Below are 139,820 nucleotides of genomic sequence, written 5' to 3'. Positions count from 1 at the left end.
GGCAGGAGGATTGCTTGATCCCAGGAGTTCAAGGCTGCATTGAACTATGATCAACCCACCGCACTCTAGCCTGGGAGATAGAGCCAGGCCTTGTCTCTAAATAAATAAATAGGCTATCAACCGAAGAATGGGTACATTGAATTATACTTATACAGAGGATATTATTCAGCAGTTAAAACTGAATGCATACAACAGAAACAAGTTTGAACTGGTTTTAACTAGAAAAGGGCTTTTATTATAACATGAGAATACAAGAGTGTCTCCAAGATACAGTTAGGACTCAGGAATGAACTGGAACTAGGGTAGCTGTTTTAAGCATTTTACGTAGTTAATCCTTACAACAACTCATTTAATCTTCACAGCAACCCTATGAGGTAGGTAATATTATTATTATCATCCCCATTTTATAGCTAAGGAAACTTCAAGGTTAAATAACTTAACAGTAAAATGGTAGAGCCAGGTTTCAAATCCAGGCAGTTTGACTTCAGAGTCTGTGTTATTAGCACCCATGCTATATTGCTTGAAATGGTGATAAATACTATGAATAAAATGTTAAATGTTACTGTATTTTTATATATATATATATATTTTTTTTTTGTAGAGACAGAGTTTCACTTTATCGCCCTCGGTAGAGTGCCGTAGCGTCACACAGCTCACAGCAACCTCCAACACCTGGGCTTGGGCGATTCTCCTGCCTCAGCTTCCCGAGAGCTGGGACTACAGGCGCCCGTCTCAATGCCCGGCTATTTTTTTGTTGCAGTTTGGCCGGGGCCAGGTTTGAACCTGCCACCCTCGGTATATGGGGCCGGCGCCCTGCTCACTGAGCCACAGGCGCCGCCCTAAATGTTACTGTATTTTAAACACTATGAAAAGTGATGGGGGCATCTGTAGATTGCATGGTCCAGAGGAAATCTGGTAACAAGCAAGGTTATCTAGTTAATTGCCCTTTCCCCCTCCTTTGTTCTTGCAGAATTTTTTTTTTTTTGAGACATAAGCTCACTATGTCGCCTTTGGTAGACTGCTGTGGTATCACAGCTCACAGCAATCTTGAACTCTTGGGCTTAAATTATTCTCTTGCCTCAGCCTCCCAAGTAGCTGGGACTACAGGCGCCTGGCTATTTTTTGGTTGCAGTTGTCATTGTTGTTCAGCCCAGGCCAGCTAAACAACAATGACAACTGCAATAAAAAATAGCCTGGTGTTGTGGCAGGTGCCTGTAGTCTCAGCTACTTGGGAGGCTAAGGCAGGAAAAACACTTAAGCCCGAGAGTTTGAGGTTGCTGTGAGCTGTGACACTATAGCACTCTGCTGAGGGTGACATAGTGAGACTCTGTCTATAAAAGAAACAAACAAGGTGGCGCCTGTGGCTCAGTGAGTAGGGCGCTGGCCCCATATACCGAGGGTGGCGGGTTCGAACCCGGCTCTGGCCAAACTGCAACAAAAAATAGCTGGGCATTGTGCCAGGCGTCTGTAGTCCCAAATACTCGGGAGGCTGAGGCAAGAGAATCACCTAAGCCCAAGAGCTGGAGGTTGATATGAGCTGTGACACTATGGCACTCTACTGAGGGTGACAAAGTGAAACTCTGTCTCTAAAAACAAACAAACAAAAAAAAGCACACTTTGTAACTAATCATATGTACCCCCATATTAATCTGAAATTTTAAAAAAGGAAGAAAGAGGCTCGGTGCTCATAGCTCAGTGAGCAGGGCACTGGCCACATACACCGCAGGTCATGAGTTTGAGCACGGCCCGGCCTGCTAAACAATGACAACTGCAACCAAAAAATAGCTGGGCATTGTGGCAGGCACCTTTAGTCCCAGCTACTTGGGAGGCTGAGGCAAGAGAATTGCTTAATCCCAAGAGGTTGAGGTTGCTGTGAGCTGTGATGTCATATCGCTCTACCCAGGGCCACAGCTTGAGGCTCTGTCTCAAAAAAACAAACAAACAAACAAAAAAACCCTACCCTTTAAGCACTCGGGGCTGCTCTCAGAAACCCCATGTTGGGACACTGAGGCAGTTGCTGATGGCTCTTCAATAAAGGAACTCCGCTATGAATTTGGCTTGTTTGGCAGTGTGGTCTTTGTGGAATTCCTGGGCACAAGAGCTTGAGACTTTGTCTCAAAAAAAAAAAGGAAGGAAGGAAGGAGATGATGGTGACTTGGGCCAGGCTTTTGTTATGTGAAGATGGAGAGAAGTGGATATAGCTGGGACTACAGGCACCTGCCACAACACCTGGCTATTTTTTGTTGTTGTTGCAGTTGTCGTTGTTTAGCTGGCCCGGACCGGGTTCAAATCTGCCAGACTCAGTGTATGTGGCCAACACCCTACCCACTGAGCTATGGGTGCTGCCCAAAGGGTTTGTTTGTTTGTTTGTTTTTTTCCGTCAGAAAATAAGCCACAGGGCGGCGCCTGTGGCTCAGTCGGTAAGGCGCCGGCCCCATATACTGAGGGTGGCAGGTTCAAACCCGGCCCCCGGCCAAACTGCAACCAAAAAATAGCCGGGCGTTGTGGCGGGCGCCTGTAGTCCCAGCTACTCGGGAGGCTGAGGCAAGAGAATCGCTTAAGCCCAGGAGTTGGAGGTTGCTGTGAGCTGTGTGAGGCCACGGCACTCTACCAAGGGCCATAAAGTGAGACTCTGTCTCTACAAAAAAAAAAAAAAGAAAATAAGCCACAACTTTATTAACATAATAGCAACAGACAGGGTTTCAAATTTCTTAGAAGGAAAGTAACATGAAAGCAGCACCCCCTGGTAAGCAGTACAAGCCTAATGCCCACATTTAACATTCTGGTAGCTCCCAAGTACAGTTGCCATCAGAGCTGCTGCAATAACATGTTTTCCACTGTGTGTGCTTTATAGTCAAGTCCTTTAAAGAGAAGGCTGAAATATTATTCCTTTCTAGAAGGTCTTGGTGTAGAGAGAACACATTCCTGTGGAGAACAGAGCCTTGCTTCCCAAATTCAAGAAAAAACAATCTATTTTTCCCTTGCATAGTCTGCCAGGGTGTTTCCATTCCTAACAAGTCTGGATGAGGGGAAAAGTAGGGGTGTCAAGGTGATGGGACACTAGCAGGCAATTCCGGCGATGCTTTGGGCTCTGTTCCCTCTCTGCTGGTGGTAGTGAGCGTCTTTCCTGGTAGCTGCAGCAGCTTGATGTGGGGGGGAAGGGGGCACCCACCAATCACCTTTTCTTGAAGCCATACTTTTTGCGTTCATAGAAGAGGTCTGTCTTAGAGCTCCCCAAGTTCACAACTTTGGGGCAGCCATCTCTATCCTTCTCCTGGATGGTGTATTCCTTACAGTAATAGGCATCCGAGACTCCAGGGCCCCCACAGATCACACAGCGCCCCTGGTAAGAGCCATAGTTACACTCATCACATATGCGCACCAGGGTGCAGGGACGCACATAGGAGTCACAGATTACACACTTGCCGTCACATTTTTCACTTGGTCTTCCAATGGCAACACCAGCCTGCTTGCAGCAAAAGCCAAAGGGTTGGGTTTTTAAGGCTTGGTCTGCATCCTGGTTGGCATGCAGGCTGCCCAGGTGCGTTTGGGTGTGGTAGTAAGGAAGCATTGTACAGAAGCAGAATTTTGCGGTTAGCCATATGTCATACATTTTTGTTTTCAGTACTTTACCTTCACACATCTTAGTTTTAGTAATTTCTTCACTTGGTATTGTTTAAAGGTCAGTCCCAGGACAGTTAGTACTTTCTGGTCTGTTTCCCAAGGAGTTAGCCAAGCAAGAAACTGGGAGTGAACCAGAAGCAAAAAATCAATTAGTACTTTCTTATTTATCTTGGGGGTGAACTAGACTTATTTCATCTTTTTTTCCTTAAAGCTTGCAGTCTAGAAATTTGCTAGGAGTTAACTGGTTTACCCTGGGTAGAGTGCCATGGTGTCATGGCTTACAGCAACCTCCAACTCTTGGGCTCAAGCGATCCTCTTGCCTCAGTTTTTTAGTTTTAGTAGAGATGGAGGTCTCACTTTTTGCTCAGGCTGGTCTCGAACTTGTGAGCTCAAGGAATCCACCTGCTTTGGCCTCCCAGAGTGCTAGGATTATAGGTATGAGCCATTGCACCTGGCTTTTCTTTCCTTTTCTTTCTTTCTTTTTTTTGTTTTTTTTTGAAACTTTGTTACGCTGGGTAGAGTGCCATGGTGCCACAGCTTACAGCAACACCAAATTCTTGGGTTCCAGCAATTCTCTTGTCTCAGCCTCTTGAGTAGCTGGGACTACAGGTGCCCATCACAACGCCCAGCTAGTTTTTCTATTTTTAGTAGAGACAGGGGTCTCGCTCTTGTTCAGGCTGGTTTCAAACTCCTGAGCTCAGGTGATACACCCACCTCAGCTTTTCAGAGTGCTAGGATTACAGGCGTGAGCCACAATACCCAGCTTCTAGCTTGAAGTAACTCTATGGATGGTTTTTCCATTTGCTGAAATGAAGGCACAGAACACATAGGAATTGGAGCAGGCAGAAAGATAATGAATCCAGTTTGGATCATGTTGAGTCCAAGACAGCTCTAGGATATCCAGATGATGTCCAGCAGATAGGTGGACCTACAGGTCTAAAGTTCAGGAGCATTGGCTACTTTATGGATCTGGGAACTGGAAGTTTCAGGTGCCCCTGGCACCTCCACGGAATTTGCTGAGCTTATTCAGGCAGGAACTCAAATTCTTTGACTAGAATATAAAACACAACTTGGAAAGTAGGTTTCTCAGGAGTCCTCTGGGCTCAGATTTTGTTAGAATCTGGGACCAGAACTTCTAGAACTCACAGGTAAGATAATCCTGGGAGACTGACAGGCGAGTAAGCACTCCCTCTGGGACTGCCACTATCTCACCACCTCAGGATCCCTGGTTGAGTCATTAGGTTCTTATAAAGCATCTTGCAGGGACAGCCACTTTGCTCCACAGAATTATCTTCTGAAGACCAACCACATCCAGAACAGAGGGAACAGATGTTAACATGTAATTGGCCCCATCATCTGGACTCCTCATACCAGGCTCTTCCCTCCCCCTCAGTCCCATACCGAGTCTCTTCTCTCCATCCTTTTCAGACACATCTCAGCCATCCAACCTCCCTGCTTTTTTTTTTTTTCTTTCTTTTTTTTTGAGACAGAGTCTTGTTCTGTCACCTGGGTTAGAAAGACATAGCCTCAGCCTAGCTTACAGCAACCTCAAACTCCTGGATTCAAGCAATCAATCCTCCTGACCTCAGCCTTCCAAGTGTCTGAGACTATAGGCACATGCCATCATGCCAGGCTAATTTTTCTATTTTAAGCAAAGAGAGGGTCTTGCTCCTGCCCAGGCTGTTCTCAAACTCTTGAGCTCAAGGGATCCACTCACCTTGGCCTCCTAGAGTGATAGGATTACAGGCACGAGCCACCTCGCCCGGCCTCCTCTCTGCTTTTATTAGGGTCTCAATGTGTTTGGCTTTGTCTTTCAGTCCACATTTGTGATTAGCCTTTTATAAGCTTGTGCTCCCAAGAGACATGGAAGGATAGAAGATGCACTAGTCTTTTCAAATCAAAAGTTTTTCTCCAGGCTGGCACCTGTGGCTTAGTCAGTAGGGCACTAGCCCCCTATACCGAGGCTGGCGGGTTCGAACTCAGCCCCAGCCAAACTGCAACAAAAAATTAGCCAGGTATTGTGGTGGGTGCCTGTAGTCCCAGCTACTTGGGAGGCTGAGGGAAGAGAATCGCCTAAGCCCAAGAGCTGGAGGTTGCTGTGAGCTGTGATGCCTCAGCACTCTACTGAGGGCAACAAAGTGAGACTCTGTCTCTAAAAGAAAAAAGTTTTCTCCAATGAAAGATAATAAATGTTTAATGACAGTATGGATGGACTGGGACAGGCAAACATGTGAGTGCTTGCAGCACATCCTTCTGCTGCTTGAGGGAGTTTGGCTACTTGCCTGTTAGAGCCAAGCTAGTTCAATTTGTCCCATTTGGCTCTTTGGGAAACCTTGGAGTAGAGAAGGTGATGGCAGCTGGAGAACATGATAATAGAGTCCCATAGTAGGACAGGTGACCTCAACTGGACAGAAGTCCCTGAGATATAGGTTTATGATGAGAAACTAGGAGCCACTTATTGGGCACTCACCCACCAATGCCCTTGGGAAGGTTGTTTCTCTTCTCTGAGTCTCAGTTTTCCTATATGTATAATAGGGATCTGGCCTAGGTGGCCTCAAATGACCTTTCACGTGTGTACTGAGAAGAGCAGGACAATATGTATTTGGTCCAGGGCTATATCTCCAGCACTCACCACAGTACTGTTATTAGAGGTAGACTCATCAGGTTTGCTGGTTTTGAATTTGGGGATGGGAGAATGGGTGCTACTATAATTTAGAGTTTTGGTTCTTATTAAATTCAAGGGAATCATGATGGAAGGTAGCGCTAGTCTAGCCCATTCAGGCCAGAGAGTCCCCAACACTCTTAGAATTCTTCCCCCAACCTATTTCCCAGGCTTATCTTCTATGCATATGCTAAAATCCAGTCAAATGTTCCCCACTTTTCCCTTCCCTGCCTTTGCTTCCAAAGTTCCCTCTGGAATGGCCCTTCTCTGCACATCCAAATCCAAATTCCATCCACCCTGAAGGCCACTTTCTCTGGAAACCCTTCCTAAACTTCCTCCAAAAAGGAAATAATTTGGCCTTCATCCACTCTAGCTCTCATGGCAGCTACTACTTTTCAACATAAGTTTGGGATGGTTGGTGCCTCTGTTGTAGACCTCTTCACTCTTGGAAAACAGAGCTTTTTGGAGAGAGAGTGAAGAGACCTCTTCACTCTTGGAGAACAGGTTTTTCTCTCAGGCCCTGCTACTGAAGTAAACATAATAAACAGTAATTTTACTGGAGCATATCTTATGGGGTCCCCTCCATGACTTCTCTGCTAAAGGTGGGTATGGCTGCACCTATTTTACAGATGAGGAGACTGAGACCCAGAGAAGTCAGGAGACTTGTCCAAGATTACCCAAAAAGGAAAAGGCTGAAGCTCCCAGCACTCCCTCGTGTTCCCCAGCAGAGGAAGGACTCTCCCCACAGCCCCTACGGGGCAGTAAAGGAGGCAGCTCACATGTGCTGAGGTCACCTTGCTGCTGCCTTTCTTTTCATCCTTCTATCCTTTCTCTTCCTGTAAGCTCCAGTTGTAAGAGGAGAAACAGCCTCAATACCTACATCCCTTTAGCTGTAAAAGTTACTTAATGATATAATTAGGTATCAGACAGTCGTGTTAGCCATCTTCCCATTTCCAACACCACAAAGGTCATCACCACCCTGGGTTGAATAAAAAACACCAGATGTACGCTTGGGAAAGTAATAAACATGATCTTTTAGCTACAGATCAGAGGGCTGGGTGAGGTATAGCTAACGATGGTAACTTTGGGGAGGGCATAAGAACTCTGTGAAGTTCTCTCAAAGTAAGGCAGGCTTTGAGAATGATCTCCCTGTCTTCTTAGCATTCTGAATCTTCGTAATAAAGGACAACTTTAACCCACACAAGTGTTTGGTCACACTCTTGGTTCTGGAAACCTCGTTACACAATTTCCTCTCATTTTTCTTCTTACTTTTCCTCCAGTGCTTTCCCTACCTCTGTTTGTCCCTGTGATTTTGTTTTAATTTTCACCCAGGGCCTGTCTGGTACTTCCATTTTGCTGCCCTGCCCCTCTCCAATGAAAGGATGGGTGCCTACCTTGCTCATAACCTGTAACCTTTTGGTGTTTTTTTTTTTTTTTGAGACTGACTCTCATTATGTCACCCTTGGTAGAGTGCCATGGGGTCACAACTCACAGCAACCTCAAACTCTTAGGCTTAAGTGATTCTCTTGCCGCAGCCTCCAAAGTAGCTGGGACTACAGGCGCCCACCACAACAGCTGGCTATTTTTGTTGTTGTTATTGTTGTTGTCCTTGTTCAGCAGGCCTAGGCCAGGTTTGAATCCACCAGCCTTAGTGCATGTGGCCAGTGCCCTAACCAATGAGCAGCAGGTGCTGAGCCCTCTAACCTTTTCTAGGTTAACCAAGAAGACTCAGACAAGGGAGACATCCAGTTATCTTCCTGCACTTTTCTACTGCCCACCCCAGGCTAGAATATGAACTAGTCAGAGAGCTGTATAAGTGGGCAACCAGGCCCAAGACCCCAATTTCTTCCTTGAAGCCTGTGTTAGGAGATTGGTGGTATCAGCTTGCATCACTAGGAGACATCAAGAGCCAGGAGAGTGTGAAAAGAGAGGATGCTAGGGTCCCCAATGTAAATCTCAGTCACTCACTCATTCATTCATCTGCTCTATTCTGAGCACTAATTATGAAGCAAGCACTGCTCTAGGTGCTGGGGATACCAAACATCCCTACAGCATTGGAGTTTATACACCAGCAGAAGGGGATAATTACAAAGCAAACTAATACATTCTCAAGATAATGACAGATTGGAATAATAGCTGTGAAGCAAATAAATAGGGTGATGTATTGCAGAGTAGCTGGGTGTTCACTGGGAGATGAGAGAGAGCTTTATGAAGAGGATTTATTTAAGCTGAGACAGGACTGAGAATGACCCAGCCAAACAGTCTCGGGTGAGGTTTCAGACAGAGGGAACTAAAAGTACAAAGGACCTTGATTCGTTTGAAGTCCCATGAAAAGGATAATGGGCCAAAGCTTAGTGAAAAAGGGCTGGGTAGTGAGTGCCATGAAATGAGGAAGGAAATCTGTAGCAAGGGTAGGAATGTGTAAGGAAACCTATTTAAGAGCTTTGAGCAGCAGAAAAACTGATTGACTTATTTTTTGCTGCTGATGTTAAATAGTATTTACATCTTTAGCTATGTAAATAGTCATTTGTTTTTTTTTGAGACAGAGTCTCGCTTTGTCACCCTTGGTAGAGTGCTGGGGAGTCACAGCTCACAGCAACCTCCAATTCCTAGGCTTAAGTGATTCTCTTGCCTCAGCCTCCCAAGTAGCTGGGACTACAGGTGCCCACCACAACGCCCAGCTATTTTTCGGTTGTAGTTGTCATTGTTGTTTGGCAGGCCCAGGCTAGATTCAAACCCACCAGCTCCAGTGTATGTGGCTGGTGCCCTAGCTACTGAGCTACAGGCACCGAGCCGTAAGTAATCATTGTTGAATGCTGTAGTAAGATTACATCTCATTTGTTTTACAAGTTTATTTTTGGCTGGAGTTGATAAGTGGATTTGTTTTACAAAGTTGTTTTTGGCTAGGTTGCTTCATTTTTTTGGTTTCTCTTTGCTAGTTTTCTATATGATTATCACTTATTCTTTTTATATCTTCCATTACCCTTCCAATACAACTAACTACAACGATGCTCTCTCAGCTCCATTTTTATCAGCTCTCCTGGTCCATGTGGGGTGGCTGCTCTTTGAGCCTGCTGTGCAGTTTTTACCTCCACCTTTCTCCTGAGCTAGACAATATTTCCTGAACCCCATGTTTTTCTCTTTCTCTCTTGTTTTACTGGAGTATATTTTCCAGTAGTTTCTTGAGAAAGAGTGCATAGGATGAAGCCATTGGGATATGATGTGCGCCTAAAAATATCTTTATTCTGGCTTGCTGCCCATAGCACAGTGGTTACGGCGCCAGCACATGCACCGAGGCTGACGGGTTTGAACCCAGCCTGGGCCAGCTAAACAACAATGACAACTGCAATAAAAAAAATAGCTGGGCATTGTGGCAGTTGCCTATAGTCCCAGCTACTAGGGAGGCTGAGGCAAGAGAATTGCTTAAGCCCAAGAGTTTGAGGTTACTGTGAGCTGTGACACCATAGCACTCTAGCGAGGGTGACACAGTGAGACTGTCTCTCTCTATATATATATATTCTATATTCTCTCTCTTTATTCTACTTGTTTGAAAAAATGTGGCTTGGAATAGAATTCTATATAGAAAATCATTTACTTTCAGAATTTTGAAGACAACAAAACAAAACAAAAACAAAAACAAAATTCTTATAGTTTTCCAGCTTTCAATCCAGTATTGAGAAGTATAATGTCATTTTTATCTCCAAACTTTTGTATGTGATCATAGCGATTAGAAGTGGTGGCTCATGCCTATAATCCTAGCACTCTGGAAGGTGGAGGCAGGAAGATCCCTTGATCTCAGGAGTTTAAGACCAGTCTGAGCAAGAGAAAGACTCTGTCTCTACTAAAAATAGAAAAATTAACCACACATCATGGCCAGCACCTGTAGTCCCAGCTACTTGGGAGGCTGAGGCAGAAGGATTGCTTGAACCCAGGAGTTTGAGGTTGCTGGGAGGCTGACACCATGGCACTCTATCCTGGGCAATAGAGAGTCTGACTCAAAAAAAAAAAAAAAGAAAAAACAGCAGCAGCAGCAGCATGGGTTTGGAGTCAGCCCATAAGACTGCCTGTGTGACCTTAGATAAATTTCTTCATCTTCCAGTACCTTGGCTTCCTCATTTGCAGAATGGGGTTGTTGGAAGATTATTAGTACATGTAAAGTCCATATTGCCTGGCACAGAGTATGTGCTGTATAAATATTTGCTATTATTATTCTTGAGTAATTTTGAACAGTTTGAAATTTAATTAAATTAGCATGAATTTTTAAAGATTCACTATTCTGGGAATTCAAGAGGTATAAATTCAACTATTGTTTTAGAAAATTTGTGTTATTCTCTGGTAATTTTTTCTTCATCTGCAGATCTTTCTGGAACTCCTCTTAGATGTTGAATCTGTTCGCTCACCTCTGATTTTCATATCATTTTCTCTTCCATTGTGTATCTTTTTGTCATTTTGGTCTACTTCCTGTTAAATTTCCTAAATTTTATGTCTTCTACTGAATTTCAAATTTTTATTATTATTTTTCTTTTTCTTTGAGACAGACTCTCACTCTGTAGCCCTGGATAGAGTGCCAGGAGGTCATAGCTCACAGCAACCTCAAACTCGTGGGCTCAAGAGATCGTCTAGCCTCAGCCTTGAAAGTAGCTGGGACTACAGGCACCTGCTACAACACCCAGCTAACAGGGTCTCGCTCTTGCCCAGACTGGTCTTGACCTCCTGAGCTCAGGAAAACCACTGGCCTTTGCCTCCTAGAGTGCTAGGATTACAGGTATGAGCCTCCAGGCATGGCTCCTGAATTTCAAAATTTTAGCTTTATTTTTTATATTCCAAGTGTGTTGTTCGCTTATTAGCATTTTGTGAATTCTTTATTTCCTTTTAACTCTCCCCTCCCACCCCCCATTCTACTCCCAGTATCGTCTCTTTCCTCTTTCTGTTTGCTTTGACTTCAAGTTGGAGGTTATCCTCAAATGTCTGCTGATCCTTGACTGCTCATATTCAAGAATGAGGCATTGAAAACCTTAATAGAGCCAGGTATGGTGACTCCTGTTTGTAATCCTAGTACTTGGGGAGGCTGAGGTGGGAAGATTGCTTGAGTTTAGGAATTCAAGATCTTATCTTTACTAAAGATAGAAAAATTAGCCACAGGCAGTTGTAGGAGCTTATTGTCCCAGCTCCTTGGGAAGCCAAGGCAAAAGGATCACAGGAGTTTGAGGGTGCAGTGAGCTATAATGATGCCACTGCACCCTATGCTAAGACAACAAAGCAAGACTGTCTCAAAAAATAAAAATAAAGAAAACCTTAATTTGTTTCAATGCAGCTTGATGGTACAATGATTTTTACCAGGGCCCACCCAAATGTTTGTTTGTGTCTTTTCCCAGCATGTTTATTTTCTCCAGTGTATTCGCCAGTCTTTTCCCTGTGCCAGTTACAGGACGAGCTTTTTGGACAGTGGTTTTTGTTTTTTTTTAAGAGACAACATCTCACTATGTCACCTCAGCTTGAACTCCTAGGCTCAAGCAATCCTCCCACCTCAGCTTGCCAAATAGCTTGGACTATAGGCACACTTGGCCAGTGTATTTTATTGTTGTTGTTGTTTTTTTTTTTTTCTCTTTTTGAGACAGAGCCTCAAGCTGTCGACCTGGGTAGAGTGCTGTGACATTACAGCTCACAGCAACCTCCAACTTCTGGGCTTAAGTAATTCTCTTGTCTCAACCTCCCAAGTAACTAGGACTACGAGCGCCCGCCACAATGCCTGGCTATTTTTTGGTTGTAGTTGTCACTGTTGTTTGGCAGGTCTGGGCTGGATTTGAACCTGCCAGCTCTGGTGTATGTGGCTGGCACTTTAGCCGCTTGAGCTACAGGCGCCCGGCCTGTTTTTTTTTTTGGCCGGGGCTGCATTTGAGCCCACCACCTCTGGCATGTGGGGCTGGTGCCCTACTCCTTTGACCCACAGGCACTACCCACCCCCCCTTTTTTTTCTTTCGAGACAGTTGCACTCTATTACGAACGATGGAATGCAGTGGCCTGGTGATAGCTCACTGCATCTTGCTTTCGAATGTGCAGGTTTTTCTTCTCCTCTTTTACTTGAGCACCTGGCCTCAGGTGCTCCTCCCAATTTAGCCTCCTCAGTAGCTGCAGATGTGCAAGCACAGTGGCTCACACCTGTAATCTTAGCACTCTTGAACACGGAGGTGAGAGGATTGATTGAACTCAGGAATTCCAGATCAGCCTGAGCAAGACCTATCTCTTCCAAAAATAGAAAAAATTTTGTGTGGTGGTGCAAACTTGTAGTTCCAGCTACTCAGGAGGCTGAGGCAGAATTGCTTGAGACTAGGAGTTTGAGGTTGAAGGAAGCTGTGATGATACCACTGCACTGTTCCTGGGTAACAGACAAGATTGAGACCAGATTACCTGTCTAGGTGCGGTGGCTCACACCTGTCATCCTAGCACTCTGGGAAGCTGAGGTGGGGGAATTGCTTGAGCTCAAGAGTTCAAGACCAGCCTAAGCAAGAGCAAAATAGCCAGGCATTGCGAAGGGTCCCTGTAGTCCCAGCTACTTGGGAGGCTGAGGAAAAAGAGTAACTTGAGCCCAAGAGTTTGAGGTTGCTGTGAGATATAAACCATAGCACTCTACCCAGGGTGACAAAGTGAAACTTTAAAAAAAAAAAAAAAAAGACCCAATTACCCTGTATATAAACTTTCAACCACTACTTTTATCCCACCCTTCACCCACCTTCCAAAGTACTTCCAGAGCGTGTCTTCTTGCCTGTTTTCCCCACTGGTAAAGAGTCCTCTGTTGTGTTAAGTCAGTTACTTCACTTCCACCTCTTTTCCAATCTTCCAAGAATTGTTGACACCTTTTATTTCCTCTCCCCCTGCCCCAATCCTTAACTTCATTGAGTCCTTTTCTGGTATCTCACGGGACGGGTGCAAACCTCCATCTGGGTGTTAAATACCCTGGTTCCCTGGGATCAGGAAAAATGCTCCCACTTTCCACTTGGCCAGACTAAATCTATCAACTGGTTCATTTTATAAGACTTTACTGAATTTCAAGGAACCAACCACTAGCCATAAAAGTTTTTCAACAAATTCCCTTTTTATTTATTTAGCTAGAAGTTATTCTTTATTAAATCACCAGGAATTTTCAACACAAGATTCAACATCTTAATGACCACCAAGGCCTAGGCTCTGGGACTTGCTCTGCCTCTCCTAGTCCTTAATGGGGTTTAGTCGGAGAGACGTCATGAACAGAGACCAAGTCAAATGGTGGCAGTCCTCCTTTCCCAGTCACCGGACAAGCTGCTCAATTCTTGTCCAGAGCAGGAAAGAGTACTTAAGAAAAATCTAATGAAGAATTTAACATAGCATTGTAAGATCTCTCTGAACAATTTAGATTTATCAACAGCATTGGTCAAAACCCATTTGTTTCTGAATTTTTTCATTTTGCAATTTACTTTTTGTGTATTTTTAATAATCTCACTCCCTGTGCAATTAATCAACCTAATGCAAAGAAAAATCCCTCAAACCCAAAAAGTGTTATCTTATTCTGGAGAGAGGAAACAGAAGTTTTTCTACTCCTTTTCTACTCAAGATGAACAAACATCCCCCCAAAGTTAAAATGTTACTTCTGGCCTTGGAATGTACAGACAGCTTTTGATGGGCTAATTCAATTAGAAAGGGCAGCTGGAACCTTTATGCAGTCTGCCTTCTTTGCAAATTTCTTAAAATCAACTCTTGAGAATCATTCATGATTGTGTACAAAGGCCCTAAGCTCCACACAGCTTCTACTACTTCATCTCACAAGCTAGACTCAGAGGAGGCATTTGAACTGTCAGGAGCAAAAGCAGTAGCAGTAGCCCCACGAGGTAGGACCTCAATAACTCGAGGCTTGTCAATGATCCGAGCAGTCCGATTCCCCTTTTCCACAATGCCAACAATCCATGCTTGGTGACCTTCTCCATACTTGGAAGATTTGATTTCAGAACAAAAGCGAGCCGCTTGTTCTCTTGGCAGACAAATTAGTAATCCCCCAGAAGTTTCAGCTGAGGTTCCTTGAAGGAGCCCAAACCTCCCACTGGCCTTGCTGATGGCAGCCATCTTGGCAATGATTGGCAGATTATGAATGACAAAGGACACTTCATTTCTTTGTTGTTTTGCTAGGTTCTGAGAGTGTCCTAGAATGCCAAAGCCTGTGATATCTGTGGCTGCGTGGGCATTAAATGTGTGCATTAATCCAGCAGCAATTCTGTTTAGGGTAGCCATGTTGAACATAGCTTCCTGATAGGCCAGCTCTACCTCTTCTCTGGAGACCACCATCTTTACTTTATTCCACCTTTCAGGATTATCAAGCCATTGGTGGGCATTGACGGCAACTTGGGTTCCTAAGGGTTTGGTTAACACAAGCACGTCCCCAACAACGGCACTGTCAGGCATTATGAATTCATTTGGCTGACACACCACTGTGGCAACACCACCAATGATAATCCAAGGATTGACCACCGTCTGTCCACCAGTCACTGCAGTCCCTCCTTCTTCAGCAGCATCTCTAAAACCCTTGATCATGAGTGGTGTTACCTTTTCCCTTTCCTCCTCACTCATACCCTGGCTGACACTGAGTAACATTAGCATGTTGTCACATTCAGTAATGCCCATAGCGTAAAGGTCACTCAGCACGTTGGCACAAGCTATGCGCCCCATCATGTAGGGATCTTCCACCAAGGGGTAAAAGAAGTCCGTGGTCTGCACCAGTGATAGGCCCCCATGCCTCAGGGGGATGACGCACGAGTCCATCCCAATGCCCAGGGCTGGAAGTGTTGGGATGGGGCCCGCCTCGGTTGGCAGGCCGGCTTCCGGGGCCGCCTCTTCCTGGCCTCCTATCAGGCCCCGGCTCAGCGGGTGTCGCAAGTCCGGCCGCGTCAGTCCCGCCAGGAGTTTGAGCAGTGTCTCCTGCGGGACCTTGCAGCCTCAGCCTTTCATGCCGGAGAAGCCTGTCAGCCGCCAGCTCGGGCTGAGGCCCAACGCCTGGGGCTCGAAAGGCCGGTAGTTCGAGAAGCCCCGGCCCAGAGACAAGCCGGCTGGGCCCGAGGAACCGTCCGCCGCAGCCATCGCTTCTCCGCTGGCGCCCATAGCCGAGGCTTCCGCCATCGCGCCTGCCCGGCAGGGAGGGGAGGGGAGAAGAGAAGAGAAGAGGAGAGGACCCTTTTAGTCTCTACTCAGGTTAATAGGAAGCAACAGTCAAATATTACCCGCAGAGATTCTCCCCAGCACGACTCATACAGACCGGTTCACGCCACGTGATGCCTCCCTGACGTTCTTGAAGTAGGCAGCGCCGGCTTCTCTTATTTATACCCGGGATGATTGACAGCCGCACTATCCAATAACGACTCCGCCACGAGAGGCGGGCTTCCTTTACTCTCAATTACAAATGAACCCCTGGCTTGCAAAACTGCTTGGAGAGTTTGCAGAACGTCACGTGCTTTATTTGGCTTCTCTTGTGTTTTAAATGATCTCTTGTTAAGTGGCTGGCAGGACTTTGCCCCTCTTGAGTCGCTTTGCCAAGTTCAAGTTAAGCATCTCACAGAAGAAGGCAAACCTCATGACGGTCTGAAATGTCCAAAGGTCACTAGACAGCATACCTGATCCCATTAGGGGTAGAAGAATTGCACAAGGGAAAAACCAGAAAGAATGAGACGTTAGTAATTTTCTACCATTTCTAAACAAACTGCAACATCAGTATAACCGACTATTAACATGGACTTTAAAGAAATTTAGTACTAGGTGGTGCCATGGCTCAAGGAGTAGGGCACCGGCCCCATATACCGGAGGTGGCGGGTTCAAACCAGGCCCCGGCCGCAAAAAAAAAAAAAGAAAGAAAGAAAGAAATTTAGTACGTAGGCTCAGCGCCAATAGCTCGGCGGTAGGACGCCAGCCACATACACAGGACTTGGTGGGTTCGAATCCAGCCCGGGCCTGCCAAACAAAAAATGACAACTACAACCAAAAAATAGCCGGGCGTTATGGGGGGCGCCTGTAGTCCCTGCTACCCGGGAGACTGAGGCTGGAAAATCGCTTAAGCCCAAGAGTTTGAGGTTGCTGTGAGCCGTGACGCCAGGGCACTCTTCCGAGGGTGACTAAGTTGAGACTCTGTCTCCAAAAAAAAAAAAAAAATGTAGTACTTAAAAGTCCTGACACCTGCATGAGTACTGTTTGCACCACAAGCCCTGAGCAACTTTTCCTCTCCTGGAGCCAGCTGACTTATCTGTGGAACAGATTAAGTTACCTAGGTCTACAGTATTCTCTTCTGAAATTCCATATCTACGTTAATATATACAAAAATATGATATACCCATGAAGGGCAATTTGCCAACATCTGTTAAAATTCAGCTGTGCAAAATACCTTTGACCTGGTAGTTACAATTCTAGGATGCTTTTTTTTTTTTTGAGACAGAGTCTAACTTTGTCACTCTTGGTAGAGTGCGGTGCTCTCATAGCCCACAGCAACCTCCAGTTCTTGGGGTCAAGCAATTCTCTTGCCTCAGCCTCCTAAGTAGCTGGGACTACAGGCTCTGGCCACAACACCCAGCTGTTTTTTTAGAGATGGGATCTCGCTCTTCTGAGAGACCATCAGGCTGGTCTGGAAACTGAGCTCAGGGCAATCCACCTGCATCGGCCTCCCAGAGTGCTAGGATTACAGGCATGATCTACTGTGCCCAGTCAACGATTCTGATTCTGTCCAACAAATGTACTAACCAGTATGGGAAAGGATGCCTTATTTATTGCTGTGGTGTTTGTAAAGTCAACCAAGATATTGGGAAAAATTTAAATGTTTGTCAATTATGACTAAAATAAATTATGATACTTTTATGTAATAGACTGCCATGTAACTGTAAAAAAGAATGAGAAAACATTTATGTAATTATATTGATAATAGTTACAGTTATAGCAGACACAATTCTAAATGTTTTACATATATTAACTAATTGTCATAAAAACTGTATAATTTAGGGTTCTTTCTCTCATTGTACAGATAAGGAACATGAGGCACTGGGCGGTGCCTAATGGTATATGGGGTATACCGCAGGCCCCATATAACAAGGGTGGCAGGTTCGAACCCGGCCCCGGCCAAACTGCAACAAAAAATAGCTGGGTGTCGTGGCAGTTGCCTATAGTCCCAGCAACTCGGGAGGCTGAGGCAAGAGAATCGCCTAAGCCCAAGAGCTGGAGGTTGCTTTGAGCAGTGGTGCCACAGCACTCTACCGAGGGCGATAGCTTGAGGCTCTGTCTCAAACAAAAAAAAAAAAGGAAAGAAAAGAAAATATTTGAGTGTATTATCTACTTTTAAAACCATTTTGGAAGAGTTTGCCCTTAACTAAAAATAAAGTTGACCATTTACAAACCCATAGCCCCATCAATTCCACCCATAGGTATGCCTTTGAGAAACTCTTGCACAACCATGTACAAGAATGACTGTAAGAATTCTGGAGGTTGATTGCACAACAATGTGAATGTACTTCACACTTCTGAATTACGCAATTAAAATTGGTTTAGATGTATATTTTATGTTATGTGTATTTTGCCACAATTTAAAATATTTATATAATAAAATTACAGGAGATACTTATAGATCTTACAGTACATCATTACATTTGGCTTTTATTACTGCATAATACAAATTGAGGCATGGAATGAATTGAAAGGAGCTTGAAATCAGACTGAGTTGCGATCTTGGCTTTCCAAATGACCTTGGGTAAATTACTCTGAGAACCTCAGTTTCATTACTTGTAAAATCTTCTTCACCTGAAGATAATAATACAAAAGAGGAGTATTATGGGAATTAAGTGAAAAAATGTATGTATAGTACTTAGCACAGTCTCTGGCTGATGGTAAAGTCAAATAAATGAGAGAATCTATTATCATACAGTACTGTTAGTGTGGATATAGGACTGGACATTAAATTTACAAAACTGGTCAGGCACAGTGACTCATGCCTATAATCCTAGTACTTTGGGAAGCCAAGGCAGGAGGATCACTTGAGCCCAGGAGTTCAAGGCTGTAGTGACCTATAATTGGAGGCCACTGAACTCCAGTTGACATGACAGAGGGAGATGCTGTCTATAAATAAATAAATTTACAAAACTTATAACATCTTGGGGAGTTTTTTTAAAAAATTATCTTTCAAAAAAATGACTATAAGAGCAAAAAAACACTGGAAACAACCTAAATGTTTGCTAACAGGAGAATGCATAAATAAATTGTGGTATAATCAAACAATGGAATATTATTTATGTTAAAAATGAATTACAGGCCTACTCATCATCAATAGGGATAATTTCAAAAACAAAATATTGAGCATAAGAAGCAAGTTACAGAAGAATAAATGAACTAAGATACCATTAATATAAAGTTCAACACCAGGCAATACAATAATTGTTAAGTGAGACATAGATAAACGATAAAAACTTATTTTTCTTTCTTTTTTTTTTTAGAGACCGAGTCTCACTTTCTTTTGTTTTTTTTTTTTTTTGAGACAGAGCCTCAAGCTGTCGCCCTGGGTAGAGTGCCGTAGCATCACAGCTTACAGCAACCTCCAACTCCAGGGCTCAAGCAATTATCCTGCCTCCACCTCCCAAGTAGCTGGGACTACAGGCGCCTGCCACAATGCCCGGCTATTCTTTGGTTGCAGGCGTCGTTGTTGTTTGGCAGCCCTGGGCTGGATTCGAACCCACCAGCTCAGGTAAATGTGGCTGGCGCCTTAGCTGCTTGAGCCACACGTGCCGAGCCGGGTCTCACTTTCTTGCCCTCGGTACAGTGCCATAGCATCACAGCTCACAGCAACCTCCAGCTCTTGGGCTCAGGCAATTCTCTTGCCTCAGCCTCCCGAGAAACTGAGATTACAGGCGCCCGCCACAATACCCAGCTAGATAAAAACTTTTATAAAAGGCAAGAGAATGAACACAAAAGCACAGGCGTTAGCACAGGTGTTATTTCTGGGGAGGGGTATACAAGGAGCTTCTGGGCTATGTTAAATTCTGTTAATTGAGCTGGTAGTAAGTTCACTTATTGTTTTTTCTTTGTTTTTTGAGACAGAGCCTCACTATGTTGCCCTCAGTAGAGTGCTGTGGCGTCACAGCTCACAACAACCTCTAACTCTTGGGCTTAAGTGATTCTTGTGCCTCAGCCTCCCTAGTAGCTGGGACTACAGGCACCCACCACAATGCCTGGCTATTTTTTGGTTGCAGTTGTCATTGTTTTTTTTTTGTTTTGTTTTGTTTTTTCTCACTTTTGCTCAGGCTGGTCTTAAACTCGTGAGCTAAGTGATCCACACAATTACAGGTGTGAGCCACTGCGCCTGGCCTTTTTTTTTTTTTTTGACCTTTACTTAGGATCTTTTCCATTTTAGGGCGGTGCCTGTGGCTCAAGGAGTAGGGCGTCAGTCCCATATGCCGGAGGTGACGGGTTCAAACCTAGCCCCAGCCAAAAACCAAAAAAAAAAAAAAAAGAGGATCGGGGCGGCGCCTGTGGCTCAGTGGGTAGGGCGCCGGCCCCATATACCGAGGGTGGCGGGTTCAAGCCCGGCCCCGGCCAAACTGCAACCAAAAAATAGCCGGGCGTTGTGGCGGGCGCCTGTAGTCCCAGCTACTCGGGAGGCTGAGGCAAGAGAATCGCTTAAGCCCAGGAGTTGGAGGTTGCTGTGAGCTGTGTGAGGTCACGGCACTCTACCGAGGGCCATAAAGTGAGACTCTGTCTCTACAAAAAAAAAAAAAAAAAAAAAAAAGAGGATCTTTTCCATTTTACAGGAGAGATTATGTTCAGAAACGCCCAACACTGACCTGGCCTGACTTTGAAGGGGAGAATATTTAGGATCTCCCTCCTCCCCTGACCACCTCTCCACTGGTCGTTGTTGTTTAGTATGCCTTGGCCAGCCTCAGTGTATGTGGCCGGCACCCTGTTCACTGAGCTATGGGCACCAAGCATGTTTGTTTGCTTTTTTAGAGATAGAGTCTTGCTGTTTTGCTCAGGCTCATCTCCAACTCAAGGCCTGAAGTGATCCTCCTGCTTTGGCTTCCCAAGGAGCTGGGATTACAGGAGCCACAGTATCAGCCCATGGTTGTTCTTTAAACTGTATAAATACATGTGTATTTTCCCACACTTTTTGAAAACAAGCTATATTCTAACATTAAAAAAAGAAAGCATCCTATGATTTCAGCATTTAAAAGAAAACATGAGGTTTTGGCACAGTAACTGAGATAACGCCGGAAAGGCTATGTTAACCACTGTGATAAAAATGTGTCAAATGGTCTATGAAGCGAGTGTATGATGCCCCATGATCATATCAATGTATACAGTTATGATTTAATAAAAAAAAAATAATATAAAAAAAAAAGAAAACATGATACACTGAAAAAATAGATGCGGAAGCAAAAGACCACTGGATCTTATCTGATCTCTGCATTGCTGTCAATGAACTGTTGATCTTGAGGAAGTTACATAATCTCTCTGCACCTTAATTTTCATGCCCATTAAACAAGAGTCATAATCTCTGTTTAGGACATGGTGCAAGGACCATATGAAAACCTCAACTGTGAGAAGTTTTTTGTAAAATGTTCCAGCATATTATACATGCAAAGGATCCTAATATTACTAAGGGAAAAAGGAAAATAGTCCATTAAGCCTGTAATCATCTCACCTGAGTTGAACAGTGACTAGTTCAGGTGCCATTGGTTAAACACTCTATTGGGCACATAGTTCCTTGGACTTTTCCCTCAGCATTTAGCACAACTTGTAATTCTTTATTCATGTGATAATGCTGTCACTGTGTGTCCGGATTGTTTGTAAGTTCACAGAGCAGGGGCTGCTCTGTTTAGTTCCTCTTGTTGCCCTAGAACTTTACATGGTAATGACATTGGTGGAACAAATAAATCATTTTATCCAATTATCTATACAATTTTGTTTGCACATATAACGAGCCAGAAACAATGCCAAGCATTCTGTGCTTATTGTTTCCACCTTTCATCCTCACAGCCACCCTAGGAAACTGGTATCATTATTTCCATTTTGCAGATGAGGACACTGAGGTTCTTGAGAGTCAAGAGTCTAGCTCAGGGTCACCAATTAGGAAGCAGCATAGTGAGAGCACAAACCAAGACTGTCTGACCTAAAGTCTGCTGCTCTACCTCTTGCCCCTGGGGCCTCCTTCATCCGACCAACAACCACACACCACACCCCTCTAGGAAGAAGGATTCTTAGTAAAAAGTTTTCATTGTATAGTTCTGTTGCATCTACTTAGGAGCAGTGTCCACTTGGGCCAGTGCAAATAAAGTCATGAATTTGCTTTGGCCAATAACCAACCCACTGGGTTCAGAACGACAAATCCCTGTGTCTTTGTAACAGAGATCCACATGGGCCTCTTCCAAGCATGATCTTTATGACTGTACATCCTAACCATTTGAATGTATCCTTTTAATTTGTTTCTTTTTTTTTTTTTTTTTAGAGACAGAGTCTCACTTTATCACCCTTGGTAGAGGGTGCCATGACATCACAGCTCACAGCAACCTCCAACTCCTGGGTTTATGCGATTCTCTTGCCTCAGCCTCCCCAGTAGCTGGGACTACAGACACCTGCCACAATGCCCGGCTATTTTTTTTTTGTTGTTGCAGTTTGGCTGGGGTTGGGTTTGAACCCACCACCATTGGTATATGGGGCCGGTGCCCTGCTCACTGAACCACAGGCGTTAATCTTTTCCTTTTCACTGAGAGATCTGTTGAACTACATTTACCATTTAGATAAAACATGTGGGTCACATATTGCCAAGGTAAAAACCTGGGTGGCACCTGTGGCTCAAAGGAGTAGGGCACTGACCCCATATGCCAGAGGTGGTGGGTTCAAACCCAGCCCTGGCCAAAAACTGCAAAAAAAAAAAAAAAAGTAAAAACCTGGGGGTGGGGTGAGTTGAAGGTTTGGGAGGGCAGGGAAACAAGAAAGAGGAGTTTCGTTTTGTTTTTTTAGCAGGCCAGGGCCTGCTGTACAGGCCTGGCGCCCTAACCACTGAACTACAGGTGCCCAGCTGAGGAGGAAGAGTTTTAAAGAATAAGACGATCTGAGTTCCAGCCCCTGAATTGCCTTTACACACAGAAAAAGCATTTGGGCTAGCTATGGTTTTATTAATTCCATTATGATAAGAATTTAGAGTTATGTATAACACTACACTTAAAACAATTTTTATTTTTACTGCAGTAAAATATAGGTTCAATACACTTTAATTCCATTTTTATTATTACAAAATAGTTATATTGTCATTGTAGAAAATCACACAATACTGTTTAGCAAAAAGGAAGAAAGTTAAAATAACTTGAAATCCCACTTCCCAGAGAGAAGTCCTATTACACCTTGTGGATGGTGTTTAGACATTGTCCTTCAAGAATGTAGAGAGCCACTACCGACACTAAGCTCCAGGGGGCACCATGTCTCTCTCCATCCCTCCATCCTGGGTGGAGCAGCTCACTGCTTGGTGTGTGTACACACGTTTTTAAAGTCTTTTTTAAACAAAACTAGGGTCATCCCATTTATTTGCAGTAAAAAAATAAAATAATGGCTAAAAATTACCTGGGTTCTTTCTCTGTGCCATCCACTGTGCCAGGCACTGGAGAGAAAGCAGGGAACACCAGAGACAAAAATCCCTGTCTTCATGGAGCTGACATACTAGCAGAGAGAGGTACCAATAGATAGAGCAATCATTTGTCAGTTAGGATAGACACTAAGGAGGAAAAATGAAGTGTGAAGGGAGGCGGTAGGAAATGTGACATGTGAATGTGCATTATGTGATTGAGGCCAAGGAAGGCTTCACTGAGATGGGGTGAGGGGAGTGGAAGCAGACTTTTAAGTAAAGGCCTGAATGAAATGAGGAATAACCGTGCAGATATCTGGGGAGGAGTGTTTTAGGTAGTGAGAAGGGCAAGTACAAGGGCCTTGAGGCAGGAGTATGCCTGGGGTGTCTTAGGAACAGCAAGGAGGTGCATAGGTGATTAGTGCATAGTAAGCAGGAGGGTTAGAGTTGTAGGACAAAGGCCAGATAGTTGTGAGAAAGGGTGGGGGAAGGTGGTATGTGACATAGGGCCTCAGGTTATGTGTAGGACTCATATAATCTGGCTTTTTTTTTTTTTTTTTGAGACAGAGTCTCAAGCTGTCACCTTGGGTAGAGTGCCATGGCATCACAGCTCACAGCAACCTCAAACTCTTAGGCTTAAGCAATTCTCTTGCCCTCAGCCTCCCAAGTAGCAGGCGCCCACCACAATGATTGTAGTTGTCACTGTTGTTTGGCAGGCCCAGGCTGGATTCGAACCTGCCAGCTCTGGTGTATGTGGCTGGCGCCCTAGCCGCTGAGCTACAGGCACCAAGCCGATAGTCTGACATTGTTATAGATTTTAATCTGCAAACTCCAAAGGTCCAGAACTTCTGAAGTGCCTTTCCCACCAGTCTGAACCTCAACAATCTCAGTTCCCAACCCCCACCTCCCCTGGGCTTGCCCCATGAGAGACTTCTAGCAAGCTCTGTCCCAGGACACTTGAGCAATGACACCAAGGCCACAGCCTTCACACCCTCACCATTTTCTACCATCCCAAGTGACAGAAAGCTTCAGCTTTGTATCTGGGGCAAATGTAAGAAACTCTAGTGTGTCACCTCTTGCTATAAGAACAAGAGAGGGAGAATGAGAGAGAGAGAGAGAAACAGACTCAGAACAATGGCAGATGGAGAACTCAGGAAGCAGAGAATACAGAGAATGAGAGGGTGTCTTTGAAGCTGTGGGAGGGAGTCACGTGACAACCTGGGGAAGGAGCAATCCTAGTAGAGAACCAGGCATGCCCTCCCTTCCCCCAGCTGGAGCAAACCTGCTGTGTTGGAGGAACAGCCAGGAGGCCAATGTGGCTAGTGATACGTGAGCCAGGAGATAGTGGGGAAGGTTCTGTCAGAGAGACAACAAAGGGTCAGACTGCTCCGGGCTTTGGGGGCCACTGTGAAACCTTGGGCTTTGAATCTGGGTAAGACAGGAGCTACCAGAGGCTTTAGACCAGAGGGGAGTGGAAGGATTACTCTGGCTGCTGGGTGAGGGTAGATGGACTGAAGGGAGTAGAAGCAGAGAGTCAGTGAGGAGGCTCCAGAAGTCTGGGGGAGAGAGCATGGTGGATTGGCTGAGGGTGGTTACACTAGACACGGTGAGCAGTGGTCAGATTCTGGTACATTAATATTTTGAAGGTAGAGCCAGCAAGATTTCCTGATGGGCTGGATGCAAGATCTGATGAGTTGTATGAAGGAATTTTGGACTTTTTCTCCTAAGAGAAAGAGGAAGCCACAGGAAGGTTTTAAGCAGGGGAATGCCATGGTTGGATTAGTGTTTTTGAAGGTCATTCTGGCTGCCTGGTGGAGAACAGTCTGGAGGGGCAGGAAGTAGCAGAAGAACAGTGAGGGGTGGTGGTGCTTGGACTAGCATGGAGTGGGGCAGAGTGGGGAGACAAAAGGTGTCACAGCTATCCCTGCTTCTGGGCCTCCATAGAGACTGCTCTCAGTTTCCCCAAAGCCCTTTGCCATGGCTGTTTCTCTGCCCAACAAACAGAAAGTCTTTCCCCTGTGATCCCATACGCTGGCCTTCCTTCTCTTTTAGCATCTACCATGCTGGGTCCTTTCTGACACCTGTGAGCTCCTTACTGCTGGGATTGTCTGTGGCTGGGCTTCCTGATCCTGGGGCCCAGGGTGTGGTCTGGGGCGAGGAAAGTCTTAGAGAGTGTTTGTTGCATGAATAAATAGAAAGAATGTGAATAAGGGAAGACAGCAACACCAGGATATACAGAGCTCACCAAAGCATTACAAATCCTTTATTATCATAAAAGCAACACATGCTCTTAATTAAAAAAACATTATATAGATATATACACAGCCTGCCCTTCATACGTGTGGGTTCTATATCTGTGGATTTAATCAACCATGCATCGAAAATAATTTGAAAAAAATGGATGGCTGCATCTGTAATGAACATGTACATACCTTCTTTTTCTTATCATGATTCCCTTGAATAATATAGTGTCACACTTTCATGTAGCATGTACATTGTATTGGGTATTATAAATAACTGAGAGATGGTTTAAAGTATCTGGGAGCTTGTGTGTACAACTTTAAAATACAACACCATTTTATATAAGGGATTTGAGCATCCCTTAGATATGGGGGGGTCCTGGAACCAATCCCCCACAGATATGGAGAGACAACTGTATATATCAGTATTAACACGATAGCCCGTGGAATTCTCCCAAACCTTACCTTCTGTATTCTAGAGATAAAGACATCTCTAGGAGCTAAAAATAACAACTATGCAGAGTTCAGTAAATATTTATTTTAACTATCAACTGTCTAAGAGGCAGAGATGTGGGAGTGAGAGGCTGAGAAAGAGACTTCCTGCCTGGCAGAGAAATAAGATGTAACACACATTGTTTGGTAACTTGCTTTTTGTCTACTTACATTAAATGACAGTTTTTTTCTACTCATGTCAAGACAATCTTTCAATGCTAATACATGTAAATCATTAGGCATTAATTAAAGGCTAAATAGTATTTTACAAAATGGATATATTTAATTGATTTGACCAACCTCTTTTTATTTTTCTACTTTTTATTTATTTATTTTTTTGAGACAGAGTCTTACTCTGTTGCCCAGGATAGATGCCGTGGCATCAGCATAGCTCACAGCAACCTCAGACTCTTGGGCTCAAGCAACTTTCCTGCTTCAGCCTCCCCAGTAGCTGGGATTATAGGTGCCCAACATAATGCCTGCCTATTTTTTTTTTTTTTTTCTATTTTTAGTAAAGATGGGATCTTGCTCTTGCTCAGGTTGGTCTTCAACTCCTGAGCTCAGGTGATCCACCCACCTAAGCCTCCCAGAGTTGTAGGATTACAGGTATAACCCACCTTGCCTGGCCACCAACTTCTTGTTAATGCTGGATATTTCATTCATATCCTCCTGTTCTTCTTCTTCTTCTTTTTTTTTTTTTTTTGAGACCTCATCTGTTACCCAGCTAGAGTGCAGTGGTGTGATCATAGCTCACAACAACCTCAAACTTCTGGGCTCAAGCAATCCCCCACCTAAGCTTCCCAGGTAGCTGAGTCATTCACCACCATTCCCAGCCAGATTTTTTCTATTTTTTTTTTTTTTTTTGTACAAATGGGATCTTGTTATGTTGCCTAGGCTGGTCTCAAACTCCTAGCCTCAAGTGATCCTGCTGCCTCTGTCTGTCAAAATGCTGGAATTACAGGTGTGAGCCACTGTGCCTGCCTTCCCCCCCCCAACCTTTTTTATTAAAAGATTTTTCTGAATATCCTTGTTGCATTTATTTTGGGTACAGGCTTTTACGAGGGAAATTGAAACAACTGTTTCTCCTGAAATAGTCAGGGCTGAGGATGTTCAACCTGTTAAGAAAGAAGACTAAAGGGTGACGTGAGCCCTATCTAAACTGCTGAAGGGGCATACAGGTGTGGAATGGAACAGACTTCTTCTGGCCATTTCCACAGGACAGGACTAGCTCAGGGGTGGAAGTCACAAGTGAGCTAATTGGCAGGTGATACAAGAAAGCATTTTCCTACAGGCAGAGCTTATGGATCTTCTTAGGAAGTGGTGAGCATCCTGGCGCTGGAGGTATGTAAACAGGACACTTACTAGGAGGTAATCTAGAAGAGACTCATGTGAGGTGGGGGAAGATTAAATTAGGTAATATTTCGGAGTCCTTTCAAATCTGGAATTGTCATAAAAGTTGGCACGGAGAAGTTGTCATAATGCCTTAGAGTAGCGGTTCTCAACCTGTGGGCTGCGACCCACAGGAACTGTATTAAAGGGTTGCGGCATTAGGGAGGTTGAGAACCACTGCCTTAGAGGCTTAGGAATATTTTGGCAAGTGATGACGGGGCAGCACTTCCAGGCAAAAAGGATAGACAGATCAAGGAAGGGAAGCAAGACGTGAGGCTAAAAGGAGAGACTGGGCCAAGTTATTCGGTAAGACTGAGTTTTACCCCAGGTGGCAAATAATTTTGGTGTGTCTGCCTACCTCTGCTTCAGTGTGAGAACTTCCCCACTCAGCTGCAGTGGCTATGTATTGGGTTGGTATTTAGCCTTTGGCCATAGCAGATTACTATAGGGTGGACATTTAACTCCAGCTGGATCAATCAGCTTCTCTCTCTTGAGAAATTTGGAAATTTGGAAATAGACCTTAGCCGCCATGGTCTTTTTTTTTTTTTCAGTTTTGGCTGGGGCTGGGCTTGAACCCACCACGCATGGTATATGAGGCTGGCACCCTACTCCAAGAGCCACAGGTGCCACCCAACCTCCATGGTCTTTTTTTTTTTTTTTTTGGTTTTTGGCCGGGGCTAGGTTTGAACCCGCCACCTCCGGCATATGGGACCGGCACCCTACTCCCTGAGCCACAGGCGCTGCCCCTCCATGGTCTTTTTTTTTTTTTTTTTTTTTTTTTTTTTTGTAGAGACAGAGTCTCACTTTATGGCCCTCTGTAGAGTGCCATGGCCTCACACAGCTCACAGCAACCTCCAACTCCTGGGCTTAGGAGATTCTCATGCCTCAGCCTCCCGAGCAGCTGGGACTACAGGCGCCCGCCACGACGCCCGGCTATTTTTTTGTTGCAGTTTGGCCGGGGCCGGGCCTGAACCCGCCACCCTCGGTATATGGGGCCGGCGCCTTACCAACTGAGCCACAGGCGCCGCCCTCCATGGTCTTTTTAATTAAGTACATGCAAAATGGGAAATTGAGGTTACCAGTGACAGGCAGCCATCTTCACCTTGTAGAGGTGGAGAAAGGTGGCCTGTGGAGAGAGGAGGGTAGAACAGAGATGTGCCTTCTTGCAGCCACCAGGGGGGACCGGGGGACCGAGTGTTTAGGTTCCCCTTAGACTTTTGTGATATCCATTAAACAAATGTGTTGTTTGGGTTTCAGCCTGCTCACAGGGGCTTCTCATCACAATATGAGCTGTGGCCAAGACCCTTGAAAGTACTAGGGAGTCAGCCACACCTCCCCAAGGAGCTTCAGGAATATTCAGCTGGGGAAGGAATGGCAAAAGAGGCCAGTGGGTTCTGCGGCGAGCAGGAGCCCTTTCTAATCATTAGCTATCAGAGATGCTGTTAGAGTGATGGGTAAAGATCTGCTCCCCCCAGATTCTTCACCTCCAAACAAAGCACAGATGATTCAGTAAAAGGATGCCAACTGCTATTTGATTTGTTTTCCAAATAGTCTCAGCCTGCTTGTCAGAAAACAGGGAATATTTCTTTTTTCCTATTGAGGGAAAGTGATAGTGGGTTCACTTTCCTTGGTGTAACAAGATTAACAGGCAGGGATTACCCATACCCCATGTAGAAGGCCAAGCTTAGGTTTTGGCCCCTTTGGAAGTTCTAGACTGGGCATGTCTGAAGGACTAATGAGGTAACCTTGCAGAAGACTTTTTGAAAGGAGCAGAAGAGCTTTGAGTGGGGCAGGGGTCTCAAACTAGAACAAGCTTGACCAAGAACAAAGTCTTAGTCATTAGCTGAGGGGAGAGAACCTTCCCATAGGAGAGTGGCTTATTATTCAAGTATTTGTTGGCTCAGTCCCCTGAACATAAATTAATCCGGGCTGAAGACACAGAGAGGGGCGAGGTGCATTGGCTCACGCCTCTAATCCTAGCACTTTGGGTGACTAAGGCAGGATGATCATTTGAGGCCAGGAACTCAAGACCAGCCTCTATGGTGACATTGCAATACCCCATCTCTACAAGAAATAGAAAACTTAACTGGGCATGGTGGCAGGTACCTATGGTCCCAGCTTCTCAGGAGGCTGAGGCAGGAGGATTGTTTCAACCCAGGAATTTGAGGTTGTGGTGAGCTGTGATCACACCACTGTACTTTACCTGGGGTAAACAGAGGTAGACCCTGTCTTGGAAAAAAAAAAAAAGAGCGAGAGAGGAGCATCAGTAAAAATTGAGAGCACTACTCCACTAGCCTGTACACGCTGGAGCCCAAGCTTTGATTACATCACCTTCACCATGGTGTAATGAGAGCAGAGAGAGCCATTCTCCCCAACTCTGCCACAGCACTCCTCTCAGCTCTGGCACTTCCAGGACTCAGAGCCAATGGTGAGGAGAACAGCTGAGCCCAAGGTCTTGGCTATTAAACAGCAGCCAAGGCGTGTCACCGGGAGCAGCTTGCACCCCAGCGAGTGGAGCACAGGGAGATATCGCTAGAGGCTTTCTGCGGCAGCACAGGGACCTGCAGGAAGCTGGGGAGCTGGTGCTGGCAGGTGGCAATAACAAGGCAACACATGGGGCTATGAAGGCTGATATGATTCTGTTTGAACTCATGCATTGGTGAGTCCTGAAGAAGTATGAGTTTCTGCAGGACAGAGAGTGAAAGAGATTCATCAATCACAGAAACAGTTATAGGAGTATTTCCTGTAACTGCTTCCCAGATGTCTGGCTCTGAACTGAATGCTTTTTTTGGCTGCACGCGCACACACACACTCACACACACAAATTAGCCACACACCTAAGGAGAGAAATGAAGCCCCTGAAGTGAGATTACCCACCAACAATGGGACTCATGAACTGCATGTGAATACCCAAGGCATGTGATCCTTAGAAAATCCCTACCTGTGGTGTGTTCAGCTCATCCCTCCCTTGGAAAATCCAGGTTGAGTTTCCCAGGCCCACCTACCATGAGATCACAAGGGCTTTGGAATATGATGGCCTCCAAGCCCCACCCACTCTGAGCCCCACCCTACCCCCACCTCAAGGGCCTTAGTAACCTCCTCTCCCCTGAGGCACAGCCTCCCTCTAACCACGTAGTGGCAGGTGGGAAGTGGGTGACCTGCATACCTCTGCCAGAGCCATCTGGACAAAAAGCAGCCTGAGTCATGCACCCGGGAGGAAGTGGTGGGTGGGAGCCTCAACCGGGAGGTAGCAGCTGATAGCAGCCAGCATCTGCAGAAGTGAATCTTCAATGTAAATCTGAAGAGAGACCTTTATCCCTGATTGCCCTGGGTCTGTAGGCGGTCAGGCCTGGTGGATGGTCGGGGCGGGGAGGGGCACCGAGGCCCCAGACTTCTCTTCCGGCCACAGCCCTCTGCCATCTCCTTCTGTCAGAGACCATGGGTCCTCAAGCACAGAGAAGCTCCCTGCTTACCCAACATTTTTCAATTCACTTAAGAGCTACATATAGAGAGAAAGGTTCAGCAGGAGAGTGCATAGACTGGAACAAGAGAGGCCATTAGGATGGAGGGAGCCCTACAAGTATTAATGAGGGCTGTCCCTCATTAATAGCACTCATGAGTGATCCCTCATGCATCTACTCTGCAAGTCTGCGCTGTTCCCCGCTCACCCTCACATGCCTGGCTGGTTCCCTCTCTGTTCTTCAGCTCAGGTCTTCAGGGACCTGCCAAATGGGCTTACCTGCCACCATCAACCCACTGGGCAGTGCCCTGCAGGCTAGTCCAGCTTATGGGTTACTGACCAAATGTGGTCAACACTCGGGTTAGATGCCTGAGTCTGAGCTAATCTCTACCCTCAGGCAAAGACCAGCTTGGACCTGTGTCTCTGAGCTGAACATGCAGCTTTGGGTGGGACAGTTTTTGTTAAAGGAAAGCAAGGGCAGCTACTTCTTCATGAGCATCTGCCAGGCCTGTGCCAAAAATTGCTGGGAGACAGAGGACCTGATCTCAAGATCAATCTACTTGGGAAACAGACACACTTATCAATAATAAAATTTTGAAGGTCTCGAGTGCCATGAGGTTGCCACTCATGGCTTGAAGGCTGAGGGTTGAGGAGAGAGCACAACAGCTTGTGGAGAGGCACCACGTGAGCAGAAGCTTGCAGGGTGTGCAGGATATTGACATGAACACGTGAAGAAAGAGAACTTCAGGCAGAGGGAACAGCAAGAGGAAAGAAAAGTGGAGCAGGACAGAAAAGCCTTGGACACATTCAAAGGACACTTGGTTTGCCAGAATCATGACCTGAGAAACAGAAAGCCATGGGTATTAAGTTCGTGGAAGAAGTGAGGGATCAAATTGTGGAAGGCCTCCTAGGCCAGTATCTAGAATTTGGGATTACTCTATAGGCAGGCATTCATTCAACAATTATTTACTTATGTATTTATTTATTTATTGTGACAAGGTCTCTGTCTGTCAACCTGCGTAGAGAGCAGTGGTGTCAGCATAGCTCACTGCAGCCTTAAACTCCTGGGCTTAAGTGATCCTCCTGCCTCAGCCTCCTGAGTAACTATAGGTGCACACCACCATGCCCCAGTGATTTTAAAAATTCTTTTAGAGATGGGGTCTGTCTATGTTGCCTAAGCTAGTCTTGTCATTTAACAAATATTGATTGACAAAGCCAGGTGCTATAAAAAACACAATGTTTTTGCCTTACTTTCTAGTTGGTAAAACATAAAATAAAGACTAGACAGTGGGGAGCTTCGAGGGGCCTTGGATAGGATGAATGATATGACCAGTTCTGTGTTTACAAGGAGAAGAAAGGACATGGATATGATTATGATTAACCACTCACTCTTTGTTTATCCCTGAGGGCTAGGCATCCTGATCCTCATTTTACAGATGAGCCAAGAGAAGATGAGAGTCACTAAGAGAATTGCCTAAGGTTGTCCATCTGGTGCACTACACGATGGTGGAGCAGACTCTGTCAGGCTCCAGAGCCCATGCATTTTCAGGAATTTTCCTTGCTTCAGGAAGAGGAAGGTGGCAGCAGACACAAATAATTTGGAACAGACGAGCCTTCCCTATAGGGAGGCTGTTGCAACAACACAGGAAAATTGATGAAGTCCTGGACTAGGGTGAAGGGTGGAGGTGAAGTGAGGTGGTGGATTTCAGAGGCCTTTCCCAGGCCACCTCTAGATGCTGAGCTGTTCTTCCTAGGATCCCCCCTCTTAGCTACCTTTCTAGGCCCACCCTCCAAATCTCCCTAAAAGAAACTTGAATCTCATCAACAATATTCCCAGTAGTTGGTCAGATTGCCTATAAATCTCTGCTGAAGTAGATATCTAAAATGAAAGTTCCAGAAGAACCCTCTGCTGGGGGTAGTACTTACATGAAAGGTGTCAGTTGTAGCCTATTTGTTAAGCTTTCATTGACATTCCTGTAGACTCAAGGATGTCTTGAACAACTATACAGAGATCATTGGTAAACAATATTCATTCACTCAACAAACATCTATTAAGTACCCACTGTCTGTCAGGGGCTTTTATTTCATGATGTCCTTTGACTTTTTTTGTTTGTTTGTTTGTTTTCTTTTCTTTTTTTTTTTTTTTTTTGAGGCTATGACTCTGTCGCTCTGGGTAGAGTGCCATAGCATCATCACGGCCCATAGCAACCTCAAATTCTTGGGCTCAAGAGATCCTCTTGCCTCAGCCTCCTGAGTAGGTGAGACTACAGGCATGTGCCACTATGCTCACCTAAATTTTCTATTTTTAGTGAAGAATGAATCTCGCTTTTGCTCCTCAAGCAATCCACCTGCTTCAGCCTCCCAGAGTGCTAGGATTATAGGTGTGACCCACTGCACCTGGCTTCCTTTAATCTTTTTAACTGAAGTTTGAGACATTCTTCCTATTTTGCAGTTAAAGAAAGAGAGGCTTCTGCTCGGCACCCGTAGTTCAGTGGTTATGGTGCCAGCCACATACACCAAGGCTGTCAAGTTCGAACCCAGCCCGGGCCAGCTAAACAACAATGACAACTGCAGCAAAAAATAGCCAGCATTGTGGCGGACACCTGCAGTCCCAGCTACTTGGAGCCTGAGATGTGAGAATCACTTAAGCCCGAGAATTTGATGTTGCCGTGAGCTGTGACGCCACAGCACTCTACCGAGGGCAACATTGTGAAACTCTGTCTCAAAAAAAAAAAAAAAGAAAGAGGCTTGGAAAGTTTTTTTAACTTGCCTATCATCACACAGCTGTTAAGTGTCAGAGTTAGTATCTGAGAATAGTTGTTTTATTTTTTTATTTTTTTTATTTTTTGAGACTGAGTCTCAAGCTGTCGCCCTGGGTAGAGTGCTATGGCATCACAGCTCACAGCAACTTCCAACTCCTGTGCTTAAGTGATTCACTCGCCTCAGCCTCCTGAGTAGCTGGGACTACAGGTGCCTGCCACAATGCCCGGCTATATTTTCTTGCACTTGACGTTGTTGTTTAGCTGGCTGGGCTGGGTTCGAACCTGCCACTTTTGGTGTATGTGGCTGGCACTGTAACCACTGTGCTATGGGCACAGTGTTGCTAAACAACTGCAACAAAAAACAGCCACGAGTTCTGGTAGGCACCTATAGTCCCAGCTACCTGGGAGGCTGAGGCAAGAGAATTGCTTAAGCCCAAGAGTTTGAGGTTACTGTGAGCTGTGACAACACAGCACCAAGGGCTAGATAGTAAAACTCTGTCTCAAAAAAAAAAAAAAAAAAAGAACAGAAAAATCAATAAGCATTCAGCAGACAGCATGCTGGCACTGTTGGCTGTCTCTCAAGTTTTTTGAAGTTGAAGACTCTCATAGCAGGTATAATAGGTATGGAAAGCATTTGGGCATAAAATCATTATTTTATTTTTCTAAACTAAATCTAATGTTGAGTCCTCTATGAACCCAGGGATAGAAAAATAATCTCAGTCATGTTTGGGGCACTCTACCGCTTTCTTAGGGTAATTTACAAGTCCCGGGGCATACATTGCTGGTAGAAATGCAAAATATGTCTGGAAAGTAGTTTGGCAGTTTTTTATCAAGTTAAACATACATTTCTTGTATGATCTAGCAATCCTACTCCTAGGTATTTATCCAAGAGGAATTAAAAACATATGTTCCCATGAAGCTCCAAATATTTATAGCAGTTTTATTCATAGTTCCTAAAAACTGGAAACAACCCAAATGTCTATCAGCTGGTAAATAAATAGTGCAATTGTGGTGCTCAGGATTACTACTCAGCAATTAAAAAATAGTGGACATGCGACATGAATTTCAGTAGCCTTATGCTAACTGAATAAAGCCAGTTAGCAAAAGACTACATGCTGCACAGTGTGGTTTCAGTATGTCCCCCAAAAAGCATGTGTTGGAAACTTAATCCCTGGTGCGACGATGTTGAAAGGTGGGGTTGGAGGTGTTTTGAGGCCTCCCCCAATAAACTAATGCCAATTATAAAAGGGCTAAAGGCTGAAAGTTTAACCTCCTTCTCCTTTGTGCACTTTTTTTTTCTTTTTTTGTTTCTTTGGAGCACTTTTTAATTTCAGATTACTATCAGGGTACAAACAATTAGGTTACAGTGATTGCATTTGTTAGGTAAAGTCCCTGTGGTAGTTGTACGAAGGGTGCCTTATACCCTTAGATTGTGCCCATTAGGTGAAAGCTCACCAATCCCCCCATTCTCCCGCCCCCTGTCCCCACAAATTGAATTGAATTAAGTTTTTTCTTTTGAGTACTTTCTTGACAGGTGATGACACAGCAAGAAGGCTGTGTATTTCAGCCTTTTTCTTTTCTTTTTTTTTTTTTTGAGACAATGTCTCTCTATGTTGCCCTTAGTAGAGTGTCGTGGTGTCACAGCTCACAGAAACCTCAAACTCTTGGGCTTAAGGGATTCTCTTGCCTCAGCCTCCCATGTAAAAAGGAAGGAAGGGAAGCAGGGAAAAGAAAAGAAAGAAAGAAAGAAAGAGGTGAACGTGTATTTCTTTTTCTTTTCTTTTCTTTTTTTTTTTTTTTTGAGACCGAGTCTCAAGCTGTCACCCTGGGTAGAGTGCTGTGTTGTCACAGCTCACAGCAACCTCCAATTCTTGGGCTTAAGCGATTCTCTTGCCTCAGCCTCCCAAGTAGCTGGGACTACAAGCACCCACCACAATGCCCAGCTATTTTTTTGGTTGCAGTTGTCATTGTTGTTTAGCAGGCCCAGGCTGGGTTCGAACCTACCTGCCTCAGTGTATGTGGCTGGCGCCCTAATCACTGAGCTATGGGCGTGGAGCCCGCAGTGAGAACTTTAGCTTGTATTTGGAGTGAAATTGGGAACCAACGGCGGTAAGTTAGAAAGTGACATGATCTGACCCCTCCCATCCCCCATTCCCCCTCCTCCCAGCTTCCTAGCAACTGCCATTCTACTTTTGTTTTAAATGGATTTGAAGATCTTAGATACTCCCCAGAAATATACAGCGTCCTCCTAAAGGCTGATATGGCATGACAATTTCAATTTTTTTTTAAAAGTACTTGGCAGTTTGATAAAGTCACTTGATCAATCATTCCATCTTAACGCTTACGATGGAGACTTACGAAACTAGAAAAAGGAATGGAGAACACAGGCACGTGAACGACACGGGTGAGCCTGGAAAACATTCCACTCAGTAAAGAAGCCTTATAAAAGGCCCTGACTTATGTTTTTAAAGAATCTCTCTGGCTGCTGTGTGGGGAATAGACTTTAGCAGAGGCAAGGCTGGAACCAGTGAGACCAGTTAGGAGACTGGAACAGGCAAGAGATTTTTTTTTTTTTTTTTTTTGAGACGGAGTCTCAGTATGTCGCCTGTGGCATCACAGCTCACAGCAACCTCAAACTATTGGGCTCAAGCAATCCTCTTGCCTCAGCCTCCCAAGTAGCTGGGACTACAGGTGCCTACCACAATGCCCGGCTATATTTTTGTTGTAGTTGTCATTGTTGTTTGGCAGGCCCGGGCCGAGTTCAAACCTGCCAACCCCCATGTATGTGGCCAGCACCCTAGCTGCTGAGTTACAGGCACTGAACCAGCCCGGCTATTTTTAGAGATGGGGGGGTCTCACACTAGCTCAGGCTGGTCTCGAACTCTTGAACCCACCTCAGCTTCCCAGAGTGCTAGGAATCCAGGCACGAGCCACCTCGCTTGGCCTTGACTTTTCTTTTTTTGAGACAGGGTCTCTGTTGTTCCAGCTAGGGTGCAGTGGTGTCATCATATCTCACTAAAACCTCAAATTCCTGGGCTCAAGTGATCCTTCCACCTTAGCCTCCCAAAGTGTTGGGATTATAGATGCGAATCATTGTACCCAGCCCTTTTTCCTGTTTGAGCCTCTGACATCCTAGAATCTCTGGGGCTTACATGACTTTGTAGCTTTTTCAGCCTTCTATTTCTCAAACAGAAAAAAATATATGTTTATTACGGTTTGAATGTGTGTGTTCCTTCAAAATTCATATATTGCAACTTAAATCTCAAGGTGACGATATTAAGAGGTGAGGCCTTTGGAATACGATTAGGCAATGAGGTCTCTACCTTCATGGATGGGCTTAGTGTCCTCATGAAAGGGCTTGAAGTAGTAATTTTGTCCCTTTTTGCCCTTCTGCCATGTGAGGACACAATAAAAAGGTGTCATCTTAGAAACAGAGGGCAAGCCCTTACCAGACACTGAATCTACTGGTGCCTTGAATCTTGGTCTTTCCAACCTCTAGAACAAAATTGCTTTCTTTTTTTTTTTTTAAACTGATGTTTGTTTTCCTCCAACTTTATTTCCATCTTGTTTAAGAGCTTGTGGAAGAACAGCTTAAGACCACTCCGTGGTTGTTCCTACCCATTCAGTAGCCTGAGCAGTGGGAGCTGCAGACCCGTCTTCCGTGGCAGGCTGGGCACTCCAGTCTTCAGTGGGGACCTGCTGAATAGGCACAGAGGGCACCTGCAGCCTTCTGACCAGTCTGCAACCTCTGGTTGCGTAGCAGTAAACTCAGGAGCTGGAGCAGTCCATTCACCCTGAAATTCCTCCTTGGTCACAGCTTTCTCAACAGCAGCCTGCTCTTCCTTTTTAATATCTTCAGGATCTCTGTAGAAATAGAGATCTGGCATGACCTCCCATGGATGTTCACGGGAGATGGTGCCACGCATGCAGAGAACTTCCCGGGCCGGCATCCACCACATCAAACCTAGTGAGTGAGCTCCCTTTTGACAATCTCATAGCAGGATTCATCAAGTTAGTCTGAAAACAGAAAAGCCAAGTAATGCCGGAGCAGAGCAAGAAATACAGAGAAAGGCAGGAGAAAACAGACCACTTTCAAATGTTTTCATCAATGTCTCAATGTTGTTATGCATTAACATTATACTTGTAGCAAGGATTACTATCAAACTCCACTCGTTGGGGCCAGAGACCCTTGTGGTGTGAGTGAAAAACTTGCCTCTCATGTAGCACTCTACCTACACTTGTGATTTCACTGGCCAATCAGTGGCCTAAACTCCAAGCTCTAACAATGTGCACTTTTTTTTTTTTTTTGAGACAGAGTCTCACTGTGTTGCCCTCAGTGGAGTGTGGTGGCATCACAGCTCACAGCAACCTCCAACTCTTGGGCGATTCTCTTGCCTCAGCCTCCCGAGTAGCTGGGACTACAGGTGCCTGCCACAACGCCCGGCTATTTTTTGGTTGCAGTTGTCATTGTTGTTTTAGCAGGCCCAGACTAGGCTCAAACCTACCACCTTTGGTGTATGTGACCAGCGCCCTACTCACTGAGCTACAGGTGCCAAGCCTAGAACAAAATTTCTGTTATTTATAAATTGCCCAGTCTCAGATATTTTGTTTAGTGGCTTGAATGGACTAAGACAGAAACTGAGAAGTAGGGTGCTGCTGAAAAAAATAACTAAAATTGTGGAAGCAGCCTTGGAACCAGGTAGAGGCTGGAAGAGTTGCGAGATATTGCCATGAAAGGAACCATTCATACAATTCTGATGAGGGCCCAGAAAAAGAGGAGAGCTGTAGAAAAAGCCTCAATCTTCTTAGAGATCAATTAAGTAGGTATGATCAAATGTGGGCAAAAAAATGGGCAGTAAAGGCCATTCTGATAAGGTTTTAGATAGAGGTTATTGGAAACTGGAAGAAAGGTCATCCTCAATTTTGTATAAAGTGACAAATAACTTGGCTGAATTGTGTTTATGTCTTAGTGTTTTGTAGAAAAACTTAAGAGCAATGAAATTGGATAGACTGGTTATCATGGCTCATGCCCATAATCCTAGCACTCTGGGAGGACGAGGTGGTGGATTGCTTAAGCTCAGGAGTTCGAGACTAGCCTGAGGAAGAGTGCAACACCATCTCTAAAAGAAGTAGCCAGACGTTGTGGCAGGTGCCTACAATTCCAGCTACTCAGGAGACTGAGGCAAGAGGATCCCTTGAGCCTAAGAATTTGAGGTTGCTGTGAACTATGATGCCATGGCACTCTACCAAGGGCAACAAAGTAAGACTCTGTCTCAAAAAAAAAATTATTTTAACATCTTTATTAAGATACAATTCATAGCCAAGCACAGTGGCTCACATCTTTAATCTTAGCACTCTGCGAGGCCAAGGGGGGAAGGATTGCTTGAGCTCAGGAGTTTGAGATAAGCCTGAGCAAGAGTGAGACCCCATCTCTACTAAAAATAGAGAAACTAGCTGGGTATTGGAGTGGAGGCCTGTAGTCCCAGCTACTTGAGAGGCTAAGAGGATCTCTTGAGTCCAAGAGACTAAGGTTGCTGTGAGCTATGATGACACCACAGCACTCTACCCAGGGTGACAGAGACTCTGTTTCAAAAAAAAAAAAAAAAGAAAGAAAGAAGGAAGGAAAAAAGAAACAATATTTGGTGGAGGAAATCCTTAAGCAGAGTGTTGAGGGTGCATCATGGCTTCTCTGGACTGTTTATAGTAAAATGCAAGAGGAAAAGAAAAAAATTAAAGATAGAATTTTTAATCAAAATAGAAGCAGAACTTAATGTTTTAGAAAAGTGTCAGCCTGGCCATGTTAAGAATGAAAAATCATGTCAGGAAAGAACATCAAGTGTGTTTGATAAGGAGGTTGGTGTGGACAGAAGGAAACCAGATGCTATTCATGTACAGAATGGAAGAATGACTCCAAAGATATTACAGAGATCTTCAAGACCGCCACTCCCAGCTGGGCGCCAGGGCTCACACCTGTAATCCTAGCATTCTGGGAGGCTGAGGAAGATGGATTGCTTGAGCTCAGGAGTTCAAAATCAGCCTGATCAAGAGTGAGATCCATCTCTACATTAAAAAAAAGAAATAGCCAGACATTGTGGCAGGTGCCTACAGTCCCAGCTCCTCGGGAGGCTGAGGCAAGAAAGTCTCTTGAGCCCGAGAGTTTGAGGTTGCTGTGAGCTGTGACACTACGGCACTCTACCTAGAGCAACAAAATGAGACTCTGTTTCAAGGAAAAAACAACTCTCCCATCACAGGCCAGGCTTGCAGAGTGCCAGGATCTTGAGGGCAGAACAGTTTTAAGGGAGGGCCCCAGGGTACTCACGGGGCCTCAGGACTCACTGCCCAGGGCTGCCTCAAGTTTCTGCTCCATGTTTTCTAATGCAGTGTTTCTTAGCCACAACAGCTGAGGCTCAAGCAGGTCCAGGTGCAGCTCAGATCGCCACTTCAGAGGACATTGTCAGTAAACCTTAGCAGCATTGCACAGTGCCATCTCCATGGGCGTACAGAGCTGCTAGTGCATGGCTACCCCCACCTACATTGCAAAGGATGCCTTGGAGACCTTAGGGTTCAGGCAGAGAGCTGACTACAAGGGCTAGACCACTGCAGAGAGTCCCCACTAAGAAGAAGAAGAAGAAAAAAAGACAGAGACCCCACTAGGGCAGTGCCTAGCATAATTGTAGGGGTGAGGCCACCAAAAAGAACCCCTTGGGGTAATATCTAATGGAGTTGTGGGAGCAGGGCCAGCCCCGAGACCCTAGACCCATAGAGCCGTAGCAAATAACTTCAGCCTGGGTGAGTCCCAAGAATCCATTATGTCTTTGACACATGAGCTCTGCTGTGTTGGCTGCACCCAAGAAAGCTGTGGGGGCCCAACCCCAGCCTCAGTGTGTCTGAAAGGTGGAACATGGAGTAAAAAAAGATTATTTGGGAGCATTAAGATTTAATGTTTGTCCTCTTGGACTTGGTCGGAACTGTTAACCCTTTCTTCTTTCCTGTTTCCCCTTTTTGAAATGGGAACACATATCCTATGCCAGTTTCACCATTGTATTTAGAAGCACGTAACTTGCCTTGTTTTTGTTTTTTTTTTTTTGAGACAGAGTCTCACTATGTTGCCCTCAGTAGAGTGCTGTGGCATCACAGCTCACAGCAACCTCAAACTCTTGGACTTAAGTGATGATGATCTTGTCTGAGCCTCCCAAGTAGCTGGGATCACAGGCACCTGCCACAATGCCTGGCTATTTTTGTTGTTGTTGTTGCAGTTCTCATTGTTATTTAGCTGGCCCTGGCTGGGTTTGAACACTCCAGCCTGGGTGTATGTGGCCAGTGCCCTACCCACTAACCTACGGTCACTGCCCACATAACTTGTTTGATTTCACAGGCCCACCACTGGAAGAGCGACGTGCCTCAGGATGAATCATACTTTGAGTCAAACCCAAATCTGATTTAGATGATGTTTAGTTGAGACTTAGACTTTAAAAGTTGATGCTAGATCTAGTTAAGACTTTGGGGGCTGGGCGGCGCCTGTGGCTCACTGGGTAGGGCACTGGCCCCATATATTGAGGGTAGCAGGTTCGAACCCACCCTGGCCAAACTGCAACAAAAAAATAGCTGGGCATTGTGGCAGGCGCCTGTGGTCCCAGCTACTTGGGAGGCTGAGGCAAGAGAATCGCCTAAGCCCAGGAGTTGGAGGCTGATGTGAGCTGTGATGCCATGGTACTCTACTGAGGGTGATAAAGTGAGACTCTGTCTCTAAAAAAAAAAAGACTTTTGGGGCTATTGGGATATAATGAATGTATTTTGTAAGTAATAAGAACATGATTTGGGGGAGGGAGGTTAGGAGCTGAATGCTATGATTTCAACATTTATGTCCCTTCAAAATTCATATTGAAACAATCCCCAGTGTAGTAGTATTGAAAGGTAGTACCTTTAGGAGGACATAGTAAGAAGATGCCATTTTTGAAACAGATAATACCTTTATCAGACACTGAATCTGCCAGCACCTTGAATTTTTTTTTTTTTTTTTGAAACGAAGTCTCACTCTATCGCCCTGGATAGAGTGCCCTAGTGTCACTGCTCACAGCAACCTCAAATTCTTGGGCTCAAGTGATTCTCTTGTCTCAGCCTCCCAAGGACCTGGGACTACAGGCACCCGCCACAATGCTGGGCTATTTTTAGAGATGAGGGTCTCTCTCTCTGGCTCAGGCTGGTCTCGAATCTGTGAGCTCAGGCAATCCACCCACCTCAACCTCCCAGAGTGCTAGGATTACAGGCCTGAGCCACCACGCCAGGTCTTCAGCACCTTGATTTTGAAATTCCCAGCCTGCAGAACTGTAAGAAATAAATTTCCATTCTTTACAAATTACCCAGTCTAAGGTCTTTTGTTGTAGTAGCCCTAACAGACTGAGGCAGTATTATTCTTCTGTTGTTTTAAACCTGAAACCAGAATATGATAAATACATAAAAATTTGCCAGCTGAAACTTAAACCCTAATTTAAATGTCTAAATTATGAAGATAGCCTACTCTACAGGAAAACTTTCACACCAGGAATGATTGATTTGACTATTAATTCTGGGTTAGATGTTCTGTGGTGAGATAATGGCAGTTTATCCAAACAAGTCAAACCTGTATGATTAACTAAATTTTTTTTCCCATAAATAATGTATGGTCTCAGTTGTTAACATTGATTACTCTTGGCATTTAGGAATGGCCATGGATGTTAAAGGAGTTTTTTTTTTTTTTTTTAATCTTTTCTCTTTACGCACTTCTGTAGTGTTTGAATTTTAAAATGTATATTCTTGACTGGGCATGATGGCTCACGCCTGTAATCCTAGCTCTCCCAGAGGCCAAGGCGGGAGTATCGCTTGAGCTCAGGAGTGGGAGACCAGTCTGAGCAAAGCAAGACCCCGTCTCTACTAAAAATAGAAAATTTCAGTGGGCATAATGGCACACACCTGTAGTACCAGCTACTCGGAAGACTGAGGCAAGAGGATCACATGAGCCCAGGAATTAGATGTTGCTGTGAGGTAGGCTGAGGCCATGGCACTCTTGCCCAGGTGACAGGGTAAGACCGTCTCAAAAAAAAAAAAAGTGGGGTGGTGCCTGTGGCTCAGTGGGTAGGGTGGTGGGTTCAGACTCAGCCCCAGCCAAACTGCAACAAAAAAATAGCCGGGCGTTGTGGCGGGTGCCGGTGGTCCCAGCTACTCAGGAGGCTGAGGCAAGAGAATCGCTTAAGCCCAGGAGTTGGAAGTTGCTGTGAGTTGTGACAGCATGACACTCCACCAAGGGCGATAAAGTGCGACTCTTTCTCTAAAAAAAAAAAAAAAAAGTGGTTATGGTGCCCACCACAAGGCTTGGCTATTTTTTTTTTTTTTAGAGACGAGGTCTTGCTCTGGCTCAGGGTGGTCTCGAACTCATGAGCTCAGGCAATTCACCTGCCTCGGCCTCCCATAATTTTTATTTATTTATATTTTTATTTTATATACATATATATTTTTTAATCTTTTTTTTTTTTTTGAGATAGAGCCTCGAGCTGTCACCCTGGGTAGAGTGCCGTGGCATCAGAGCTCACAGAATCCTCCAACTCCTGGGCTTAAGCAATTCTCTTGCCTCAGTCTCCCAAGTAACTGGGACTACAGGCGCCCACGACAATGTCTGGCAATTTTTTGGTTGTAGTTGTCATTGTTGTTTGGCAGGCCTGGATTTGAACCCACCAGTTTTGGTGTATGTGGCTGGCGCCTTAGCCACTTGAGCAACAGGCATGGAGGTTATTTATTTATTTATTTATTTATTTGGCTAGCTAGAGTCTCACTCTGTTGTCCCAGGCTAGAGTGCCATGGCATCAGGCTAGCTCATGGCAACTTCAAATTCCTGGCTTGAAGCAATCCTCCTGCCTCAGCCTTCCAAGTAGCTGGAACTACAGGTTTGCAGCACCACACATAATTTCTTCTATTTTTGGAAGAGATAGGTCTTGCTTAGGCTGATCTTGAATTCCTGAGCTCAATCAGTCCTCTCACCTTGGTATTCAAGAGTGCTAGGATTACAGGTATGAGCCACTCTGCCCAGCCTCTTTTTTTTTTTTTTAGATATTGAGATATAATTCACATATTATAAAACTCACCATATTTCTTTATTTATTTGGAAGTCCTCCCTGACTTCCCTATGGGAAGCCTTCACCTAGAGGCCCGCCACCCCTGGGTGCTCAGTTCCTGCCTACATTTGCCAGCAGGTCCTTGCAGTACCTCTGGGGCAGACTGTGGTAGACTTGGATCCTGTCCATGGCCTTGGCTGCCAGCAACACCACCTTCACAGAGGCATAGTCACCCCTGGCAGGGCTATGCTCCACCATGATGGCAGCCCCTGGGGAGGGAGCCAACAGCCTGGCCATGGCTCTAGCTGTGCTCTGGCCCAGCAGCTTGGCATATAGCTGGAAAGACATAGGTTGTGAGTAGCTGTTCCCTGTAGCCACTGCCCAGCACCTCTGCAGGCCAGCGCATTGCCAAGGTGACAGGGAGGAAGACCTCAGCTACAGGTATAAGCAACTCTCTGCTGGCCATGTGGCCAGGGGCCACAAAGCTCCCATGAGAGATGGTGGCCCCAAACCACATGGGCTGAGGCAGGAGGCTGAGGGTTGATAGGCATGCCAGCAAGGTCAGGGATGGCCAGAGAGCTATGAGCTCTGCTATTTGCAGATGGACTCTTGAGTGTCCTGGATGAGTGGCCAGCTGCCACAGGCACAACTCCAGCATCAGGACAGGGCCACCTGGGGCATGGATGATAGGCATGGGGTCCTCAGCTGCAGCCCCCTGAAGGCCAGTGTCCAAAGGACCCTCTCTGGGAGGGTCCCTATTGCTGTCTTCTATTGCCCAATGTCTGAAACCAGCCACTCTATACCCAGACCATAACTCGTGGGCAGCTGGAGAAGAGGGATCAGGTTGCCCCCTGTGTAGTATGTTCACTTCCATGGATTATTCAAGGCCAACTGCTTGGGACAGGACAGGCTCAAAGAGGTCATAGTAGACTTGGTGGGCAATGCTGTTGTCCCAGACGTACAGCAGTTGTCCACTGACATGGAGTCTGAGGCACCCTGCCACAGTGTCAGCCTGTACCCTTCAGATTGGCCCAGCAGTCAGTTGAAGTGGGGCCAGACAACCCACACCATGATATCCCACACAAGGAAGCTGACCCTCTGCTGCAGTGGCCCTACCAGCTCCTGCATCTTCACCATTTCTCAGTTGTACATCCTGTTCAGAAACAGGGGCACACAGAGGGTGGTCCAGCCTGGATACAGAGTGGCTTCAGTATACTTCTCCTGGACCATGGCTAGGAACTGTGTGGCATTGACCTCAACTAAGGTGGGTACATTTGGCCTCTTTAGGATGTCAGCATTGATCCAGGTGGGCCTTCAGACTCTCCCTTCCTCTGTTAGCTGCCACAGAAGTTCCAGGGAAGGGCCCATGGCCTTGAGGTTTTTGAAATTCAGTTTGATTCCAAGAGAGGATAGCACAATGTCCAGCCACTGCAACAGCATGTGGTCACTGCAAACAGCAGGAGAGTGTGCCATAGCAGTGACCTTTGTTTTGCTGGCTGTGTTGAGCCCTCCTGCAGTGACATCAGCCTTCAAGACCAGGGCATTGCTGTTCAGGATAGCCCCCAGCTCTTCCTGGCTGCTGGCCATGTGGTTCTAGATGTCCTGCAGGCCATGTCAGTGGCTGATCTGGCCCCAGCTTAACAGGTAGTCCAGCATGTCTGTGTGGGGGCAGCAGGCATCCTGCTCACAGCCTGACTGTAGCAGGGTGAAGATCAGGACCATCCTGCAGTGAACACCAGAGCCACAGTGACAATGGTAGCAATTACCTACTTGGTCTGGCTGCTCTAGCACTGCTGCCATGGTGGTCTTGTGGCTGGGATGAGGTGGGAGGTGGGAGTCCCCAGCAGCACTTACTTCTCCTCCAGGCCCTACCAGCTCCACCAAATTCACTATTTTTAAAGTATGCAATTCAGCCCAGGTGTAGGAGGCTGAGGAGGGCTGATTGCTTGAGCTCAGGATTTCTATACTAGCTTGAGTAAGGGCAAGACTCCGTCTGTACTAAAAATATTAAAACTAGTCAGGCATAGGGTGGTGCCTGTGGCTCAAAGGGGAAGGGCACCGGTCCCATATGCTGGAGGTGGCGGGTTCAAACCCAGCCCCGGCCAAAAACCATACACACAAAATAAATAAATAAATAAAATAAAATCTATTAAAAAAAAAAAAAACTAGTCAGGCATTATGGCGGATGCCCATAGTCCCAGCTACTCAGGAGGCTGAGGCAAGAGGATTGCTCAAATTCAAGTTGAAGGTTGTTATGAGCTATGATGATGCCACAGTGCTCTACCCAGGGTAATAGAAGGAGACTCTGTCTCAATAAATAAATAAACTACACAATTCGGTGGTTTTTATTTTTTTAATTCGGTGGTTTGTAACATATTCATGAAGTTGGGCAATCACCACCATCTATTTCCAGAACATTTCATTACCACCCTCCCCACCAGAGAAAGCTCTTATACTCATTAGAAGTCACAACCCAGTCTGCTTTTGCCTCTTTTTGGCAAACACTAATCTACTTTATGTCTCTATAGATTTGCCTATTCTGGACATTTAGCTTAATGGAACATACCACATGTGACCTTTTGCATCTGGTTTCCTTTACTTACCATATTTTCAGCATCTATCCATATTGTAACATGTATCAATAATCCATTCTTTTTTATGGGTGAATAATATTACATTGTATGGATATACCGCATTTTGTTTATCAGTTCATGTTGATGGGCATCTGGGTTGTTTCCAATTTGGGGCCTGGATGGATAATTCTGTGAACATTCATGAACATGTATAAGTTTTTATATGAACATATGTTTTCATTCTTTTGGGTATATACCTAGGAGAAGAATTGCTAGGTCATACGCTAACTCTATGTTGAAAAAAAAAAGATTTTTTTGACAGATTCTCAAGCTTTCCCCCTCGGTAGAGTGAAGTGGCGTCATAGCTCACAGCAACCAAAGACTCTTGGGCTTAAGCGATTCTCTTGCCTCCAGCCTCCCAAGTAGCTGGGACTACAGGTGCCCGCCAACACCTGGCTATTTTTTTTTTTTTTTTTTGAGACACAGTCTCACTTTATCACCCTCACTAGAGTGCTGTGGCATTACAGCTCACAGCCAACCTCCAGCTCTTGGGCTTAGGCGATTCTCTTGCCTCAGCCTCCTGAGTAGCTGAGACTAAAGGCACCCATCACAATGGCCAGCTATTTTTTCTTTTTGCAGTTTGGCTGGGGCTGGGTTTGAACCCGCCACCCTCGGTATATGGGGCTGGCGCCCTACTCACTGAGCCACAGGCGCTGCCCACCAGGCTATTTTGTTGTTGTTTTTGTAGTTGTTATTGTTGTTTAGCTGGCCCAGGCCAGGTTCGAACTCTCCAGCCTTGGTGTAGATGGTTGGCGCCCTACCCACCCAGCTACAGGAGCCACCCCAGGGTTCTAATTTCTTCAAGTCCTCACCAATGTGCTGTTCTTTTCTTTTTCTTTTTTTGGTTTTTGGCCGGGGCTAGGTTTGAACCTGCCAACTCCGGCATATGGGACCGGCACCCTACTCCTTGAGCCACAGGCACAGCCCTCTTTTCTTTTTCTTAAGTTCTAACCATCTCAGTTGATGTTAAAGGTATCTCGTTGTGGTTCTGATTTGCATTTCTTTAATGACTAATGATGTTGAACATCATTTCATGTGCTTATTGGCCATTTATGATGGAGTGCCACAGCCCGAGGCTGGCTATGAATACTTATCTAAGAGTCGTCTTGAGTCACACATTAAATACATGAACATTTATGAAAGCTGATGAGCAAACAAAAAAGGTCTGTGCATAATTTTCATAATACCCGCCACCACAGATAAGCATTCATAGCTAGCTGTGGGCTGAGGTTGGATGCCCCTTCATTTAAAAATTTAGGTTATTGGCTGGATGCAGTGGCTCGCACCTGTAATCCCAGTGCTCTGGGAGGCTGAGGCAGGTGGATTGCTTGAGCTCAGGAGTTGGAAACCAGCCTGGGCAAGAGTAAGACCCCATCTCTACTAAAAATAAAAAAACTGGACAGGCATAGGGGTGCACGCCTGTACCTCAGCTCCTTGGAAGGCTGAGGCAAGAGGATCACTAGAGCCCAAGAATTTGAGTTTGCTGTGAATTATGATGTTGCCATGGCATTCTACCCAGGGCAACAGAATGATACATTCCTAAAAAAAAAAAAACACACAATTAAGTAATAAAAAAGAATTAAGGTTGTCTTTTCATTGTTGAGTTACAAGATTTCTTTTTTTGGAGACAGAGTCTCACTTTGTCACCCTCGGTAGAGTGCCATGACATCATAGCTCACAGAAACCTCAAACTCTCGGGCTCAAATGATCTTCTTGCCTCAGCCTCCCAAGTAGCTGGGACTACAATGCCTGGCTAGTATTTTACAGATGGGATCTTGCTCTTGCTCAGAATGGTCTCGAACTCATGAGCTCAAGCAATCCACCTGCCTTGGCCTCCCAGAATGCTAGGATTACAGGCATGAGTCACCCCGCCTGGCCTGAGTTATAAGAATTCCATCTGTGGCTTGGTGCCTGTAGCTCAGCAGCTAGGGCGCCAGCCACATACATGAAGATGGTGGGTTCAAATCCAGCCCAGATCTGCCAAACAAAAATGACAATTACAACAGAAAAATAGCTGGGCGTTGTGGTGGGTACCTGTAGTCCCAGCTACTTGGGCAGCTGAGGCAAGAGAATTGCTTAAGCCCAAGAGTTTGAGGTTGCTGTGAGCTGTGACAGCACAGCACTCTACTGAGGGTGACATTATGAGACACTGACTCAAAAAAAGAAAAAGAATTCTATGTTCTAGGTAAAAATCCCTTATCAGATGTATGATTTGCAAATATTTTCTCCCATTCTGTGCATTCTATTTATTTATTAATTTTAATTTTTTTTTTTGAGACAGAGCCTCAAGCTGTCGCCCTGGGTAGAGTGCTGTGGCATCATAGCTCACAGCAACCTCCAACTCCTGGACTCCAGAGAGTCTCCTGCCTCCGCCTCCCAAGTAGCTGGGACCACAGGCGCCCACCACAATGCCCGGCTATTTTTTGGATGCAGCCGTCATTGTTGTTTGGCGGGCCCGGACTGGATTCGAACCCACCAGCTCAGGTGTATGTGGCTGGTGCCTTAGCCACTTGAGCCATAGGCACCAAGCCATTATTTATTTATTTATTCATTTATTTATTTATTTATTGGGACAGGATCTTGCTTTGTCACCCAGGCTGGAGTGTAATGGTGCAAAAACATAGCTCACTGCAGCCTCAAACTCCTGGGCTCACGTAATCCTCCACCTCGGCCTCCCAAAGTGCTAGGACTATAGGAATGAGCCACCATTTTCAGCCTGGATTTTATTTTTAGGAACCAAAATTAGTTACTAAATTCAGTAACTTGCTCTTTTTCTCTAATAATGTATCATGAACATTTTTCAATGTCAAGAGAAAGCTTCCTCATTTTTTTCACTATCTTATTCCTCCTCCCCCCCAATCTTTTTCATGGCTGAATAGAATTCCATTGTAGTTTTAACACAGTTCATGTAAATAGTCCTCTACTGAGCTTTAAAGAGTCTTTAGTTGGTGTGGTAGCAAGCGACAGATGCAGTGCTCTTGAGCAGAAGCTGTCATCTCATCACCATGCTGTCTGCTCTCGGATGATGTGAAAATACAAGTAGTCACAGGAAGTGTCTCTAACCTGCTTACACTTCCTCTCTGAACCCATGCGGTTTCACAACCCTATAGGCACACACCCCCAGTGCCACCAGCGTGATGCTTCTGTGAGAAAGTTCCACTGCAAGAGGCCCAAAGGCATAATCATTTCCCTCTTTGACCTGTCTAGATTGCCAGCAGATCCCAGGGGCCCTCTGAGACTGAACCTTGGTCCTCAGGTCCCTCCAGCAAAAGAAAGATGAATTTCTGCATTGTCCTGAAGATAGTACTACTGTCTGGGCCCTTTCTCTTCGGTAAGCAAGGGAGGTGGCAGGGGAAGGCACACGTGTCTGTGACTAGGGAATTGTGGGGCTCTATGGAGCTGGAGTAGACAAAGAGCTGCTGTAAGGGTGGGATTTGCCATAGGTATTATGGAATCCTGGAGGGAGAAGGGGAAGAGAAAAAGAAAGAAAACCAGAGCTCAAAGTGGGGGGAGGAAAAGATAGAGAAGGGAGACAAAGGTAGCATTTTTTTTTTTTTTTTGAGACAGAATCTCACTCTGTCACCCTGGGGTTGACAGGCACAGCAGGCACAGCGACTTCAAACTCTTGGGTTCAAACAATTCTCATGCCTCAGCTTCCCAAGTAGCTGGAACTACAGGCACCCGCCACAATGTCTGGGTAGTTTTTCTATGTTTAGTAGAGATGGGGTCTCAATTCTGCTCAGGCTAGTCTCAAACTCCTGAGCTCAAGGGATCCACTCTCAGCCTCCTAGAGTGCTTAGGATTATAAGTGTGAGCCACCGTGCCTGGCCTGACATAAAGAGGGCAAGTGGGTTCTTTAAAAAAGCAGATGACTAATGGACATCTAGTGCCGGGAGGAGAATGCTGAATCTGGTGCCACCCATGGGACCACCTGTCTATGCCACCCTAGGCAAGTCCTTTCCCCTTCTCTGTCTCAGTCCCTTCATCTGGACAAATGAAGGCATAGGCATCTCTGACATCCAAGGATGCTGTCAAGTCATCCTGCTGCCCTGGTGGAAAGCAGGGCGGGAGGAGAGTTTGGACTGTGTTCTAGGCAGGCTGCCTGAAGTGGGGGCGCAGATCTAATGGCTCGGGGAGTGCGGTGGGTGATGCAGGTTGCCTCACAGGATCTGGGGATTTAGCCCTGGGTCTGGGAGGAAGCCTGAGGCCCAGCATTTGAATTCTGGGGACCCAGTCTCCATGACCCCAGGAGAAGCTGGTGTGTGAGCAGGCCCACCCTGCCTTGGGACAGTCCCCATCCCAACCTCTACTTGGGAACTTGACCACCCTGTGCCTCTGGGGCCCCTTTTGGCCTCCTCCTCTCTCACTCCTCCACCTTCTCATCCTTCCTTCTTTGTCTAGCGGCCAAATGAGAAAGAAGTGTGTCCTTCTCAGGCTCTGTGAAAAGCTCTCAGCGTTCTGGGAGGGACAGAGAGGCTGCTTCCATGGGCCCCAGAGTGAAGGCCCTGGAGGGGAAGTCCAGGGGCCGTGGGTGGCCTGCGGAGGGGCAGGGCTGGGGCCGCCTGCCTGCCAGGCACGTGCTGGTCCAGCAGACCAGCTGACCGCACTCAACTCCCTCAGCCCCCGCCTTGAGCTACAACCTGGATGTGAAGCATGTGCAGAGCTTTTCCTTTCCCCAAGCTGGAAGGCACTTCGGGTACCGCGTCCTGCAGGTTGGAAACAGGTGAGCTGCTGCCCCTAACGCCCATCCAGTCCCCAGGTTTCCCTCCTGGTGGCCCCTGGGTCTGCCCCTGTGGCTAGGGCTCACCCACCCCTAGGTGGATGGCTAGTAAGCTGGGGCATGTCACCAGGACATCCCTGTCTGAAGGAGTCTGTCCATAGGAATTCTTTTTTTTTTTTTTTTTGTAGAGACAGAGTCTCACTTTATTGCCCTTGGTAGAGTGCCGTGGCCTCACACAGCTCACAGCAACCTCCAACTCCTGGGCTTAGGCGATTCTCTTGCCTCAGCCTCCCAAGTAGCTGGGATTACAGGCACCTGCCACAACGCCCGGCTATTTTTTGGTTGCAGTTTGGCCGGGGCTGGGTTTGAACCCACTACCCTCGGCATATGGGGCCGGCGCCCTACCCGCTGAGCCACAGGCGCCGCCCTGTCCATAGGAATTCTTAGCAGACAGGCACAAGGCCATCACATAGTAGAATGAAGGTGACATTTAAGGTACCAAGCAAATGCCTATAGGGGAAACATCACAGCTCCTGACACACTTGGCATAAATTCCTAGGTTCCTGACTCCCTTAATACACAGTGAGCTCTTTCAAGCAACAAGGACTTTGTTTACAATCTCCTCCCATTCCCTCACACTCCTAGTATATCCCCCAGCCTAGTGCTAAGTAAACCATAAATAGCTTTTGAATGGAGGACTTACTGAGCTTATAATGGGACATTCTGATGGATTATTCTCTAGACCTCCAGTGCTTCTAGACTATAAATGTTTATTTTATTTATTTTTTTGAGACTGAGTCTCACTCTATTGCCTGCACTAGAGTGCTGTGGCGTCCACCTAGCTCACAGCAAACTCAAACTTCCGGGCTCAAGTAATCCTCTTGTCTCAGCCTACAGGTGCTCGCCACAATGCCTGGCTAATTTTTCTGGACTATAAATGGAAAGGCTCCTCAAATTTCTAGAATTCTGGCATATGGAATTATTTCTCTGGGATTCTGTAGGGAAGAAGTGGGGACTTAGGAGCTTACCCCCACCCCTGAAGGGAAATGGCTGTATTGTTTTGAGATTCTTGGTGAGAGATCTGAACCTCCTTAACAGGCAGTAGTGGGTGGGTAAAGACCTGGGCAATTCCATCTCACAGGTGAAATTTCTCAACAGGGTTGTCGTGGGAGCTCCAGGTGAGGGGAATAGCACAGGAAACCTCTATCAGTGCCATCCAAGCACTGGAAACTGCTTACCAGTCAACCTGAGTGGTGAGTAACTGGTGAGGGAAATGGGAAGAATGGGGTCGCAGGGAAATCAAGGCAGGCCCCAACAAGCCTGGATTGCCTAAGTCCCTCTGAACCAAACTTTTGGTGTCTACAGGTTCCAACCATACCTCTAAGTACATGGGAATGACCTTGGCAACAGATCCCACACGTGGAAACATTTTGGTAAGAATGTTGTGGAATTAAAGCCTATAAAGCTCAATGCTAGGAACAAGAGATTGAAAAGAGGAAAAAACACAGGTAAAGGATCCCATAGAAGGTCAAAAGCATCAGAGAGACTCAGATTCAATCAGTGTTTTTGAGAGCCAACTATTAGCCAGCTATTTTCAAACCCTTGGTTACCTTGGGTTTTTTTCAAATGTGAAATATCTATGACCATTAATATATGATACGATTTTGGGTGGTATACAAACTTCTAATGTTTTAATAGTTATATTTATTTATCGGCTTATTAGAAAAAATATACAATAAGCACATCAAATTCATTATTTCCTGGACCATATTGCTTAGAAAGAGGCTAAAGTTAAGAAAAGATAAATTTAGGGCGGTGCCTGTGGCTCAGTGAGTAAGGCATCAGCCCCATATACTGAGGGTGGTGGGTTCAAACCCAGCCCCGGCCAAACTGCAACAACAAAAATAGCCGGGCATTGTGGCAGGTGCCTGTTGTCCCAGCTACTTGGGAGGCTGAGGCAAGAGAATCACTTAAGCCCAAGAGCTAGAGGTTGCTATGAGCTGTGATGCCACAGCACTCTACCAAGGGTGACAAAAAAAAAAAAAAAAAAGGAAAGATAAATTTAAAGGACGATATTAAGTACATAATAGTATGCTCATCTGGCAGAAATCGTGAAGTATTACACAAATGCCTAAAGTGTGGGACACACTACCTTATCTCTTTTAACCCTCAAGATTTGACCAAGCTTACATGATTGCAAAGTGGTAGAGCCAGGATTTGAATCAAATTCCCATTTCATTCCAAGTTCATTGCTTTTTCCAGTTTATCCCAGCCAATACCCTTCTGTGTGAGAGACAGAAGACTGAGTGAAATACTGATCCAGCATTTAATTAGAGCTTTTTTATTTAGCTAAATTACATGCCAGGCATTGTGCTAGATTCTTTTTTTTTTTTTTTGCGGTTTTTGGCCGGGGCTGGGTTTGAACCCACCACTTTCTGCATATGGGGCCAGTGCCCCACCCCTTTGAGCCACAGGCACTGCCCTAGATTCTTTTATTTATTTATTTATTTAGACAGAGTCTTACTCTGTCACCCTGGGTAGAGTGTTATGGCATCATTGTAGCTCATAGCAACTTCAAATTCTTGGGCTGGAGCGATCTTCCTACTAGCCTCCCCAGTAGCTGGGCCTATAGGCACCGGCCACAATGCCTGGCTAGTTTTTTTATTTTTAGTAGAGACGAGGTCTTGCTTTTGCTCAGGCTACTCTTGAACCCTTGAGCTAAAGCGATCCTCCTGCCCCAGCCTCCCAGAGTGCTAGGATTACAGTTGTGAGCTGCTGTATAGTGAGGGAGGGAGACGGAGAGACAAAGATGATCATGACCTGAGCCTTGACTTTCAAAATTGCAGTCTGGAAGGAAAGATAGTAATACATGAAAGAAACAGCATTGTATATTCTGGGAATTGTGAGTATTTGATTTATCTTAAACACAGAATGTAAGATTGGAAATGGGAGAAAATAGGCCTGGAAATGCTGACTAGTGCCCAACTGTAAACAATATGAATGTCGGCCAGGCGAGGTGGCTCATGCCTGTAATCCCAGCACTCTGGAAGGCCAACGCAGGTGGATTGCTTGAGCTCACGAGTTTGAGACCAGCCAGAGCAAAAACGAGACCCTGTCTCTACTAAAAATAGAAAAACTGAGGCAAGAGGATCCCTTGAGCCCAAGAGTTGGAGACTGTCATGGCGTCTATGAGCTATGAGCACTATGAGCTGTAAGGTCTAGCTACCACCATGCCCATGGGTTCTGGGCATGGGCAGAACCCATGGGCATGGCAGTGGCTAGACCTCATAGCTCATAGTGCTGTGAGCTATGATGCCACAGCACTCTATCCAGGGTGACAGTTTGAGATTCTGTCTCAAAAAAAAAAATGTATATGTATATGTATATGTATATGTATATGTATATGTATATGTATATGTATATGTGTGTGTATGTCAAACTAAGGAGTTTGGACTTTGTCTTGTAGACAACAAGTGTCCATTGGCACAGAGCATTGGTGGGAATGGAAAAACAGGCATAGGAAACCTTGTGGAGGCAGAATCACCTAATCACCTTGCCTTGATAGCCAGTTGGGAGGGAAGGAGGGAGCAAGGACTCTGTCGGTTCTTTTTCTTGCCTGATGCTGCTCCAAAAGGCACACAGCAATGCCTTTGCTTCCTTTAGGCCTGCGATCCTGGGCTGTCTCGGACATGTGATCAGAACACCTACCTGAGTGGCCTGTGTTACCTTTTCCACCAGAATCTGCAGGATCCTGTGCTGCAAGGGCGCCCTGGTTATCAGGGTAAGGAACTGGGGACATAATGGGCCAAAATATCTCCAAGTGGTTGCTCCTACAAGGGGACCAGCATGGGCAGGCCAAACATGGAAGCTACTTCACCAGGTCCCTTTGCATCTGGCCTCTGCAGAATGTATAAAGGGCAAGGTAGACCTGGTATTTCTATTCGATGGCTCAAACAGTTTGCGGCAAGATGAATTTCAGAAAATTCTGGACTTCATGAAGGATGTGATGAGGAAACTCAGCAATACTTCCTACCAGGTAAATATGTTAGGATTCTTCATTACAGGCAATAGGTGCACAATTACCTAAACTGGCTTGAACCTGAAAAGGAAAATTTAGTATGTGGCATCTCCAAGAACCCATGGGCTTGGCAGCGGCTAGACCTCTGAGAGCCACAAGAGCCAGACAGTAGGCCAGGCAAGGTGGCTCACGCCTGTAATCCAGCATTTTGGGATTGCTTGAGCCCCCAGATTTGAAACAGCCTGAACAAGAGCGAGACCCTGTCTCTACTAAAAAATACCAAAAAAGGCTCAGTGCCTATAGCACAGTGGTTATAGTGCCAGCCACATGCACCAAGGGTGGCGGGTTCAAACCCAGACTGAGCCAGCTAAACAATAATGACAACTGCAACAAAAAAAATAGCCGGGTGCCTGTAGTCTCAGCTACGTGGGAGGCTGAGGCAAAAGAATCGCTTAAGCCCAAGAGTTTGAGGTTGCTGTGAGCTGTGACGCCATGGCACTCTACCGAGGGTGACATAGTGAGATTCTGTCTCAAAAATAAATAAATAAATAAAATACAAATACAAATACAAAACCTGAGGCAAGGGGACTACTTGAGCCCAAGAGTTGGAGGTTGCTGTGACCTATGATGATGCCTTGACACTCTACCCACGTAATAAATATTTTTATTTAAAAAAAAAAATAAAAAAAATTTTATTTTATTTAAAAAAAAAAAGAGGCTCGGTGCCCTTAGTTCAGTGGTCAGGGCGCTGGCCACATACCCTGGGGCTGGTGGGTTCAAACCTGGCCCAGGCCAGCTAAACAACAATGACAACTGCAACAAAAAAATTGCCGACGGCGGTATTGTGGCAGGCACCCGTTGTCCCAGCTGCTTGGGAGGCTGAGGCAAGAGAACCGCTTAAGCACAAGAGTTTGAGGTTACCGTGAGCTGTGATGCCATAGCACTCTACTGAGGATGACATAGTGAAACTCTGTCTCAACATTTAATTAATTAATTAAATAAGAGCCAGACAGCAGAAAGTGGCTAAGATTCTCTCTTGTTTTATGCCTTTGTTCCCTTCTTTCCTCGCTTTCTCTATAGATGGGCTCCCTTTACAGGGGCCTGTGAAAAGCTCCTAAATTCATGTGTTAAAGTTCCAGGAGGGTTTTTTACCTTCCTCTCAACCAACCCCTCCTTCTGCAAATTCCAAATTCTCAGAAAAGAGATTCTGACTGGTCTACTCTCAGTTGGATGCATCCAATGTAGCATAGTCACTCAGCAGAAATACAGCCACTGGGAGCCGTGCCTGTGGGTGAGATAGGCAGACATCACTACATAAAGAAACGGAGGTTTGTTTATGTATTTATTTATTTTTCTTTTGTGAGATAGAGTCTCAAGCCGTCACCCTGGATAGAGTGCTGTGGCATCATTGCTCTCAGCAACCTCCAACTCTTGGGTTCAAGTGATCCTTTTTGCCTCATTTTTTCTTTTTCTTTTTTTGGAGACAGAGCCTCAAGCTGTTACCCTGGGTAGAGTGCCATAGAATCACAGCTTACAGCAACCTCCAACTCCTGACCTTAAGTGAGGCTCTTGACTCTGCCTCCCAAGTAACTGGAACTGCAGGTGCCCACCACAACACCTAACTATTCTTTGGTTGCAGCCAGCATTGTCATTTGGTGGCCCGGGCTGGATTCGAACCCACCAGCTCAGGTGTATGTGGCTGGCACCTTAGCCACTTGAGCCACAGGCGCCGAGCTTGCCTCATTTTTCCAATTTTTAGTAGAGATGGGGTCTCACTTTTGCTCAGGCTGGTCTCGAACTCATGAGCTCAAGCAATCTACCCACCTCGGTCTCCCAGAGTGCTAGGATTACAGGCATGAGCCACCACTCCTGGCCTAAAGGTTTTTTAAATTATTTCTGTGTTTATTTATATATTGCCTCATTTTCAAAAGGATGATTGGAGGCAGGGATGTGGAATTGGGTCTCACATAAGAAGTAGAAATTGGAAGAGACAAGTAGGAAGGGATGTGTTATTACATATCATTTCTTCCTTCCTTTTCTAGTTTGCTGCTGTTCAGTTTTCCACCATCTGCCGAACAGAATTTAATTTCTCATATTATGATAAAGTGAAGGACCCAGATGTTCTGCTAGCCAAAGTAGAACACATGGGCGAGCTGACCAACACCTTTCGTGCCATCAACTATGTTGCGTGAGTTCCACTTTGCAGGAGAGAACATAATCCATTCATTTGTTCTGTGTAAGCTAACTTTCAGTTGCTAGGTATAGGAACTCAGTAGGTAGGTACAGCAAGGGGTGGTTTATTGTTTAAATTTAAGTGAAGCAATTTTAGCTCCAGTTTTTTTGGTTGTAACAGAAATCTACTCTATACTAACTAAATCTCAAAGGGAAATTATTGCGAGGATAGCTCAATGAACCCTTGGACAGGAAGTATTGATAGGTCTCATGAAAACTAAAACCAGGACTTAGAAAGTGATCGTGACCCAGGGCAGGCACAGTAGAGTCACATATTATATGGGGATCAGCTTTTGAACTCAGTGAATGAATAAAAATCTCATATAGTCAAAATTATCTTCAAAGAATTCCTTGAATTATTAAAAAAAATCAATATATTCAAGTCCCCCATTGGAAATTTATCCTGAATATAGATATCTAAATCCAATATAGAATTGTGTTTGAGACCTAATGAAAGTTGTTAGATTATATTGATGAGCCATATTGTATATTTAAAAAATACCTACCTTTAAAGATTAACGTGGCCATGAGAACTGAGACCAATTTAGGGAACAAGAGAATTTATATCTTCTATTTCATGTACCCTTCTGAGCATTGAGTGAATTCACCTTTCATTGAGTGAAATAGCAGGAAGCATCTCCTGTACTCTTCTACATTTTTTTTTAAATTTTCTTTTCTTTGCTTGTGTAGTTGAATTTGCATACAGTAAAGGAGCTTGTGGTACACTCTTCACAACTCTTCGTGTGTGTGTTTCTAACTTTTTTCTTCTGGGGCTGACTTGGTCTGTCGTGCTCACTTCATTCTGTCTCTGTAGACAGCTTTGATGGGCACATGGTCAAGCCACATCCATTCGAAAAATGGCAGCCTCAGTTTCCCAATTGATATGAACAATGTGAATTCTAGTTTCCATGAGAGAAAATCTATTGTCCGAGCATGGATTAGGTGCCCAGGGATCCACCCCACTGTAGCCTGGGTCTGCTTCATGGCATTAGGTCACACGGCACAAGTATGATTCCAGGGTCCCACCTCTGTGCAATGGGGTTTTAGAAAATGTTCTCTAAGTTCTTAGAGAAAATGATTACTGTAAGATGAAAAGACACCCTAAACGATATCAATTATGGGAGCAAAACAAGCAGTCTTGAAAATGTTTGCCATGACACTTCTCAACTACCTACTCCGCCAGGCAGTGTTCTAGGTCAGGAATCAGCAACTCTTTTCTGTAAAAGATCTCATAGTAAATATTTTAGGCTTTTCTGGACCCATATGGTTCCTGTTGGATAATCCTTTAAAAATAGAAAAACCATTCTTAGCTCATGGACTATGCAAAAATAAGCAGCAGGCTGGATTTGGCCTGCAGTTATTGTGCTGTGTTCTAGGTCCTGGGAATATAGCAGTGAACAAAACCAAGAAAAACATCTGCCCTCTTAGAGCTTAACACTTTAATAAGGGAAAGAAATATAATAAACATGATCAATAAGTAAATTAGATAATACAGTCAAAGATGTAAGCTTTATAAAGAAAAATAAAGCCAGTAGTCAGTAGGAAGATCAGAAAAGGTTACATCCAAGTGGAGACTTGCTGGAGCTGAGGAAGCAATGGAGGCGTGACCATTCCAGGCAGACAGAACAGCCCAGGCCCTGAGCCAAGGACGTGCTTGGGATGTTGGAGAGATGTCAGGGTGCCAGCATGGCTGGAGAGAAATAAGTAAGAGAGGAAAATAGTGGGAGATGAGGTCAGAGAGATAACGGGAGTCCAGATGAGTGAGGGAGACTTACTTGGAGGCCATAGCAAGACTTTGGCTTTTCCTCTGAGTATGATGAGAAGTCACTGGAGGTTTTCAGCAGAGAGGTGACAGTCCGATTTATGTGTCTAAAATAATGGATCTTTCTGGCTGCAGGGCTGATATTATAATGGAGGGGGGCAAGCGTGGAACCATTGAGGCCAGGGAGGAAGCTACTGAAAAATCTAGATGGGAGGCTTGGCGCCTGTGGCTCAAGCGGCTGAGGCACCAGCCACATACACCTGAGCTGGCGGGTTCGAATCCAGCCCGGGCCCGCCAAACAACAATGCCAGCTACAACCAAAAAATAGCCAGGCACACGTAATCCCAGCTACTTGGGAGGCAGAGGCAGGAGAATCGCTTGAGCCCAGGAGTTGGAGGTTGCTGTGATGCTATGGCACTCTACCCAGGGTGACAGGTTGATGCTCTGTCTCAAAAAAAAAAAAAAAAAAAAAACTAGATGGGAGGCAGTGGTGGTTTAAGCCAGGGTGGAAATACAGGAACAAGACGCGTGATAGGCCCATGTCCATGTGGATGGAGAAACATTTTGCATCCCAGATAGAACCAGAAGTCTTGACATCAGGCATTTATGGCTCAGATGGTTCCCATAGAGCTGCTGTTCCAGCAAGAGCCATGGCCAACCCAGCTTTCTCCAAAGGCAGCTGCAGCCTGTCTGGTATTCACTTCTTCCTTCTTTCATTTCACCCGCACTGAGCACCTACTCTGTGCCAGGAGCCAAAGACAGAGCAGCAAATTAAACATGGTCTTTTCCTCATGGTATATGGGGGAAATTGACACAGAAACAAGGCACTATAATTCACTAGGTTAAATGCTAGAGATCTCTAGGCAGCCTGGGAATAGCAGGGAAGGCAGAGGAGGTGCTGTGTGAGTTTGCTCTAGAAAAGTGACTTCCTAAATTTCTCTGGCTGGGAACCCTTTATTCCTATGAAAATCTTACCTAGATCAACATCTCTAACTGGTTAAAGGGAAGTTCCCATGTGGCTACAATGGAAGGTGGGAATACAAGAGTCACCCATCACAAAATCACCCCCTCTTGGCCTGCGGACTCTGGGACACTCTTCAGGTTGTCTAGAGGGTACTGGTCCAGAAGGAGAGGAATGGCAGCAAAAACCAGGTGGGGGTTTAAGAGGAGACCACCAGAGGCTTAGAATACCTGCCTGGGAGATACAAAGAAGGCTTTTGCTTAATTAGCAGAGCAGTAATTTAACTATCAGTAGGCGGTTCAGGAGACCTCAGGCTCTGGTTTGAGAAGAGACTCTCACATCTGCCTTTTCTGGACACAGGAAAGAGGTGTTTCGGCAAGATCAGGGGGCCCGACCGGATGCCACCAAAGTGCTCATCATCATCACTGATGGGGAGGCCAGTGACGATGGCGACATTGGCGTGGCCAAAGACATCATCCGCTACATCATTGGGGTATGGCCCCAGGTCCCTGCTGCTTCTATGTCTTATTTTCCCTCTGCTATTCCTGAAGCCCAGTCCCCTTCTGTGGGGCAGAATCTTGTGAAGATAATAGAAAACTGATTTGAGATTTGGGGGATGCCAGCTCTTCACTCTTCACTCCCTCACAGATTGGAAAGCATTTTAAAACCAAGGAAAGTCAGGAGACACTCCACAAGTTTGCCTCAAACCCCATAGAGGAGTTTGTGAAGATTCTGGACACATTTGAGAAGCTTAAAGATCTATTCAGTGAGCTACAGAAGAAGATCTATGTGATTGAAGGTGAGTGACGGACCCTGGGAGAGAGTTCCGGAGGCTGCCATATACAGAAATTCACCTTTAGAATTCACACAGAAATTCTAAATTTATCAGATTAGAGACACACTAATAACAACAAGCACTTTGTGTCTGACGCTGTGCTAAGAGCTCACCTACTAAACCTCTAGTAGGAATTTAGGAGAGGGTATTTTAGGAACAGCCTCTGATATTTCTCTCTGAAATACCATCTTCCTCTTGGAGCTCAGCATGATTCAGGGTGGGGCCCAGAATTGACCTGTATCTTCCTGGTGTTATCTGAGCCCTGCAGATTAACTGTAATTCCTTTCTCTTCTGCTTTGACTTTCATTTTCACTTCTCTCAGCCTCCATATTATTTAGGATGGGCAAGCTGGCTGGAGCCACAGACCCTCCTTGGCTTAGAATAAGAGGAAGTTTGTATTGTAGTCAACAGAGGACTGGTTATGGGAGGATATTTCCCCAAGGAAGTTTAGTCTATGAAAAGTTATATGTGCTGGGCACCCATAGCTCAGTGGTTAGGGTACCACGTGCACTGGGGCTGGTGGGTTCAAACCCAGCCGGGGCCTGCTAAACGACAACAACAACAACAAAAAAAAAAATAGCCAGAAGTTACGGCAAGTGCCTATAGTCCCAGCTACTAGGGAGGCTGAGGCAAGAGAATCAATTGAGCCCGAGAGTTTGAGGTTGCTGTGAGTTATGATGCCACAGCACTCTATAGAGGGTGACAAAGAGACACTCTGTCTCAATTTAAAAAAAAAAAGAAAAGTAAAGTTATGTGATTTCCCCAGGGAAATCCCCTTTGTTAGGATACAGCCTTAGTGTCCAGTTCAGGTGAAGAAGTAATGTGTCATATGAACCAAGGTGACTTGTCCCCAGGAATCCACTCTGTCTCTTTCTTGCTGTGTGACCTCTGCCAGGTCACTTCCTTTTCTGAGGCTCATTGCTCTCCATTAAATGTGAAAATAACACCAGTCTAACAGGGTTGTAAGGTTTAACTAAGTTTGCTGTAACAAAATACTACAAACGAGGTGACGTAAAACAACAGAAATTTGGCGGTGCCCATAGCTCAGTGGGTAGGGTGTCAGCCACATACACCGAGGCTGGTGGGTTCAAGCCTGGCCTGGGCCTGCTAAACAACAATGACAACTGCAACCAAAAATAGTTAGGCATTGTGGCGGGCGCCTGCAGTCCCAGCTACTCGTGAGGCTGAGGCAAGAGAATCGCTTAAGCCTGGTGCCTGCCCCAACACCTGGCTATTTTTTGTTGCAGTGGTCATTGTTGTTTAGCTGGCCCGAGCTGGGTTTGAACCTGCCAGCCTCGGTGTATGAGACTGGCACCGTAACTACTATGCTATGGGTGCTGAGCCATGCATCATATTCTGACTTACTTGTTCAGTATCTGTTTCCCACACTAAACCTTGAGATCTTCCCTGACAAGCCTTGAGTCTGCTTCCCACCATTGTAGTCCTGCCACCAGATACTTAGATACTTAATTATTCTATATATTTATTCAATGAGTGAACAAATCATTGTAATAATTGCTATGTTTCCTGAAAATGTACATGTCACAGGCATTTTGTTTGATCTCATTCATTTCTGTCAGCATCCTTGTTAGCTGGTGCTATTATGTTCATTGTACTATGAATAAGACACTCAGAGATGCTGTGAAAGTAGAGCTCATCTTCAAGTTGAAGAAAGACAGTAATTGAGTACACAAACATGGTAATTAAAGACAACTAAATTCACTCTGATGTGACTTGTGAGCTGAGACATGAAAGATGAGAATCAAACAGCCACAGAAGCAGTGTGGCATGTGGGCCGAGAACATTCCAGTCGGAGAGAAGCACAAGTGCAGAGGCCCAGCGGGCGAGGGGAAGGCTTGACACTTTGTGGGAACAGAATGTGGTGAGGGAAGAGAAAGAACTTGGTGGGGAGGTAGGGACTTTGTAGGCCCTCAGAAGGAATTTGGATTTTAGTGGATTTTAGTGTTTTTTTTGTTTGTTTGTTTTTATTGTTGGGGATTCATTGAGGGTACAATAAGCCAGGTTACACTGATTGCAATTGTTAGGTAAAGTCCCTCTTGCAATCGAATTTTAGGTTTTTTAAGAAAGGGAACACTGACTCGGTGCCCATAGCTCAGCAGTTAATGCGCCGGCTACAAGCACTGGGGCTGGTGGGTTTGAACCTGGCCTGGGTCTGCTTAACAACAATGACAACAACAAGAACAAAATAAAATAGCCAGGCGCTGTGGCAGGTACCTGTAGTCTCAGCTACTTGGGAGGCTAAGGCAACAGAATCACTTAAGCCCAAGAGTTTGCAGTTGCTGTGAGATATGATGCCAGGGCACTCTACTGAGGGCGACATAGTAAGACTCTGTCTCAAAAATAAAAAAAGAAAGGGGAAAAAGCTCTGGTCTGATACTCATTTATATTAATTAATTTATTTATTTATTTGAGACAGAGGCTTGCTTTGTCATCCTTGGTAGAGTGCCCTGGCATCATAGCTCACAGCAACCTAAAACTCTTGGGCTCAAAGTAATTCTCTTGCCTCAGCCTCCTGAGTAGCTGTGTCTACAGGTGCCTGCCACAATGCCTGGCTATTTTTTAGAGGCAGGGTCTCACTCTTGCTTAAAACAGACTTACTCTGTGGAAACAAAGCGTGGAAAAAATGGAGTCAGAGACCACGTTAGTGAGATTTTGCACTGGTCAAACCAGAAATGAGATGGCTTTATTTTTGTGGTGGAGGAACAAGTTATTCAGGGAATGGAACACGTATATTTTGAAGGTAGGCTCATGATGATTTGGTGATGTGTTTGAGACAGGATGGAGGAAAGGGAAGACTCCAGTCGATTCTGGTTTTTTAACATGGTTCATTACATGGGTGGAGTGCCATTCACTGAAGCGGGGAGGCCTCGATAGGAGCAGAAACAAAGAACTTCATGTTGGGCCTGCCCTGTGGTATGAGTAGAGATCTGAGGCCTAGGCTCCTTGAGTTTCACGTGAGAAAGCCAACTCAGAGCATTAAGCCCCTTCCCAGTCTGTCTGGCTCTGAAGTATGAGCTTTCTGCTTTACCCAGTGATAGTTCTTACTCCTTCCAGGAGAATCACTGATTTTACTGCCTCTTGGGTCTTGCCCATTCTCCTCTACTTTGTCTCCCAGGCACAAGCAAACAGGACCTGACCTCCTTCGACATGGAGCTGTCCTCCAGTGGGATCAGCGCTGACCTCAGCAAGGTGTGGGGTGGGCCTGAAGCAATGGGCTGCAAGGTGGCGTGGGGACACAGCTGGGTCCCAGAGGGTAGCTGACTCCACTCCTCTCCTTCCTTGGGCAGAGCCATACAGTTGTGGGGGCAGTTGGAGCCAAGGACTGGGCTGGGGGCTTCCTAGACTTGAAGGCAGACCTGAAGGGTGAAATATTTGTTGGCAACAAACCACTGACACCAGAAGTGAGAGCGGGATATTTGGGTGAGTACTTTTCTTTTCTGCAAAGTTCTTCTGGTTTTAGAGGCCAGAGGGTCCCTCAGTCTTATTTTTAAAATAACAGCGAAAGCTGTGAAGCAATCAGCATGAACAAATTCAGAGTTCAAACCTAATTATAACATATTTAATTTTCCCTTAATAGTCCCTCGCCTGTGTATTAATCATGTTGTTTTTTTTTATTTTCTATATTTTCTGTTGCTTGGACATCTTGTTGCCTTGTGATCCTGGAGAGATGGCCCCTCCCAGGGCTAGCTAATTGCTAGAAATAGTGAACAACTTGCCTGTATACACACCTTTTATATGCAAACCAGCCAATCCAGAGCCTATATCTCCAACTACCTCCTTCATCTACTCTTACACACCAAGCTATTATTTCTTCATCCTTAAATCAGCCCAGGGCCAGGTATCAGACAACTAGAATCAGCCACTATAGCCCAGAGCCTGTCAAAATTATTCAAACTATGTAATTATAAACCTGCTCAAACTTGCCTACACTAGTTCACCATCCTTCCCACAAAAACCACAGTAAGAGCTCTGGGCTATAGTCTTCTCTTGCTCCTTTTGCCTCTCACTGACCTTGTATTTCCTCAGTGCTTCCCCATTTGGCCTTGCAAGGCGTACAGTGATTCCTTCTGGGAGCTGTGAGTAATAAAGTTCTTTCAATGACAGTGACCTCTCTGTGTTGTCAGTCATACCTATAAATTAAATCCCATGTACATTCTAAAACAATCTGCCTATTAGTAGGAAGGCTAGTCACTCCTTCTTGAGGCTTCCTTTCCTTGAATTGTCCAAGAACTTCAGTGTTTTATTCAGTTACAAGATTTCATGTGAAGCCAAGCATAGAAGAAATGAGTCTGGTCCATCCACAACTGCTGTTGTTTCTCTCTGCCTCATGGTGTCACTGTTGAAGTCTCTTCATGCACAGTTCTGTGGATGTTTGTCCACCCAAGGTGATGCCAGGCTCAGGCTACATTGGAACCTCACTCCTATATGCTCTGAGGTTATAGCTCTTTTAGTTCACATTCATATAGTCAGTTTGCCCTAAAGTATGAGCTGGCTGTAAGAGCCCTGGCTTAGGACTGTTTCCAGGTGCTACCTTCTCTTGGGTCTAAAACCACCGTCCTTCCACCTTGCCTCATCCATGACCACTGTATAGGAGTGGGCCACTCTTTTGTTAGACTCTCAGAACACAAAATGATCTTATTAATTTTTCCTCAGGAAAATCAGTGCTATTCATTTTGCATCTACTCTTTTAAGGGAGGCTACCATCAGTAATTTTTTTCTTTCTTCTTAATTTTTTTTTTTTTATTTTTTGAGGTAGAGTCCTGCTCTATTGCCCAGGCTAGAGTGCTATGCCATCAGCCTAGCTCATAGCAACCTCAAATCCTGGGTTTAAGCAATCCTCCTATCTTAGCTTCCTGAGTAGCTCTGACTACAGGCATGCACTACCGTGACTGGATAATTTATTAATTTTTTAAAATAATAGTTTAAATAACTTGACCAGGCTCACAGAACTAGTAGTAGAGTCCAGGTAGTCTGTCCCCAAAGTCTTTTCTGTAAACCACTACATTTATACATGCCACCAGTGTATGCTGAAGGCACCAGTGTATGTTGAATGCATCTTTGTTAATAACCTGTTTTCCCAAGGCCTCTGCTCCTTTCCTTGTGGATGTTACCTTCTATTCTACCATCCTTTTTTTTTTTTTAGAGATGGAATCTCACTCTGTTGCCCAGGTTAGAGTGTCTGCCATGCCTCAGCATAGCTCACAGCAGCCTCAAACTCTTGGGTTCAAGTTATCCTCTTGCCTCAGTCTCCTGAGTAGCTGTGTCTACTGGTGCTCACCACAATGCCCAATGAATCTTTCTATTTTTTGTAGAGATAGGGTCTCACTTTGCTTAGGCTGGTCTTGAACTCCTGAGCTTAAGGGATCCTCCCATCTCAGCCTCCCAGAGTGCTAGGATTATAGGTGTGGGCCACCATGCCTGGCCCTTCCAGCATCCTATGTGTTCCTAACTCCAATCCCCTCACTCTGTCTCCTCAGGTTACACAGTGGCCTGGCTGCCCTCACAAAGGAAAACATCACTGCTGGCAGTGGGAGCCCCCCGATACCAACATGTGGGCCGAGTACTGCTGTTCCAAGAGCCAAAGAACAGAGGACAGTGGAGCCAGGTCCAGAAAATAGAAGGGACTCAGGTACTCATGGCCCAAGGAGTGACGTGCACCATGACGTGCACTCATGACGTGCACCATGCTCCCTGCTATCCTTTGAGTACTCATTCACTAACTGTGTGGCAAGTTCTAGGCCAAACACTATCACATTGGTCCCTCGTGGGGCACCCTTTGAGGTAAGCCTTGACATCTCTACATTCCAATTTAAGAAATTGAGCCTCTGGGTGGCGCCTGTGGCTCAGTCAGTAAGGTGCCTGCCCCATATACCAAGGGTGGCAGGTTCAAACCCAGCCCCGGCCAAACTGCAACAAAAAAATAGCCGGGCGTTGCGGCGGGCGCCTGTGGTCCCAGCTACTCAGGAGGCTGAGGCAGGAGAATCACCTAAGCCCAGGAGTTGGAGGTTGCTGTGAGCTGTGTGACGCCACGGCACTCTACTGAGGGCAATAAAGTGAAACTCTGTCTCTACAAAAAAAAAAAGAAATTGAGCCTCAAAGAGCCCACCTTATATTAATTCATGTGGCTCTAAGGGTGGACTTAGGGTTTGAATCTTTACTTAAGGGAGTGAAATAAGATGGACATGATACAGCTGAATGGGAGACAGGTGCTAGCCAGCCCCTATGTCCCCACAGGCTCTTCCTCAGATACCTATCTCTCCCTGCAGGTTGGCTCTTACTTTGGTGGGGAGCTGTGTGGTGTTGACATGGATCAGAATGGGGAAATGGAGCTGCTGCTGGTGGGAGCCCCGCTGTTCTATGGGGATCAGAGGGGAGGCCGGGTGCTCATCTACCAGAGACGACAGGTGAGTGCCAAGATGTGGAGTTGAGGGGTAGGGGAAGAAGAGAGATAGATATTCACAGGCCTACGTGGGACCCAGTTTTCTTAAGGGCTTTCCCTGTCTGATCATGGGTTACTCGAACCATTAGAACAAAAAACAGACAATAGTGACTCCTCATTGGGGAAGGCTGTGGGCAGGGCCCCTGCCAGACTCTTTATGGATATAACTTCATTTGATCCTCACAACCTCTTTCTGAGATCCTACAAGCTGTCCTTTATCAATGGGAACACCGAGGCTCCACAAAGCTAGGTAATTTCCCAAAGCCACAGGGGCACATGAACAGGAAGAGGTGGAGCTGGCAGCATTCCAAGTCTCTGAGGAACCACTTTTTACGTTTCTTTTTTTCTTTTTAAAAGACAGAGTCTCGGGCGGCGCCTGTGGCTCAGTGAGTAGGGCACAGGCCCCATATACTGAGGGTGGTGGGTTCAAATCCGGCTCAGGCTAAACTGCAACAAAAATAGCCGGGCGTTGTGGTGGGCGATTATAGTCCCAGCTACTCAGGATCCTGAGGCAAGAGAATCGCCTAAGCCCAAGAGCTGGAGGTTGCTGTGAGTTGTGATGCCACAGCACTCTATCGAAGGTGACAAAGTGACACTCTGTCTCTTAAAAAAAAATTAAAAAAGACAGTCTCACTGTGTCACTCAGGCTTGAGTGCAATGGCACGATCATAGCTCACTGCAACCTTAAACTCTAGGCTCAAGTGATCTTAGATCTTCACACATCAGCCTTCCAAGTAGTAGGGAGTATAGGGTAGCACCACACTTCACTAATTTTTTTTAATTTTCTTTTTTTTTGAGATAGAGTCTTACTTTGTCACTCTCGGTACAGTGCCACAGCATCATAGCTCACAACAACCTCAGACTCTTGGGCTCAAGTGATCATTTTGCCTCAGCCTTCCAAGTAGCTGGGACTACAGGCACCCGCTACAATACCCAGCTACTTTCTAGAGACTGGGTCTGGCTCTTGCTCAGGCTGGTCTTGAACTCCTGAGCTCAGGCAACCTGCCTTGGCCTCCCATAGTGCTAGGATTACAGGTGCGAACCACCACACCCGGCCTCATTTTTTTTAATTTGTGTGTGTGTGCGTGTGTGTGTGTGGATATGGGGTTTTTCTGTGTTGCCCATGCTGGTCTCACATTCCTGGGCTGAAGTGTTTCTCCTGCCTCAGCCTCCCAAAGTACTAGGATTCTGGGCACGAGCCACTGTGCCTGACGTTTCTTTAGTGTTCTTCTCACGTTTCTTTAGTGTTCTTCATGAAATTGTCCTTAACAATGCCACATGCTGTGAAAGCTTGCTCAACGATTGAGGTGTGACTTGTCTCCCTGCTCCTTCCTAGCTGGGATTTGAAGAGGTCTCAGAACTGCATGGGGATCATGGCTATCCCCTGGGAAGGTTTGGAGCGGCCATCGCTGCCCTGACAGACATCAACGGGGATAGGCTGATGGATGTGGCTGTGGGAGCCCCCCTGGAGGAGCAGGGGGCTGTGTACATCTTCAATGGGCGACAGGATGGGCTCAGCGTCCAGCCAAGTCAGGTGAGGTGCCCTGCCTGCCAACCCAACCCCAGGGACAGATACTAAAGCCTCTGCACCCAGGTCCCTCTCCTAGGCCTGCCCCTTCCCACCCTCCACCCTGTCCCCCCGCCCCCCTGCCCCCCAGCTCAGCATGATCTCTCTCTTACTCTCAGCGGATAGCAGGGACCCGGCTGTTCTCAGGAATTCAGTGGTTTGGACGCTCCATCCACGGGGTGAAGGACCTTGAAGAGGATGGCCTGGCAGACGTGGTTGTGGGGGCTGAGGGCCGGGTAGTTGTGCTGAGGTAAGACAGGACCCCTGAGTCCTCCCAGATAACCTCAGCTCTTGTCCTGTGAATAGTTGTGGTGTGCTGGGTACCCTGTAAATTCTTTGTAGGGAGACAGGTCCTCTTTTTAGAGGTTCATATCATACTCAGTGACAGAACTGGGTATGAACCCAGGCCTGTCTGACACTGCAACCTTATAGAGGAACGCCCTCATGTGATGAGTAAAGGACTGGCTCTAGAACATGGTGACCTGGATTTAAGTCAAAGCTCAGCCATTTGCTTCTGAGATTATCTCACCTCAGTCACTTAGCTTCTTGAGAACCAAGTTTCCTCATTTTTGAAGGAGTGACATTTCTTTTTTCTTTTTATTTGCGATAGAGTTTCACTTTGTGTACTGGGTAGAGTGCCATGGCAACTCACAGCAACCTCAAACACTTGGGCTTGAGCAATCCTCTTGCCTCAGCCTCCCCAGCTGCTGGAACTACAGTTACACAACACCATGCTTGGCTAGTTTTTCTATTTTTAGTAGAGATGGATCTCGATCTTGCTCAGGCTAGTCTTAAACCCCTGAGCTCAAGCAATCCGCCTGTATCAGCCTCCCAGAGTCCTAGTATTACAGATGTAAGCCACTGCACCTGGCCAGTGGTGATATTTCTTGCCCTACCCATATCTTAACAGTTGTTGGAAGAATCACACAGCATCCTATAGGGAATAGGTATTAGTCTCCTGCTATGTCTTAAACACCAAACCAGGCATTGGGTGCAGAGTTTATGTGTGGGGGAACATATAATAAAAAATTAACCAAAAATAGTTAATTATAAATTGTAATAAGTACGATAAAGGAAATGAACAGGTACTGTTAGAATAGCAAGGGAGGCCAAGAAAGATCCCTGTGAGGAAGTGATATCTGAGCTGGGACTTGAAAGATCAGAAGGAGCTAGATTTGCAGAAATTGGGGTAAGAGCTTTCTACACATAAGCTAGGATGTGCCCAGGCTGCAAGACAGGTGAAAGTTTGTTATGTTCAAGGAACTGAGAGAGGGCCAGTGTGGCTAGGACATAGTCATCCCAGGGAGTGCGTGGTAGCAGACAGGAATGGAGAGGTGGTCAACTGGCATCCATAGCCAAAAGCTTGGATTTTATTTTATTTATTTATTTATTTTGAGATAAAGTCTAACTATGCCACCCTCAGTAGAGTGCCATGGTGTCACAGTCACAGCAACTTCCAACTCATGGGCTTAAGCAATTCTCTTGCCTCAGCCTCCCAAGTCACTGGGACTACAGGCGCCCACCACAAAGCCTGGCTTTTTTTTTGTTGCAGTTGCCATTGTTGTTTAGCAGGCCGGGGCCGGGTTCGAACCTGCCAGCCTCCGTGTATGTAGCCGACGCCATAACCACTGTGCAACAGGCACCAAGCCAAAGCTTGGATTTTATTATGGCTGTCAGGCAGCATTGTTGAAGGGTTATAAGCATGGAAGTAGCTCAGTATGATTTCTCTTAAAGCTTACTCTTCTGTATGAAAAATGGTCAGAAGGCTACTAGAGTGAACTAGGTTGGAACCCTAGTTAATCAGCATCATTAGTATTTTCACTGAGAAGAGACAGTAACGATGAGGTCTGCTCTAGGGAAGGAGAGTCCTCTGGACTCTGCCAGTGAGAGCCCCGGGTCTCGTGAAGAATGAGCAGGGGAGGCCAAGCGAGAGACTTGGTTGTTCTTTGCCCTGCAGTGCCCGGCCTGTGGTAGATGTGGTCACTCAGATGTCCTTCTCCCCATCTGAGATCCCAGTGCATGAAGTGGAGTGCTCCTATTCAACCAGTAACAGGAAGAAGGAAGGAGTTAACATCACAGTCTGTTTCCAGGTCAAGCCTCTCATCCCTCAGTTCCAAGGTCAGTGCTGTTCACCTGCTCCCCTGAGCAGCTGCCTGCCCTACATCCAGGCCTATGGCCTGGGGCCCCCACCACCACTATTCAACAACCCCTACCCTTTCCATTTTGCCCAGGTCGTCTAGTTGCCAATCTCACTTATACTCTGCAGTTGGATGGCCATCGGACCAGAAGCCGGGGGTTGTTCCCAGGAGGGAGACATGAACTCAGCAGGAACACAGCTGTCACCTCAGACAAGTCCTGTACTGAGCTCTGGTTTCATTTCCCGGTAAGGGAGCCCGTACTGAGGCTCTGAGAAGGGGGCGGGTGAGTTGACTACAGTGAGGCAGTGCTGAGTAGGGTCAACTGTGTCACTGTAGAGCTAGGTGACAAGTCACTTTGTATTCTCTGTGTTGTTATTTTCTCTGCAAAAGTAGTAATGACACCTTTAGATATTTTCTTCTAGTTTTTGTTTGTTGTTGTTTTAAGATAGAGCCTCAAGCTGTCATCCTGGGTAAAGTGCTGTAGCATCACAGCTCACAGCAACCTCCAACTCCTAGGCTCAAACGAGTCTCCTGCCTCCGCCTCCCAAGTAGCTGGGACTACAGGCGCCCACCACAACACCTGGCTATTTTTTGGCTGCAGCCATCATTGTTGTTTTGGCTGCAGCCATCATTGGGCCCAGGTTGGATTCAAACCCACCAGCTCAGGTGTATGTGGCTGGTGCCTTTGCCCTTTGAGCCACAGGCGCTGAGCCTGTTTTGTTGTTTTTAGAGAAGGGGTCTTACTATGCTGCTCAGGCTGGAGTACAGTGGCTATTCACATTCACGGCACATGACAGCCTCAAACTCCTGGGCTCTAGCAATCCTCTTCCACCTCAGCCTTTTGAGTAGGCTGGGCCTCCGGACATACACCACTGAGCTCAGCTGGTAGTAGTTTTTAACATATTTTAAAATGGTTGTAATTGCAATGTACTGACCATTTTTCTCTATTGTTTTCACACATCATGTATTAATGATACTACCCAGCTTTCATCATCATCATCATATACCTTTTTCAGAGACAGGGTCTTGCTCTGATGCCCAGGCTATAGTACAGGAGCCTGATCTAGCTCATGGCAGCCTCCAATTCCTGAGCTCAAGTGATCCTCTTATGTCAGTCTCCCAAGTAATTGGAATTGCAGGTGCATGCCACCATGCCTGGCTAATTTTTTTTTTAGAGACAGGGTCTCACTATGTTGCCCAGGCTTGAACACCTGGCCTCAAGAGATCCTCCCTCCTCAGCCTCCTAAAGTTCTAGTATTATAGGAATGAGCCATCATGCCCAGCCTCATAATTATTATTATTTTTTAAGACAGAGTCTCATTACGTCACCCTCAGTGGAGTGCTATGGTGTTCCAGCTCACAGCAACCTCTAACTCTCAGGTTTCTCTTGCCTCAGCCTCCCAAGTAACTGCGACTATAGGCACCCACCACAAGCCCGGCTATTTTTTGTCATTGTAAGTTGTCATTGTTGTTTACCAGGCCTGGGTCAGGTTCAAACCCACCGGCCCCAGTATATGTGGCCAGAGCCCTAACCACTGAGCCACAGGCACTGAGCCATCATAATTATTTTTTTTTTCTTTTTTTTTTTTTGTAGAGACAGAGTCTCACTTTATGGCCCTCGGTAGAGTGCTGTGGCCTCACACAGCTCACAGCAACCTCCAACAGGAGTTGGGCTTAAGCGATTCTCCTGCCTCAGCCTCCCGAGTAGCTGGGACCACAGGCGCCCGCCACAGCGCCCGGCTATTTTTTGGTTGCAGTTTGGCCGGGGCCGGGTTTGAACCCGCCACCCTCGGTATATGGGGCCGGCGCCTTACTGACTGAGCCACAGGCACTGCCCCATCATAATTGTTTTTAATGGCTATAGAATATTAGGCATCATGATATGTCATTAATTGCCAGGTAAATATGGTCATTTATTATTAATAGCCATCCTAGAAAGAGGTTTTGGGTTTTTTTTTGTTTTTTTTTTGTAGAGACAGAGTCTTACTTTATGGCCCTCGGTAGAGTGCCGTGGCCTCACACAGCTCACAGCAACCTCCAACTCCTGGGCTTAAGCGATTCTCTTGCCTCAGCCTCCCGAGTAGCTGGGACTACAGGCGCCCGCCACAACGCCCGGCTATTTTTTGGTTGCAGTTTGGCCGGGGCCGGGTTTGAACCCGCCACCCTTGGTATATGGGGCTGGCGCCTTACCGACTGAGCCACAGGCGCCGCCCATGGTTTTTGTTTTTTTTTAAATATTAGTTTGAACAACTGCTGAAACACCCAGATTCACTTTGCTTATGGGATTAATATCAAATTATATGCTCTGCTCTTAAATATTTCATAAAAGTCTCATTATAGGATTGGGGTATATGACTTTGAAGTTTATTTTCATTGTTTTGTTTTGGTTTGGTTTTTTGGTTATAGTTGTCATTGCTGTTTGGCAGGTCTGGGCTGGATTTGAACCTGCCAGCTCTGGTGTATGTGGCTGGCGCCTTAGCCGCTTGAGCTACAGGCACCGAGCCTGTTTTGTTTTGATTTTGTGTGTGGGGGGGTTTGAGTAAGAGTCTCACTCTGTCACCCTGGGTAAAGTTCGTAGCATTGTAGCTCACAGCAACCTTGAACTCTTCAGGCTGACGTGATCTTCTTGCCTCAGTTTTCATTTTTAGTAAAGACAGGATCTCCTCACTCTTGCTCCGGCTGGTCTCGAACTCCTGAGCCCAAGCAATCGACCCGCCTCGACCTCCCAGGATGCTAGGATTATTGGCAGGAGCCACTGCACCCAGCTAGTTTTAATTGTTCTATTATGAGCAATGTGAAACCTGCAAAACTAGAAACAAGTATTTTAATGAACCCCCAGGTACTCATGCCTCCATTTCAACAATTAGCTCTCAATTTCATTTCATTCATACCTCCACTCAGCATTCCTCAGCCTCCTTCTACCCACCCTGTACAGGACTTAGAAATCTTTTTTTTTTTTTTGAGATAGAGTCTCAAGCTATCACCCTGGGTAGAATGCTATGGCGTCACAGCTCACAGCAACCTCAAACTCTTGGGCCTAAGCGATTCTCTTGCCTCTGCCTCCCAAGTAGCTGGGACTATAGATACCTGCCACAACACCCAGCTATTTTTTTTGTTGTTGCAGCTGTTGTTGTTTTAGCTGGTGTGGGCTGGGTTCGAACCTGCCAGCCTTGGTGTATGTGGTCAGCATGCTACCCACTCAGCTATAGGCGCCTCCAGGACTTAGAAATTTTAAACATAAATATGCCAGAGAAAAAGGCAATGGGCAGAAAGAGCTTTGTTTGCATTTGGACAGATCTAGGTTCAAATCTTGGCTCTGTCACTCCTAGTTCTAGACCTCAGGGCAATTGTGTCACCCTTTTTAGGCCTAATTTTCCTCTTTATTTATTTATTTTTATTTTTATTTTTATTTTTATTTTCCTCATTTTTAATGTAGGGATAGTAATGCCTATTTCTTAGGGTCAGTGGAAACTTTAGGTGAAAAACATTTGAGTGCCTACAAAGTACAGAGTCAGGCATTGGTAATAGCAAAAGACTAAGACTCATCCCTGTTCTCAAGGAACAGAATTCTAAAGCTAGGATATTTTAGTTATGCTAGAATATTCTTGTGCAAACTTTGATAATGGCTGCCTAAGACAAAACTTCGGGGTTTCCATTAGGACACAGAGGGAGAAAGTTCTGTGATTGATGTATGCTGTCTGCCATAGAATTGGGGCTGAGGAGTGATACTTGTGCTGAGAAGCACCTTGGGCACATTACAAATACCTGATGCATAGTAAATATATTTTCACTGCTGGTAAGGTTGTAGACAACTGACTACTAGAATTTCATCCTTTGTAAAATACAACAAGGTATGCATTTAATCAGAAGTGTGGTAAAGGTTAGACTCATGACATAGGTTGTGTTCTTATCACCCTCAGGTATGCATTCAAGACCTCATCTCCCCCATCAATGTCTCCCTGAATTTCTCTCTTTGGGAAGAAGAAGGACCACCAAGGGACCAAAGGACGGTAAGAAAAGATTGGCTAGGGGGATTTATGGGGAACAGGAAGAGTAGAAATTCCATTTAGCAAGAAGTAACTATATTGTATAGGAGTCTTTATTTATAAACAACAGAAACAAAATATGGCTTACTTAAGAGGGAAAGGAATATACAGGAATCAGAATTTAAGAAAAATTTGAAAAACCAAGTTTGGGAAGAAGGAGAAACAGAGTGGTGGTTCTGGGCTCTCAAAAAGAGCCCCTACAGGGTGAACGATTTTAGACCCCCTTTGGAGAACTGCTCCAGGTTCCTTCCATGCAACAGCTCCTACCTCATCAGGCTTCTAACACTGATCAAGGTGCAAATTCCAGGCCTACCACTATCCCAAATTGGTGGAAGGATAGGGTACCTTAGCTTTCTCACTCACATGTATTCAGTTGAGGACAGTTCCCTCAAAACCAAATTTTGGTTCTGTTTTTTGTTTAGTTTAGTTTTTTCCTTTTTTTTTTTTTTTTCACTTTTTGGAAGAGGAGAGGGAAGGGATAGGCGAAGAGGGGAGAGGCTGGGGAAGGAGAGGGAATTACAGGACCTGGCAGAGTAGAGAAAGGAAAAAACAAGAGAGGGGAGGAGAAAGAGACTTGTTTTGTTTTTGTGAGACAGAGTCTCACTCTGTTGCCCAGGATAGAGTGCAGTGGCGTCATCATAGCTCACAGCAACCTCATACTCCCAAGCTCAAGTGATCCTCCTGCCCCAGCCTCCTGAGTATCTGGGAATATAGGCACCCACCTCAACACCCACTAATTTTTCATTTATTTATTTATATCTATCTATCTATCTGTCTATCTATCTATCTATCTATCTATCTATCTATCTATCTATCTATCTATCTATCGAGATAGGGTCTCACTCTGTTGCCCTGGGTAGAGTACTATGGCATCCTCATAGCTCACAGCAACCTCAATCTTTTGGGCTTAAGCAATCCTCTTGCCTCAGCATCCCTAGAAGCTGGGACTATGGGCACCTACCATGAAGTCCAGCTAATCTTCCTTCCTTCCTTCCTTCCTTCCTTCCTTCCTTCCTTCCTTCCTTCCTTCCTTCCTTCCTTCCTTCCTTCCTTCCTTTTCCTTCCTTCCTTCCTTCCTTCCTTCCTTCCTTCCTTCCTTCCTTCCTTCCTTCCTTCCTTCCTTCCTTCCTTCCTTCTTTCTTTCTTTCTTGAGACAGAGTTTCACTTCATCGTCCTTGGTAGAGTGCTGTGGCGTCACTGCTCACAGCAACCTCCAGCTCTTGGGCTTAGGCAATTCTCCAAACGCCTGGCTATTTTTTGGTTGCAGTTGTCATTGTTTGGCAGGCCCATTCCGGATTCGAACCTGCCAGCTCTGGTATATGTGACTGGCGCCTTAGCCACTGGAGCTACAGGCGCTGAGCCCAGTTTTTCTGTTTTTAGTAGAGACAGGGGTCTCAATCTTGCTCAGGCTGGTTGCGAACCCCTGAGTTCAAGCCATCCTCCAGCCTTGGCCTCCCAGAGGGCTAGGATTACAGGTGTGAGCCACTGCACCCAGCCATTAATTTTTAGATTTTTAGTAGACATAGGGTCTTGCTCTTGCTCAGGCTGTTTTCCAAAGCTCAAGGCATCCTCCCACCTCCACCTCCCAGAGTGCTAGGATTACACATGTGAGCCACAGTGCACCACCCTGTGAGACTGTTATGATATAAAAGAAGGGAGAAAATAATATCTACCCTAGTCTATCAGATCACTCCCTTTCCAGGGCCAAAAGCCTGATCTCTTTTTTCTAAAATCCTGATGCTCAGCTGGTGGTTTGGCTTATTCGAAGGCTTATTTCTGGTAGAAAGAACTTGGGCCTGGAACCTGAAGATGTGCATTTTTTTCTGACACAAACATGAGCAGATTCTCTAGGACTCTCTGAGATTGTTTCCCTATCTATTAAAATAAGTCCCAGTTTGTGAGGCCTCTCTCAGAGCTGGAGGCCTCTCATTCCTGCATAGTAACTGTCAAGTATATTCTTTCTTATGGCTTTTGGTGGCATGTACATGCCACCCACTCATGCCCACCCTTCTCAGATAACAGTGGTGTGCTTATGAAATTAAAGGCCCTGGTACTGGGCATGGTTTCTCATGCCTGTAATCCCAGCACTCTGTGAGGCTGAGGCAGGTGGATTGCTTGAGCTCAGGAGTTTGAGACCAGCTTGAGAAGAATGAGACCCTGTCTCAAAAAAAAAAGAATAGCCAGGCATTGTAGTGGCTTCCTGTAGTCCCAGCTACTTGGGAGGCTGAGGCAAGAATTGCTTGAGCCCAAGAGTTGGAGTTTGCTGTGGGCTGTGATACCATGGCACTTTATCAAGAGTATTGAAGTGAGACCCTGTCTCAAAAAAATAAAAATATAATAAAAATAAAGGCCTTGCCCACCAAATGCTCAGAATGAACTTGAGGAAAGTCAATTGGGTACTTGCTCTGTGCTAAGCCCCATTCTGAGCACTGGCTCCACTGAAGTAAATAAAATACTGTACCTGCCCTTAAGGAGTTCCATCTGCTATGGGAGAAGTCAGAGAAGTCTATAATTACAATGTGCTGTGATGACGCTGTGGTAAAGTTAGAGACAGGGTGGCAACAATCGACTCCAAAGCTAAGGAGATAAGAAGAACCCTCCCATAGACATGACCCTAAAGTTCTCAGAGTGGGCATTCGGAAAGAAGGCATAACGTGAATATAGATGTAAAGACAGAACAGAGATCAGAGAGAGATGGCAGAGTAATGGGAGCAGAGAGAGAGAGACAGAGAAAGAGAGAATGAATGAGCCCAGAGAAGCTGGCTACTCTTTTTTTTTTTTTTTTTAGTCACCGTGGTAGAATGCCATGATGTCATAGCTCACAGCAACCTTAAACTCTTAGGCTCCAGCAATCTTCTTGTCTCAGTCTCGCAAGTAGCTGGGACTACAGACACCAGCCACAACACCCGGCTAATTTTCCTGTTTTTAGTAGAGACAGGATCTCACTTTTGCCCAGGCTGGTCTCGAACTCCTGAGCTCAGGCAGTCCACCTGCCTTGGCCTCCCAGAGTGCTAAGATTACAGGTGTGAGCCACCAGGCCATTGCTCTTTTTTCTTTTATTCTTTTTTTTCTCTTTTTTTCTTGTAAACAACAAGTGCACCAAGAGGGTGGGTTGCTCTTGAGCAGCCTTTTCAAGTGAACTAAGGGGTTAGTCAGTCTTTTCCCTGATGGCACTGAGGAAGCCATTAAAAGATTTTTATGCAGAGGAAGGAATTATTATCTATGATGGCCTTTTTTTGATCAAAAGTATCCAAAGCCCAACTCAAACCTGATGTAAACAAAAAAGGCATCTGTTAATTCTGAAGAGACTAAGGAGGATCCTGGTTTCACATATGTCTGCATCCAGGAACCCAAACAAGGCAATCAGAAATGTGTTTTTATTTTTCATATCATGGCTTACTATCCTCTTGTTAGTATCATTGTCCATTATTTTCATCACTTGGCATGCCTCCTTCTTGTTGTCATGACCTGGGCCACATGCACACCCCTAAACCAACCCCTGAGCCTAGGCCTGGGTCAGATGCCCACTGCCAGCCTTGGAGTGGGACCAGGCATGTGGAGGAGCTGGGAGTGGGGAGTAGACATCTCTATTCTCACATATGTATCTTAGGAAGCTGATTCCAGCAGTGTTGTGGAGGCTGCATTGCAAGGAGGCAAGCCTGAGGGCTGGGAGGCTGTTTTAATGGTCCATTAAAACATTACCACTGAGGGATGGTAAGGCCTGAACCAAAGTAGTGTCTGTGGGAGTGGAGGTGGTGGGCACATTAAGGAGAGATTGAAGAGGCAGAATTGCCAAGATGTTCAGGCACAGGGAGATGACACCATCTCTACTTGGTTCTGGGTAGATGGTAGAGTTGCTTCCCCCCACAGGGAACACTAGAGGGGAAACAGACTCCTTAGGTAGGGGAGCTGATGAGTTCAGCTTTGGACTTACTGCATTCAGGGACTGTGAGTCATTTTAGGCAAGGACAAAGCACCAGTTAGATTAACTCAGTTACCAACAACAGAGACCCAAATTAAAAGCAGTCTAAAAACAAGAAAGTTCTTTTTTTCTCCTATAAAATGCAGGTTGGAGTTGGTGTGGTAGATCTGTGCCTCTAAATTAGGGATTGGCAAACTTTATCTGGAAAGGATCAGGTAGTAAATATTTTTGGTTTTGCAGGCTATATGGTTGCAGCTACTCAACTTTGCTATTGTCTCATCACAGCAGCCAAAGATGGTAGATAAAGACACGGGCGTGGCTGTGCTCCAATAGACCTTTGTATAATAGGTATCACTGGGGGTGGATTTGGCCTTATGGCCACAGTTTGCTAAACCAGGGTGTAATTTTGCTTCTTCTCCATCCTCTGAGTACCTTCTTGTGGTCACAGTTGGCTGCTCAAGCTCTAACCACATGTCTGCATGATGGCCAAGGATAAGAGCACACATTCTTTCCCTTGGAGAATATTTTCTAAAAATCCACATAACAGGCTTGGCACCCATAGCACAGTGGTTACAGCACCAGCCACATACATACACCAAGGGTGGCTGGTGGGTTCAAACCTGGCCCAGGCCAGCTAACCCTCTACAACAACAAATAGCTGGGTGTTGTGGCAGGCACCTGTAGTCCCAGCTACTTGGGAAGCTGAAGCAAGAGAATCGCTTAAGAGTTGCAAGAATTGCAAGAGTTGGAGGTTGCTGTGAGCTGTGATACCATAGCACTCTACTGAGGGTGACATAGTGAGACTCTGTCTCAAAAAAAACAACAACACATAACACTTTCACTTACATGTCATTGGTCAGAACTTAGTCATGTGGTCACATCTATTTATAAAATAAGTTGAGAAAGTAATCTATCCACATGGCCATGCCACCAGATAAACAGTCTGAAAGGCAGAAGGTGAGGAAGAACATGTCTCTGCTGTGGGCACTGATTAAATGCCAGACTATGTGGTGTAGATACTCAGGGGAAAAGAGACCCAAGATCACTATTGTCAAAAATGACTTTCTGAAAGCCAGGCGAGGTGGCTCACGCCTGTAATCCTCTGGGAGGCCAAGGCAGGTGGATTGCCTAAGCTCATGAGTTCGAGACCAACCTGAGCCAGAGAAAGATCTTTTCTCTAAAAAATAGCCAGGCGTTGTGGTGTATGCCTGTCTGTGGTCCCAGCTACTCGGGAGGCTGGGGAAAGAGAATCGCTTAAGCCCAAGAGTTTGAGGTTGCTGTGAGCTGTGATGCCACAGCATTCTACCCAGAGCAACAAAGTGAGAGACTCTGTCTCAAAAAAAAAAAAAAAAAAAAGACTTTCTGAGGGAGATGTCACTGGTTCTGGATCTTGCAAAATAAGTAGACTTTTGGAAGGAAGACGGAGGAGGAAAGGTGTGGTGGTAAATTCAAGGGAAATGAAAAGATGGGCTTAGCTTCTGGAAGGCTTAGCAAGATGGAGGCTCTGGACACCCATTTGAGCCGGCCATGGTCTGAAGGGTGGTGGAAATCTGTGTATGAATGTTGAATGTGGGTACCAAGCAGTCAGCAGAGGCCACGAGGACTTCAGCCCCTTAAAGCAGTGTATGGAGGGCGGCGCCTATGGCTCAAGGAGTAGGGTGCCGGCCCCATATGCCAGAGGTGGTAGGTTCAAACCCAGCCCCTGGCCAAAAACTACAAAAAAAAAAAAAAAAAGCAGAGTATAGAGGTTGTTTGGCAGGTGATCAGAGTCTTTCTAGAGCATGTAGCTGATAACCCATAAAATCCTTCCAGGGCCCTATTACCCTTACCATTAACTCCTAGCCCTCTAGAAGTGCATGTAAGGCTCAGTGGCATCTGGATCCTGCTTCTATTTCTGCCCCTTCTAATACATGGTGCTCCAGCCAGGGGGCACATTTTCTTGCTCCTTGTGCCAGGCACAATCACTCTCTTGCCTCTGGGCTTTTATATAGACTGCTTCTTCTTCCTCCCTCTCCTTTCAAACCATCTAGCTCCCTCCTCCTCTTTTTTGTTTGTTTGTTTGTTTTTGAGACAGAGTCTCACTCTGACACCCTAAATAGAGTGCCATGGAGTCATAGCTCACAGCAACCTCAAACTCCTGGGCTCAACCGGATTCTCTTCCCTCAGCCTTCCCAGTAGCTGTAATAACAGGCACCCACCACAATGCCTGGCTTGTTTTTCTATTTTTAATAGAGATGGTGTCTCACTCTTGCTCAGGCTTGTTTTGAACTCCTAAGCTCAAGCAATCCACCTGCCTCAGCCTCCCAGGGTGCTAGGATTACAGGTGTGAGCCACTGCTCCCAGCCCCTTTTCCTCTTGCTTTAGATTTCAGTTGGGATGCCATACTTTCAGGAAACTTCCTTGATCCCCAAGTCTGGGATAAGAGTCTTTTCTACCCACTCTGGAGATACCCCGTCCTCGTCCCATCATGACACTTGACCCATTCTATTGAAAATGCTGAATCTCCTCGTTCACCAGAACACGAGGGCAAGCAGCCCTTCTGTTTTCTTCTCTGTTGTATCCAGTGGCCAGCCTGGGGCCTGGCCCAGAGTAGGAGCTTAGGAAATGTTGATAAAATTGGCCTTGAGGATCAGGAGTGGTGGCTTACACCTGTAATCCCAATGCTTTGGCAGGCTGAGGTAGAAGGATTGCTTGAGGCCAGGAGTTTGAGACAAGCCTTGGCAACATATCAAGACTCCCGTATCTAAAAAAAAAAACAGAAAAAATTAACTGGGCATGATAGTTGGTACCCACCTACTTCGGAAGCTGAGGCAGGAGGATGGCTTGAGCCCAAGAGTTTGAGGTTGCAGTGAGCTAGGCTGATGCCATTGCACTCCAACCTGGGTGACAGAGCAAGACCATCTCTTAAAAAAAAATTGGCCTTGATCTGATAAAAGGCAGAGAGCTGTTCTAGGAGGAAGTGGGATTCACAGAGGAAAACCACAGTGAAAGAGCTATTCACAGGCAGATGACTGCATTGTCATGGCTCTGGTCTCCTATCTAGGAGAAGGAATGGGGCACCTGAGCCTCAGCTTCCTGTCAGGGATCTGCCCCAGAGCAGAGCTACACAGGTGGCCATGGGTTGGGGCAGAGAACGAGGTAGCCCTAAGAAGGCAGCCCCTCCCCCCAGTCTCCTTTATGAGTTCTATTGCCTCAACTGATCTCTCTCTCCCCACTCCTCTGTGTTCAGCAGGTCAAGGACATACAGCCCATCCTGAGACCCTTACCACACTCAGAGACCAGAGAGGTAAGAGAGAGGAGGGGCTGGCAGAGTGGCCTGGGGTCAGGCCCCTTTCTGTTTGGAGCCCCAACCTCCTGGTCCTTTCTTCTTGGCCTTTCAGATCCCTTTTGAGAAGAACTGTGGGGAGGACAAGAAGTGTGAGACAAACCTGCAGCTGTCCTTCTCCCCTGCCGGGTCTGTAAGGTGTCACCCCAAGGGCTTGAAGTCAAAAGACCTCTCCACTCAGCAGCTGTGTCATCTGGGGACACCACTTCCCTCTCAGGGCCTTACTTTCCTTTTCTGAGAAAAGGGGAGTCCAAAACTTAAAGCCTGAGCATATTTTTTCTGGCCTACCAGATGCCTCAGTTTGGAAATTCCTCACCGCGATCTTGCTTCCTTCATCTCAACCTCATAACTTTCCCCCTTTCTTCCCCTCAGATCCAGAGCCCTGCGTCTGACCCCTTCTGCCAGCCTCTCTGTGGCGCTGACACTGAGTAACTTGGCAGAAGATGCTTACTGGGTCCAGCTAGACCTGTTCTTCCCTGAGGGACTCTCCTTCCGCAAAGTGGAGATGCTCAAGGTGAGCAGGAAGGCAGGGCGCCTGTAGGGTGCTGTTTCTCTGGCTCCAGCTCCCTTCTCTGAGCCCCAGGTGGCAAGGACAGCCAGAACACATGGGCAACAGCAGACAAGCAGGGGTCTTAGGGTCACATCTGGGTTCTCAGCCTGATGGTCACCCTCAAGCTATATGATATGACCCTCTTTGGGTCTCAGATTCTACAACCAAATAGTGAGGCTCAGGACACTCACCAGCTTAGTGTAAGAGTTCTGTGAAATGGAGTGAGTGTGTGAAAGAGGCTCAGGCGCACTTGGCAACCCAGATGTGCACGAGGAGTGAGATGGATCACCTCCCTCATGAGGTGACCAGAGTTTCTGAGGGATGGCCTGAGCTGTGTGAAATAATAATTTTTGTTGTAAAGTTAGCATTATAAAGGTAATGCATGATTACCACAGAATCTTGGAAATTACAGAGGAGTTTAAAGAAGACAGTCACCCATACTTCTTCAACTCGGCAATCACTACTTTTTGTTTCTCTTAAAGCCCTGACCACAACAAAGCAATTGCTACTTTTAACTTCATGGTCTTTACCCTACTTTATTTTCTGTATTTATATAGTTATATAGATTTATATTATCTTTTTTTATACACATACACATTCAATTATGTATTCTATGCTCATTTTAGGTATTTGGCATTTTGCTCTCTGTATGGTTATTTTTCCTGAAAAATATTTTTGTGTGGTAAAAATATATGTAATACAAAGTTATCGTTGTCATCATTCTTTTTTTTTTTTTTTTCTTTTGAGAGAGGCTCACTCCGTTGACCCAGGCTAGAGTGCCATGGTGTCATAGTTCACAGCAACCTCAAACTTCTGGGCTCAAGCAATTCTGCCTCAGCCTCCCAAGAAGCTAGGACAACAGGCATGGGCCACCATGCCCAGAAATTTTTTTATTTTCTATTTTTAGTAGAGACAGGGCCTTGCTCAGGCTGGTCTTGAACTCCTAAGCTCAAGCAATCCACCTGCCTCAACCTCCCAGAGTGCTAGGATTACAGGTATGAGCCACCTTGCCCAGCCCATTTTCATCATTCTTAAGCTTACATTTCAGTTGCATTGAAGACATTCACAGTGTTGTACAACCATCATTGCTATTTCTAGAAAACAGAAGCTGTGTACCCATTAAGTAGTTTCCCCCCATTCCCCACCCCCTCCACTCCTGGTAACCTCTAAGCTACTTTATATGTCTCTGAATTTGCCTATTGTAGATATTTCATGTAATATTTGTTGTTTATGTCTGGCTTATTTCATGTAGCACAATGTTTTTGAGGTTCATTCATGTGGTTGTGTGTGTATGAATTTTCTTTCTTTTTAAGGTTGAATAATATTTATTTCATTGTATGTATATACTGCATTTTATCAGTCCATTCATTTGTCTATGGACACATAAATTAATCTTATACAGAAACATTAAATGCTTACTTAATCCCCTAATAGAGGATTGGGGAAAATGGAGGCCAGTGGGTTGCTTGAGCTCAGGAGTTCAAGACCCACCTAAGCAAGAGCGAAACCCCATCTCTAAAAATAGCCAGGTGTTGCGCTGATTGCCTGTAGTCCCAGCTACTTAGGTAATTGAAACAAGAGAATCAGGAGTTCTGTATTCAAGTTCTTACCTGATCCCTGCATAACCCAGTTGTGAGGCCTTGGGGAAGTCACTTAATCTCTGTCCTTATTTCCTTGTCTGACTGAAATCTGTCCCGCACAAGGTTGTGATGAAGACATGAAGACAGATGGTTTAATGATGCTTTGCTCAGGCTTGGTGCCCATAGTACAGGGGTTATAGCGTTGGTCACATACACCGAGGCTGGTGGATTCGAACCCGGCCCAGGCCAGCTAAACAACAATGACAACTGCAAGAAAAAAGTAGCCGGGAGTTGTGGTGGGTGCCTGTAGTCCCAGCTACTTGGGAGGCTGCGGCAAGAGAATCACTTATGCCCAAGAGTTTGAGGTTGCTATGAGCTGTGACACCATAGCACTCTACTGAGGGCGGCGTAGTAAGACTCTCTCAAACAATAATAATCATAATAATGCTTTGCCCAGGATCAAAGTTCTTCTTTTTTTTTTTTTGAGACAGAGCCTCAAGCTGTTGCCCTGAGCAGAGTGCTATGGCATCACAGCTCACAGCAACCTCCAACTCCTGGACTCAAACGATTCTCCTGCCTCTGCCTCCCAAGTAGCTGGGACTCAGGCACCTGCCACAATGCCCGGCTATTTTTTGGTTGCAGCCGTCATTGTTGTTTGGTGGGCCTGGACTTGAACCTGCCAGCTCAGGTGTATGTGGCTGGTGCCTTAACCGCTTGAGCCACAGGCGCTGAGCCCAAAGTTCATGTTTTAATGGTTGCTGAGTATACAGAGGTAGCAGCACATTTAATTTAATTTATTTATTTATTTTGAGACAGAATCTCACTGTGTCACCTTCAGTGCAGTGCCATGGCATCACAGCTCATAGCAACCTCCAACACTTGGGCTTAAGTGATTCTCTTGCCTCAGCCTCCCAAGTGCTGGGACTACAGGCACCCGCCACAATGCCCAGCTATGTTTTTGTTGCGATTGTCATTGCTGTTTAGCTGACCCGGGCTGGGTTCAAACTCGCCAGCTTCAGTGCATGTGGCTGGTGCTGTAACCACTGTGCTACGGGTGCTGAACCATGTTATTTTATTTTGCAGCACATATTAAAGACTTCACAGTGTTCTCTCCTTTGGTTGTACAATTTACTAAACCTTCCTATCTCTTTGAACTGTTTGACCACTTTAGTTTTTTTACTATTATTAGTGGTGTCGCAGTGACCATCTTTGTACTTAACCGCTATCTGCATCCCTGATTCTTTGGCCTCGAGTCTGAGATCAAGCTGTGGCGGGGACAGAGCCCTGGAGGAGGTGGGCCCTGAAGGGTGACAACCCCTGGGGAAACCCTTGGCCTTGCCCAACAATGAGCCTGTTCTCTGTCCTCCCACTCCCAGCCTCACAGCCAGATACCTGTAGTCTGTGAGGAACATCCCAAGGAGTCCAAGTATCTGTCCAAGAAGCTCTCTTGCAATGTGAGCTCTCCCATCTTCAAAGCAGGCAGCTCGGTGAGTGTGTCAGGTCCCTTGGAACTAAGCAGCCAAGGGGCTATGGCCTGATGGAGGGAAGGGAACTCTTGGCTCTGCGGAAGGGAGCAGGTGATTGTCAAGAGAGGGAAATGGATGCAGGGCTGTTTTGTGTCATGTTTGAGAGTCTGGACTTTGGAATCAAACAAACCTGGAATTAGGTTATTCATATGTGTCCTTATACACGTGAATTAACCTTTTGGAGCCTCAGTTTCCTCATCTGTACAAGGAGAATATACATCTAGCCCAGTGCTTGCAGTGTAGGGAGCATTTAATAAGGGCCCCTGAGATTATGGGGATTTAGTGGGGTGCCGAGGCTGTCCCTGAGCTCTCATCTTCATTCCCCTCTCCTTCTCTTCCAGGTTGTTATCCAGGTGATGTTTAACACGCTGCTGAACAGTTCCTGGGGGGACTTGGTCATGCTGCATGCCACTGTGAACTGGTGAGCAGGGCTCAGGCAGGTCCCACCAGCATCCCTGCTCTGTGTCAGCCTGCCACACAGACCTGGCCAAGCCCACCTCCTGACACTGCCCTCTACCTTGCCCCAATGCAGTGACAATGAGGACTCAGACCTCCTGAAGGACAACTCAGCCACTGTCAGCATCTCAGTCCTGTACCCTATCAACATCCTCATCGAGGAGTGAGTCCTCCCCAGCTGATGGCAAACCCCTCTGCTCCCTCCTCTGCCTCTCCTTGTCTCCCAGGGCTCTCCTTCTGAGCCTCCTCCCTTTCCTAGTTACACACACATACACACACACACACGGATAATTAGAACTGATTCCAGCCACAACCCCTTCAGTTTTCAACACTTCAAAGAGTGAGGGCCCTTTAAGAGCTCTGAGCCGGTCAGTAGTCACTGATGGAAGGAAAGGCTCATTAGATACTGGCCTTGATGTCAGATGCTGGCTTTCCCTGGGGCCTTTGACACCTCTCTGAGGCAGCTGTGCCTCTCTCATTTCACTAAGGAACAATCTGAAGCTCAGAAAAGACAGATACTTGCCCAAGGTCATACGCTACAAGTGCTCAAGCCAACTGACTCTAAAGCCCCAGCCAAATTATTTGTTTGTTGTTGCAGTTTTGGCAGGGGTCAGGTTCGAACCTGCCACCCTCAGTATGTGGGGCCGGTGTCCTACTCACTGAGCCACAGGCGCCTCCTCCAAACTCTTGACTGGGGCCAGAAATGCTAGAAGAGATAGGAGAAAATTCATCACAACAGCTCTTGCTTTTGGAGAGCTTATGGTCAAGTTGGAAAGACCAAACTCAGGTACATACAGTCAGTGAATCTCAGGACATTGTGGCAGGAAGGACCCATAGGAATTGCTAGTTGAGTTATCTTGTTTGTAGGGAGAAAAACCTAGAAAATAGAGTGACTTTTCCAAATTGGCTCAGTGCATTAAGGACAAGGATAGTGTCTGAGCCCAGGTCTCCAGCACTTTTGAACATGAAAGCAGAAGAGGAAGCAGAGGGTTAGCCGTTGGCTAATGTGGTTATCTAGGAGATGAACTGTGATCTAGGAGATGAACTGGGCCCAGAGGACAGCACAGACTCTGGTGAGGTGGCACATAGTGGGAAAGACATAGCCTCCAAGGCACACCACTCTTGGCTCTAGTCCTGTCCTTCTACTGTAGGGCTTTGGGCAAGAGACTAACCCCTTCCAGGACCCTTAGTTTCCCAGGGAAACATAAGGCTGTTATAAGGATTGAATGAGACCATGCCCATGTGGTCCCTCAAACAGTGGCTGGCAACTCAGGGCTTCCTGGAGTCAAGGATGCTTCTCCTTGATCTTCCATCTCTGCTCTTCTCTCTCCACAGCCACAAAAACTCCACACTCTATATCAGTTTCACCCCCAAAGGGCCCAAGATCCAGGAAGTCAAGCACATCTACCAGGTATGAACCCCAGTATGGAAGGTCCTTTTTGGTCACACGTTCATTCAGCCTGTTCTAAGGACTGAGGATGCAGATGCCAAATAGACATGGACCAAATAGACAGGTCCAGCGCTCCACCTAGTTGGATGAGGCTTTCTCTGTAGTGTCACACAAGCTGTCCCCTGGGTCTGAGGTTTCCTTAGAGGGAACCTCTGAGGGTGGAGTGGGCATTGACCAAGTCAAGAGCATTTCACTTCACTTTGGAAGATAACTATAGTATAGTACCATATAGTATAGCTCAGCACAGTTCAGTGTAGTATAATGTAACTAAGAGAACAATGACTCCTCTCAAAACTTTGGTTTCAATATATTTTAAACCAAATTTGTCATCTTCCCTAAGCCACGTCTCTTCTGACTTCCTTCAAGTCCTTTGTTGGTTTGTTTCCCTGCCATCTTTTCCTCAAGAACCTTTGCTTGAGGCTTGGCGCCTGTAGCTTAGTGGTTAGAGTGCTAGCCACATAACACCAGGGTTGGTGGGTTCGAACCCAGCCCGGGCCTGCCAAACAACAATGACAACTATAACAACAAAAATAGCCAGGTGTTGTGTTGGGCACCTGTAGTCCAAGCTACTTGGAAGGCTGAGGCAAGAGAATCGCTTAAGTCCAAGAGTTTGACGTTGCTGTGAGCTGTGACGCCACTGCACTCTACCGAGGGTGACATAATGAAACCCTCTCTCTCAAAACAAAACAAAACAAACAAACAACAAAAAAAAAACTTTTGCTTGAGCTACTCTCCTAGGTTAGATACTTTGCTAGGGATGAATTTCTCCTTCCTCCTGCCTGCTAGCTGCCTCCCCACGTCCTGTTGTCTGCAACCCATTCTCTCTTAGGCTCCTGCTACTACTCAGACCCAGTTGACTACTTTTTTGCAACTGGAATGTTGAGACAGGCTCCCATCTTGGACCATGATCCACCTTTCTTATCTTCTTTCATTCCATGACTGCAGTGAATGGACCTCCCTGGATCCACCACCTTCCTCAGCTACCTTCCATGACTCCCCATTGTCTGGCCAATGATGCCCTGACTTCTCACTCTAAGGCCTTCTGGGGCCCCACAGTCTGGTTCTAAGCTTCCTTTCCAGCCTTGTCTCCTTTCCAGGTATCCCACCCCAGCCACATTGCACTCACCTGGTGCTGTCGTAATTCCCTGCATCTTCTCTTTCCAGATGCCCTCTCCCACCTTCACTGGCCAAAATTCTTTATTTCACAAGTTAAATTCAAATGCTGCCTCTGACATTAGGCCTTTTTACTTTAACAGATATTTTAAGTGTCCACAAATGTTTGTGGAATAAATAAACAGTAGATCCCTCAAATCAGATCTACATTTCCTTGCTTGGCCTCCCTGAGAATTTATTGGTGCCACTTTTTTGTCTTATACACATCTGGGTCTCTTTTTATATAAATGGTATTCAGGAAATGTTTCTTAACTCAATGTAGTTGCCAAAATGAGTCTTTCCCAATCTGCATTATGCAAATAATTTTTGCATCTATTCTTGTTAAATACATTCACTCATTCAAAAACCTACCTTTTTGGAGGCTTATCATGTGCTAAGTATTATGTCAAGCAATAGGGGAGTGGAGGTGAGATAAGACAGAGTTCCTGTCCTCAGGAAGCTCATAGTCTAGTGGAGATACAGACACACAAGCAGATACTTGGCCATCCTGCCAAGGATATACAGGGTGTTGTGCAAATACAGGAGGATGGGGAGCCGACTTTTCCTTGGAGAGTCAGCCAAACCTTCCGAGATGATACTGGAGCAGGACCTCGCAGGATATATCGGGGTTTGCTGTGTGGGGAAAGTAGGGAAGAGCACCTCAAGGCCTTGAGGACTTGTGAGGGTTGAGCAACTGGGGTGGCAGTCATTACACACAGCCTAACAAATAGTGGACCTTAGGACTCAGCTGATGATGACTGGAAGAGGCATGTGAGGTCACACAAGATCTGGGGTGGCAGTTGGGGTAGCTAGCATTCAGGGCCCTCTAGTCCCTTGTCCTCTGTGCCAGGTGAGGATTCAGCCTTCCAACTATGACCACAACATGCCCACCCTGGAGGCCTTGGTTGGTGTACCACAACCTCCCAGTGAGGGGCCCATTACGCACAAGTGGAGGGTGCAGATGGTGAGTGCTGCCCAGGTGATGGAGAGGCTGCTCAGGCCTGTGGGATGAGCATGTCCAGGGGTGCAGAGGGCAGGGCTGGTGTGTGGGGAAGGGTAAGAATGTTGGGCTCGGTGATGTTTGAATTCTCCCAGGGCCAGGAGAAAGGGAGGAGAACTGGGATCCCAGGCTCTTATCTGGGCTGAGGGGCGGCTGTGACTAACTAAGGACCCAACCCCTTGTTCCTAGGACCCTCCTGTCCTCTGCCATCATGAGGACCTGAAGAGGCTTCCCAGTGCGGCTGAGGTATAGGCGCATAAGCCGAGAGACTGGCTGGGGCGGGCAGCATACCGGGACAAATAGGCTTCCCTGAGCCCACAATTCCTTATCCCCATCAGCCTTGTCACCCCGGAGCCGAGTTCCGCTGCCCAGTTGTCTTCAAGCAGGAAATCCTCATCCAACTGATTGGGACGGTGGAGCTGGTGGGGGAGATCGAGGTAGCCCCTGCTTGTGACAGACCTGGTGTAATTGTGGGGCCAGGTGTCTGGGGGTAGAGGTGGGTGTGCTCCCTACCAGACAGTCTTCTTCCATTTTTTTACTCTGTGAAAAAATGAGAAAACCCCTCTGTATGTTTTACACAGCTACAGGTGAAAGGGCATCATGATTCGTTTAAAATTTGCAGTGCTGTTTCATGGGCTTATAGATAGTTCTTCTATATTCTTTATAGGAAAACTTTCCTTCTAACAATGGAGAGTGACATTAGAATGCCACAGTAGGCCGGGCGTGGTGGCTTACGCCTGTAATCCTGGCACTCTGGGAGGCCAAAGTGAGTAGATGGCTTGAGCTCATGAGTTCGAGACCAGCCTGAGCAAAAGCAAGACCCCATCTCTACTAAAGATAGAAAAACTGTGGCAAGAGGATCGCTTGAGCCTGAGTTGGAGGTTGCTGTGAGCTGTGACACCATGGCACTCTACCCAGGACAACAGCTTGAGTCTCTGTCTCAAAAAAAAAAAAAAAAAAAAGAATGCCACAATAGAGAGCTGAGTAGAGGTGGGCGCCCTCCAGGGTCCCTGTGCCTCTGCACCTCCCACTGTGTGAAGGCCCCTGGGCCTGATATCTGCCTCCCCCTCCCCAGGCCGCCTCCATGCTCAGCCTCTGCAGCTCCCTCTCCATCTCCTTCAACAGCACCAAGCATTTCCACCTCTATGGCAGCAACACCTCCCTGGCCCAGGTATGGCTCCTTTCTCAGATGCCCCAGAAGCAGACAGCAGAGCTGAGAGCCCCAGGGCCTAGCTAGAGGTGGGAGAGCCTCTAGGAAAGGTCAGGGCTCCACACAAGTCACAACTTTCCCACAGCCAGAGCCAGTCTGAGGGAAGTTCCCACCACCACTGGTCAGCAAGTGGCTGACCACAAGGTGATCTGAGATGTGCTCACTTATGTGTTGGTAGGTTAGTAAAGGGCTACTGATCTGATAGTGAGAGGATGAAGACAGAGCTCTGTAAGCAGAAAGCAACAAGTGCAGTGGCCACCACTGCCCAAGGGGACAGGGCAGTTTCAAAGAACAGGAAGTTCAATGTGATGGGCAAGCCGAGCATGAGAAAGGAAGACAAATCTAAAAAATAAGCAGCAGCCAAATTCTAGAAAGCTTTGAATGCTGAGCTGAGATTCTGGCATTTTATCCTGGGGCTCATGGGAAGCCACTTAAGCCCTAGGGCAGGCCATGGTCCATGTTGACCAAGTCACTGCAGTAAACTGCAGTGGATAACATGTTGGCGGGAGAAGGTCTGGGATGGGCCACAAGGACTTCAGGGCTGGGAAAGGCCTCTTCTCAGTACTTTCCTCCCCTACTCCTCCCCCAGGTCACCATGAAGGTTGACATCATGTACGAGAAGGACATGCTGTATCTCTACGTGCTGAGCGGCGTCGGGGGGCTGCTGTTGCTGCTGCTGATTTTTATAGCACTGTATAAGGTGGGAGCGCCTGGGAGTAACCGGCATTGCTAGGACTGCCAGACTGGTGAAGAGGAGTTGCAGGAGCCAGGGAGGGCACACCAAGACCAGACAGCATTATAGCTGGGGAGATGGGGGGCTTCACCTACTCCCTCCTACTACAGAGAAGGCTGCCAAGGCCCACAGAGCAAGTGACACTTCCCCCCATCACACAGCCCAGCACTGGCAGGGCCAGGACTAGGAATCCAGGAGAGGAGGGAGAGGGAAGCACCCACATATCGAGGGTCTCCTGGGTGCTGGGCACCGTACCAGGCACCAGGATACAGAGATATATGCCACAAGCGTGGTTCCTGCCTTTGTGCACCTCACATTCTAATGGGGGAGATAGTCAGTGACAAGCATGATGAGAACTACAGCCAGGGCTGTATGTTCTGGAGCCTAAAACAGAGAGACCTAAGGTACGCTGTGGCGGCCTAGGCAGGCCTCCCAAGAAAGGTGACATTTGAGCTAGGATTTGAAGGATGAGTAGAAATTACAGATGAAGAATATCAGAAGGCAGATATTTCATATTTTTTAAAAAATCAAATATTACAGAAAGGAGAACATAGGTTGGATGTGGTGGCTCATGCTTATAATCCAACACTTTGGGAGGCTGAGGCAGGAGGGTCACATGAGGCTACCAGGTCAAGACCAGACTGAACAACATAGTGAGACCCTGTCTCTATGGGAAATTTTTAAACAAATTAGCCAAGCATAGTGGCTTCAGCCTGCAGTCCTACCTACTTGGGAGGCTGAGGCGGGAGGACCTCTTGACCTTTGGAGTTCAAAGCTGCACTAAGCTGTCATCACACCAAAGTGCTTCAGCTTGGGCCACAGTGGGGAAAAAAAAAAGAGAGAAAGAAAGAATATAGAAAATCAGGGTGGTGTTGTGGCTCAGTGGGTAGGGCGCTGGCCCCATATACCAAGGGTGGCAGGTTTGAACCCGGCCCCAGCCAAACTGCAACAACAACAACAATAACAGCTGGGCGTTGTGACAGGCACCTGTAGTCCCAGCTGCTCAGGAGGCTGAGGCAAGAGAATCGCCTAAGCCCAAGAGCTGAAGGTTGCTGTGAGCTGTAATGCCACAGCACTCTACCGAGGGCGATAAAGTGAGACTGTCTCAAAAAAAAAAAGAATGTAGAAAATCACAGTTTCTCTTTATTGCACCCCCAGAGGGTTGTCATTAACAATCATTTTGTTTATATTCTTCCAGCTTCTAATTTGGTTAACATATACGATACATGTGAGCATGAGAGAAAGAAAAAGAGAGTTTATGTGTTTACACGTAGAAAATGTAGATGGGATAATACTATATATACCCGGTTGGGAAACTTGTACACTTGAGACTATATTTTTTTTATTCTTTTTTTTTTTCTTTATAGACAGAGTCTCACTCTGTCACCCAGGCTAGAGGGCCATGGCCTCAGCCTAGCTCACAGCAACTTCAAACCACTGGGCTCAAGTGATCCTCCTGCCTCAGCCTCCTGAATATCTGGGACTACAGGCGCCCGCCACAATGCCTAGTTAATTTTTCTATCTTTTTTTTTTTTTTTTGCAGTGTATTTTGGCTGGGGCTGGGTTTGAACCCGCCACCTCCAGCATATGGGGCCGGCACCCTACCCCTTTGAGCCACGGCGCCACCCTAATTTTTCTATCTTTAATAGAGATGGGGCCCCACTCTTGCTCAGGCTGGTCTTGAGCTCCTGAGTTTAAGCCATCCTCCAGCCTTGGCCTCCCAGAGGGCTAAAATTACAAGTGTGAGCTGCTGCACTAGGCCTCCTGATACTGTATCTTAATATCTTTCTGTATAAGCTCTACCTCTTTCTCTTTGACTTGGCTAGTTTCCTGCTGTCTGGATGCTCCATCTTTCATTCAAGTTCCCTCTTGCAGAACATTCAAATTGTTTCTGAGGTACATCCATTTCAAACAATTTGATTTTTTAAAAAGGCTCTTATTACCTAAATCTCTGAACACTTGTCCAAATATTCTTTGAAATTAATTCCTAGATATGGAATTGCTGGGCAGAAGACTATCTATGGGGGTTTTTTTGTTTGGTTTTTTGTTGTTTTTTTTTTTTTAGTTTTTGGCCAGGGCTGGGTTTGAACCTGTCATCTCTGGCTTATGGGGCCGGCACCCTACTCCTTTGAGCCACAGGTGCCGCCCACCTATGTTTTGAGCATCTAATGAAGAGGACATGACACCTACTGTACACTATATAAGCACCAGCTTTTCCTCTTTAGTATTAATATTATCAGATACTGTTGAATTACCTGCCTGAAAAATTGGTACATGACATTTTGATGAGACAAAGAACGAATTATTAAACTTAAAGCTTTTGAAAATACTGCCAAGAACTAAGCATAGCAGATGCCCTCACCCCATCATCTGAGTAGACTCCATGTGACTATGGCACTTTTGACTTCTTTTTTTTTTTTTATTTTTGAGACAAGTCTCACTATGTCACCCTCAGTAGAGTGCCATGGCATCACAGCAACCTCAAACTCTTGGGCTCAAGTGATTCTCTTGCCTCAGCCTCCCATGTAGCTGGGCCTACAGGCGCCACCACAACGCCCGGTTATGTTTTTGTTGTAGTTGTCATATTGTTTAGCAGGCCCGGGCTAGGTATGAACCCGCCAGCCCCGGTATATGTGGCCAGCACCCTAGCCACTAAGCTACAGGCACTGAACCACTTTTGACTTCTTAACTTACAAAGCATTCTCACATTTTCCTGGGGCCCACCAGTCCAAAGTGCCCCGTGGCACTTTGAATTGCTCATGCAATTTTTGTCTTTGTACAGGTTGGCTTCTTTAAACGGAACCTGAAGGAGAAGATGGAGGCTGATGCAAGTGTCCCAAATGGAATCTCTGGAGAAGACTCTGGGCAGCTGGCATCTGGGGAAGAGACCAAGGATCCGGGTTGCCTGGAGCCCCTGCATGAAGAGGAGGCCCAGGATGGAGGTGGCAAGGACTGAGGCCTAGGCCTGGTGCACAGAGACCCAGGACTGGGTCTGGGATGCTGGAGACCTGTCTGCCTCAACCTGCATTTCTGCTGTGTCCTCGGGCAAGTCACTGCCCCTCTCTAGGCCTCAGTTTCCCTATCTTGAACGTGGAACTCATTCCCACCTGCCTCCTTTTGTGGGCTCACAGTGAGAATCTGCTGAGGCACAAGCCGGGAAGGCTACAGAGGTGAGGCCTTGTAGTTATGAGATGGTCCCATCTTCTACCAGTGTCCCTTACTTCCCTCCCCTGGAACAGAATATCTGATCTAAATTTGGAGAAACTGTAGTCTCAAGACCTAGTGGCTCTCTCAAGACCTAGTGGCACACCTGCTCTTAAATGTCCACGGATGCCTCAGACTCCCAGAACCTTTCCCGGCACTCTCTACTGCCTGGCAGGCAGCCAGTGTTCCATTCTGGTGCCAGAGAGCAAATGTGATTGGTGTCACTACATGACTGCAACCATTGCCTTGCTCTTTGGCCAAAGACCAAATTCCTTAATAGGTTTTCCAAGGCTCTGCAAAACTGGGCCCCTGTGGCCTTCCCAGCCTCTTTAGCGACATCCACCTCCCTCTCTAAGCTCCGGTTACACCAGTCTTTCTCAAACCAAGCTCCTTTCTGTCTTGTTGCCTTCACCCTGATGACTCCCTTGGCTTGGAACCTTCCTCTCCACTCTCCTGGCTCACTCACACTCAGCCGCAGATCCCCACTCGCAAATCATTTCCTCAGGGCCGCCCCTGACCAACTCAGTAGGGTTCCCACGTTGTTCACACTTACTCCAGCCCCCAGGTACTTCAGGGTACAGGTCATGTTTGCTAACTGTTTAATGATTTATGCACTTCATATCTATCTCTCTGACAGTGAACTCCATGAGGGTAGGGACCATACCTCTCTTGTTCACCTTGGGACCCCTGGTGATATCAAAGGACAGGGCACATAGGTGCTTGACATAATTTCATTGAATTAATGACAGAGCCTGTGGGAAGACACAGAAAAAGCTTGATGACCCCCTGGCATCCACATCCTTTGGGGCTCAGTCTTCCTAGGCTCAGCCCCTGTCCTGGCTCCACAGCCTCCCACAGGACTCACCACACCTGTGCAGGGGCCCCCACTGGGTGACTGTGACTCAAAGTGGGGACTACATCTGTTCCCCTGGGGCCCTAGCACCAAGCACAGTGCCAGCAGACATTTGCCCAATAAATCTGAAATTCTGTCCAAAATTGTGATGCATTTCTGTGGGTGCCATCATTCCCACCTGGCTCAATTAAATGAATATTTCCCTCTCAACCCTTTCATTAAATGGGACCCAAATAGCTCTTCTTCCTTTCTTTTCTTTTTTTGGGGGACAATGACCCTCAGATACTGACCTGTATATGACATCATGGGTTCATTCAAAAGAGAAGCAGAGAGAGTCACAGAATGTGAGAAATATTAGGAAACATTTGACAAATCATTATCATGGGCATATAGACGCAGATGCTCTGCACCATTTTTTTTTTTTTTAGAGACAGAGTCTCACTTTGTCACCCTCGGTAGAGTACAGTGATATCCCAGCTCACAGCAACCTCCAGCTCTTGGGCTTAAGCAATTCACTTGCCTCAGCCTCCAGAGTAGCTAGGACCACAGGTGCCCGCCACAACGCCCAACTATTTTTTGTTGCAGTGTGGCAGGGGGCCCAGTTCGAACTCGCCACCCTCAGTATATGGGGCCAGCGCCCTACTCACTGAGCCACAGGTACCCCCCCCTTCAGAAGGAACAGAGTGGGGCCAGCCACTGCTGCCCTCTTGTGGTCAGCAGGCCTCCCTGGAAACATGAAGTGACTGTAAGTCCACCTCTCCATCTAGCACTAGCAGGAGAGAGAAAACATTGCAACTGTAGAAGCCAGAGGTGAGAAGCAACAGTCTGGTGTCCCCAGCAAGACCTTTGATGACCCCCTTTCTGCCTACAGGAGAATAGGTGAACATTCCTGAGTGTTGCATGCAATACCCAAAAAAGTCTCTCAAAGCCTCAGACCCTCCAACCTCATCAACTACTCTCCTGGGAATCAGCTCCCAGAGAACCATGTGGGTGGCACATAAGCAGACATCAGGAAGGAAGCAGAGAGACCCATTTTTCCGGAGAGGAGGAAAAAGGCTTACCTTTCAGGCATATTACAGAACTACTAAAAGTACATGAAATAGTAATAGGTATCATGAAACATAAGTCAGCTTCTATTCATTCGTATTTCTTTCTTTCTATTTTTTTTTTTTTTTGAGACAGAGTCTCACTATGTCACCCTCAGTAGAGGGCTGTGGTGTCAGCTCACAGCAACCTCCAACTCTTGGGCTTAGGCAATTCTCCTGCCTCAGCCTCCCAAGTAGCTGGGACTACAGGCGCCCGCCACAACGCCTGGCTATTTTTTGTTGCAGTTGTTATTGTTTTAGCTGGCCCGGGCTGGGTTTGAACCCACCAACTTCATTATATGTGGCTGGTGCCGTAACCACTGTACTACAGGCACTGAGTCCATTCATATTTCTTGAGTGTTTGTGTCAGGCCCTGTTCTGGGCTCTGAAGATGTAAAGATGAACAAGACAGACAAGTTCTTGCTCTCGGGAAGCTTTTGCTCCAGTAAGAAAACAGTTAACAAGTAGAACTGTGATTGCCAGTAGTAATAGGGGCTGTGAAGAAAATAAAGTGGGATAGTCAGGGGCTGATGGAGGATGTCATAGGTAGGTGGTCAGGGAATGATATTTTGTGACACACACAAAATTGTAAATATTTTCATCAAAGTTGAAACGAATAAAGTGAGTGTCCTTTCAGGATGAGCGTTGTCATCACCCTGTCCAGGAAACGTAACCTAATGGCCCTGGCAGGGCATGTAGCTCACGCCGGTAATCCTAGCACCCTGAGGCTCTGTGCCTGTGGCTCAAGCAGATAAGGCGCCAGCCACATACACCTGAGCTGGCAGGTTCGAATCCAGCCTGGGCCTGCCAAACAACAATGACAGCTGCAACCAAATAATAGCCGGGCATTGTGGCGGGTGCCTGTAGTCCCAGCTACTTGGGAGGCCGAGGCAGGAGAATCACTTGAGCCCAGGAGTTGGAGGTTGCTGTGAGCTGTGATGCCAGGGCACTCTACCCAGGACGACAGCTTGAGGCTCTGTCTCAAAAAAAAAAAAAAAAAAAAAAAATCCTAGCACTCTGGGAAGCCCAGGCGGGTGGATTGCCTGAGCTCATAGGTTTGAAACCTAACAGCACCTGTCTTCACATACCTACTTATCTTTCCCCACCGCTGTGACTTTGCACATGCTGTTCCCCTTGCCACCATGGCCTGCTCCACCTCTTTTATGTACATTAAAATCTTCCTTACCGTAGGCCAGACTGTTGGTTCACACCTGTAATCCTCGCACTCTGGGAGGCCAAGGCAAGAAGATCACTTGAGTTCAGGAGTTTGAGACCAGCCTGAGCAAGAGTGAGACCCTGTCTCTACTAAAAATAGAAGAATGAGCCAGGTATTGTGGCAAACACCTATAGTCCCAGCTACTTGGGAGCCTGAAGTAGGAGGATAACTGAAGCCCCGGAGTTTGAGGTTGCTGTGAGCTATGACACCATGCCATTCCAGCCTGGGACAGTTGAGTGAGACTCTGTCTCAAAATAATTTAAATATGGCTCAAGCGCCAGCCACATACACCTGAGCTGGCGGTTTCGAATCCAGCCTGGACCCGCCAAACGACAATGATGGCTGCAACTAAAAAATAGCTGGGCGTTGTGGCGGGCGCCTGTAGTCCCAGCTATTTGGGAGGCAGAGGCAGGAGAATCGCTTAAGCCCAAGAGTTGGAGGTTGCTGTGAGCTGTGATGGCACAGCACTCTACCCAGGGCAATAGCTTGAGACTCTGTCTCAAAAAAAAATAAATAAATAATAATAATAATGATTAAAATATTAGCCAGCATTGTGGCTGAGGTGGAAGGATTTCTTGAGCCCAGGAGTTCAAGGCTGCAGTGAGCTATAATTGCACCACTACACTCCAGTCTGAGTGACATAGCAAGACTCTGTCTCTAAAACAAAGAACACTCAAGCTACCCAGAGTAATGACATGTCATCACATGTTATATAACCTCTAGAAAACACTGTACTTGTGAGAGAAAGAGTGAAAAAAGTAAACATCATAATACTTTCTTTTTTTTTTTTGGGTAGAGACAGAGTCTCACTTTGTCACCCTTGGTAGAGTGCCGTGGCGTCACACAACTCACAGCAACCTCCAGTTCCTGGGTGTAGGCGATTCTCTTGCCTCAGCCTCCCAAGTAGCTGGGACCACAGGTGCCTGCCACAATGCCCAGCTATTTTTAACTTTTTTTATTTTTTTATTAAATCATAGCTGTGTACAATAATCCAGCTATTTTTTTGTTGCACTTAATCCGGGGCTGCGTTTGAACACACCATCCTCAGTATATGGGGCCAGCACCCTCCTCACTGAGCCACAGGTGCTGTCCTTAATACTTTTTAGAAAATAGTCAAAACTCATTCAGCTTTGGATTCAAATCCAGGCTCTGCTTCCTAGCCATATGAGGTGGGCCAATTACTTAACCTCTTTGGGATATGTTTCTTCATTTGTAAAATGGGAAAAACTGTCACATATTCAGTCCCTTATTATTCAGGAGGCTGAGGCAGGGAGGATCACTTAAGCTCAGGAGGTTGAGTCCAACTTGGGCAACACAGAGCAACCCTATCTCTAAAAAACTAAACCAAACCAAAGTGTATGTACGTTAGAGCTGTTGTGAGCATTGAGAATTAAATGTGATAACACTTGTAAACCGCTTAGCACAGTTCTCAGCACATAAATGCTTGATGATGGCAGTAGATAGAAATGGTTTATTGGGCTTGGCGCCTGTAGCTCAGCAGCTAGGGTTCCAGCCACATATATCAGAGCTGGCGGGTTCGAATTCGACCTGGGCCTGCCAAACAACGACAACTACAACCAAAAATAAATAAATAAATAGCTGGGCCTTGTGGTAGGCGCCTGTAATCCTAGCTACTTGGGAGGCTGAGAAAGGAGAATCACTTAAGCCTGAGAGTTTGAGGTTACTGTGAGCTGTGATGCCACAGCACTCTACCAAGGGCAAAAAAGTGAGACTCTGTCTCAAAAAAAAAAAAAAAAAGGTTTATTGGCCGGGTATGGTGGCTCACACTTGTAAACCCAGCACTCTGTGAATTGCCTGAGCTCAGGAGTTTGAGGCCATCCTATGCAAGAGCGAGACACCGTCTCTAAAAAATATATGTGCCCAGCATTTGTGGTGGGCACCTGTAATCCCAGCTGCTCTGGAGAATGAGGCAAGGAAGATCCTTTGAGCCCAAGAGTTGGAGGTTGCTATAAGCTATAATGCCAGCGCACTCTACTGAGGGTGACAAAGTAAGACTGTCTCAAAAAAAAAAGAGAGAGAGAGAAAAAAATGGGTTTTTTGCCAGGTTGGTGTTAGCGGAAGCGGCATGCTGGACCATGTGTCAAGAGAGGTATGTTAGAGGTATAGCTCTTCCATGAGGCTTTTTTTTTTAGTTTACACAAATATGTGCTATTGTGTTGTCTTCTATGAGCTTTTTGTGTGATCTTGGGGGAGATACATTCCATTCAGGGTCTGGTCTACTCCACTTTGCCCCTAGAGGTATCTCAGGAGATCATAGAAGAGAAGGGTGAATCTGAGCAGCGGAGTTCCCCCTCTCACTGGCTCTGGTTTAGTATCCTGAGGTTTTGTACATACACAGGCCACTTTATCAATTAAGCACCATAGGCACTGGGCCCAGCGCCTCCCAGCTTTCAAGGACCTACAGACATATTTGGGAGCTGAAAAACATTAACTCCAAAATATGAAAATTAAACAGAATTAAAATGATTGTTTAAGTATCTATATGTATAATATCATGTCAGGTAGTCAACAGCATGTGTATTCAACATATATAGTTATATATATGTGGAAAAGTATATTAAATGTAGGAGTTGGGGTATTATAACATTTGAAATTATGTATGGTAAAATGTCCTTAGAAAAATCTGCATAAATTTTATAAAAATCTTTAAAAGATTATAAGATATCATTTGAAAAATAATGTTCTGCGGCTCGGGGCCTGTAGCTCAGTGAGTAGCACAATGGCCACATACACTGAAGCTGGTGCCTGCTAAACAATGACAACTACAACCAAAAAATAGCCGGGTGTTGTGGTGGGCACCTATAGTTCCAGCTACTCAGGAGGCTTAGGCAAGAGAATCGCTTAAGCCCAAGAGTTTGAGTTTGCTGTGAGCTGTGATGCCACAACATTCTACCAAGGGCAACATAGTAAGACTCTGTCTCAAAAAACAAAAGTTCTGCTTCCAAAAATAATTTGATGTTTGAAAACCACTAAACCAACTAAATTGTATTGAACTACATGATCCCTTAAGCTCTTCCAGAGCTTACAGATCATGAGAGGTTGCACTAAAAGGTGCTCAGAGAGGTGATTTGCTCTTAACAAGTTTTAAGACCCTGAGGATGGACAGGGTAGATGATGATGTCAGAATCCAGAGACCCAAGAAACAAACTGCTAGGGCGTGGTGGGTGGAGCCCCGTAGATTCAATCTGAATGTCACATCTGCCTCTTAGCCACAATGACTTAGAATGAATAAACCTTCACAAAGCATTGTCAGGCCCTTACTAGGCACTCATCTCAAAATGTGCCTGGCCCCAGGGGATGGCCTGTCCTCACCTAAGGTGGCAACAGGCCACACTCCATATTACCCCAGACTCACTGATGGCACTAAGTACCGATCCACTCCTGAGGGACCAAGTGTTAAGAAGGCTGAGGCTTGGATGGTAAAGGAAAGCAAGATAAAGATGGAATGGGGTAAGGTGGTCCTACCAACAGGTACATGGATCCTAAAAAGCAGCTGTGAAGATCAAGACCAGTCTGGGGAGGGTCTTAGGGGCTAGAGCAATCATGTAATCACCATACCATCTGTTTTCTGGCCCAAGGACTGACCCTCTGTATTTATTTAGGAAGCAGGATCTCGGCAAAGTTGAGGGTTTTCTCACAATTCCCACAGTAGGCTCTGTGTTTGTGTAGCATTCAAAGCATGGGACATGAACTTGGGTAGATACGGGCAAATCAGGCCTTCTACGCCTCAGATTTTAAGATTCCAGTCAAACACTTAAATATAAAAACACTTCCGCTGAGTGCAGTCCTAAGACAAGGGCAGCATACTGAGACACCATCTTCAGCAACAACAAAAAGCAATTCCCAGACAAGGCCTTGGGGCATCACAGGTTGTTCACGGGACTATCCTCTCCTGCTGCCTGGGGCAGTGTCCATGCACATATTTTAAGGAGGAGTCTCGTATCACATAAAGGTTTTTATTGAACTCGAACTCAGGGGCTCCACAGCCTGAGAAAGACATGGGAAGCTGGGGTGTGTACCCAAAGGCACAGGCCTACCCCAAGGCCCCACTCCCGACCCCACCTACCCTCTTATCTGCTCCTGGCTCACATGAGGGGTCTCAGCAGCTACCAGTCTAAGCTACTCCACTCTAAGTAACCCTCCCTCTCCCACCCCCCACCCACTCTAGCAGGCCAGGCACCCACCCACCAAGGAGCATGCTGCCAGCTCTCTGCTGACCTCTCTCTGGATCTGAGCCCCCTGTGCCTGTCTGGCTTCCCTCCAACCCCACTTCATAGCCCATTTCCCCTAAGTCTCCAGGGCATGTCACTTCCTCTACGCTGGCCCTCTTTTCCCAGAATCTTCAAGCTTCCATTCTCCTCCAGTTCTTCCACTATCCTCTCTAAAGGTTTCCCCAGTTCCCTGTCCCCTTCTTTTCCACCTGCACCTCCCACCCATGCTGGGGCCCCAGGTCAGCGCCGGCCGGCTGCATGGGTCCGCTGGTGGCGGATGAGGTCAGAGCTCTGCGAGAAGGCCTTTCCACAGTCATCACACTTATAGGGCCGCTCACCGCTGTGGACACGGTGATGCTGCAGCAGCGTGGAAGAGCGGCAGAAGCCCTTGCCACATACAGCACACCTGTAAGGACGTTCGCCTGTGTGGGAGCGCTGGTGCTGAATCAGCGTGGAGGAGCGATTGAAGGTCTTGCCACAGTCAGGGCAGCTGTAGGTGCGGCCTGGCAGATGGGTGCGCGCGTGGATGGCCAGCACAGAGCTCTGGCCAAAGCGCTTGCCACACTCAGGGCATTTGAAGGGCTTCTCACGGGCATGGCTGCGGGCGTGAGGGATAAGTGCTGACCGCTGAGAGAAGCTCTTGCCGCAGATGCCACAGCTGAAGGGCCTTTGGCCGGTATGCACTCTCTGATGGCTGCGCAGGGACGAGTTCTGGCTGTAGCATTTGCCGCACTCAGTGCAGCTGTAGGGCCGCTCATGGCTATGGGTGCGCTGGTGCCGCAGGAGGTAGGAGCTGTCCCCGAAGGCCTTGCCACAGTGTGGGCACTTGTAGGGCTTCTGGCCAGAGTGGGTGCGCTGGTGGCGAAGCAGGTAAGAGCTGTCAGCAAAGGCCTTGCCGCAGCGGGGACATTTGTAGGGCCGCTCACCTGTGTGTGTGCGCTGGTGTTTGATGAGGTCAGAGCTCTGGGAGAAGGCCTTGCTACAGACCTCACATTTATAGGGCTTCTCACCCGTATGGATGCGCTGGTGCTGGATCAGGGTTGAGCCTCTCCCAAAGCTCTTCCCACAGATACCACAAATGTTAGGCCGAGGGCCCTGCCCACCCCTGGCTCGGCCACCCCTTCGGCCTGGACCCCGAAGAGCTCCTGTCAGACCCAGGGGATTCTGAAGCATCTCAAACTGGGGTGTAGCCAGCAGGGCTCCTGTGGGCATCTCAAAAGGTGGACCTATGGGCAGGCCCATTGTGGGCTGCTCCCCAAACTCCTGAGTGAAGGAGTCCAGGGGATGAACTCCTAAGGGGATGTTTAAGGAATTCTTTTCCTCAGGATTCAGAAGTGTCTCTGCACCTTCCTGGAATTTGGAACTTTGAGCTTCAAATTCAGAGCTTGGGGTTTTGAACTCAGGATCCTGGGATTCATACCTGGAGCTCTGAGATTCATATCCAGGGCTCTTGGGTTCATACCCAGGGCTCCGAGGTTCATATCCAGGGCTCTTGGGTTCATACCCAGGGCTTTGGGGTTCATACCTAGGACTCTGGGATTCAAACTCAGGGCTCTGAGAATCTGAATCAGGGCTTCTGGGTGCAAACTCAGGGCTTGGGGGCACAAGCCCAGGGCTTCCGGACTCAAACCCCGGACTTTCAGGCTCAAACCTGGGGCTTTGTGGTTCAAACTCTGGGCTTTGTGGCTCAAACCCAGGGCTTTGGGGTTCAAGTCCAAATGGTATCTCTTCAACTTCATAGTCGCCAGTGCCTTCTTGCTGGGAAATTTCCTCTTCCTCATTCTCACTCACGTTGCCTGCAGGATCAGAGAATTACAGAAACCCAGGTTGTGGGGGCCCTGGAAGGTCATTTGGTTCATTAGCTTCCCCAAACCTCCCCCTCTCCTCATGCAGGGTCGCTGGCCCTTGAACAGGTGCTGAAATTCTCACGCCCACCTTAGCCGACTCAGAACACCCAGTCCCTGGCCCCTACCTCCTTCAAGTCCCAGATGTCCAAGCCCCAGGCCCTCTTTCCTTCCCACGAAACAAAGTCCCTTCTCCCACTCCCAGGTTCACTCCTCGGAGGAGCGGTCTCTCCTCACCTTTGAGGGACCTTTCAGGGCTTCCCATTTCGTCAGGACTTTGCATACCCTGGGGCTCCATGACCCACGGCGACGCCTCCCGCTCCATCCCCGCAGGCTTCCAGTGCAGCGGAGGCGGAGATGGTGGACGATCCTGCGACCTGGCACGAGTGCCCTGAGACCCAGGCCCGCGCTACCTCCCGCTCAGCACCACCAAAGGGACGCGGCTGCCCAGGCCCGGCCCGTGAGGCCGGACGTCTTGACCCTGGGCCTCTCCGGCCCGCCGAGCCCCTCCCCTACCCGCGGCCCCGCCCCCCTTCCAAGGTCTCGGTTTGCCCTGTGGCCCTTACGGGCCCCTACACGTCGTGGCCTCGGAGATGAGGGCTTCACGACTCGCCTTGCCACCCCCAGACACAGCTCCTCACTCGAGACCCCACCGACTGCCCCCCGGCCGGGTTGCGGCTGTCCAACTCCCCTCCCCCCGCACAGGAAGTGTCCGTCCGCGGCCAGTTCCCCCCCGCTGGCTAGCGCCGCGGCCGCTCTAGGAGCCGCTGGAGGTGGAAACTCGTTGGCATTAACCCTGGGCTGGATGGCCCTGGCAGTGTGGGGAGGATCGGGCGCCCCAGAGACTGCAGGACGGGGCTGGGGCAGTTTATATGCCTATGTTCTAGGTCTCCGTCAGTCCAGGAGCCTGTCTGTCCGTCTCCCGAGCTCTACGTCCGTCAGCGTGTGTGGCCAAGGGCGAGGCGACCAGCGAGACCAAGGTCAGCGAGAAGGAACGACGCTTCCCGGCGCCAGCGGGGGCGGTGTCTAGATCCCCTCCCCTCCCGGGCCTCCAGGTCAGCTCCGGCCGCGCCTCGGGAAACTGGACTGACTCCCCTTTGGCCTCATCGAGATTCTTAAGCCTGGAACCCCCTCCTTGAACTCCAGTCTCCCACAAAGGGGCACCCGCGCCCGCCCCTTCTGGCCCCCTCCCTTCCCTGCTCTGCCTAATCTTCCCCACCCCCCCTCGGGGAGGACTAAGACTGTTGCCAAGGTGACAGCCCCGCCTCCTATTTCCAGAGGCACCGCCCCACCTCCCAGGGAACTCAACGATTGGCCGATGGAGCTCGTGCTCTCTCCGCCCCGCCTCGTCCAACTCCACGGGCTTCTAGGCGTTAATGGTCGCCAGGGAACGAGGGGCACCTTTCTGATTGGCTGGAGACGCTCAAGCCGGTTCCACCTCCCTTGTATGCCAGAAGTGCCTGCAGGAATGAGTGGGAGGGAAGTGCCTGTCTCCCCTCGAGCCAGGACTGTACTTTCAAAACTTTTTCCACCCCCATTCACCCTCCGTTATGTTTTATCTTTCTTAAGAATGAAAGCCAAGGGCGGCGCCTGTGGCTCAGCGGGTAGGGTGCCGGTCTCATATGCCGGAGGTGGTGGGTTCAAACCCAGCCCCGGCCAAATTAAAAATAAAAAAAAAAGAATGAAAGGGCGGCGCCTGTGGCTCAGTCGGTAAGGCGCCGGCCCCATATACCGAGGGTGGCGGGTTCAAACCCGGCCCCGGCCAAACTGCAACCAAAAAATAGCCGGGCGTTGTGGCGGGCGCCTGTAGTCCCAGCTACTCGGGAGGCTGAGGCAAGAGAATCGCTTAAGCCCAGGAGTTGGAGGTTGCTGTGAGCTGTGTGAGGCCACGGCACTCTACCAAGGGCCATAAAGTGAGACTCTTGTCTCTACAAAAAAAAAAAAAAAGAATGAAAGCCAAGAGAGCTGTGGACCGACACCCTCCTCCTCCACTCTCCCTTACACCCCTTCCTCGTACTTTCCTCTTCCCACAAGTCCAAGTGCTGAAAGAGCCAGTCCAACTGGGATTCTCCCGCGGAGAGACGCCTCTTTCTTTTCTATTACGTTGCATCTTCCCTCCACCTTCCGCCAAACCTGAGTTTAACTCAATCCCTGGGAGCCTTAGTCCGTGGTTTCTGTATTTTCTTACAGGAAGGCAGGATTCCTTCTGGTGAGGAAAGAGTTGAAAAGAGTTCAGGAGGGGAATTGGACAGAGAGCGAACCATCTAGCCTTAAGGCATCTAAGAACACTTCGGTCATATCTAACTTAAATGGAGGCTTGCAGAGGAAGGGAACGTGAGAAACACTGCCCCAGGTGCAGCTTTTAATTGAGAAAGTGACCCTGGAAAGACAACTTAATACCATCCCTTTTTTTGTTTGTTGTTCGTTTTTTGAGACAGTCTCAAGCTGTCGCCCTGGGTAGAGTGCCGTAATGTCACAGCTCACAGCAACCTCAAACTCTTGGGCATAAGCCATTCTCTTGCCTCAGCCTCCCAGTAGCTGGGACTACAGGCGCCTGCCACAACGCCCTGCTATTTTTTTGGTTGCGGTTATCATTGTTGTTTAGCAGCCCTGGGCCAGGCTCGAACCCGCCACCCTTGTTGTATGTGGCCATCGCCCCGCCAACTGAGCTACGAGCTCTGCCAATGCCATACAATTCTTGTCATTTTACTTATACTGTCCATGCTGAAAAAAGCTTGGTAACTTTGACAGTGAGCCGAATTTTCCTGTGTGAGTGATGCAGCAGCCATGGATTGCAGGTGCTCTTGGTGCCTAGAAAGGGAAGAAACTGGGTAGGAGGGAAAATGGCATCTTCTGTTCTCAAGAGATGAGAACAAGAATTTGGAGAATGCCACATGGTAAAAGGCTGGAGAAAAACACTCCCAATAAAGGTTTACAAATAGAATCACAGATGTCATCCCACAAATGATGTGGGGGTACCTTTCTGCCCTCCAGAGGAACAGCTTCAAGCTCCATGCATTTCTCTCATCTCAATGTCTATTTTTCCTGAAACATTTGCCAAGAGTGGCTCATGTCCTGCACTAGAAAGCCCACACTGACAGAACACCTTACAAGTGCAGCACTGAGTCTAGGAAGAGCTGGACATGGGGCACTCCTTGGTCATCCCTATAGCATTCGCAGATGAGAAACAAAAGTTCCCAGTGGCGCCTGGGTTCAGTGCGTAGGGCGCCAGCCCCATATACCGAAGGTGGAGGGTTCGAATCCAGCCTCGGCCAAACTGCAACAACAAAAAAACAGCCAGGTGTTCTGGCAGGTGCCTGTAGTCCCAGCTACTCGGGAGGCTGAGGCAAGAGAATCGCCTAAGCCCAGGAGTTGGAGGTTGCTGTGAGCTGTGATGCCATGGCATCTACTGAGGGCAATAAAGTGAGACTCTATCTCTAAAAAACAAAAAAAAAGAGAGAGAGAGAGGGCGGCGCCTATGGCTCAGTCAGTAAGGCGCCGGCCCCATATATCGAGGGTGGTGGGTTCAAACCCGGCCCCGGCCAAACTGCAACCAAAAAATAGCCAGGCGTTGTGGGGTGCCTGTAGTCCCAGCTACTCGGGAGGCTGAGGCAAGAGAATCGCTTAAGCCCAGGAGTTGGAGGTTGCTGTGAGCTGTGTGAGGCCACGGCACTCTACCAAGGGCCATAAAGTGAAACTGTCTCTACCAAAAAAAAAAAAGAGAGAGAGAGAGGGCTCAAAGGAGTAGGACAGTGGCCTCATACGCCAGAGGCAGCGAGTTCAAACCCAGCCCTGGCCAAAAACTGAAAAAAAAAAAAGAGAGAGAAACAAAAGTTCCTCCCAAAACACTTCTCTCTGGCTCAGCACCCATAGCAGTTGTTATGGCATCAGCCACAATATACCAAGGCTGGCAGGTTCGAACCCTGGCCAGGCCAGCTAAAGGACAATGGCAACTGCAACCAAAAAATAGCTGGGCATTGTGGCAGGTGCCTGTAGTCCTAGCTACTTGGGAGGCTGAGGCAAGAGAATTGCTTACACCCAAGAGTTTGAGGTTGCTGTCAGCTATGATACCACAGCACTGTGAGGAGGGCAGCATAATGAGGCTGTCTCAAAATAAACAAAAAAAAACTTTTCTCTGACCTCACTTTTCTCTGCTTCTCACCAGAAAATTCATACAGGGGAGGAGCCACACCTTACAAAATGTGTGGCAAGACCTTAAGCCACAGCCCTGAGAAGGTCCATTGCCTGTACTCTTCCTACCAGGAGCCACAAGCCCCAAACAAGCATGGCAGAAGTTAGGCCAGGATTTCATGCTGCTCCAGCATCAGCATTTCCATGTGGAAATTTACTAGTGACTAGACTGAAAGAGTGGCAGACTTCCAGCCAGCCACTGGGCACCATAGTCCTGTATATAAAGGGATGTCGGCAGGCACCCAGCCTCTGCCAGCCATACCCCCACGGTAGTGAGAGGTTCTGAGTCAGGATAGCCTTTGATAGGGTTATAACTTGACCCATAACCACCTAATCAAAGGTAGAAGAAATTTGGGAATCTACCAGCCTTGTTCTCCCATTGCATCTATGGTGAAGAGGAGCTCTGTACATGTCCTGAGTTGAGTGGCACTTTGTCCACAGCATCATCCCCTGGTGTGCAGCAGCACAGAGCCATTTGGTGTATAGCCAAGGCTATGGTCCAACCAACACGGCCAACACCACAGGGCCCAAGCTAGGGAGAGCCCTCACAAAGGTTCTTGGTGTGAGAGGGACTTCTGCATGAACTGCTGCCTTCCTGCATGCAAAGCACAAGCCCTGTAAAAGCTTTCTTTCGGATGCTAGATGAGATACTCTGTATATTCAACATGATTCCATGTACCCAGGAGACCAACCATGGTACAGAGCCCTTTGGGAAGAACAAAGGAAATGGAAGTCTTTGTGTGGGAGTGGGTCAACCTGTGGCCTCAGATTTAGGACAGGCCCTGGGAACAGAGAGTACTCTTGCAAGCAACTAGAAAATAACATGTTGGCTGGCTCTGCACCTGTGGCTCAAGCGGCTAATACGCCAGCCACATACACCTGAGCTGGCAGATTCCAATCCAGTCTGGGCCCGCCAAACAATGATGGCTGCAACCAAAAAATAGGCGCTGTGGCGGGCACCTATGATCCGAGCTACTTGGGAGGCAGAGGCAGGAGAATCCCTTGAGCCCAGGAATTGGAGGTTGCTGTGAGCTGTGATGCCATGGCACTCTACCCAGGGCAATAGCTTAAAGCTGTCTCAAAAAAAAAAAAAAAAAAAAAAGAAAAGAAAAGAACACTTTGGGCTGGGCACAGCTCTTGTCAGTCATCCTAGAACTCTGGGAGTCCGAGGCAGGAGGATCATTTGAGCGGAGGTGTTCAAGACTAGTCTGAGCAAAGGCAAGAGCAAGAGCCCATTTCTACAAAAATTAGAAAAATTAGTGTGTACCTGTAGTCCTGGCTATATGAGAGGATTGCTTGAGCCCAGAAGTTTGAGGTTGCAGTGAGCTATGATGATACCATAGGTGACAGAGCAAAATTCTGTCTCAAAAAAAAAAAAAAAGTTCAGGCCGGACCCAGTGGCTCATGCCTATAATCCTAGCACTCTGGAACGCCAAGTCGGGTGGATTGCTTGAGCTCACAAGTTCAAAACCAGCCTGAGCAAAAGCAAGATCCCCGACTCTACTAAAAATAGAAAAACTAAGGGCGGCGCCTGTGGCTCAGTCGATAAGGCGCCGGCCCCACATACCGAGGGTGGCGGGTTCAAACCCAGGCCCCGGCTGAACTGCAACCAAAAAATAGCTGGGCATTGTGGCGGGCGCCTGTAGTCCCAGCTACTCGGGAGGCTGAGGCAAGAGAATCGCTTAAGCCCAGGAGTTGGAGGTTGCTGTGAGTTGTGTGATGCCACGGCACTCTACCAAGGGCCATAAAATTAGACTCTGTCTCTACAAAAAAAAAAAAAGTAGAAAAACTAAAGCAAGAGGATCGCTTGAGCTATGACACCACAGCACTCTGCAGAGGGCGAAAGCTTGAGACTTGTTCTTAAAAAAAAAAAGTTCAGGGCGGCGCCTGTGGCTCAGTGAGTAGGGCGCCAGCCCCATATGCAGAGGGTGGCAGGTTCAAACCCAGCCCCGGCCAAACTGCAACAAAAAATAGCTGGGCGTTGTGGCAGGCGCCTGTAGTCCCAGCTGCTTGGGAGGCTGAGGCAAGAGAATCGCGTAAGCCCAAGAGTTAGAGGTTGCTGTGAGCCGTGTGACGCCATGGCACTCTACCCGAGGGTGGTACAGTGAGACTCTGTCTCTACAAAAAAAAAAAAAGAAAAAAAAAAGTTCAGACCAGTGGTTCTCTCAAAATTTCACAGGCATAAAATTCCAACCCTGAGATTCAGATTCAATAGGTGAGGAGCAGGGCACAGGGGGATAGTCACACATTTTTAAGATACCCCGTGTGGTTCTGTGGCAGGGAGGCCTTACTTTGGAAATACTGACCTAGAGTAGGTTTTTAGCTTAAGTCACAAACCTCTTTGTATGTCCTATTTCTAGAAAAACACATACACAAACATTCCAAGGAATTTTAAGGGTCTTCAGAGCTCAGATGAATACCTACAGTCATTTTATGTATTTTTATTTTTTTGAGACAGAGTCTCACTTTTGTCCTGGGTTAGAGCACAGTGGCATAACAAACTGCAGCTTCAAACTCCTGAGCTCGCGTGATCCTCCTGCTTCATCCTCCTAAGTAGCTAGGACTAGAGATGCACCACTACACCTTATTAATTTTCCTATTTTTAGTAGATAAGGGGTCTCACTCTTGCTCAGGCTGGTCTCAAACTGCTGAGCTCAAGCAATCCACCTGCCTCAGCCTCCCAAAGTGCTAGGATTACAGGTGTGAGATACCATGCCTAGACCTCTACCTTCTTTTTTTTTGAGATAGCATCTCGCTTTGTTGCCCTCAGTAGAGTGCTGTGGCATTATAGCTCACAGCAAACTCAAACTCTTGGGCTCAAGTGATTCTCTTGCCTCAGCCTCCCAAGTAGCTGGAATAGACTACAAGTGCCCACCACAACCCCTGGCTATTTTTAGAGACAAGGTCTCACTTTGGCTCAGGCTGGTCTTAAACCTGTGAGGTCAGGCAATCCACCAGTCTCAGCCTCCCTGAGTGCTAGGATTACAGGCGTGAGCCACTATGCCCAGCCCTCTACCTTCATTTTAAATGTCACAAACTAGGGATAGGCCACATAGCCATGGCCTTCACATCTCACTCTGACCCTCTGGGTGGGGCTTTTCTGTAATGCAGCCATGAGAAAACTCTTCCCAGTTTAAATTGCTCCTGCAGCAGAGCCTCAATGACCTGTAGTAGCAGAGAAAAAAGGGGAACTCCGCCTCTGATGTAAGTGAGGAGCTGAAAATGGAGTGGGGCTGAGGCTTAGGGGTTTCATGACACTAAAAAATTGATGAAATGGTGGAAAGCTGGGTCATGGGAGCAGAACGCAGAGAAGCTGGGTCTGGTTTCTGGGCCCTAAGCAAGTTCTGTAAACTTCAAAGCACTCAGAGTTCTCTAAGTAGTAATTATGTCACCTTTAATCAGCAAGTTGGCAGGGTCTAGATAGGCTTTAAGTCTGGGCAAAACTGGGCTTTCCCCAGGCAGCACTGAGGGCTAGGGGTGGGGATGCAGTTGTACACTGGGAATAAAAAGTAGGTAGCTCCTATTGCCACTTGGGTGCCTCTACTCATACCAAGTCCCCCTTCTGATAAGGTAGACACAAGTTAATCTGCCTAAGAAAGCTTTGGGTCATGGAGCCCTAACATGAGATTTGAATGAGGTTGGAATCCAGTTTGTTCATTACTTTATCTGAACAGTGCCTTTTCTCCGTATTTTCTACCTTAGAAGTTTCTCCAGGTTAGGGCAGCGCCTGTAGCTCAGTGAGTAGAGTGCCAGCCCTGTATACCAAGAGTGGTAGGTTTGAACTCAGCCCCGGCCAAACTGCAACAAAAACAACCGGGCGTTGTGGCAGGCACCAGCTGTAGACCCAGCTGGTCAGGAGGCTGAGGCAAGAGAATCGCCAAAGCCCAAGAGCTGGAGGTTGCTGTAAGCTGTGACGCCATGGCACTCTACCAAGGGCAATAAAGTGAGACCGTTACAAAAAAAAAAAAAGTTTTCCAGGTCGACAAGTCTGTTTTTTTTCTAAAGCAGGACAGACACAGGGCTGAGATGGGCAAATAAGGCAAGGAAACAAAGGCCAGCAAGAGGACCTAAGCTCTTGCTGCTTACTCCTCTTAATGAGGTAAAGTGCTGCCCCAACCAGAAGCAAGACAGGGTCTGCACATGGCTAATGGCTTCCCTCACAGATAAGGCTGGACTTTAACCACAGGTGGAGTCACAGGTGACAGGTGAGGGATTCTGTGCAGTTTGGGACTACAAAGGTGTACACAGTCCCCTCTGGCAACAAATATCACCCCAAATGTTCCTGGCCTAGTCCCCTTCTGTTCGTGATGCACCCAAAGACAGCAGATACTAGCTTTGGTTTTGTTTGCCTTGGTTCTGTCATCTCTGGCTGGTTTCTCTATTGCCTTTAATGTGGCTGTTTAATGTGGTCTTTAATGTGGCTGTTTTGTCAGACTCATCTACCTGGGCTTTCCCGACACTTGACCAGTCTTTCCCAACCCAGTTCAGTCCATAGGTATTATTGCAGGAGGTGGGCAGATGCCTCCAGAACCCTGGAGGATATTGGCAAGGAATTCAGGAGGAAATGTAGCAGAGAGAGCAATAAGATAAGAACCTTGTTATGGGCTCAGCGGTCACATGCACCAAGGCTGGAGAGTTTGAACCCAGCCCAGGCCAGCTAAACGACAACAACTGCAACAAAAAATAGCTAGGCCTTGTGGCAGGTGCCTGTAGTCCCAGCTACTTGGTTGGCTGAGGCAAGAGAATCATTGGAGCCTAAGACTTTGAGGTTGCTGTGAGCTGTGATGCCACAGCACTCTACCGAGGGGCTACATAATGAGACTCTCAAAAAACAAAAAAGAACCCTGTTATGTATATGTATGTGACCTTGGACAGATTGCTGGACCTTCCCTGGTCTTTATCCCCAAACACAAAAGGTTAGGAAAGCTAAGATCTCTTCCAGTTCAAAATGTGATGAGGCCCTCATGGCTGGGTCTAGGATGGCAAGGCCTTGGAATGCCCAAGGAGGACTGCAGAGAATACTGGGACCTTCCTCTTCAAAAACTGCCAGTCAAGGCGGCGCCTGTGGCTCAGTGAGTAGGGCGCCAGCCCCATATGCTGAGGGTGGCGGGTTCAAACCCAGCCCCAGCCAAACTGCAACAACAAAAAAAATAGCCGGGCGTTGTGGCAGGCGCCTGTAGTCCCAGCTGCTAGGGAGGCTGAGACAAGAGAATCGCGTAAGCCCAAGAGTTAGAGGTTGCTGTGAGCAGTGTGACGCCACGGCACTCTACCCGAGGGCGGTACAGTGAGACTCTGTCTCTACAAAAAAAAACAAAACTGCCAGTCAGTTGAGAGTGGGACTGTGGCACAGCTGATATACCACTTAGTTTGGGATGAAAGACTCAGTCCCAACTGCCTCTTCGGTAAGTTGCTTTCTTCCCTAGGCAGTTACAAAGGTGAAATGAGTTAATGGACAAGATAGTACTCTGTAAACGATAAAATGTGATACAAGCAAAGAGCTAAAAATAAAACCTGCTTTTACTTTTCTCCTGCCACAATTTCACATATGTGCTATCTACCTGTCATCCTTTCTCTCTGATTCCAGAAAACCTGAATGCTATACGCCACAGTTTGCAAATTAAAATAACCATGGGAACACAGCAGGTCCCATGGCATGAGTGGAAAATGCCAGATAGAGAAACCACTTTGAACAGAGTTATAGGTTCAAGAAATACTTCACAGGCTGGGCATTATGGCAGGCACCTGTAGTCCCAGCTACTTGGGAGGCTGAAGCAAGAGGATCACTTGAGCCCAAGAGTTTGAGGTTGCTGTGAGCTGTGACGCCACGGCCCTCTACCAAGGGCTACATAGTAAGACTCTGTCTCAAAGAAAAAAAGAAGAAGAAATATTTTACATTCTTCTTTGCTCTACTTTAAGCACCAAAAACACTAAATACAAGCCATGACAAATGGAACCTGATGCTAGGTCAGGAGTCAGTAAGGAGTGGCAAGGCCAAGGTAAATGGAAAACTCTGGCCCTGGCTTCATCCATGCAGGCAGCTGCTGCTCAGTTCCCACCACTTGTGGCTTTGTGGGAGCTTGGGTCAAGCTGCCCAATCTTTGGATTTTTTAAGAGAAGCCAGAAATCAGGATTTTGGTGTAAAATAACCTGACTTTTAAATCTTGACTACTTTTTTTGTGTGTGTGTGGTTTTTGGCCGAGGCTGGGTTTGAACCCGCCACCTCCGGCATATGGGACCGGGGCCCTACTCCTTGAGCCACAGGCGCCGCCCTTGACTACTAATTTATAACACTTAAAAACTTAAAAATACTGCCTCAGCCAAAATACATACATACATAAGGCAGTTGCAGGCCAGATGCAATACATGGTCATTGGGTATTAACTTGTACAACAAAAACAAAAAGGTTAAAACAAGGTTCTCACTTTAACATCTCTGACCTGAGAAACATTTGCTTCCCCATATGGAGGCTTAGTGGGGGTTCTTACCTCAACTTTGCCTCAGCAAAAGGGGGCCCTGTAGTCTAGGGTAGTAGGGAGCAAGGAATCAGCAAATGAGCCTAAGATGCACTGTCCTTATGCCCCAGATCCAGCTCTTATCAGGAATCCTGAGCCCTCTCTGCAGGCTTCCCAGAGGTTCAAGCCCCTGAGGCCATCTTGGGCCACAGGCAATGTCTGGATCTTCACCCTTTGCCTTGTCACTTTTGAGGCCATCACCCACACTCCTGGAATATCTCTGGGTACAGTTGGAAGCCAACAGGTGGGTCCAGGTCCCCTCGACCAGGAGCCAAGGGCACAGAGAGCCCACTAGCACCCCGGCCCCTACGCCCTAAAGCCCCAGGCCGATGGACCCACTGGTGCTTGGCCATGGCTGACTTCTGGCCAAAACACCTGCCACATTGAGGACAGGGGTAGGGACGCTCGCCACTGTGAGTGCGCCTGTGAGCTGCCATCTCAGAGCTCTGGCGGAAGCAGCGCCCACAGTCTGGGCATGGGTAGGGCTTCTCCCCTGTGTGGGTGCGCACATGGCGCCGAAGGTCTGAAGCATGGGCAAAGGCGCGACCACAGTCTGAACAGGGGAAAGGGGTCTCGCCACTGTGAACCCGCTGGTGCTGGTAGAGGGCAGAGCTCTGGCTGAAGCAGCGGCCGCAGTCAACACAGCAGTAGGGCTTCTCGCCTGTGTGGACCCGCAGGTGGGTGGTGAGGGCAGAGCGCTGGGTGAAGGCCCGGCCACAGTCAGGGCAGCGGTGGGGCCGCTCCCCTCGGTGGGTGGCCCTGTGTTTGCTGAGAGAGGAAGCCTGGCTGAAGCTCTTGCCACAGTCAGAGCAGCAGAACGGCTTCTCGCCTGTGTGAGTGTAAAGGTGCTCCACCAGTGTGGAGCGCCATGCAAAGCTCTTCCCACACAGGTAGCAGCCATGACGCTTGTCTGCTCGTGGGACAGGGGGATGGGCACAGAGTGGGGGACGACCGCGGCCAGGTGCCTTGAATAGCTGCTTCAAACCATAAGGGAACCCATCAGATGGCAGCTGGGGAGCCTTCAGATCAGGTGGCCGGGCAGCCATAGGAAAGATCTTCTCCAGCACTTCTGTCCCTTCTCTTTGTCTTTTTCCTTCCTTGTTTCTGGAATCTGCTGGGAGATAAGGGGTGAGCTCAGTCTCTGGCTAGTCCTGGTCCTTGAATCCCATACCCCACATGGTGACAAGCCTCTTAGATACAGCCGCCTTCTGGACCCAAGGCTGCTCCTGGGACTCAGTACAGTACAGGCAGAGAAACTAGGAGTGACACTTTTTCCTTAAATGCAGAAAGAGTGGAGGGACAAAACAGTATATACTGCCTCAGAACTAGCGAAATGTCCCTACGTGAGAGGAGAAATTACTTCTGAGCTGGATCACGAAAGCTGAGTGGACACTTGAGGATGAAAAGAGCAAAGAAAGGCATGAACGTGGCATGCACTGACAAGGTGGGGGTGGGGCTGAGTGCTTTGCAAAGGTCGCCAGGATGAACGGAAAGAAGAAAACTGGGAAAACCAAGTGTAGGAAGATGCAGGGGGTTGATGCAGAAGTCTAGTCAAAGGAGTTTAGATGTGAGGAGTTGGAGGGCCAGAGCTGGGCCCATGATGATGTGGTAGGGCTCCGTCACCATCGCAGCCCATTTCTAGGGTGCATCCAGAAGCCAGATGTAATGGCCTAGGCTGGGAAAGCAACTCAGGGAAGAAGCTGCTAAGCTAATAATTGGAGTTGGCAGAGGGCACTAGGACGGACCAGGCACAGGGATTGAGGGTCCACTACTACACCTGGGTCCGCTTCTGTCGCACACCGAGCCACCTCAGGATCTTGGGCATCTGGACCCCACAGTTCGGCCTCTTCCTCCACCCAGGAGATGAGCGCTGGCTTGGTGCCTCCAACTCCTGTGGAAGAACATAAACCCTACGCTGCTGGGTGGCCGCCCCCACAGTCCGGTCTGCCCAGCCAAAGGCCTCCCACACCACGTGCGCGACCCAACGGGGCAGGGCGCACCGGGATGTGAGCTCAGGCTAACGGGGAGGGCCTCACCAAGCGCGCCCAGGTGACCGTAGGTCTCCCGCATCACGTCCCGGTACAGGGCCCTCTGCGCGGGCCGCAGACACCCCCATTCCTCTGGGGAGAAGTACACGGCCACGTCGGCGAAGCTCACGGCCCCAGGCTTCCCGCACTCGGGCCCAGCCCCGTTTGGTTCCCGGGCCGGGAGCGGGGCTAGAGGCTGTGCCATAGGACCGTCAGCCCCGGCGGCGGGCCAGTCACCTCCCCTTGCCAGGCCTGGATTTGCTCAAGAACGCCCTGCAGCGCGGACTGCGGGGCCGGAGGGCCGTGTCAGGACCCGCTTTCGTGGGCCACTAGAGTGGATGAAAACCAAAAGCTGGTGGCTTCAGGGACATAATCAAAACTGGAAGATGCCATCGTAAAAGATGGCGGTAGCACGGCCTCACAAACTTCGTTCCCACGTAGTCATGCATACAGTGACGCCACTCGGCGTCTCCCTGTCGCTTTGTCTTCGTACCCTCATCCAAGATGGCCGCGGCGGCTACAAGCGCCAGCCAGTAAAACGCTCTGCCACCTCTGTCCGGAGTCTCCCGAGACCTCCTGCCAGGGTTTGCAGAACAAAGAGGAACGCTGGAAGTCGTTGGCCGCTCGGCCTTGGGGAATTCAGACATTAGTTTTTGTCTGAATTAGTTTTTGTCTATTACAGTGTATAGTAATCGGGCTGTAGCTATCATTACCAGGCGACCATCACCCTCTCGTTCTGTCGTCATTATTGCAAAAACTGGGTGATTAGCTGGGCGTTGTGGCGGGCGCCTGTAGTCCCAGCTACTCGGGAGGCTGAGGCAAGAGAATTGCTCAAGCCCAGGAGTTGGAGGTTGCTGTGAGCTGTGTGATGCCACGGCACTCTACCGAGGGCCATAAAGTGGGACTCTGTCTCTACAAAAACAAAAAAAAAGACCAGTGCAGAAAGAGGGTTTGAGGGTTTGGGGGAGGCCTGGCTACAGGAAGTAGCTTCTGGCCAAGGGACAGACAAGATTAGGGACAAGATTGGTATCTCTAACCCCAGGGGCTCTTGAAAACTCCCAAATAGAATCTCTCCTGGCCCCTTCCACATGTATCGTTTTTCCAAGCAGCCGTTGGGAAATAGCAGATTCAAAACTTAAATCTGGTGGTCAGCTCCCCCAGGCCTACTCATATGCAGGTGACAGAATTCTCCTTCACAACAGCTGAGCATTCAGCTAGGTACTTGGCTCCTGAAACCCCACCCTCTACCCCTAGATTGCGCTAGCCAATTAAGGGCTCAGTTGGCAGGAATATTCCCACACACCTCAAGACTAACCAGAGCAGCAGCTGTTACAGGGCCTACAGTCCTGGAGAGCTGAACTGCCTCCACCCTATACTTGAATTCACATACTGCATGTCTCAAATTCAATTAAATGAGAAAGGGAAGGTCAAGATCCTAGGCTCCAGTGGTGTCAAAAATTCAGCCCAACAAAGGTGAGTTAACACCAGCAGCAAAGAACACATGGATACTATCTCCTGCTCAACAAACATTTTCCCTTTTAGCTGGAACTGGGACATCACCTCCACTTCTCACCTTTCTAGCTTCCTCCTTTCTAGGGATCGTGAGCATTTATATCCAACAGGTAGGAAGGACAACTCCACCCCGGAGATGGATGGTTTAGGGTCTTGGAATTCTGGAGAATACTGATCACTCAGGAAACATCCTAAGACTACCTTTCATTCATTTAATGAAAATGTAGTAGGCACCTCCTGTAAGCCAGGCATTATTTTAGAGGTTCTGGATGTTGAAGACATTGGTGAATGAGATAAAAATTCCTGCACTGTGTTTATACCAAGCTAGGGAAGATTACCAGGTATGAATTCAGCTGGCACACGTTTGGTGAAGAACTGGGCAGACTGTGCTCAGGACTCTAGAGATAAGCCCAGAGCCACAATTCTGAGGTGTCTGGCATGGGTCAGAAAGGCTTCTGGAGGAATTTCTCAGCGATGGTATTTGAGAGCGTTGAAGGATGGATTAGATTTAGAAGTGTAGGTAGCCTATGTACAGCTGAATAGCAAAAGCAAAAGCTTAAAGGCTGCTTATGCTAGAGTCCAGAGAACAGATTCCATTTAGCTACAGCTAAATGATATCGCTCGCCTGTAAGAAAAGCTTGGGTTTGAATTTGAGGTTATTGAGCCTTCAGCGCTGCTGTGGCACTATCTCTGAACTTTTTGCAGGAGGTCCTGGGGAGCCACTGTAGCAGTGTAGCAGGAGGGCTGATCTGGCAGGGACGACGGGATGCGGAGTTAACCTGGGGCAGGAACGGAGCGATTAGGTCACACCATCCTCTTCCCTTCCCTTTTCAGGAAATCCGGGTCAGTCAGGCTCCACCGAGCGCGCCTCGGAGGCCCTAGGTCTCCCGCATCGCGTCCCGTACCACAGACATCCCTACTGCTCCAGGGAGAAGTACGCGGCCATGTCTGCGAAGCTCTTGGCTCTTACGCTCTATCCGTTTCTGGGTCCCGCCAGCTTCCCCGGGTACACGCAGAGGGAGACGGGGGCAGGGCCAGAAACGAAGACACCACCTCCTCTGCCCAGGGTGCATGGCCGGGATTCCGCCTGGAGGCGGGGAAATGCGTCGGGCCTCGGAGGCCGGAAGTAGCTTTGGTGGTTCCGCTCTAGGACACCGAGAAGCAGCAAGTTACGCGAACTCGGTGGTTCCGGGACCGAGGAAATAATGGCGCTTTCAAAAAAGATTGCGTACTCTAACTTCTTTTAACTTAGAAAAAGGCATCTAACAGCTTGAATGTCAATCTGGCGTTGGTGACCTGGTTTGTTCCCCCTCGAGTTGTTTTCTCTTCCTGCTCAAGCGGCCTCGGCAGCAACTCCTACCCATAGTTAAGATGGCCCTGGCTGCTTCGGCGTCTGAGCGAGGGCTGGAGCGGGGAAAGGCGAGGCTCGGGCGCCTGAGAACTAACTAGTGGTGGTGAGGGGTCCAGGAACGGAGAACAGAGGCGGGATTCAGGGGGCCGCCGGTCTGACGTCCCCCTCCTAATCCCGCAAGAAGGCCCATTCAGTGACTGAGTCTTTAAATATACTTTTGGCAAACTCGTTCATTTATCAAAAAAAAATTGTTTTTTATTTACAAGGTTCGGAAGAATATTCAGTGACGTCTCCTCCCACCCTATTCCTATATTAACAGCTTTTTTTTTTTTTTGAGACAGAGCCTCAAGGGGTCACCCTGGGTAGAGTGCCATGGCATCTTAGCTCACAGAAACCTCCAACTCCTGGGCTTAAGCGATTCTCTTGCCTCAGCCTCCCAAGTAGCTGGGACTACAGGCGCCCGCCACAACGCCCAGCTATTTTTTTTTTTTGGTTACAGCTGTCATTGTTGTTTGGCAGGCCCCGGGCTGGATTCGAACCCGCCAGCTCAGGTGTATGTGGCTGGCGCCTTAGCCACTTGAGCCACACTTTTTTTTTTTTTTAAGAGACAGAGTCTTTGTCACCCTCGGTAGAGTGGTGTGGCATCACAGCTCACAGCAACCTCCAACCTCCAACTTGGGCGATTCTCTTGCCTCACCTTCCTGAGTAGCTGGACTACAGGCGCCTGCCACAACGCCAGACTATTTTTTTGTTGCAGCTTGGCCGGGGCTGGGTTTGAACCCACTACCCTCGGTATATCAGGCCGGCGCCCTACTCACTGAGCCACAGGTGCCGCCCAACAGCTTCTTAAATATTACTCCTGAGAGTGTCTAGCCATCTATATTTCCACATACTTACTAGTTCTTTAACAGAGGACACTTGCCTTAAAGTTCAGTGCCTTACAGTTCAGTGTCATTTTGCTGAAGGGAACTGAAGCTTATTTGTCACCCAAGTTCGGACAGCTGGTTAGTGATTACAGGTCGTCAGTCTTAAACTCAAGCCTCTTCCACCTCCTCGCACTGCCTCCTCCAGGCCTGTTCCAGAAAAGCAATGTGAACGCTTCGATTTTGCTGACCCCTGCTGACAACGTGAAAAGAACTTTAATTTTGTTGTCATTGTTGTTTTTTCAGCTGGCCCAGGCTGGGTTCAAACCTGCCAACTTCGGTGTATGTGGCTGGCACCGTAACCGCTGTGCTATGGGCACAGAGCCAGAACTTTAATTTTTTAAATTTATGCCTAAAGCTTGTAATGTTAGCACTCTGAGATGCTGAGGAGGGAACATTGCTTGAGGGCAGGAGTTGGAGACCAGCCTGAGCAAGAGCGAGTCTCCTTCTCTACTAAAAATAAAAAAAATCAGGGCGGCGCCTGTGGCTCAAGGAGTAGGGCGCCGGTCCCATATGCCGGAGGTGGCGGGTTCAAACCCAGCCCTGGCCAAAAAAATCACAAAAAAATAAATAAATAAATCAGCCAGGCGTTGTGGTGGGTGCCTGTAAGTCCCACCTACTCCAGATGCTGAGGCAGGAGGATGGCTTGAACCCAGGAGTTTGAGGTTGCTGTGAGCTAGGCTGAGATCATGGCACCGTAGCCTGGACAACATAGTGAGACTCTGTCTCAAAACATAACTAAATAAGATTAATATTAGTTTACCGCGATTGATCACTTACAAGGTAGTCAGATTCTGTTCTAAGTGCTTTGGTCTATTAACTTCACTTGACCCTCACAACACTTCAGAAATAGGTACTCTGATGGATTAGGAAGCTAAGCTAATAAATTACAAGATTCAAACCCAAGCAGTCTGACTCCAGAAGCCATGCTGGAATGCTTCAAATTATTGCAGGCAAAATTTCAGCAACCAGAGAGAAGTGGGATTTTATGCCAGGTTACCAAGATGCAGTTGTAATGTGGGGTAGTACAAGAAGCAGGGACGGGGGTGGCACCTGTGGCTCAAAGGAGTAGGGTGCTGGACCCCTATGTTGGTGGTGGGTTCAAACCCAGCCCTGGCCAAAAACTGCAAAAAAAAAAAGGAACAGGGACCAAGGAGATCAGAAGAGCTGCTTTTGGACATGTATACAATGCCACACTGCCATATAAATGTAAAGAGAAAACAAAATGACAGGCTACGGCAAATACTGAATAGTAAATAAGAGGGTTATGTTTAGAAGTTATATAATGAGAGGTGGGAAGTTATTCCAGGTATTTAGGAGATTGCCCAGAAGGAAGGGTGACAGAAGCATCACAAAAGGCAACCTGTAGCAACTCTCACCCATGGGCTGCTCTTGCTCAGGCCTTTGATTTAAGCCTGGAGTCTCCTAGCTAATCTCTGGGCTTCTAGCCGTTTGCCTTTCCTCTTGAGCAATGCAACCTGGTGTAATGAAAGAAAATAGGCCTGAACTGGGAAATAAGGAGATTTAGGTTCCAGGGCTACCTTTGCCATTAACTCAACTGTGTGACCTTAAGTACATCCCCTCCTTTCTCTGCTCTCAGCTTTCTTAGACTGTATTCTGTGGAACGGTATCCCCATTAGATGCTCTGTGGGGAAAAAACAAGCATTTTCCCCCTATGCCCCTTGGAGAGTCCTCTTTAGCACATTAAGGTACAGGGCCATCTTCAATAATCCTGTTCCACCCACTGCTCCCCAAACCCTGCTTAGAACATGAAATTTAGCTCCAAGAGCTCCCTTGAGCTGTTAAGTGCCATCATGGCCCCAGGGCCATTCCAGGAACTGGTTCCTCCATCCTCCTCACTCAGCCAAAAACCTAACCATTCTGAGCTCATCTGATGTCCTAGTCCTATCTGCTCTTTTTTTTTTTTTTTTTGAGACAGTCTCAAGCTGTCGCCCTGGGTAGAGTACTGTGACATCACAGCTCACAGCAACTTCAAACTCTTGGGCTTAAGCAATTCTCTTGCCTCACTTTCCCAAGTAGCTGGGACTATAGGCATCTGCCACAATGCCTGGCTATTTTTGTTTTTTGTTGTTGCAGTTGTCATTGTTGTTTTAGCTGGCCCGGGCCAGGTTTAAAGCTGCACAGCCTCGGTGTATGTGGCTGGCATCCTGCCTACTGAGCTGTGGGCACAACCCTGTCTGCTCATCTTCTATCATTTATCTACACCTGTCTCCTATTCTCCATCTCTACTCTTCTTTTTTTTTTTTGTAGAGACAGAGTCTCACTTTATGGCCCCCGGTAGTGCCGTGGCCTCACACAGCTCACAGCAACCTCCGACTCCTGGGCTTAAGCAATTCTCTTGCCTCAGCCTCCCGAGTAGCTGGGACTACAGGCGCCCGCCACAATGCCCGGCTATTTTTTGGTTGCAGTTTGGCCGGGGCCGGGTTTGAACCCGCCACCCTCGGTATATGGGGCCGGCGCCCTACCGACTGAGCCACAGGCGCTGCCCCTCCATCTCTACTTTTCTACTTGCCTAACTGCAGTCCGTTCTGAGAGCAGCCAGCAGGTTTATTTTTTTAATGCAAATCAAATCACTTTTTCTTTATCTCACTCTGTGCCCTGGGTAGAGTGGCATCATCATAGCTCACAGCAACCTCAAATTCCTAGGTTTGAGCAATGATCCTCACTCTCCTGAGCAATGATGCCTCACTCTCCTGAGTAGCTGGGAATACAGGCACCCACCACAATGCCCGGCCAGTTTTTCTATTTTTAGTAGAGATGAAGTCTCACTGAGCTCAAGCAATCCACCTGCCTTGGCCTCCAAGAGTCCTAGGATTAAAGCCACCATGCCTGACCTTCAAATCAGATCACCTTAACACTGTTTAAGGTGGTAGAATTTATTCATTTTTTTTTTTTTTTTATTGTTTTGGAGATAGTCTGAAGGTGTTGCCCTGGATAGAGTGCTGTGACATCACAGTTCATAGCAACCTCCAACTCCTTGGCTTAAGGTATTCTCTTGCCTCAGCCTATGGGACTACAGGCACCTGCCACAATGCCCTGCTTTTGTTGTTGTTGTTGTTGTTGTTGTTTGGCAGGCCTGGGCTGGATTTGAGCCTGGCAGCTCCAGTGTATGTGGCTGGTGCCCTACCCGCTAAGCTACAGGCACTGAGTCTTTGTTTATTTGTTTATTTTTTATTTATTTATTTTTTTGTTGCAGTTTGGCTGGGGCTAGGTTTGAACCCGCCACCCTCGGCATATGGGGCCGGCCCCCCACTCACTGAGCCACAGGCACCGCCCCTTTGTTGATTTTTTGAGACAGAGTTTTACTCTGTCACTTGGGTAGAGTGCTATAGCATCATAGCTCACAGCAACCTCAAACTCCTGGGTTCAAGCGATCCTCTTGCTTCAGCTTCCCAAGTTGCTGGAACTACAGGCATCCACTACAATGCACAGCTAGTTTTTCTATTTTTAGTAGAGACAGGGTCTCGCTCTTGCTCAGGGTGGTCTCAAACTCCTGAGCTCAAGCAATTCTCCCACCTCGGCCTCCCGGAGTGCTAGGATTACAGGTGTGAGCCACCAAGTCTGGCCAAGGTGGTAGAGTTTAGACAAGGTCCCTAGAGACAAATTCGGAGTCAGAAAAGAGAATGGTAGTTGCTGGGGGCTGGGGAGAGGGAGGAACAGATAGCAGAATTTCAGTTGAGGGAAAAGATTCTGGAAGCTGGGTGCAGTGGCATGCACCTGTAGTCCCGGCTACTTGAGAGGCTGAGGCAGTAGTACTTGAGCCTAGGAGTTCAAGGTTGCAGTGAGCAGCAATTGAGCCTGTGAGTAGCCACTGTGCTCTAGCCTGGCAACATGGCAAGGCACTATCTCTAAAAAAAAGCCCTGGAGGGCGGCGCCTGTGGCTCAGTCGGTAAGGCGCCGGCCCCATATACCGAGGGTGGCGGGTTCAAACCCGGCCCCGGCCAAACTGCAACCAAAAAATAGCCGGGCGTTGTGGCGGGTGCCTGTAGTCCCAGCTACTCGGGAGGCTGAGGCAAGAGAATCGCTTAAGCCCAGGAGTTGGAGGTTGCTGTGAGCTGTGTGAGGCCATGGCACTCTACCGAGGGCCATAAAGTGAGACTCTGTCTCTACAAAAAAAAAAAAAAAAAAAAAAGCCCTGGAGATGGATGGTTGGTGATGGTTGCAGGGCAATGTGAATATACTTAACACCACTGACCTCTACTCTTAAAAATAGTTCAAAAAAAATTTTTTTTTTTTTGAGACAGAGCCTCAAGCTGTTGCCCTGGGTAAAGTGCTGTGGCATCACAGCTCACAGCAACCTCAAACTCCTGGGCTCCCGCGATTCTTCTGCCTCCACTCTCAAGTAGCTGGGACCACAGTGCCCGGCTATTTTTTGGTTGCAGCCGTCATTGTTTGGCAGGCCCGGGCTGGATTCAAACCTGCCAGCTCAGGTATATGTGGCTGGCGCCTTAGCCACTAGAGCCACAGGCACTGAGCCTCAAATTATAAATTTTATGTTCAATGTATTTTACCACAAAACAAAGACAAAACAATCCAGTAGTTTTCCAACATACTGATAATCACATCCAAAGTTTGCATCATGGTAAGCAAGAGCCTCTGAGGCCTGTCCCTCCCCTGTCTAAGCCCGCTTCTCAGTCTTCCCCATTCAGGACCTCACCCCACACTCCTTCAAATCTCACAGCATCCCTCTGTTGGAAATGCCTCTACCCACTACACTTCCCTGGCCCCAGTTTCCCCAGCCTCTGAAACCTGCCCTCCCCACTCCCACATTGTCCACCCTGATCTTCCCTGGGCTCTAGTCATTTGGATCTCACTACAGCTTAGCCTAAGTGTTCATCTGCAACATTTCAGCACATCCCTTGGTTTTAGCGCCTCTGTGGTGCTTCTTATTTGCAACTATAGTACTTTTGCTCTATTCATGTTCTGATCTAGCTCTTGTCTCTCCCTATAAGAATGTAAGCTCCAAGAGGGTTCCCATGTCAGTTTTTCTTGCTATATCCTGACGCACAGAATAGCACCTAGAATGTGGTGAATGCTTAGCAGCTGTCTGCTAAATGGCTAAGTGAGAAAGAGGAAGGGCAAAGGGCACTTGCCACAAGCCAAATGCCAGCACTGTTGCTGATCCACACAGTGCTTGGTTTTCTCCTCCCTCTCCTGGTAGTACCTTCTGTCTCCAGCTTTGCTTTCTCCTTGGACTCACCCTATCCCAGGCCCTGTCACCACTTGGCCTTCATACTCTCCTACCCCTGATTGCCCCTTGCCTGGCACTGGGACTCCCTGGCTCCAGCTCTGCGTTTCTTAAAACCTCTAGGTCTCACTTAAGTATTATCAATCACTGAGCCAAGCAGATTCTGTGGCAGAAGCTTCTCATGAGTATCTTCTCAATTCCAGGGTCATCACTCTTGGTCACAGTTCCTGATGACCTCTTCCTTGGACCAGCTGCCCAAAAGATCTGTAGTATCTAGTCTCCTTCCACAGGTCACACTCCACACTGCTCTGCAAAAACATCTTTTGGGCGGCACCTGTGGCTCAGTGAGTAGGGCGCCGGCCCCATATGCCGAGGGTGGCGGGTTCAAACCCAGCCCCGGCCAAACAGCAACAAAAAAATAGCCGGGCGTTGTGGCGGGCGCCTGTAGTCCCAGCTGCTCGGGAGGCTGAGGCAAGAGAATCGCGTAAGCCCAAGAGTTAGAGGTTGCTGTGAGCCGTGTGACGCCACGGCACTCTACCCAAGGGCGGTACAGTGAGACTCTGTCTCTACAAAAAAAAAACAAAAAACATCTTTTGACAACACCTATCAAATAGCCCTACTCCTGCTCTAGGACTTTCTATGGCTCCTTAGTGCCTACAGGAAAAAAAAAAAAAACATCTTTTGACAACACCTATCAAATAGCCCTAATCCTGCTCTAGGACTTTCTATGGCTCCTTAGTGCCTACAGGATAAACCTCAAGCTCCTCTGCTGGGACCTGTGACCCTCTCAGATTTGACTCCATGTCTCAGTAGCCTCTGTCTGTTATTCTTTGCCTCATTCTTCATGTTTAAGTCAAGTGGAACCACTGTGCATTCCCTATACACACCTACTTGGGTCTACTGAAATCTTCCTCATTCTTCAAGGCCAGTTTGAACCACCTCCTCTAGATAACCATCAGTGACTTAGAAGACCTGCCCAGGCCTCCTCTGGGTCTTCTCACATTCTACTTTTTATTGTATTAGAATAACAATAACCAATGTTTATTAAACACTTATGTACAAGGCACTGTTCTATACTGTCTCACTTAAGCTCTACATCAATATTATGATTTCGGCTATTATCCAGGTTTTGCAAATAAGGAAACTGATACCCACAGAGATGACTTGAGGAAGAAGTGATTTGCCAAGATCACACAGAATAACACAAGGGAGTCAGGATCTGAACCCAGAGCCCACACTCCTGACCTCTACTCCACACTACCCCTGTGTTTTATCCTTTCTATGTAACAAGTCTCCTTTGCTGATCCCTCTGCCTGAAAATCATCCCCCAACACCAGTGCTCACTGAATGCTATGAGAAGCCCAGCCGTCTTCTCCAAGCAGTATTTCTTGGCATATCACCAGCCAAGCTGGGTTAGGTGGTGCCTCTGGGCTTCCTCTGTCACAGTGCGAAGGATTTGTTTCCCAAATGGCATGTGGGACCTGCATCAGCTTTATCCACAGAGCTCAGCACAAAAATCCAGAGGCCTCAGATGTTTGCTGAATGAATGAATGAATGAGGTCAGCTTTCCTCATCATAAAATTCTTACTGCCTGGCACAGTCCCTTCAGCAGAAGGCACTCACCAAATACTGACTGTGCTAAGTTAAAGTTACCAGTAGCCTTGCTGAGGCTGTTTCCTACACACACTCCCTGACCCAGGCTGGGCTGGCTCCCGCATCTTGAGCTTCTGTGCCGTGTTTTCTACCCAGATCTGACTTCTCAGAGGAAGTGGCAGAAATATTCAGGCTTTGTGTTAGTTTCCTGCCTTGCTGTCATATAGCAGGTGAACCTTTGAGAGCATCACTTCATCTCTCTGAGCTTCAGTTTACTTGTCTGCAAAACATAGGTATTGATACCTGTATCTGCCTCCTTAGCATGCTACTTTACACTCTCTAAAATGTACAATGTCAACAAAAAGTCATTCTTTCAACAAATTTTTATTGCACTGTGTCATAACATATTGTTAAAATTTCAGTCTTCACAGTAACACTTTGAGGTAGATATTATTAATCCTCATTTTACAGATGAGGGAACTGAGGCTCAGGGAGAGCATGTGACCTACCAGCTGTGCCTGGGGGCCACTTGCAGACTAGATTTGTGTCATAAGCATCTGTCCTCCCACCCACTCAATACCCAGGCTTCCTGCCGGTGACAATTAGCCATGGATTGACCACAGTCCCCCAGCATTTGCCTTTGAAGTAGATGAGGAGCAGATGTTTCCTGAGATGAAGGAACGATCTCTGTTACACCTGCTACTGAGATAACGCTTAAGAGAAAAGCTCAATGTCTCACTCCCTGAATTTTTTTCTTTTAAAAAAGACTGTGAAGAAGGGTAGCAAGTTTAATCTACTTGAATCTTTATAGGCACTTCTCTTTTTACAAGTTGGAAACTTGAGGGATCCTTGAGGAAAGCCCAAGGGATGAATTTCAGTTCCCAGGTCCCTGACTCAGGAGTCTACCTGAGGGCTCAGTCAGTCCTTAGTGCCAAGGTTAGGCTCAACTCCAGCCCATGGGAGCTGCTCAGGTGCACTCCTCAAAGATGTCTGGGTAGTGTCGGAACAGCACAGGTGGGTCCCGATCACCTCGGACTGGAGCCTGAGGCACAGCCCGGATCCCAGGCCTCCGGCCACGACGCCCCCCAGAGCAGGAGCGGTGGATCCACTGGTGTGCTTCCACAGCAAACTTCCTCTTGAAGCGCATGCCACACTCAGGGCAGGGAAAGGGCCGCTCACCGGAGTGCATTCGCCGATGGCTGACTAGCAGCGAGGGGTAGGTGAAGCGGCGGCCACAGTCTGCACATACATGTCGCCGCTGGCTGGCCTGAGCTTCCACAGTGGGCACAGGGACAGTGGTCTCTGCACCTGTGATCTGATCCCAGGAAGCTCTTGAAGGTGGCTTTGTTCTTGCCAAGGACCCACTAGCAGTACAGTCAGAGTTGTGTTTAACCAGTTCTTCAGGCTGCTCCTTTCCAGGGGTCTTTCCAGGTTCTTCAGCTGTTGGCTCTTCCTTGGGATTCTCTTCCTTATTTGAGGTATCTCCTGGGAAACAGGAATTAAGTTATGTTTATAAACACTATTGTATAGACGGTGGCTGGGTATAGGATGCTTTTCACTTAAGGCAGTGCCAGAAAAATACTGCCCAGTGACTAACACCCACTCTTTGAAAAAAGGTAAACAGTGTTCATATCTCTTAAGAGTGACTTATTTGGGCCTTGGTCCCTTATTGTCAAAAGGGAATAATGGTTACTTGACTTCACAGGGTTATTGGTAGGATTAGCAGAGATGTATGTTAAGCACTTAGTAAATGCTCAATAAGCAGTAGCTATTACGCATATGGCTTCTCCATTTTTGTAGGGTAAGACTACTTTACAGATGAGAACAGTTGCTCAAGATCACTCCACAGGAGGATGTTGAAGGGAGGGCAGTCAAGCTGTCAATTACTGGACATTTTCTCTGGTATCACTTGCCTTGCTTGAGGATTGTGAAAGGCAGATCTGAAGGCACTTCAACTCTTAGGGGGGGTTTAGTTGTTTCTGAAAGAGGGAGAATGAGAGAAGCCTACAAACCTAAGTCTTGGGCTTGGTGCCTGTAGCTCAAGCGGCTAAGGTGCCAGCCACATACACCAAAGCTGGTTGGTTTGAACCCAACCTGGGCCTGCCAAACAACAATGACAACTACAACCAAAAAATAGCCAGGTGTTGTGGCGGATGCCTGTAGTCCCAGCTACTTGGAAGGCTGAGGCAAGAGAATTGCTTAAGCCCAGGAGTTGGAGGTTGCTGTGAGCTATGATGCCACAGTACTCTACCCAGGGTGACAGCTTGAGGATCTGTCTCAAAAAACAAACAAACAAACAAAACCCTAAATCTTGGACTTGGGCTCCAGATCTCCTACTCTGGTCTCAGCATGACTTGCTGTCCCCCATTTTGAAATTTTGAAACTGGTCTGCCTTCCTAACTTCTCTAGCGTCCAACACAAGTTGGTTCTTTAATTCTCTTAGGGATGCTGATGCTGGAAGTGGGGGGCAGAAAGAAAACTAGACAGGAAGCCGTGGAGAATCAAGTGTTGGGGGAGACCTGGGACAATCCCTCACCTCTCCGAGCTCCTCCCAGGCTTTCCCCCTCCTCAGGATCCTGGGCGGCGGGGCTCCAAGCCTCGCTCTCCTGTTCCATCCAAGAGATGAGGGCTGGTTTGGGGCCTAGGAATCCTGGGAGAGAACAGGGATCACAGTGCTGGCCTGAGAGGCTGTCCTGGGAAGATGGCATCCCGCTGCCTGGGTGAGGGCACCTCCTCAGAATTTATACTCAATCTGAACCAGGTCTGCAGTGCTTCTGCCTCAGTGAAGCGTATGCGGGATGGAAACACTCCCGAGGGGGTACCTGAAGCCCTGGGAATGGGAGGTGGTGAGAGTTGATGGTGGAATGGTGTGAATTAGGGCTCACAATCCTCTCTCAGCCCTTCAATCTATATTATCTCCCCGTGAACCCCAGTGAAGGAGGACAGGGGTCTGACCCGGGGCCTCACCGAGCGCGCCCAGGTGGCCGTAGGTCTCACGCATCACGTCCCGGTACAGAGCCCTCTGCGCGGGCCGCAGATACCCCCACTCCTCCGCGGAGAAGTACACGGCCACGTCCGCAAACCTCACAGCCCCAGGCTTCCTGCAACCAGGCCGGGTCTCCCCGGGTTTCCGAGCCAGGAGCGGGGCTGGGGGCGGCGCCATGGGGCCTTCCAGCCCCGAGCAGCGGCCGCCTAGTCTCCGAGGCCACCGCCTCCCTGCTCCCGGGCTCAGCTTTCGTTGTCCACAGGAAGGGCTGCCCAGGCTCGGGCCCCGCCCAGCCTTGGCGTCTGTACGTAGTCGAGGGAACAGAAGCAGCAGGAACGAACTGCTAGAGATACGGGGATTCTGATAGGGACAAATAAAACTCCTTAGTGTTTATTCATTTCATGGCCGCTTGGACCTAAGACAGTCGGGTTAAGCGACCCGGAAGGTGCCTTTAGAAAATATGGCGACAGCCTGGCTTCATTGTCACTGGTTGCTTGTAACAGCGCCTCTCCATGAGCATACCAAATATGGCGCCTTTCTGACTACCCTGGCCTCATCATCCCCTAATCCTTAAACATAATAGCCCTGTCGGGTGCTTTCCTTGATGGGGAGAGGGGACCTTCTGGGAACTCGCAGTCTCTTGCCTTTAGGAAAGATGGACTTGCCCGCAGCTTCCTGGTCTCTCTTTGCCGGCAATACAGAGCGGCCGATGATTGGACGCAACCCTAGGGAGACGCTGCTCTGTGATTGGCCGCCGACTGGCGGAGTATTTGAAAGGTCCGGTGGTCCTGAAGCCTCTTGCCAGCCTGGAACACAACCAGGACCTTGGCCCTAGGCTGCCCGGGATTGTGTCCCCGGTAGTTTCCCACTGTGCCTCCCGACGACGGCAAGATCTGGTGTCTGGTCTCCAGCTCCTGCGAGAAGACGTACACACCCTGGCAAACCCGGGGTACAGCGGCGGTAGGAACTAGGTGCGTGCTTACTGTTAAGAGCATAGCTGCGGAGCCCACCCTACCCCGAACATCTGTGGCTCCGCGCTCTCGGTTTCCGGACCGGGGCTGCCGGCGAAGGAACGTGCTTAGTGAGGATGGATTCAGAATAGAGACATATAAAATTGCATTGTAATTTTTGCCTCATTAATGTGCATAGTTTTAAAAAAGTAATGCATGTGGGCGGCGCCTGTGAGGGTATGGGGTTCGAACCCGGCCCTGGCCAAACTGCAACAAAAAAAAATGGATATTTTTATACTACAGGCGCCTGTAGTCCCAACTACTAGGGAGGCTGAGGCAAGAAAATCGCCTAAGCCCAAGAGCTGGAGGTTGCTGTGAACTGTGACGTCACGGCACTCTACCGAGGGCGACAGAGACTCTGTCTCAAAAAAAAAAAAAAAAAAAAAAAGGAATGCGTAAGCCTTATAGTGAAAAAAGTAGTCCCCCTGTAATCTTTCTTCCTGTTCCTTACAGGCGTCTGCTTTTAACTCCATTAATTTGCGTTATATCGTACATACAGTAAAATGCACAGATTTTCGATATAAAATTCGTAGTTTTAGGAAATGTATACACCTGTGTAACCATCACCCCAAACAAGATAGAGGACATGGATGTCACCTGTTAATGTTTCCTTGTGCACCCTTCCAGTCAGTATCTTTTATTGTGGTAAAATAGAATGACCATTTTAGTTTATTCCCATTTGTGTTTTTTTTGTGTGTGTGTGTGTGGTTTTTGGCCAGGGCTGGGTTTGAACCCGCCACCTCCGGCATATGGGACCAGTGCCCTACTCCTTGAGCCACAGGCACTGCCCTGTTTTTTTTTTTTTTTTTTTTTTTTTGAGACAGAGCCTCAAGCTGTCCCCTGGGTAGAGTGCCATTGCATCACAGCTCACAGCAGCCTCCAACTCCTGGGCTCAAGGGATTCTCCTGCCTCCACCTCCCAAGTAGCTGGGACTACAGGTGCCCGCCACAACGCCCAGCAATTTTTTGGTTGCAGCTGTCGTTGTTTGGCGGCTGGGCTGGATTTGAACCTGCTAGCTCAGGTGTATGTGGCTGGCGCCTTAGCCGCTTGAGCCACAGGCTCTGAGCCTTTTTTTGTTTTTTTTTTTTTTGAGACAGAGTCTCATTATGTTGCAGAGTGGTGTGGCATCACAGCTCACAGCAACCTCAAACTCTTAGGCTTAAGCGATTCTCTTGCCTCAGCCTCCCAAGTAGCTGGGATTACAGGCACCCACCACAATGCCCAGCTATTTTTTTGTTGCAATTGTCATTGTTGTTTAGCAGGCCCAAGCTGGGTTCGTACCTGACTGCCTCAGTGTATGTGGCTGGCACCCAAACCACTGAGCTATGGGTGCCGAGCCTAATTTTTCTATTTTTAGTAGAAACGAAGTTTCACTCTTGCTCAGGCTGATCTTGAATCCTGAGTTCAAGCAATCCTCCTGCTTCAGCCTCCCAGAGTGCTAGGATTACAGGCATAAGCCACCAGGCCCAGCTACATTTATCATTTGTGTTGAGCACATTTCTAGTCCTCTCTTTTAGTTATCTTCAAATACGCAAAACGTTCTTAACTACATTCACCCAACTCATCTATCAAACATTAGAATTCATTCCTTCCATCTAACTGTATCTTTATGCCCATCAACCAACCTCTCTTCATTCCCTCTTCTCCCCACCACCTTCCCAATCTCTGGTATCTATAATCTTACTCCAGCTCCATGAAATCAACTTTTTTAGCTCCCATAAGAGTGAGGACATATGATATTTGTCTTTCTGTGTCTGGCTTCTTTCAGTTAATATGATGACCTCCATTTCCATCTAGGTTGCTGCAAAAGACACGACTTCATTCTTTTTTTATGGCTGAATAGCATTCAATTGTGTATATATACTACATTTACTTTATCTGTTTATCCACTGATAAACATTTAGGTTGATTCCATCTCTTTGTTATTGTAAATAATGCTGCAATAAGCATGGGGCTGTAATATCTTTTTTTTTTTTGGTAGAGACAGAGTCTCACTTTATCACCCTCGGTAGACTCAGTAGAGTGCCGTGGGGTCACACAGCTCACAGCAACCTCTAACTCTTGGGCTTAGGCAATTCTCTTGCCTCAGCCTCCTGAGTAACTGGGATACAGGTGCCTGCCACAACACCTGGCTATTTTTTTGTTATAGTTTGGTCTGGGCTGGGTTCGAACCCACTACCCTCAGTATATGGGGCTGGCATCCCACCCACTGAGCCACAGGCACCACCTGCGGCTGTAAGTATCTTTTTGATTTGTCCTTTCCATAAATGCCCAGTACCTGAATTGCTGAATTCCATGGTAGTTCTAGTTTTAGTTTTTTAAAAAATCTCCATACTGTTTTTCATAGTGGCTGTGCCAATTTACATTCTCACCAAGGAGGCTCTCACTCTGGGAGGCTGAGGTAGGAGGAGCTCAGGAGTTGGAGACCAGCCTGAACAACAGTAAGATCCTATCTTTATTAAAAACAGAAAAATTAACTGGGCATCTTGGTTCACTCCAGCTACTCAGGAGGCTGACGCAGGAGGATTGGTTGAGCCTAGGAATTTAAGGTTGCAGTGAGGTATGATGATGCCACTGTTTTCTAGCAGGGTTACAGAGTAAGAGAGTCTCAAAATAAATAAATAAAATTTTCAAACATTCAAGAGTTGAAAGAATTTTACAGTAAACACTCATGTGCCCATCACTTAGGTTCTATAATTACCATTTTTATATCACCATGCTTTGCACATGGCAACCCATCTATCCATCCCTCCATCCATTTAGTTATCCATTCTTTTTCCTTCCTTCCTTTTTCTCCCTACGTCCCTCCTTTCCCTTTCTTCTTCTTCTTCTTTTTTTTTGGAGACGGGGTCTTGCTCTGTCACCTAGTGGCCTCATTCCTTATATGTAATAGCAATCTCAAACTCCTAAGCTCAAGTGATCCTTCCCTCTCAGCAGCCTGAGTAGCTTGGACTATAGGCACATGCCACCATGCATAGCTAATTTTTATTTTTTCTTTCTTTTTTTTTTTTTTTTTTGAGACAGAGCCTCAAGCTGTTACCTGGGTAGAGTGCCGTGGCATTGCATCTCACAACAACCTTCAACTCCTGCCTCCACCTTCCAAGTAGCTGGGACTACAGGCGCCTGCCACAACGCCCGGCTATTTTTGGTTGCAGCCATCTTTATTGTTTGACGGGCCTGGGCTGGGTTCGAACCCACCAGCTCAGGTGTATGTGGCTGGTGCCTTAGCTGCTGGAGCCACAGGCGCCGAGCCAATTTCTCTATTTTTTTTTTTTTTTGTAGAGATAGAGTCTCACTTTATGGCCCTCGGTAGAGTGCCGTGGCCTCACAAGGCTCACAGCAACCTCCAACTCCTGGGCTTAAGCGATTTTCTTGCCTCAGCCTCCCGAGTAGCTGGGACCATAGGCGCCCACCACAACGCCTGGCTATTTTTTGGTTGCAGTTTGGCCGGGGCCAGGTTTGAACCTGCCACCCTCGGTATATGGGGCCGGCGCCTTACAGACTGAGCCACAGGCACCGCCCCCAATTTCTCTATTTTTTATAGAGAGGGTTACCCAAGCTGGTCTTGTATACAGTATCCCCTGTATACTTTATGACTTCTCATAAGTATCCAAACAAGTCTTGAACAAACATTTACAATTTGATGGGCAATAAAACAACTTGAAAGCAAAATCATCTGCTTTTTTTTTTTTTTTTTTTTTTGAGACAGAGTCTTACTTTGTCACCCCCTGGTAGGTAGAGTGCCACGGTGTCATAGCTCACAGCAACCTCAAATTCTTGGGCTCAACCAATCCAGGTGCCTGCCATTTTTTTTTTAAGAGATGGTGTCTTGCTCTGGCTGGTCTTGAACTCATGACCTCAAGCAATCCATCTGCCTTAGCCTCCCAGAGGCTGGCCGCGTCTATTTATTTTTATAATGAATGGCAGGAAAAACAACATGATATCAGCCATTTGTTTGTTTGTTTATTTATTTATTTATTCTGAGGGAGATGGAGTCTCACTTTGTTGCCCTGGGTAGAGTTCCAGGACATCACAGTTCACAGCAACCTCTGACTCTTGGGCTCAAGTGATCCTCTTACCTCAGCATTCCAAGTAGCCAGGACTACAGGTGCCCACCATAATATCCAGCTAGTTTTTTTCTATTTTTAGTAGAGACCAGGTCTCACTCTTGCTCAAGCTGGTCTCAAACTCCAAGCTCAAGCAATCCACCGGCCTTGGCCTCCTAGAGTGCTAGGATTGCAGGGGTGAGCCACCTCTCTTGGCCACAGACATCAGCCATTTATGATGAAATAGTTTTACTCTGACTTGAAAGTTTGTTTCAATCCAATTAGCCAAATTTATTGTTTAGCTCCATCCTCTGAAGTCAGTGGTTCTCAACCTTCCTAATGCTGCTACCCTTTAATACAGTTCCTCATGTTGTGGTGACCCCCAACCATAAAATTATTTTCATTGATACTTCATGACTGTAATTTTGCTACTGTTATGAATTGTAATGTAAATATCTGATATGCAGGATGTATTTAGGCAATCCCTATGAAAGGGTCATTAGACCCCCAAAGGGGTTGCGACCCACAGATTGAGAATTATCTTAAGTCTTCTCCATTCTTAGTCCACAAAGAAGTGATTTACAACATAGTACATAAAGAAACACAAATATTGGGTGGTGCCTGTGGCTCAGTGGGTAGGGTGCCAGCCCCATATACCGAGGGTGGTGAGTTCAAACCCAGCCCTGGCCAAACTGCAACAAAAAAATAGCCAGGCGTTGTGGCGGGTGCCTGTAGTCCCAGCTACTCGGGAGGCTGAGGCAAGAGAATCGCCTAAGCCCAGGAGTTGAAGGTTGCTGTGAGCTATGTGACACTACGGCACTCTACAGAGGGCGACAAAGTGAGACTCTGTTTCTACAAAAAAAAAAAAAAAGAAACACAAATATTTTTTGGTTTGGGTGAAATGCTTCATAGGATCTTTTTAGTTAAAGTTAATATTCTATTTAAAAGGAGACTCAAGGGTGGTGCCTGTGGCTCAAGGGGTAGGGCGCCAGTCCCATATGCCGGAGGTGGCGGGTTCAAACCCAGCCCCAGCCAAATAAACCAAAAAAAACAAACAAAAAAAAAATAAATAAAAGGAGACTCAAAAGACATACATGTGGCCAGAAGGTACATGAAAAACGCTCATTATCACTAGTCATCAGGGAAATGAAAATCAAAACAACATAAGATACCATTTTACTCGTTAGAATGGCTGTTATTAAAAAGACAAAAATGTAAGAGGGACTTTACCTAACAAATGCAATCAATATAACCTGGTTTCTTGTACCCTCAATGAATCCCCCACCTCCCCAAAAAAAGACAAAAATAAAAGATGCTGGCAAGGATGCAGAGAAAAGGGAATTCTTTTTTTTTTTTTTTGAGACAGAGCCTCAAGCTGTCGCCGTGTAGAGTGCTGTGACATCACAGCTCACAGCAACCTCCAACTCCTGGGCTCAAGCAATTCTCCTGCCTCCGCCTCCCAAGTAGCTGGTACTACAGGTGCCTGCCACAATGCCTGGCTATTTTTTATTTATTTTTATTTTATTTTATTTTTTTTGTAGAGACAGAGTCTCACTTTATCACCCTTAGTAGAGTGCCGTGGCCTCACACAGCTCACAGCAACCTCCAACTCCTGGGCTTAAGCGATTCTCTCACCTCAGCCTCCCGAGTAGCTGGGCTACAGGCGCCCGCCACAATGCCCGGCTATTTTTTGGTTTGCAGTTCAGCCGGGGCCGGGTTTGAACCCGCCACCCTCGGTATATGGGGCTGGCGCCCTACGGACTGAGCCACAGGTGCCGCCCTTTTTTTTTGTTTTTGGTTCTTGGCCGGGGCTAGGTTTGAACCTGCCACCTCCAGCATATGGGACCGGCGCCCTACTCCTCGAGCCACAGGCACCACCCGCCTGGCTATTTTTTGGTTGCAGCCGTCATTGTTTGGCAGGCCGGTACTGGATTCGAACCCACCAGCTCAGGTGTATGTGGCTGGAGTCTTAGCTGCCTGAGCCACAGGCGCTGTGCCAAAAGGGAATTCTTATATGAGCCATTGCACCTGGCCGAATGTTTGAACATTTTTTGGTAAAATATTAGAGGGGGAGCTCAGTCATTTGCTCTGCAAACTATAAAGACATGCTAGATGCCTTCATACCTATCACATTTTGTCTCAGGCAACCCTGTGAAGTTGCCATTAGCCTCATTTTATAAATCAAACAGAAATGTTGCCTCATATGTTAACAGCCACATAGCTAGTGGGAACTAAGCTGAGCCTGGAATCCAGGTCTGCCATTTCAGGAGAGATCATGTGGCAAAGTAAAAATAATGCTCAGTTCCCATTCATAATCACTTTGGGGGCAGCGCCTGTGGCTCAGTGGGCAGGGCGCCGGCCCCATGTACCGTGGGTGGAGGGTTTGAACCTGGCCCTGGTCAAACTGCAACGATAAAATAGCCAGGGGTTGTGGCGGGCGCCTGTAGTCCCAGGAGTTGGAGGTTGCCGTGAGCTGTGATGCATGGCATTCTACTGAAGGTGAGGAAATGTGACTCTGTCTCTAAAAAAGAATTAAAAAATTATCACTTTGGAACCCAGGGATTCAAAGAAAGTTTTTTTTTTTTTTTTTTTAAGAGACAGAGAGTCTCACTTTAGCACCCTCAGTAGGGTGCTGTGGTGTCACAGCTCACAGCAACCTCCAACTGCTGGGCTTAGGGGATTCTTTTGCCTCAGCCTCCTGAGTAGCTGGGACTACAGGCACCCGCCACAACACATGGCTATTTTTTTGCAGTTTGGCTGGGGCCGGGCTCAAACCCGCCACCCTCGGTATGTGAGGCCAGCGCCCTACCCACTGAGCCACAGGTGCCACCCCAAAGAAACAGTCTTTTATTTAAGGAGATATTTGAGTCACTGGCATGAAGACATACTTAGTCCCACCCATCTCTTTGTTTATTACTTTAACAGGTTCCTGCTCAAAAGTAGGGCTAACAGAAAAAAAAAAAAAAAGTAGGGCTAACAGAAAAGGGGCCAGAAAGATCTCTTAACTGTTGCTATTTATAGTAAGAATTAGACCGGAAAGACCATGCCTTGATTTCAACTCCAATCAAAAGTAATTTACTCTTTATTAAAAAAAGAAAAAAGTCCCCAGCATTATAATTCCAGCTGCTGTGTCCCAAAAATACATCTTTATTCAAAAGATGCAAAATCGGGTGGTGCCTGTGGCTCAGTGAGTAGGGCGCCGGCCCCATATACCGAGGGTGGTGGATTCAAACCCAGCCCCGGCCGAACTGCAACCAAAAAATAGCCGGGCGTTGTGGCCGGCGCCTGTAGTCCCAGCTGCTCGGGAGGCTGAGGCAGGAGAATCGCGGAAGCCCAAGAGCTAGAGGTTGCTGTGAGTCCTGTGAAATCATGGCACTCTACTGAAGGTGGTGAAGTGAGACGTTTCCACAAAAAAAAAAAAAAAAAAAAAGATGCAAAATCCAGGGAGCATGCAAATATCTGAGAGAAAGAAAACATTGCAGTCACTAATTCATACAGTGAAGAGATGGCCCAATTCTGAAGTTCATTTTGTTATTTTGTGCACTATGTGCAGAGTGAAAACGGGGCAGGAGAACTCCTCATCTGAGGCCACTGTTCTCTCTATGGCCACCTCTTAGGTCTTTAAGGCCAAAGAATGCCAACAATGGCTTGAAACCACATGTGTCTCCTTGCCACGTGTTTCACCTGCTTTGGCTAACAGGCAGAATCCTGGGATGAGCTTTCTCCCACAGGGACAGGCCCATGGTGTGTTACATTCTGGAGGAGGTGGAGGCTCCTTTAATAGGCATTTGCATCTAGGGACTCCATGTTGGAGAAGCAGGAGAAACACTGACCAAAAAGCACAGTGCTCTAAGGGAGAGAACAATCCAAAAGGAAAATCCAGTTAGGTGAATGGATTTTGGTCAGGTGACCCCAAGAGGGACATAGAACAAGGGGTTCCGTGAGCAGGAGTCTCACAAAATGGGATCAGCCCTTAAGTAGCTTTTCAGATTCCTGCCTCCTGCCTACGGACTTTCACTATGCCCCTGACCTCTCCTTTTTCCTAACATAGAACTTGGTTTTCCTTAAATGCCCACTTCACTTTATCCCCCCAGTGCATAAACTTTGTCTTTTTCTTACTAAGCTCTGATTAGCTTGTATGAGCTCTATCACCCACACTCTTGAAATATATCTGGAAAGTACCGGAAATGAACTGGGGGATCCTGGCCTCCCTAAACTGGGATTGGCTCTGAAAGCCCTACAGCAACCTGTTGCCACCTCCACCTATTGCTGCCAGAGTGGTGGAACCACTGATGGGCTTTCAGGGCATACTTGCACTTGAAGCCTTTCCCATACTAGGGGCAGGCGAAGGGGCAGCTGTGCCAGTGGATTCACTGGTGACTTAGGAAAGAAGAGCAGCTAAAGCTGAGACCATAGTCAGGACAGGGATAGGGCTT

General features: G+C 47.2%; 7 protein-coding genes and 1 non-coding gene across 11 annotated transcripts in view; 1 reads left to right on the top strand and 7 right to left on the bottom strand.

Moving 5' to 3' along the window:
* Positions 1–3,175: 3,175 nt before the first annotated feature.
* LOC128562011 (PHD finger-like domain-containing protein 5A) lies at positions 3,176–3,643 on the bottom strand. Its single transcript, XM_053556635.1, has 2 exons — positions 3,634–3,643; positions 3,176–3,510 (listed from the first exon to the last, which is right to left on the bottom strand). Exons 1-2 carry the CDS (start codon positions 3,641–3,643, stop codon positions 3,176–3,178), a joined length of 345 nt encoding a protein of 114 aa, XP_053412610.1.
* A 9,715-nt stretch (positions 3,644–13,358) lies between these two features.
* SEPHS2 (selenophosphate synthetase 2) lies at positions 13,359–15,686 on the bottom strand. The gene is made up of 2 exons (XM_053555103.1): positions 15,564–15,686; positions 13,359–15,432 (listed from the first exon to the last, which is right to left on the bottom strand). Exon 2 carries the CDS (start codon positions 15,425–15,427, stop codon positions 14,081–14,083), a length of 1,347 nt encoding a protein of 448 aa, XP_053411078.1. The 5' UTR covers positions 15,428–15,432; positions 15,564–15,686; the 3' UTR covers positions 13,359–14,080.
* A 21,682-nt stretch (positions 15,687–37,368) lies between these two features.
* LOC128562956 (small nucleolar RNA SNORA62/SNORA6 family) lies at positions 37,369–37,523 on the bottom strand. Its single transcript, XR_008373644.1, has one exon. It is a non-coding gene; the product is annotated as a small nucleolar RNA SNORA62/SNORA6 family (small nucleolar RNA).
* An 11,571-nt stretch (positions 37,524–49,094) lies between these two features.
* ITGAL (integrin subunit alpha L) lies at positions 49,095–100,629 on the top strand. 2 transcript variants are annotated; one of them, XM_053555016.1, is made up of 31 exons: positions 49,095–49,278; positions 50,568–50,670; positions 51,826–51,920; positions 52,033–52,100; positions 54,331–54,448; positions 54,573–54,703; positions 56,728–56,873; positions 60,001–60,133; positions 60,289–60,439; positions 63,612–63,685; positions 63,784–63,916; positions 65,974–66,125; positions 66,763–66,900; positions 68,272–68,469; positions 68,622–68,752; positions 70,460–70,620; positions 70,734–70,885; positions 74,561–74,650; positions 81,838–81,894; positions 81,989–82,062; positions 82,306–82,447; positions 85,440–85,550; positions 85,931–86,010; positions 86,122–86,208; positions 87,381–87,456; positions 89,498–89,611; positions 89,837–89,893; positions 89,986–90,084; positions 90,723–90,818; positions 91,447–91,557; positions 94,373–100,629. In XM_053555016.1, exons 1-31 carry the CDS (start codon positions 49,224–49,226, stop codon positions 94,544–94,546), a joined length of 3,507 nt encoding a protein of 1,168 aa, XP_053410991.1. In that variant the 5' UTR covers positions 49,095–49,223; the 3' UTR covers positions 94,547–100,629. The 2 variants fall into 2 exon arrangements, with proteins under 2 accessions (XP_053410991.1, XP_053410992.1); XM_053555017.1 differs by having other exon boundaries at positions 49,137–49,278; positions 81,841–81,894.
* Positions 100,630–101,912: 1,283 nt separating this feature from the next.
* ZNF768 (zinc finger protein 768) lies at positions 101,913–105,312 on the bottom strand. Its single transcript, XM_053555067.1, has 2 exons — positions 104,262–105,312; positions 101,913–103,976 (listed from the first exon to the last, which is right to left on the bottom strand). Exons 1-2 carry the CDS (start codon positions 104,347–104,349, stop codon positions 102,421–102,423), a joined length of 1,644 nt encoding a protein of 547 aa, XP_053411042.1. The 5' UTR covers positions 104,350–105,312; the 3' UTR covers positions 101,913–102,420.
* Positions 105,313–114,915: 9,603 nt separating this feature from the next.
* Positions 114,916–118,039, bottom strand: LOC128561200 (zinc finger protein 764-like). The gene is made up of 3 exons (XM_053555107.1): positions 116,764–118,039; positions 116,505–116,618; positions 114,916–115,838 (listed from the first exon to the last, which is right to left on the bottom strand). The coding sequence occupies exons 1-3, from the start codon at positions 116,957–116,959 to the stop codon at positions 114,925–114,927; spliced, it is 1,224 nt and encodes a 407-aa protein (XP_053411082.1). The 5' UTR covers positions 116,960–118,039; the 3' UTR covers positions 114,916–114,924.
* Positions 118,040–128,099: 10,060 nt separating this feature from the next.
* Positions 128,100–131,022, bottom strand: ZNF688 (zinc finger protein 688). 3 transcript variants are annotated; one of them, XM_053555163.1, is made up of 3 exons: positions 130,310–131,022; positions 129,879–129,992; positions 128,100–128,827 (listed from the first exon to the last, which is right to left on the bottom strand). In XM_053555163.1, exons 1-3 carry the CDS (start codon positions 130,503–130,505, stop codon positions 128,310–128,312), a joined length of 828 nt encoding a protein of 275 aa, XP_053411138.1. In that variant the 5' UTR covers positions 130,506–131,022; the 3' UTR covers positions 128,100–128,309. The 3 variants fall into 3 exon arrangements, with proteins under 3 accessions (XP_053411138.1, XP_053411140.1, XP_053411139.1); XM_053555165.1 differs by having other exon boundaries at positions 129,879–130,164; positions 130,310–130,431; XM_053555164.1 differs by lacking the exon at positions 129,879–129,992.
* An 8,510-nt stretch (positions 131,023–139,532) lies between these two features.
* The window catches only part of ZNF785 (zinc finger protein 785), a 4,133-nt gene continuing 3,845 nt past the window's right edge, over positions 139,533–139,820 (bottom strand). Inside the window, 1 exon segment of the mRNA XM_053556633.1 lies at positions 139,533–139,820. This exon segment is cut by the window's right edge and continues 223 nt beyond it. Coding sequence (XP_053412608.1) covers positions 139,533–139,820 — 288 coding nt within the window.

Source organism: Nycticebus coucang, chromosome 12 (genome assembly GCF_027406575.1).
Source record: "Nycticebus coucang isolate mNycCou1 chromosome 12, mNycCou1.pri, whole genome shotgun sequence".
Lineage (NCBI taxonomy): Eukaryota > Metazoa > Chordata > Mammalia > Primates > Lorisidae > Nycticebus > Nycticebus coucang.
The sequence above is the reverse complement of the archived record's forward strand: the minus strand, read 5'-3'. Positions and strand labels throughout refer to the sequence as shown.

Excerpts from the sequence above, each read along its gene's own strand:
- ZNF768 (XM_053555067.1), bottom strand. The coding sequence starts at position 104,349 with ATGGAGCGGGAGGCGTCGCCGTGGGTCATGGAGCCCCAGGGTATGCAA. Across the intron at positions 103,977-104,261 it reads CCCTGAAAGGTCCCTCAAAG|GCAACGTGAGTGAGAATGAG; the intron begins GTGAGGAGAGAC and ends CTGATCCTGCAG.
- ITGAL (XM_053555016.1), top strand. The coding sequence starts at position 49,224 with ATGAATTTCTGCATTGTCCTGAAGATAGTACTACTGTCTGGGCCCTTT. Across the intron at positions 60,134-60,288 it reads TCATCCGCTACATCATTGGG|ATTGGAAAGCATTTTAAAAC; the intron begins GTATGGCCCCAG and ends ACTCCCTCACAG. Across the intron at positions 74,651-81,837 it reads CACCAAGGGACCAAAGGACG|CAGGTCAAGGACATACAGCC; the intron begins GTAAGAAAAGAT and ends CTCTGTGTTCAG.
- LOC128561200 (XM_053555107.1), bottom strand. The coding sequence starts at position 116,959 with ATGGCACAGCCTCTAGCCCCGCTCCCGGCCCGGGAACCAAACGGGGCT. Across the intron at positions 116,619-116,763 it reads CGGTCACCTGGGCGCGCTTG|GAGTTGGAGGCACCAAGCCA; the intron begins GTGAGGCCCTCC and ends GTTCTTCCACAG. Across the intron at positions 115,839-116,504 it reads TGCGACAGAAGCGGACCCAG|ATTCCAGAAACAAGGAAGGA; the intron begins GTGTAGTAGTGG and ends ATCTCCCAGCAG.
- ZNF688 (XM_053555163.1), bottom strand. The coding sequence starts at position 130,505 with ATGGCGCCGCCCCCAGCCCCGCTCCTGGCTCGGAAACCCGGGGAGACC. Across the intron at positions 129,993-130,309 it reads CGGCCACCTGGGCGCGCTCG|GATTCCTAGGCCCCAAACCA; the intron begins GTGAGGCCCCGG and ends GTTCTCTCCCAG. Across the intron at positions 128,828-129,878 it reads CCTGGGAGGAGCTCGGAGAG|GAGATACCTCAAATAAGGAA; the intron begins GTGAGGGATTGT and ends CCTGTTTCCCAG.